Source organism: Tursiops truncatus, chromosome 2 (assembly GCF_011762595.2).
Source record: "Tursiops truncatus isolate mTurTru1 chromosome 2, mTurTru1.mat.Y, whole genome shotgun sequence".
Classification (NCBI taxonomy): domain Eukaryota; kingdom Metazoa; phylum Chordata; class Mammalia; order Artiodactyla; family Delphinidae; genus Tursiops; species Tursiops truncatus.
In genome coordinates this window covers 139842750-139964645 of record NC_047035.1, presented here as the reverse complement: position 1 = coordinate 139964645, position 121896 = coordinate 139842750, and the positions used below count along the sequence as shown (strand labels likewise).

The 121896-nt window shown below is 40.3% G+C and overlaps 1 protein-coding gene across 1 annotated transcript; it reads left to right on the top strand.

Annotated features, from left to right (window-relative positions):
* Nucleotides 1–9243: 9243 nt before the first annotated feature.
* On the top strand, nucleotides 9244–111456 carry IQGAP1 (IQ motif containing GTPase activating protein 1). The gene is made up of 38 exons (XM_019945714.3): nucleotides 9244–9401; nucleotides 11203–11302; nucleotides 45107–45263; nucleotides 46727–46804; nucleotides 51605–51681; nucleotides 57619–57686; nucleotides 58768–58881; nucleotides 59445–59623; nucleotides 60530–60614; nucleotides 64936–65099; nucleotides 65925–66000; nucleotides 66818–66981; nucleotides 67199–67359; nucleotides 68921–69045; nucleotides 71011–71174; nucleotides 78194–78284; nucleotides 78456–78623; nucleotides 79560–79702; nucleotides 84668–84838; nucleotides 85548–85631; nucleotides 85735–85806; nucleotides 85902–85971; nucleotides 86340–86548; nucleotides 87261–87416; nucleotides 87653–87816; nucleotides 88470–88694; nucleotides 92195–92335; nucleotides 92428–92512; nucleotides 93610–93842; nucleotides 94433–94565; nucleotides 95575–95677; nucleotides 96413–96548; nucleotides 96945–97032; nucleotides 99696–99908; nucleotides 101011–101177; nucleotides 103055–103177; nucleotides 106849–106957; nucleotides 109127–111456. The coding sequence occupies exons 1-38, from the start codon at nucleotides 9347–9349 to the stop codon at nucleotides 109238–109240; spliced, it is 4965 nt and encodes a 1654-aa protein (XP_019801273.1). The 5' UTR covers nucleotides 9244–9346; the 3' UTR covers nucleotides 109241–111456.
* Nucleotides 111457–121896: the final 10440 nt, after the last annotated feature.

Genomic DNA, 121896 nt, shown 5'->3' with positions numbered 1-121896 from the left:
TTCTCTAACAAAGATATTCACAAACATATCACATAACCTTTCTGAGCCTGTTTCCCCATCTATAAAATGAGAATACTTTTCTTCAAGTTGATAATTAAATGAGCTGGTGTATGTGAAAATGATCTATATGCTGCAGGATGTTATATAAATATAAATGCAAGTTGCTGTGCTTATTCCATAAAATACCCTTTATTCTGCCAAACAGAACGGTGACACTTTGTTCCCTGAATGTAGCCTGCCCTCTCCAGAACATGCTTCTCTCTAGAATGACTTGCTGCCTCAATTCTTCAGACTAAACAAGTATTCACTTATTTTTTTTTAATTCAATATGTAAGATATACAAAAGGGGGAATTCCCTGGTGGTCCAGTGGTCAGGACTCAGCACTTTCACTGTCATGGGCCAGGGTTCAATCCCTGGTCGGGGAATTAGGTTCCCACATGCCATGTGGTGTGGCCAGAAAAAAAAAAAGATATACAAAAGGTATAAAGAGTAGAGCAAAAGCAACCATGTACCTACCATGCAGCTTAAGAAATTTCAAAAAAGAAGGAAAGAAAGAAAAATGATTTTACACTTAAAGTTTACACCAATACACTAAAGTTTCCTGTGAACCCCTCCCCAAATATAGCCCTTCTCCAACCCATATTTCACTCTCCTGAATTTGGTATTTCTCACTCTTATGCCTTTATATTTATTTATGCTCTCTGTCTCTCTGTGTATATTTGTATGGAGATATTGATATAGATCCCTAAGCAATGTATAATATTATTTTGCATAAACTTGTTTATATTGTATATGAATGAGTATCAAGGTAAGTATCCTGTACCACCCCAAATATTATGTTTGTGAGATTCATTCATGTTGGCACATACACTTAATTTCCTTGCTTTAATATTCAGTGTATAATCACAGCACAATTCATCTGTTTTCCTGATGATAGCTATTAGGTCATTTCTGGTTTTTGCTGTCACAGGTATTTCTGTGTATTTTGGTACGTCTCCTTGTGTACATAGATAGGAGTTTCTCTGGGTATACATACCTAGAAGTGAAATTCTGAAGTCACAGGCTGAGTGCATCTTTAGCTAGATATTGCCAAATTATTCTCCAAAGTGGTAGTACTAATTTCCATTCTCACCAGAAGTATATAAATATTTCCATTACTATTCTTTCTTGTCAATCCTTAGTTTTGTCAGACTTTTGAATTTTTGCAATCTGATGGGTATGAAATAACATTTCATTGTGGTTTTAACATGCATTTCCCTGATTAGTAGGGAAGTTGAACAACTTTTACAGGTTTATTGGCTGTTGAGTGAATTCTATGTTCATAAAGTACCCATTCTTTAGCTCCCCTTTAAAACATTCCCTCTCCAGGAAATATTTCTACATCTCCTCCATCAAGCAGATGGGTTCTCCTTTGGATCTCTATAACCCTTTCCATATCTTGGGTTTCACTCACTTTTTATTCCATCTTGTACTCTCATTTGTATACTTGTCTAAAGAGCAGAGACTATGTTTAACTCAACTTTATGACCACGTTAGTACCTAAGTACAACATTTCATAAATCTTTGTTGAATCAAATCATACTCCTTCCCAGCTTATAAAATCTTAGTCTCCTGTTGTCTATAGGGGAGAGTCGAATCTCCTTAGTATAGAATTTAAGACCCTTATGTGGGCTCTGGCAACAACTTTCCTTTCCTGACTCTTCTCCTGGTATGACCCTGCCTTCTGTCCCAGATACTGGGTTCTTTGTCCACAATGAGGTCCCAGTACTCAAATGTTTGGCTTCTCTCCTTGCAGTCAGGATGGCAGGTTGATCCCACCTGTTTTAGCTGCCCATCAGATTATAAGAGAAAATCTAGGGATCCTGAAGTTAGAAGCTTGCTTTTATTAATGAGCAGGGATTTTGCCCTGAATCTGTCATTTGTGTACTAAGAGTTCATACATTTCTTTATCTAGGTGGCTTGGGTTCAAATGAAGAAAACCCAAAGCACTTAACTTCAGCACCTTAGCCTAGAGTCTAGGCCTGGATGCAGCCTGTCCTACCTCTTCAGAGTCAGAGGCATATCACAAACAGAATATATGAATACATGCCCAACCCACATTGCATTTTCCCAACTGATTCATTTTAATTCAGTAAACACTTATTATTTACCTATTACATCTAGGCTCAGTCCAAGGTGCTAGGGATACAGATATAAACATGACCGTTCTCTCGAGGAGCACATAGAGTAGTTGAAGGAGACAGACATAACAGACACATATTTTCAATACAAAGAAGAATATGGGAGCCACAGAAGTGCTATCTTGAGAGTCAAGGAAGACTTCCTGGAGGAGATGTCACTTAGAGCAATTGGTATATGAATGAGTAGATGAATACAAGGCATGATCTTGAAATTAAACTTTCTTTAAGCTTCACGCATGAATTCTGCCACATAAGACACTCTGATTCATGGGATGTTACCAGTGATTCCTGAACTGAATAATGTGATTGGTACTTATGATTTGGAAAGCCCATCTCTGTGTCGTGAGGAGGCAGTTCCAACTTGGCCATTTTCCTACCAGACTGGACATGGGTCAGTTAACTGACTGTTGTCTTAGGGAGAAACATGGCTATATATGTGTGTGTCTCTCCCATTTTTTTTCTGTGATAGTTTACATATATTTGGAGTCTCACAGTATTCTACATTGCCCTGTTCTGTAAATACAAATGGTAGTAGAAATGTCCCCAGTTTGCCTGTAATCTCATGAGAGGCCCAGGAAGATTTTTCCATACTCCACTTCTGGAGGAACCCATAGGAAAGTGGCATTCCACAAAGGAGGTGAGCATTCTGCCATCTGCATACCAATCAGAGGGAATGAGGAGTGACAAAGGAAGAGGGTATTTATAATCCCTCTCACCAAAAGGGTCTACCCATTCCCCAACCAAAAATCCGTGGTACCCAAGGAAAGAGAAGGTTATACCCTCTGCAAAGATGGGGTGTCTTTCCAAAGAGGTTCCACTTGGACAATTTTTTTTTTAAAGATTTTTTGATGTGGGCCATTTTTAAAGTCTTTGTTGAATTTGTTACAATATTGCTTCTGTTTTTGGTTTTTTGGCCGCGAGGTATGTGAGATCTTAGCTCCCTGACCAGGGATCGAACCCACACCCCCTGCATTGGAAGGCGAAGTCTTAACCACTGGATCGCCAGGGAAGTCCCCACTTGGACTTTTTGAAGCATCATGTGGCTTCTGCTCTTTGAGGAGGCTGCAGTGAAGTGAGTTAGGAAGTAAGCAGGGCACATACACACATGCACATGCCCCATACACCATACATTTTCACACTTTCCTGACTTTGTTTACATTGTTTCCCCAACTTGTGCTTTCTCATCCTTTCCCCTGGCCTTCCCTGGAAGCCTTGCTTACATGACACCTCTTCTAGAAAATCTTCTTATATCACCTAGTAAAAATCAACTGTTCTCTGATCTGTACTCCCTAATCTGTCTTGATGTCTAAAAGTTCCTTGGGAGTGCTTTGCCATGTCTGGGCATCATGTTCTTGGCAAATGGGGCCTCACAAATCTCTCAACTCAGCTCACTAGGTAGCCCCTACCGTGAACAAGGATTGGCACATCAGCACACAGTAGTGTTCATATACATGGGTTTTTTAAAAAAAATTTTATTGGAATATAGTTGATTTACAATGTTGTGTTAGTTTCTGCTGTACAGCAAAGTGAATCAGTACACATATGCGTATATCCACTTTTTTAGATTCTTTTCCCTTATAGATCATTACAGAGTATTGAGTAGAGTTACCTGTGCTGTACAGTAGGTTCTTATTAGTTATCTATTTTATATATAGTATATATGGGTTTTGGGTCAAACGCATTTCGAATCCTGCCTATGTCACTAATTAGGTGTGTAATCTTTGGAAAATTAGTTAACCTTTCTGAGTCTTAGTTTCCTCATCCTTAAATTGGAGAATTCTACTATAGTTGACCCTTGAATAACTCCTAGATTAATCTTCATGTAATATATAGTCAGCCCTCAGTATCCGTGGTTCCTCAGCATCCAGGGATTCAACCAACCACCAGCCATGTAGTCCTGTAGCTACTTCTGCTCAAAAGACTCATTGAATATATGGAGACAGACTTGTCAGAGCGGAGCAGAGTGCCCAGCTAGCTCATAGTTCTTCTAATGCAAAATTTTATCATCAGCATATTTGGCAATACTACCTTTGAACAACCTTATTCCCCTCTCCATACACCCAAATGTCCTAGGACATATGTATTAGTTTTCTATTGAAGTCTGAGCAAGCTTGACTGGATTTTTTGCTCAAGTCTTATAAGACCAAAGTAAAAACATTCTCTGAACTGGGCTGTTATCTTGAGGATCTGGGGAAGAATCTGCTCCCAAGCTCATTTAAATTGTTGACAGAGTCAAAGTTCCTTGCATTTGTAGATCTGAAATCCTTGTTTCCTTGCTGGCTGCTCGTCAGGGGTCACTCTCAGCTCTTCAAGGCTGCTCTCAGGTCCTTTCCATGTGGCCCCCTCCATCTTTAAAACTGTCAATTGCCCATCAAATCCTTCCTGTACTTTGAGCCTCTTTGACTTCTTCTGCTACCACCTCAGGTAATCACATGAGCCCTTTAAAAGCAGAAACTCTCTGCTTTTAAAGGGCTCATGTGATTACCTGGATAATCTCCCTACCTTAAGATCAGCTGATTAGTAACCTTAATTACACCAGCAAGAGCCCTTCAAAACATTACCTAGATTAGTGTTTGAATGGCAGGGGGACTCTCAACCACTGCGCCACCAGGGAAGCCCTGGCTAGTTTCTTTTATTACTGGTTGTAAGACTATCCTGATTTCAGAAGTATTAAAAATGTGAATTGGGACATTTTTTTGGAAGACATATGCTTCTAAGTGTTATGGAAAATAAATGAGGAAGTGGTTAATTTTGCTTGGGGAGGAGGTGACATTTGAGTTGAGTCTGGGAAGTTGAGTAGGAGTTTCCCAGGCAGATAAGAGGCTAAAAGGTATCCCAGGCCAAGAGAAATCTCTATTATGGTGCTTATCTGAAGCTATTCTGTTAATATTGCTCCACTCCCATGAATCTGTAAGTTCGTTGAGGTCATGAACCAATTCTATCTCCAAAGCGACCCATTAGCTCATTATTTTGCCATTTAATTTTTGTTTATTTATTCATTTCATATTTACTAACTTTATTCATATATATACTTACTGACAAAATAATATTTTGAGTAGCTCATTTAGAAAGTTTGGTAAATATAAAGAAGCAAATAAACAAATCCCACACACAAAGCCACAAATCCATTGTAATTCCCCATTTGGAGAAACCACTGTTACTATACTGGTGTATGTGCTTCAAGCCTTTTTCTATTTATATGTACATCTATATCTATCTATATTTTTAAAGCAAAAGTGATATCATAATATATTTATTAGTTCATAATGTTATTTTCACTTAACCATCACATTTAAAATACTGATCATTGTTTGCCTACCCAGTCTCCCATTGAAGGAAATAATGCCAGCTCACAGTTTTCTATTCTTAACTGATTGATTCCCTGACCCCAGCTAATTGAACTAAAGGATTGGCATCTGATCCAAGAACAGCCCACCTGTAGGTGGTCAGAGACATACTCATGGGGTGGAAAGATGAGCTAATCCAATCAGATGCCACTGGATTATGAAATTGGGCAACTGATATCCTCAATGGAGCTGATGGTGTAAGGATACCATGGCCTTCCACCAAATAGAAGGCAGAGTTGTGAGGGAGCACAAAATATTAGAATGGAGGAAGCTGGTTGTCAAAGAGAGGAGGGTAGATTAGACCTGTGGAGAAGCCGAGATGCCCAGAGGGACAGAGCCATGCCTTCAGGCTTCTGTTAGTCCTGTTTTTTCTTGCTCCAGTTCTAGTCCATATATAGCTTTATTATAAATACCTCCCTTCCAGCCTATTTTCCTCTAGAGGTAAAAAAGTGGGTCTCTGGAATTCCCTGGCTATCCAGTGGTTAGGAGTCCACTCTTCCACTATAGGGGGCACAGGTTCTTTCCCTGGTGGGGGAACTAAGATCCCCCATGCCGTGCGGGGCAGCAAAAAAAAAAAAAAAAGAAAGAAAAAGAAAAGTGGGTCTCTATTCCTTGTAGCCATTCAAGCCTGACCAGAACCACAAATCATGACTTTTATGGCTGTATAGAATTCCATTGTGTGGAGTTGCCATCACTGAGTAAAAAACAAAGAAACAAAGAAAAACAACCCAGTGGCAGGCATTTAAGACATTTCCAAAGAGCATCTTCATCACTAATTTTTGCACACTAAAAAATAACTTCTTTATGATATATTCCAAGAAGTAAAATTTGTTGTTTGAAGGATGACTGCATAACACAAAGTTGGACTTCAGAAAGGTTATACCAGTTTATAGCCAAACCAGCAGTGCGTGAGAAAGGTTGCTTTTTCACCCCTTTGCCAATAGTATCAATTAAAAAAACAAAAGAAAACATTGCTACTCTGATGTCAGTTATGACCTTAATGTGAATTTCTATGAAACTTGTATTTATTGACCAGGCATGTGGGTTTTGTCACTAGACAGACCTGGGTTTGAGTTCCAGCTCTGCCTCTTGCTGTGTGGCTTCAGTTGAGTTATGTAGTTCTCCATTTTCTCATCTGTAAATTGGAGATAATAATAGTTCTTTGTTGGATTATTATAAGGCTCAGATTAGAAAATAAATACAAAACACAGAGTCCAGTAAAGCCTCAGTACATTTCAGTTATTATAGTTATGAAGAATGACTTAACTTGTGACAATCAGATAAAGCTATTTGAGATATCTGAAACTCAATGGGATATTAGTTTAAATACCTGTTAGAATTGTATGGTTCTAGGAATAAGAAAGAATGCAAGAGCCCATTAGTTTCATAACCTTTATGATTAGAGAGGAAATGCATTTACACATTTGAATTTCATCCATTACAAAGGTCTTTAGAATTAAAATAAAAACATGTATATATCTTAAAAGCCAAGAAATATAAAATAAAATCCAAAGATAAACTGGGTAGGATTTGCAGATTTCTAAGAGTAGTCAGAGGATGAGGTAATGAGTTTTGAAGTCCATAACAGAATTTTAAAAGGGGCTCAAAATATCAGTTGGCATAGTGAGAAGAATGGCTCTGAAAGTCTGTAGCTCCAGAACTTACGTTTGGTAGAAAACCTCTGATCAGGGAATTCACTGGCGGTCCAGCGGTTAGGACTCAGCGCTCTCACTGGTCAGGGAACTGAGATCGCACAAGCTGCTCGGTGTGGAGTGGTGGTGGGGGAATGACACAAACAAACAAAAAAAGTCTGATCAAAAGTAATCTTAATTAACTAGGCTGAAACTGTCTTTCTTAGCAGTTCTGTGTGTTTCAACTCAGACTCAGAAGCACAAAAAGGCTTTAATGGGGGTAAAAACTATGTGATTAATATGTTGGGGTTTAGAAGAAATATGTGCATATTTCACTTTTCAGGCACTTGCAATGTTTAAGAAAATTTGGCTTATTAGAGTGATGGTCTTATGACTCTTATTTTAAATGTATAATTGAGTTAGTTTTAGACTTAAGGTTTGAGTTGAAATTTTACTGCTTACACATGGAACTGGGTCATCTAAGAAAACTTTAAATTCATTATATTTGTAAGTATATTTGATTTGTAAGGATTACTAAGCCTTGAGAAGATTCTAGGCTAAACACCTGAAGACATTAAAAAGAAAATCTAATAGATTAAGTTTATAGACAATTTTAAATGTCGGAAGATGTTGAATTAACTAAGTTTGTGAATGGGACCAAAAATTATTCTAAGTTTCTGCAAAGTGATTGGTAAAATATGCTAGACTTATAAATAGAATAATAAAATTTGCAAGCTAAACTTAAAAGCTTAAGAAAGAACTAATTTCTGAATTTGTAACAAATCTTTGACCATTTTTTAATGGGGGTGTTTTGTTTTTACAGGTTTTCAAGTATTTCACTTTACTATTTTGAAGGAAGAATGGATAAACTGAAAATTGCTAGAGCAAACAGCCTGGAGTCAGGTTGTGAAGTGGCTTATTTGGCATGGTAAGGAATTTGGACCATATCCTGAAGGAAATATTCGGAAAAGACTTTGAAAAGGAAGAACACGACCGTATTTGCACTTTAGAAAGAACACGCGGGTGACTGCAGGGAGTTGTTTGGCAGAGGGAGAACGGAGATGATGTAATCACAGTGGAGACAGACACAAAAGCTAGACACTTCAGTAATAATACCAATTGCATGTAGGGCGTGAGGAACTGAGCACTATTAATAGGATAATAACGGGAACAGGGTCAGTGTTCGACACGTTAACTTTAAAGTGTCTGCGGGATTCACGGGTTTAAAATGTCCATTACACGGCTGAAAATAATGAGTTGGGGCTTCTAGAAAGTCTGGTCTGAGATATATATTTAGGGCTCTTCAGCAGTTTAAGGTGAGCGTGGATAAAGTTATTCAGAAAGAGTGGGCAAAGAAAAAACGGAAGACGGCTGAGGACGGAATTCCATTGAGTACCAATATGTTAAGGGCAGGCCACAAGTTGCAAGGGGAAGACGCATCCCTAAAAGGGGCAAAGAGTCCTCTAAAAAGAAGAACTTGCAAAGAATAGTGGCAAGGAATCTAAGGGAAGGAAGTTTGGACAAACACAATTCTCCTGCTTTAGCATATCCACTTCTCAAATGCTAGCGGGGTTAAGCAGTTCAACTCTGGCGACTGCTGGCGAATCCGGGAGAAGGCTGCGTCCAGATTGCCAGGCTGTGCGGCCCCTTACGGGAGTTTGGGTCCTGCATGTGCCCGCAAGAACACACTGGGCCACTTCAAAAGAGGCCTTCCTTGAGCCCTTTGGTGCAGAAGAGTTTGGCTAGGCAGGCAGGGGAAGGTAAAGTGTCCACGTTTTTTACTCCAAGCTACGGACACTGGCGGTCTTTGCGAAGAGGTGCGAATGGGACGGCCGCCGGCTAGGGCAAGTATCCAGGACCGGGGCGGGTCTTGCCGTCGGGGGGCGCTGACAGCGAGTACAACTGGCGGGCAGGCTCCGCCTTCCTTCTTCCGCCTCCTGAGGGCGTTCCGGGCGCAGGGCGGGGCTAGGGGCGTGGTCAGGAGGCCCAGGCCCCGCCTCCTTCCGTCCGCTGCGGTCGGCGCGGCAGGGCGGGGCCGCTGGGGTGGGGTCTGAGGGTGGGGCCTGCGGCGCGGGGCGGGGCCACAGGGACCGGGGCAGCTCGAGCAGTCTGCAGGGGCTGCAGCCGCCGGCGCCTGCGCTTCCAAGGTTTTGCGGCTTCCTGAGCAGAGACCCGGGCTCGGCCGCCATGTCTGCAGCGGACGAGGTTGACGGACTGGGTGTGGCTCGGCCACACTATGGCTGTGAGTGTGGGCTCCGCGGCACTGGGGTCTCGGGGCGGGCTCGCTGCCTCTGAGGCGCCGTTTTCCCGGGGGCTCGCCGGGCGGGTGGGGCAGGGCTGCTGTGGGCCGCGCGGACCCGGAAGAGACGGTGCGGCGAGGTGGCGGGCGGCGAGGCCCGCAGCCCTCGCCCTCTCGGTCTCCGAGGCGGCGGGGAGGACCCAGGCGGCCTCCCCGCCTTGTCCCGGGCGCGGCGGCTGGAGGGCCTCACCCAGCGCCTCCCGACTCCCAGCTCGACCGAGATTGGGGAGACGGCCTAGGGTGAGGTGGCAGGAGGACGGTGCAGGGCGTGTCCCGGGGACCGGAGACCCGAGACGCGGGCTCTGCTCGGGCTTCCTGGGAAGGTGCTGCCCGAGTGCTGCCTGCGAGGTAGACCCAGGGTCCAGACCTCCCCGGCCCTAGGCTAGCTGAGAGGTGCGGCCCTGGACAAGTCACTTCAGCTTTCTCGGGCTTAGTTCCCTCGTCAGGATCTCAAAAGTGAAAAAAAAAAAAAAAAAAAAACCCAAACGTCTGACTTCCTCATTTTCCGAACCTCATTTTCTGTCCCTGTCCTGGGACATCACTGAACTGCAGGCGGGATAGTTACCACTGGCCAAAGGAGAGTCCTTGAGAGTCTTGAGGTTTTCCGTTTTATTTTATATTCTTGCGAATGATGTTATGTTTTAGGATAATTTCACTCAGCAGTTACATGCGAGGTATTGTGTCACGTTTGTGACATTAAAGATTAGTAAGAGCAGGTCCCGCTTTCAAAGAACGTTTTAATCAGAGAGGCGGGCAGGTGTATTATCTAATGATAATAAGGAGGGATAGAAATAAAGATGCCGTGTGAACTAACTAGGCTTAAACAGTAATGTGGGTGAGAAGGAGGGGCTTGGGGAAGGCAGTAGGAACACAGATAGGACCTTTGATCAGAGCCTTGAAGGATGCTGTGTAGTTTGACAGGGTAGGGTGGGGCAAGAGACAGGACGTGGAGAGAAGAGCAGGAACTAAGGTACTGAAGAGTAGAAGAGCACTGTGTGTGTTGGGAACTGAGTGGTGTGGAGTGCACAGTGGTGGGAGGGGGAGGAGGGAGAGGGAGAAGAGTTACCAAAAGTAGTTGGGGCTAAATTGGGAAAGGCATTGAATGCCAACCGCAGGAGTTAGGAATTTATTCCATATCCTGGGTGCCCATTAAAGGAAGCAGATTGCTTTGAAGTTAATCTTATAGGCTCTTGAGACAGACTGCCTGGATTTGAATCCAGGCCCCATCATTTATTTATTAGCTGTGGGGCAAAGGTCAACCAGCCTCAGTTTCCTCATTTGTAAAACAGGAGTGATAATCACAGGATTGTTGTGGGACTTCCATGAAAGAATGCATGTAAAATGCATAGTACAATTACTGCCACTTAGTTCTCAATGACTGCTGGCTTTAGTGATTCATAAAAGAGTGGGGAAAAAAAGACCATGAACAGCTCTGGATTTAGAGAGAGTTTGGCAGATAGACCAGCACAAATTTGGACCAGAATCTCAAGTCAGTATTTTTCAAGTCACACTGAAATTTAGTACATGTTCATAATATTGTACTTTTAAACAAAGATTAGGATGAATATAGTTGAAACCCCATGGTTCCTGTCTTAGGAAAGTCATTGTATTGATAGTACCGCTGGCTGTCCACATGTTACCCTGACTCTCTAGGTGACTAGCAGGAATTTGATGCTATGGCATTCTTTTATCTCTCAGGAAGGGTACAGATTCTTGCGCTTACATTCTTTCTTTCATGTTTTAGCGGTCCTGGATAATGAGAGACTTACTGCAGAGGAGATGGATGAAAGGAGACGTCAGAATGTGGCTTATGAGTACCTTTGTCATTTGGAAGAAGCAAAGAGGTAAAGGTTGGCTGGAGAGAAGATTGGGAGAAGGGAGCTGATCTGGTGTGAACAAAGATAAAGATCTCTGAGTATGTTGTAGGTGTGACTGTGAGAGGCAGGTAGTTTGAAGGAATAAGTAAGTACAGGTAGGATATTTTTTTCATGGGAGCAAGTAGCCTTGATGGCAGTTTATCATGAAACAGTCTGATGGGCACCTACATATACTGAAAAATTTCCAGATTTGTGTTGTTCAGTTTTATGCTTATGGTGCATGTTTTGGGCACAACCAGCTATAGGGAAGAAAAGCAATTTTAAGGTTTGAAGTTTTTGGCCTTAATGTTTCACCAGTTATTCACTGGTTTTGATTTATATATGAATTGGGTCCATTCTCCGCTTGGTAGTGCTCTGGGTATGGGTCCATGCATTTGGCAATATTCAAAGTCTGTTTACCAAAGGCAGCGTCCTCTGCATTCTTTGTGAAGTAAATGTACAACTGCTGTTTTCTTTTTTCAGATGCTCGAAGACCTTGTGGTCTTATTCTTAGAGTGTTGATTTGCTATCAGTAGTTCATTTCTTTTGTTCTGGTGCTTGTGTTTCTTTGCAAAGTCCCAGGGTAGATAGATGTAATTACAGATCACGTATCCTATAAGTGAGCTTTTTTTTTTTTTTTTTGCGGTACGCGGGCCTCTCACTGTTGTGGCCTCTGCCGTTGCGGAGCACAGGCTCCGACGCACAGGCCCAGCGGCCATGGCCCACGGGCCCAGCCGCTCCGAGGCATGTGGGATCCTCCCGGACCAGGGCATGAACCCATGTCCCCTACATCGGCAGGTGGACTTTCAACCACTGCACCACCAGGGAAGCCCCCTATGAGTGAGCTTTGGTGGAAAAGGCCAGCAAGGGATAATGAGAGATTTTGTGGTTAAAGTCTAATGAAAATCAAGGATGTTTCAAATGGTGCTAGTAATCAAGAGTGTTTTTTGTCTTGTTTTGTCTTTTTAGTTTTGAAAATCTTAAACGCTACAGGAAAGTCCAGAGAACAAGACAATAAACATCCATGTATTCCAAAACTAGCAAATGTTAACCCTTCAGATTTTTTCCCTTTTCTCTTAAAAGACACAGTTGGAGTCCCCTTTGTGCACCTCCCTGGTCCCATTCTCCTTTGCATTCCTGGGGATACCACTAACATGCATTTGGTGCATCTTCTTGAATCCGGGCTTCTTTTCTGAGCTTAAAGCCCTTCCATTAGATTGGGAGAGGGTTGTGAGGAGATTAGTGATGATTTAGGTGGAGAGAATGGTAATAACACTTGTTTTTCTAAATGGAAGGTTAGACCGAAGGAGGTGAATGTGTTAGTAGAAAGGGGGATGTTTCTCATACAAAGTTTGTAAGGATCCCGTGAACAAAAATATTAAGTCCTCTGCTACTTAAATTATGGACTAGATCTAGTTTTGGAAGGTAAACAATTTGAAAGCTGTAGCTAGTATGAGAGACCATCTTGGGCTCTGTGGAGTCTTGGTGTCTTTGTTGGGGTGACCTAGGGGTGAGAGAAAAGGGCTTCCTCCCCCTGTCAAAAGCTTTTCTGCTTTTAATATTGGGTTTCCGCAGTAAAATTCCCTTTTTTAAAGAGGGTATCTTGGCTAACATCCCCTTGCTACCACTAATTCAGTTTCACTATTATGATTATGATTATGATTATTTTTAATTTGGCCACTCCACACGGCTTGTGGGATCTTAGTTCCATGACCAGAGATCAAGCCCATGCCCTCGGCAGTGAAAGCACAGAGTCCTAACCAGTGGACCACCAGGGAATTCCCCAGTTCCACTACTAATCTAGTTCAGCCATCTCATTTCAGTGAGGAAACTGAGGCCTGAGTGTCCACAGTCTACTTGTAGTTTTCTTGATTGAAGAATAGTTTTCATCATTTTATACGATGGTTTTTAACCAGGTGTGTACATTAGAATCATCTGGGGAACTTTAAAAAAAAAAAAGGCTATCTGAGCCTTACCACAGAGATTCTGGTTCAGTAGATCTAGGCTGGAAGGTCCAGATACCTGTATATTTTAAATGCTTCTAGCGGTTCTGATGGACCCCCCGAGTAGAGAAATGAGATTGAAAACATTTTAGAACTCTACCTTATGCTAGGTTATGATAGCCTGAATAGGATGATGTCCTTTATCACATTTCCTTCTTCAAGCGCTGTACTACAAGAGCACTTCATTTCCATCTACTCCAGAGCATATTCTTTTCTGTCAGGTGTTTTTTTCCCCAGAATAGAAGAATATCCCATTTCCTTTAAAATCCATCCAGGGACCATGATCCCCTGGGACGTTTTTTCGTTGGGTGCTTCTGCATACTTAGGAAGTGACTAAGGCAGTGAGACATTTGTGATAGTCTTTATTTTCCATACTTTTGGTTATAAGGGAGAGCATAATAGCGGCATATTGTCCTAGTACAATCTGCACTTTGGCCTCGCATCAAGGAAATGTGCCTGGTTTATTTTATGGAGGCAATCATATAAAATCTGGATGCAGTGATTTTTTTTTTGTTTTTGTTTAAAGCTTTGATTAGAAAATCAACTTTGGAAGCACCTATTTAGACTTTACAACTAGAGAGGGCTAGGAAAAGAAGCCTGGGAATGTCATACTGAAAAAAGAAGACCGGGGTCCCTCCTGGCCACCTGATGTGGCTGTTGCCACCCCTAAAAAGTGTTCAAGGTGCACCGCAGACAAATCACATGCTCTTCCTTATTAGCTGCGACTTCAGCTCCCAGTTGTGTCTTCTACCCTGGTGAGCTGGGTTGTACCTTGTGTGCTTCTGAGGCCCCTCTTTACCCTCTAGCACAAGTCCATTTTGCCTTTTTGGATTGGCCCCATCCTGTTTCCTTCATAACCTCCACCCCTCCCAAGTTGGAGGAGTCCCAAGGTCTGGAATTTACACCCACTCCAAGGCCAGGAAGAAAGATCGAAGAGATCCAAGGGAGAAAAAGTTCCCCTCTTTAGTTCTATTTATAATACTGCTACTCCTCCCACTAAAAGCTCCACCTTATAGCACAGTGGCCCCATTGTGTATCCTAGGGCACTCCATTTTCTCCTGTACCTGTAACAGCTCTTTTGTGGGAAGAGAGGAGAGTGTGTAGAGAGGGAGAGCATATAAATGTGTGCAGACAGGGAGTATAAGTAAAAGTGTATGTAGAGAAATGAGAATGTGTTGTGAATTTGTGTTTCCCTAAGAGGTTAAGCGGGAAAATTTAGGAGTGATTCTATAAAAGTATGCACTTCGGGAATGCTTGCGAAATAGAAAATATAGAGATTCTGCTTTTCTATATTGTTTGGAGAGTAGTTTAAATATGGAAATTAAGTTATTGGTCTAATGAAGTATCATCTAAGGATTCAGGGTTTTATGCTAAGGGCTGCAGAGCAGACCAAGGACTTTATAAAGCAAGACATCTTAAATTATGTATTTATGCTTAAATGTGGGTTTAGTTTTATCCTTTTGTCTGTTCTGATTGGACTTTACATTTGTTTTGGCTAAAGAGCAGTTGTATAGTAGAGGTAAATAGCATTTTCACTCAGTTGAAAGAGGTGAGGTTTAAATATGTGAGATATGGTAGGTGCTCAGGTCTTGGACAGGAAGAAGTAATAGAAAGATCAGGGACTGCCCTGGTGGTTAAGAATCCTCCTGCCAATGCAGGGGACACGGGTTTGAGCCCTGGTCTGGGAAGATCCCACATGCTGTGGAGCAACTGAGCCCATGCGCCACAACTACTGAGCCTGCACTCTAGAGCCTGCAAGCCACAACTACTGAAGCCCGCGCACCTAGAGCCCGTGCTCCCCAACAAGAGAAGTCACTGCAATGAGAGGCCTGCGCACTGCAACGAAGAGTAGCCCCTGCTTGCTGCAACTAGAGAAAGCCCAGGAGCAGCAACAAAGAACCAACACAGCCAAAAATAAATAAATAAGTAAATAAAGAAAGAAAGAAGGAAAAGAAAGATTAGAAGGTTCAGGTGAAAAGAACCAAGAAGAGAACATAACAGGCAGGGCAGAAGAGGGCAGTCTGCAGAGGAGGAGAATGTATGAGTAGTACTAGAAATGGGAAAAAATTGAGTTAGGTTAAAGGTCACAGGAGGAAGGTTAATTCTAGCACTCCCCGAGTTTAATTTAGGATTCCTTCTTTCAGAGGCTTGCTGGTATGTCCTTTTGAGCCTGTCATGGGCCACCTTCCTCCTGCTCAGTGTCCATACCCCAGCTCACAGGGCAGGGCACACCCCTCCCCCCACAAGGGGTGGAAAGTGAAGCCTGTGGCTGGCTGGAGACTGTCAAAAACCATGTGATGTTAACAAGAGCTTAACACTAAGTAGAGGCACTTTACCTTCTGTAATTTAGGGGAATTGAAAAAGTATCTTGGAAAGAAATCAGCTCTTGAGAACAAATTCTCTTTTGTGCGTATGTCTTTGTTGTTGGCATCGAACATTTTCCAGGATGGGCTCATCAGATCTCCTCTCCTCTAAGTGGAATCAGAATTCCAGTAACATCTGGATATATCTAGGTTGGCACACTGTGATCATGAAAAGAGAAATTAAAGACGTTTAACTAGAAGCTTGCCCACCAGCTTCTAGAATTCTCAAATAATGAAGGAATATCACTAAGAGATTGAGGAGAATCATTTTTAGATTGACCCAAGCTTTCCTTTTGCAGATGAGAAAACTAATCGCTTCATGAGACCCAGTATGATTAAGGGGCCACAAAAAACGTAGCTTTTTAATGGTACTTTGGGACTACAAGCTAGGTGCATTCATGTATTTATGATTATCAAGGAGAAGTATGGGGTGGGATTTATTCTTAACTCTTAAAATGGTGACATAGATGAAAATCTCGTTTTTTTAAAATTTTTGAATTTTATTTTTTTATACAGCAGGTTCTTATAGTCATCCATTTTATACACATCATTGTATACATGTCAATCACAATCTCCCAATTAATCACACCACCACCACCACCCCCTCCCGCTTTCCCCCCTTGGTGTCCATACGCTTGTTCTCTACATCTGTGTCTCAATTTCTGCCCTGCAAACCGGTTCATCTGTACCATTTTTCTGGGTTCCACATATATGCATTAATATATGATATTTGTTTTTCTCTTTCTGACTTACTTCACTCTGTATGACAGTCTCTAGATCCATCCACGTCTCTACAAATGACCCAGTTTCGTTCCTTCTTATGGCTGAGGTATATTCCATTGTATATCTCTACCACGTCTTCTTTATCCATTTATCTTTATCCATTCGTCTGTCGATGGGCATTTAGGTTGCTTCCTGGCTATTGTAAATAGTGCTGCAATGAACATTGGGGTGCATGTGTCTTTTTGAATTATGGGTTTCTCTGGGTATATGCCCAGTAGTGGGATTGCTGGGTCATATGGTAGTTCTATTTTTAGTTTTTTAAGGAACCTCCATACTGTTCTCCATAGTGTCTGTATCAATTTACATTCCCACCAACAGTGCAGGAGGGTTCCCTTTTCTCCACACCCTCTCCATTTGTTGTTTGTAGATTTTCTGATGATGCCCAATCTAACTGGTGTGAGGCGATACCTCGTTGTATACCTCATTGATTTGCATTTCTCTAATAATTAGTGATGTTGAGCAGCTTTTCATGTGCTTCTTGGCCATCTGTATGTCTTCTTTGGAGAAATGTCTATTTAGGTCTTCTGCCCATTTTTCGATTGGGTTGTTTGTTTTTTAAATATTGAGCTGCATGAGCTGTTTATATATTTTGGAGATTAATTCTTTGTCCGTTGATTCGTTTGCAAGTATTTTCTCTCATTCTGAGGGTTGTCTTTTCGTCTTATGGTTTCCTTTGCTGTGCAAAAGCTTTTAAGTTTCATTAGGCCCCATTTGTTTATTTTTGTTTTTATTTCCATTACTCTAGGAGGTGGATCAAAAAAGATCTTGCTGTGATTTATGTCAAAGAGTGTTCTGCCTATGTTTTCCTCTAAGAGTTTTATAGTGTCCGGTCTTACATTTAGGTCTCTAATCCATTTTGAGTTTATTTTTGTGTATGAGGTTAGGGAGTGTTCTAATTTCATTCTTTTACATGTAGCTGTCCAGTTTTCCCAGCACCACTTATTGAAGAGACTGTCTTTTCTCCATTGTATATCTTTGCCTCCTTTGTCATAGATTAGTTGACCATAGGTGTGTGGGTTTATATCTGGCTTTCTATCTTGTTCCATTGATCTGTGTTTCTGTTTTCGTGCCAGTACCATATTGTCTTGATTACTGTAGCTTTGTAGTATCGTCTAAAGTCAGGGAATCTGATTCCTCCAGCTCTGCTTTTTTCCCTCAAGACTGCTTTAGCTATTCGGGGTCTTTTGTGTCTCCATACAAATTTTAAGATTTTTTGTTCTAGTACTGTGAAAAATGCCACTGGTAATTTGATAGGGATTGCATTGAATCTGTAGATTGCTTTGGGTAGTATAGTCATTTTCACAATATTGATTCTTCCAAGAACATGGCATATCTCTCCATCTGTTGGTATCATCTTTAATTTCTTTCATCAGTTTCTTATAGTTTTCTGCATACAGGTCTTTTGTCTCCCTAGGTAGGTTTATTCCTAGGTATTTTATTCTTTTTGTTGCAGTGGTAAATGGGAGTGTTTCCTTAATTTTTCTTTCAGATTTTTCATCATTAGTGTGTAGGAATGCAAGAGATTTCTGTGCATTAATTTTGTATCCTGCAACTTTACCAATTCATTGATTAGTTTTAGTAGTTTTCTGGTGGCATCTTTAGGATTCTCTATTATAGTATCATTTCGTCTGCAAACAGTGACAGTTTTACTTCTTTTCCAATTGTGCTCCTTTATTTCTTTTTCTTCTTTGATTGCTGTGGCTAGGTCTTCCAAAAACTATGTTGAATAATAGAAAATCTCTTTTTTGTGAAACTTAGTACAACTGCCTTGGACAGACTCTATGGTAAGAAGTGGGTTGTCTTTAAAAGTGTTAAAAGTGATTCAAACCAAGAGTGCTTTTTTCATATTATTACAGTGTTACAAATGGGGGGATGTGTTCCTAGCAGCCAGGAAAAGCGACTCTACAGTGTAGCTGAGACACTTAGCAAAATTTACAGCTGAGAAATGTGAGCAGTTTCTGGTATATATTAGGCAGTCAACTAGTTAGTAGCTGCTGTGATAACTAAGAAAAGTCATATTACTGTAATCTCATAACACTTATGATGAAGTCAAACAAATTTTAAAAGCCTGAATAAAACGTCTTTGAAAATCTTGACTGTTGAGATACACAAAGTGAAAAGAACGAGGACTTTCAGTTTTGGCAGCTGCAAGTTCTGATTCTGGTTTTGCAAGTTACTTAACCTTAGGGAGTAGAGCCTAAGCTTGTACTTTACAGAATGGAGATACTGTGCATTTTAGGGAGTTGCTGAGAGGGTTAAGTGCCTGGCACAGTGTCTGAAATACAGTAGGCACTCGATAAATGTATTCTTTATCCTGGTCCTTGGGGCAAAAGCAGATTTAATATGAAGATGAAGAGGCATTCATAAACTTTTCTGGGGAATTTTCTGGGCATTTTCAAGATTCTAAATGTTGGTAGCTCTTAGTTTTTTCACTTCATACTTAAGCTGTTGTCTGAAAGGAAACACCAGAAACAGAGGATACCTCTAGGGATTGGAGGGTATGAGAAGACTTTTCCTTTTTACTTAATGCTTTTCTGTATATTTTAAATGCTTTTTACAATAATCATGAATTTTATAATAAAAGAATGGATTAAGAAAAAGGAAAAACTTAGTATATAATTTTTAGATAATGATTATCATGAATTTAGATTTTTAAATTGCTGTATTGTCATCTTAATTACTATTTTCAATGGATACATAATGTCCATAATTTATTTAGGCTTATTCCAAAAGTTGTATTGCTTTGATTTCTGGAAAGAGTAAACATTTTCCCGTATATTTGTTTACCATCTTTATTTTGTCTGTCTTCTAGGGTCATGATGTTGACTTTTGTGAGCTCTCTTATAATATGGGTGTCAACCTGTGGTATTGCTACAAACATTTTCTCTTGATTTTCCATTTTATTCTTTCACTGTATGGAAGTTTTAAATTTTATGCAGTTTAAGTGTTAATCTTTCTCTTTGTAATTTCTTCTATCTAGATAGTTTAATTTCTGTAAGGCCTTGCTAAAATTTGAAGTTTTATATTCTGTTAACTTTCCTATGATATAGTTATTTAATTTTTTAAGCGTCTAAGTCTTTAAATTTCATGGTGTTTCTAAATTATTCTGATATTACTTAAAAATAATCTTTTACTACCTATTAGCAACTGACATCTAGGATGTTAAATATTAAATTACATAAAGTTCTGTTTCTAGACTTTTTATTCTTTTATGGTGAACTGTATTTCTTTTTGGGTGGGGGGGGTAGGGAGTGCTGTACCATGAAGCCTGTGGGATCTTAGTTCCCGGACCAGGGATTGAACCTGGGCCCACGGCAATGAAAGCACTTAAAGCACTCTTTTTTTTTTTTTTTTTTTTTTGTGGTACGTGGGCCTCTCACTGCTGTGGCCTCTCCCATTGCGGAGCACAGGCTCCGAACGCACAGGCCCAGCGGCCATGGCCCATGGGCCCAGCCGCTCCACAGCATGTGGGATCCTCCCGGACCGGGGCACGAACCCGTGTCCCCTGCATTGGCAGGCGGACTCAACCACTGCGCCACCAGGGAAGCCCTAAAGCACTCTTAAAGCTTAGAGTCCTAAGCACTGGCCCACTGGGGAATTCCCTTCATTTTTCTTGAAGAAATGTGTGACTTCATTTTCTTGTACTTATTAATGAGAAACAACATCTGAAACTAGCTTGATTTTTACTTCCATGAAAAGTAACATTTTTAAAATACTTTTTCACAGTTTGAAACTTGTAAAAATTCTTATTTCTAAAAGTTTCCCCATGTTACATATTAGAGTTGATACCGGCTTAGTAATTTAGCCTGTACTGTGGAGACTCTTCTTGATTTATATCTTTTTTTTTAAGGGATTATTAATACTGCTTGACTTTTATTTATTTTTATTTTATTTTTTGACATATCTTTTTTGTTTGTTTACTTTAGCGCTAGGAAGTTGTTATATCTTTAATAATTGGTTCTAATTCAGTAGTTCTGTCTTGGGGGTGCCTGTTGGTAGGTTAGATCTGCACAGTGTTTTATGGCTGATCTTCATTTTGTTTAAGTCAGCTTTCTAGATATGTGTCCTACATATATATCTTCTGTTTGACTAACTTGATTTTCCTCTTTGGTTCTGTTAATGGTAGTTGCTTTGTCTTATTGCAATTTTTATTTTGGACTATTAACTCCTTTTCCCTCTCTATTCTTGTTAATAGATCAAATGGTCTCTGATTAGCTCATGAAGAATAGTGTGACACATACAGGACCCTTTTCAGGTGGAAAAAAGGAGCTTGTAGCCAAGAGAGTTGTTTACTTTACCAATTCCCCTTATTTTCATTAAGTCTTGGAGTGGATGTCACCATAGGAAATCTGTGTTAACTGGATTGTCCACCAGTCAAGGTTAGGAAAGTCTGGGTGGGCTAAGTGGACCATCAGTTTGACCTAATCTAGCATATATTTCTTCTAGTCTTAAATGTCAAAGCAACAATTGTTTATATATTTTGATGTTCCTAATTGAAAAAACAGTAAAAATATATTTGAGGGCCTAAGTTGGCATTGTTCTAGGAATGTGATTTTTCTGGCTTTGCGTGATGATCTGTCTCTGATTTCTGTATAATTCCTTCAGTTTCACAGTTTAGCAATGGGGATACCTTTTGGTAGCAGGACCTGTTTTGAACATTTTTAAGCCATGTGGTATTTGATGGACTCAGGGTTGTTTCCAATTGTGGCTGCTAAATAAACCCTTTCACAGGAAGTATTTATGTAAAAAAGTGCTAGTAGGCAAAGTGAGACCATCCGGAAGTGATTCATATGACTGGTGTTGTTTGTTTAATTTGGGACTTGGTTGCCTAGAGACCATATCTTTGAGCAAGCTGAGTGAAGTGCCACATGAATGCAGAGGTCCCATTGCCTACCTGATCAAATCAGGACTGCTGTTTGATTTTTCTTCTGACAGAGCTTCTGGTAATCTCATTGATCCCTGTGCTTTGACAGTGTGTGAATCAAAAAATCTTAAACATATAAATGAAAGATCTGGTTAATGGTTTATGTTGAAGAGAAAGTCTACTTGCTTAAGTTTGAATGTTTAAAAATTTTCTTCCATATAATTGTACATTGGGAAGAATTATTTTTCAATAAGGTATTTTATTATATAAACCTCAATACTTCAAATACCTTTACACCAGCTAAGAGGAAGCAAAACAAAATAAAACCCCCAAAACCAAAAACCAACCCTGCGATTTGCAAGGACATCATGATATACAATATTACCTGTCTGACCCAAGGTCAGTGTCCTTCCCCTCTCTCCTCCTTCATCATCATCATCATCATCATCAGTACCATTTATTGAGCACTTATCATGTGCTGGGCACTGTGCTAAGCACTTCATATGCATTGTCTAATTAGCTATTCTTGAAGTCCCATGAGGTGCTTATTCTTATCTACATTTAACAGAAAAGAAAGCAAAGCTCAGAGAGGTTGACTCGTCCATCTCTTAAGTGATAGATCCAGATTTCAGGCTTGGCAAAGACTCCAAAGCCTTTGCTCTTCCCTGGATCAGTCTGTCACTGCAGTACTACTTGTGCTTCTAAAAATAATAACTACAACAACAGTATCTACCAGTAATTAAATAGAACGATGATGTACTTTACATACAACATTATGGTGAGATAGGCATTATTTTTATTTTAAAGAAGGAAAAAAATGAGTTAGTATTCACGTGTTTCAAGGTCATGTAACTGTGGAATTCAAGCCCAGGTCTGTGTGACACCGTCACTACTGCTGTCAACCTCTACAGGCACTAAAGGGACAGCATTTAAGTCCAAAGTTAAGTCACCTAGTTCCCAGACATTAAACAATTGCCTAGCTGTCAAGTGGGTGAGGGAATGTGAGCTGTTTCCTGCTTCTAATTGCAGTCTCTTTTACCTGCCAGTCTGCCTATATGAGGACAGTTCTCTGATTTGTCTCATGTATTTTAAAAAAATATTTATTTATTATTTATTTGGTTGCACTGGGTCTTAGTTGCGGCACGCGGGCTCCTTTAGTTGCGGCATGCAAACTCTTAGTTGTGGCATGCATGTGGGATCTAGTTCCCTGGCCAGGGATCAATCCTGGGCCCCCTGCATTGGGAGTGCGGAGTCCCAACCACTTCCCTGGAGTGCCACCAGGGAAGTCCCATGTCTCATGTATTTTTGTGTCTAACAAGTTGTTGGACTCTGTCTTACACTTTTTCTTATTCATTGCAGAGCTAAAGATAGTGATAGACATAAATAAGTAACAGTTAACTGATTGATGAAAAATTTGGGCATGAATGCTTACAAGAAATACAGTAAACATAAAATCTAAGTGATTTTTATAGGTGTCTAGAAACATAACTGGTCTGTGATAAATGTGTATATTTAACTTTTTTGACCCAACTCCTGCTCACTAAGAGGTCTCTTGGAGTTGGAAATTGATGCAGTAGAGGTTATATGGTTACATACAGTGACTCTGGGGAGACTAGAGAGTGCCTGGTTGGTTTTCTTCTTTCTAGCACCTATTTTTGATTCAGTTTAGAAAGGCATTCCTTCTTCCCAATTGCTTGTTTTTTCAGTAGTGACCTCATGCAGACAGGAGTGGCATTGGAAATTGCCTTGGATTGTTTGGCAAGAATTGTATTTTTTGGTGTTGTGGGTGGAGGAAAGGCCTGCCTCAAGGCCTTTATTTCTTCCTTATTCTGAATACCTTCCTGTTGACTCATTGGAAATCATAACAAAAAGCAGAAGGAGCATTGGAGAGGCAGCTGCCAGCCCAGGGCTTGGCTTCTGTTGGGGCAGATGTCTGCGGACTGAGAGAACTCTGGCTTTAAGAAAAATTGGGAGACTTTTGTAGTAGAAGGAAATACTATTGTTGTGATAGGTATTTATCCATAAGGTAGAAAGTATCAGCCGGTTGCTAGGAGTCATTAATCAGCAACATAAAAAACTAAGGATATTTTCTTCAATAGGATTAATTAGTCTTCCTTTAAAATTGAAGCAGAGGAACTGAAGTGTAAAAAGAGGGAATGGGGCAAAATTAGAAAAGGAAAAATTGAAAAGGAAAAATACCTATGATCATTAAAAATAGAAAAATGATATAAAAATAAAATTTAAGGGAATTCCTTGGTGGTCCAGTTGTTAGGACCCCAATCTTTCACTGCCGAGGGTTTGGGCTCAATCCCTGGTCAGGGAACTAAGATCCCGCAAGCTGAAAGGCGTGGCTGAAAAAAAATTTTTTTTAATAGAAAAAGTCTTGTGGTATAGCGGATCATTTTATTACAAATAACATACATCTCAGATGATCTTTAAAACAGCTAAAAGGAGACAAAAGTTACTTACCACTTACATGACTATTACAACAAAATGTTTTTCTGCCCTGAAGACATATTACTATGTCATTACTTTGGAGAGTGCTTTTTAATCATTGCTAGTTTGAAGAGGTAGTGCTAGACAGTGGCTTGACTTTGGGAGTTTTCCTTTAAAAACTTGAGAATTACCCACAAAAATGTGTTTTAGGTAGATTTGGTCTCAACTTTTAAAACTTTCTCTTAATCATTTAAAAATAGGTAATATATGGATATATGACACTTAATTCAGAGGCTCTGCTAGGATATTCAGTAAAAAAAAAGAAAAAAGAAAAAAGTCTCCCTAGTCCTGTTTCCCAGGCACCCAGATCTTCCCAGATGGAACCACTGTTATGATTGTATATCCTTCCAGAGTCTGTGCATCTAAATACAAATACCTTTTGTTTCCTCTTATAGAAATGATAGCACTGTACATTCTGCTTTGCATCTTGTAACATGTTCCACATGAATATGTTATAGCGCTTCATTTTTTTTCTTTCACAGTTGCATAGTTTTTCAGTGTATGGGTTTAACCCATCAGTGGACGTTTCCCCCCCACCCCAGCTTCTTCTCTTATTAGTAGTGTTGTAGTTAGCAACTTCGTATGTGTGCCATCTTGCACTTGTGAGTATTTTAGGTTAAATTTCTAAAAGTAGAATTTCTAAGTTAATGGGAATATCTACATTTAGTTTTGATAAATATTGTCAGTTTGCTCTCTTTGGAGGTTGTACCAGTTTATATGTACATCAATAATACATGAGAGGGCTGCTTTCCCTATGATTTCACTGACCTAGAGTATCATAAGTTTTTTTGTCATATTTATGAATTTCATAGGTGAAGATGGTATTTTAATTGTAGTTTCATTTTCAGATTATCTTACTCTGAGTGAAACCAAGCATCTTTACATATGTTTAAAAGCTATTTGTATTTCCTTTTCTGTCAGCTGTTTTGGCAGAATCCTTTGCTCATTCCCTGTTGTGTTATTGGTCTTACTGATGTAAGAGCTCTTTTTATACTGAGGAGATTGATCCTTTGGATTTATGTGTAGTAAATAATTATTCTAGCTTGTCTTTTAACTTTTGATTTTAAGGTGTTTAAAATAATTTAGAATTTTAAAACATCTGATTTTACTAAATCTTTTATTTTTATTTATTTATTTATTTTATTGGAGTATAATTGCTTTACAATGTTGTGTTAGTTTCTGCTGTACGATGAAGTGAATCAGCTATATGTATACCTATATCCCCTCTCTCGGACCTCCCTCCCATCCCACCTATCTAGGTTGTCACAGGGCACCAAGCTGAGCTCCCTGTGCTATACAGCAGGTTCTCACTAGCTATCTATTTTACACATGGTAGTGTATTTATGTCAAACCTAATCTCCCAATTCATCCCACCCTCCCCTTCCCTACCTATGTCCGCATGTCCGTTCTCTACATCTATGTCTCTATTCCTTTTATTTTTAGCTTTTGGGCTTTGTATCATTTTTAGAGAGTCCTATACTGAGATTATACAAAAACATTCCCCCAGGCTTTCTTCTAGTATTTTTAGGATATAAAGAACTTTAACATTTGACCCTTTGATCCATTTGGAATTTATTTTGGTGTGAAGAGTGAGGTAGAGCTCCTGCTTTATTTTTTTTTCTCTAGTTGGTGTTTGGATAGTATCTTAAATATTGAGCACCAGCAATGGCTCTCTTATGAAATGTGCTCTGGAATTTGCCAAACTCTCTGGTCTATGAACTGAGATTTAATTTTTAATTTTTTATTTTCAGAACAAGGCAGCTTCAACTTCTGAGATTTTTTGAAACATATGGCTTAAATATCCTTTTAGAAAAATTAGCTAGAAGTTTCCAGAGTTCTTTCCTCCTCCCTTCCTCCCTTCCTTCCTTCCTTCCTCCCTCCCTCCTTCCCTCCCTTCTTTCCCTTCCTTCCCTTCCTTCCCTTCCTTCCCTTCCTTCCCTTCCTTCCCTTCCTTTTGGCTGCCCTGGGCCTTAGCTGTGGCACCACGCGGGATCTCTGTTGAGGCATGCAGGATCTCTCTTTTTTTTTTTAGTTGCGGCATGCGGGCTTCTTAGTTGCAGCATGCAGAGTCAGTTGCGGCATGCATGCGGGATCTAGTTCCCTGACCAGGGATCCAACCTAGGCCCCCTGCATTGGGAGTATGGAGTCTTACCCACTGGACCACCAAGGAAGTCCCCAGAGTGCTTTCAAGCAAGTTGTATTATGTTTAAAAGATTAATAGTGTAATGAAGTTGGCATTGAGAAAACAGGTTTTGGATGAACAACTTTGACATATATACTGTGAAGAGATGAATAGACTTGTCAAACTAACAATTTATTCTTTGTGTTAAAGGAGAGTATAGTTTTGAAGAACTTTTGAAAACTGTGTAGCTGACTTCTGTATCACTATTTTTTTTTAAATAAATTTATTTATTTATTTATTTTTGGCTGCATTGGGTCTTCATTGCTGCACACGGGCTTTCTCTAGTTGCAGTGAACAGGGGCTACTCTTCCTTGCATTGCGCAGGCTTCTCATTGCATGGCTTCTTTTGTTGTGGAGCATGGGCTCTAGGCACACGGGCTTCAGTAGTTGTGGCTCGCAGGCTCTAGGGTGCAGGCTTAGTAGTTGTGGCGCATGGGCTTAGTTGTTAGTTGCTCCATGGCATGTGGGATCTTCCCAGACCAGGGCTCAAACCCATGTCCCCTGCATTGGCAGGTAGATTCTTAACCACTTTTGAGGCATATTCTATTAATTTCCTCTCATTAAGGAGGAAGGCTTTTGGTGGTCAAATATGTTTCAGAAATACTGGATTAAACCAAGGTAAACAGATTATTTAGCTGGTGGACTGTTTAGACTGTCATGGGCTGTAAATTCTGAATCTCCAAGGGAGAGGATAGTGTAAACAATATTCCTCCAACCTAGTTTACTATCAGACTCTTTCCTCACAGGTCGTCTTTCTTAGGACTAGTGTTCCAGGGTATACTTGTTTGGGAGCTCTCTCAGAATATTGGATCTGTGGGACTGTTTCAGCTAAGAATTTGAGACCTGTTCATGGTCAGTTCTTAAATTAACTGTTTTATGTTTTATCTGTAGTTTCTTTCCTTTCTCCATTGAGTTCTCATGTTCTTGGTTGATAGAGCTTAAATTAAAGCCATTATTGTATTAATTGGGTAGGTGTAATTGCTGAACTTCACCAGTGATCTTTAAGACATTGTGAAGAACAAGAGTGTGTTTTTTTTTAAAATGGGGGATTGAAAATGTACTAGTTATTAAAAAGGAGAAGATACCACAAATTCTAGTCTAGTGAACTAGTTTCTGGCAAAATTCTGTAGCATGTATTTTGTCAAATAGATGGCTTATGGAGAGAAAAGAAGGGGTGCTTAAGAGTCAACCAGGACTCCCTGAGAAAGGCCCTGTCACAGTAACATCATTGCCTTTTGGACAGACTCACCAGATTGGTGAATCAGAGAAACGGAGTAATGTCTAGATTTCATTAAGGCATTTGAAAGTATGTCTTGTGATACTTTTGCAGACAGATTGGATAAATGTGGACTAGACTGTAATGTAATTAAGATTTGTAGCCAGATGAGTAAATCATATTCAAAAAGAGCTGCTAAATGGTGAGTGACTGCTTAATGGGCAAAGGATTCCTTTTTGGGTGGTGACAATTTTCTGGAATTAGATAGTCATGGTGGTTGCACAACATTGTGAATATACTAAAACCCACTGAATTGCTTACTTTAAATATGTTAAAAATGGTGAATTTATGTTACATACATTTTAGCTCAGAAAAAGGAGCTGCTAGAACTTTTTTTTTTTTGTGGTACGCAGACCTCTCACTGCTGTGGCCTCTCCCGTTGCGGAGCACAGGCTCCGGACGCGCAGGCTCAGCAGCCACGGGCTGGGTTCACGGGCCCAGCCGCTCCGCGGCATGTGGGATCTTCGCGGACCAGGGCACGAACCCGTGTCCCCTGCATCGGCAGGCGGACTCTCAACCACTGCGCCACCAGGGAAGCCCGAGCTGCTAGATCCTTAATTCAAAGAAAGCTCAGTAGGTCATGTTACAAGTAAAACATTTGTGTTGGGACTTTTGCATGCATCAGTGGTATGTTGATCAAATCTTCAGTTGTGTTGCTGGGATGGTTAATACACTGCATGAAAGATTTTGCTTTCAAAATACCTTGAATCTAATGATGATATTTAATAGTGAGAAATGTGTCATCCTGCATTGAGGTTCAAAAAATGGAGTGTCTAAATACAGGATAGAGAGAGAAGTAGCATTAGTAGGGACAGGATTAGTGGGGAAAAAAAACAAAATGAAACAAAACTGAGATGTTTATTAACTCACTAATAGAAATGTGGTATATGCAGCAAAGGAAACGATGGTTCCATTGTCCTCTGTACTGATGAGAGGCCACCTGAAGTTGGTTTTCAGTTCTGGAGGCCATACTTTAAGAGGGACCTTGCTAGTCTAGAGCAGGGATGATAGATATGTGGTGGGCTTCCTTCACACCCATGGCAGGCACTGCTGATAGATCAGAATCCTTACCTGAGGAGCCACTCCAGGCAGTGGGTGTTGGTCCACTAGTTGAGACTTGGTTGTTGCTCCAGGACTAGAGCATGTTGGATGAGCATGTCCAGGATTAAAAAGGGTCTAGAGATTATGAGGTATGAGGAATTATTGAACAGATCATTTAATATGGAAACAAGATTTAGAATATATTGAGACTTCCCTGGTGGCACAGTGGTTAAGAACCCACCTGCCAATGCAGGGGACATGGGTTTGATCCCTGGTCCGGGAAGATCCCACGTGCCGCGGAGCAACTAAGCCTGTGCACCACAAGTACTGAGTCTGCGCTCTAGAGCCCACAAGCCACAACTACTTAGCCCGCGAGCCACAACTGCTGAGCCCGAGTAACACAACTACTGAAGCCTGTGCTCCTAGAGCCCATGCTCCGCAACAAGAGAAGCTACCACAAAGAGAAGCCTCCACGCAGCAAAGAAGAGTAGCCCCCACTCACCGCAAGAGAGAAAGCCCGTGCGCAGCAACGAAAACCCAACGCAAAATAAAATAAATAAAAATAAATAAATAAATAAAAATTTTAAAAATTTAGAGAGAATATAGAATCATAGAATCTCAGAAGATCAACCTCTCATCCAGTATAGGAATTTATTCAACTGTTAATATTTTGCCGATATTATTTTAAAATTCCTGAAAAATGGTAAAGGGGTTCAATTTATCATATGTGGTACCAGAGGAACAGAACTAGGCAATGGAAATCTGCTTAATATGAGGAAGAACTTTATAGCAATAAGAGGTTTCCAAAAAAATCCCCCAAAAACTTGTTTTGAGAAAACCCATGTTGCAGATTTTCAAGCATAGACTGTATAATGGTTAATGGAAGATTATGTTCTAACCTAAGTGCTTTCTCAAGTTACTTAAAATAGTTTTTATTTTCATTTCCTGTTATTAAAAGGTATTTTTATTTTGAATGACTTGATAATATTCCATTGCTCTTTTTTTTTTTCTGACACGGCTAAAAAAGTCAGGAAAAACACCTCCAATACAATAAAACAGGTAAAAATTTTCTGAGCTCCTCCATTGTTCAGGACCCTCTGGTAGAACTGGAGAAGATGTGAAAGTATAACCCAATCCTGCCCTTAGGGGACTTATGGATTAATTGGACAGTCAGGGTATAACCATTTGAAAAGTTACTCACCATCGAAGGATGAAAGATCTAACTAATGTCACAAGGCAATATAGATTGCCAAGGAAATGATGCAAGCAGTTAATGTGTTAAAATTTATCTAAGGGAGAGATTATTTTATGGCTGAGTTTTGCAGTATAGTCTGAAATTATATGGCAGAGAAGGGACAGCATAACTGTATGTATGTTTGTCTTACTTTTTTGTGCTCCTTTAGACAGTCTCTTTAGTGAGACCGTCTTTTTCTACTTGTTGGTGTCCAACAGCAGCTCCTTCCACAGTGCTTTTCACAAAGTAGATGCTCAGGAATATTGTTCTGCTGAATTCGTGAAAAGTTGTGTGGAATGTGGGGGCTGTGGTGGTTAAGAGAACTTCAGTATTGGTGGTGATGAGAATTTAGGGTAATTTCTTTTTCTTTTATTATTTGGCTGTAATTGAGACCAGGACTGTGGTCCTCAAGCAAGAGAGAAAGGATGGTTTGTGTCATTCAGCAGTTATTTATTGAGCACCATGCTTCAAATAGAAATCAGAAAAGGATTCCACCCTTATGTCCTTAAGTAACATTAAGAGGTAAAGAGATACAAAGTGCTGTAAGAAACTCTAGAGGAGGGACTTCCGTGGTGGCACAGTGGTTAAGAATTGGCCTGCCAGTTCAGGGGTCACGGGTTCGATTCCTGGTCCGGGAAGATTCCACATGCCGCGGAGCACCTAAGCCCATGCGCCACAACTACTGAGCCTGCGCTCTAGAGCCCACGACTACTGAGCCCATGTGCTGCAATGAAGAGTAGCCCCGCCTTGCTGCAACTAGAGAAAGCCCATGTGCAGCAACGAAGACGCAACGCAGCTAAAAACAAAACCATTAAAAAGAAAGTCTAGGGGCTTCCCTGGTGGTGCAGTGGTTGAGAGTCCGCCTGCCGATGCAGGGGACACGGCTTTGTGCCCCGGTCCGGGAGGATCCCACATGCCGCGGAGCAACTAAGCCCGTGTGCCATGGCCGCCGAGCCTGTGCGTCTGGAGCCTGTGCTCCACAACGGGACAGGCCACAACAGTGAGAGGCTCGTGTACTGCAAAAAAAAAAAAATAAATAAATTAAAAAAAGAAAGTCTAGAGGAAATTTGGAGGAAGAAGAGATTATTTCCAGTGGTAGATTATGGAAGAGTTCATGGAGGAGGTGCCTTTTGGAAGTAACATTTGAATTGTCAGAGATGGGTGGGGCTGATCAAAAGTTTTATCAACCTTTATTCTTAGTAAGCATCTCCATCCCTAGCTTCCCATATCACAACTTGATGACCTCAATTTTCTCTACAAACTCCCTCCATTTTTCTGGCCCTAACAAATTTATCTCGTTTACCATGCAATGTTGACCTCCTTCCCTGTAGCAACGGGAGAACAATTTTTCTTCTTAAGACTCAGTCTTCTCTCTGTGGTCTGGATCCTACCCCTCCTTGTTTCCTAGGGTTCTTGTCCAGTATTATTTTCTTAACTATAACTTGAGCTGTTTTCTGCCAGTTCTTTCTCTTTCGCACATAAACATCCTCACCCATTCCAGATATACTCCCTCAATCCTAGACCCTGTCTAGGATTATTGTCCCTTCTTTTTTCCTTCAAGGAAAACTTGTCTTTATTCCTTATATACACTTTTAAAATCTTAACTCACATGGATGCGATTCGTGTGCCCTCCTTTCTCCCACTGAAATTTCTCTTGCTCAGGTCACCAGTGACCTAATTGCTATGCCCATTGGAAAATTTTCAGTACTTATTTTACTTAATCTATGCAGCATACGACACTCTTGTCTATTCACTTCATGAGATTTTCTTCCTTTTAACTGGGTATCTTTTTATACTTAAAAATTTTTGACCTGTATCAATATATTGCCGATCTAAGAAAAATTCAGGCAGCTCCTCCTCCAAGAAGCTTACTTGGACACCCACCCTTACCCCAGGTCTGAGTTAGATGCTCCTCTCTTGTGTCTCTATCGTCCCCCCTCCCCCGCCCACGTATCTTTAGTATAGCTTTTCACAATAAATTGTAAGTGCTTTATTTTTTTCTCTTCCCTAATTGACTGAGGCTTGGAGGGCAAGGGCTATATGTCCTTAGTGAGGTTCATACTCAACAGTTAACCCGCCTCCTGATATGTTCTCACTAACGACTACATCTGAAAATTAACTTTTTGGCATGTTTTCGCTCTACAGCCTCTCCTTGTTCCCCTGGGCTCTGACAGCTGCTGCAGTAGGCAGTGACTCAGAGAAGTGGTTTTTTGCAAAGAAATATGTGCCTGTCTTCCACCTAGTAGAGGACTCTCACCTGTTTTTTTTTTTCCTCAAGAGCTGCCCACAACCAGCAGTGACTAGGCTGAGACTTGAGCTCACTTTGAAGTCTTTTTTTTTTCCATTTAGTGTTAAAAGGTGTTTCATGCTTCATGATTTATGGTAAAGTAGAGGTGGGTGGGTGTATAGGTTGAACACAGTAATGTTTCACTAGGCTTTGCTTCTGAATACTTGGTCTGGAAGTAAGTTAATCCTATTCACTCAGGGACTTCTTTTTTTTCTTTTTAAATTTCATTGAGGTACCGTTTACATACCATAAAATTCTCTGATTTTCAGTGTATAAGTCAACAATTTTTAGTAAATTTACCAAGTGGTGCAACCATCACCATAGTCTAGTTTCTACCACTCTAATAAGATGAGGGACCCTTTTGAAATACGATAACAATTAGACATTTAATACTGGCAAGTAAACCTGACATACCTTGTCCAGTTCAGCAGAGTGAAATGATTTGTTCAGGGACAGGTCTGTTTTAGGTATCAAGAAACACAGAGGTTAACTAAGTTAACTTAAGACGAAGAAAAAAAAATCCCTTCTGTTTCTCACAATTCCTATAGCTGTTCAGATTGGTTTAATTCATATTCAGAAGTTTCTTTTAAAACAGATACTATCAGGATTTCTCATTTTGCTTGTATGGCTTGGAAGACTAGCGTTTGTCATTTCTTGCCTGGGTTACTGCTGTACTTTCTTTAGTAGCTCTGCACCCCTTAATAGTCCCCCCTCCTAATCCGTTGTGCTTGGAGTGATCTTTTAAATCAGATCTAATCATTTCTTTCCTGTTTGAAATCCTTCAAAAGGTCTGTACATTCTCTTCCTTTAGCTTGACATGTTCTCCCCCATGCGCGCGCGCGCACACACACACACACACACACACACACACACACACGTCCTTCAAGGCATAAATGTCATTTTCTCTGGGAAACCACTTCTCATTCCCCTCCCTCTTCATATGGTGAGGAATGCTTTATTGAATATTAAAGTCTTTTTTCTCAAGACTTGTTTTTGCTGCACTGTATTGAAATTACTAGGCTGTTTCCAGTGCCTAGATGGTACTCAAATGTGTTAGCGACTTAGTGAAATCCTATTTACAAGGAAAGATGGCCCAACTTGGGAGGTTTTTAGCAGTGAGTAATGCTGACATTCGGCGGGGGTGGGGGTGGGGGCGGCGTTTGCTCTGCAAACTGGGTGTGGTGCCCGCGGAGCTGCTCCTGGAGGAACTGAATCTCAGTGGTTTGGAGTAGTCAGTTCCGGCATTGGTATGTTCCCCTTCTGTATTGCACAGAGCCGGGAAACCACTGAAGTCGTGTGGTCTGCAGGACTTGTTCAGCTGGTTTCACAGACACCTAATTCAGATTCCCACCCTGATTCTTTTCTCCATATGCTCTTGGTCTGGGCTTGTTTTAAGGCTTATCACACTAGAGTTCTCTGAATAGTCATTTTTTGTCTTGCTGAGTGGTGGAATGGGTAGGGTCAAGTATATGCTCTCTTTGACAAATGATATCAATAAGACAAAGTAGATAGGTATTACGCAAGTTACTGGGTGTCAGGCTCTAGAAGTACGTTTATTTCTGGGATCTAGCTGTCCCCCACGCGTACACAAACACGTTGCTACCATTATTTAGAGCCTACTAGTGCTTCTATACGTTATCTTAGTCTTCACAACAATCTTATGAGAGTAGGTGCTGTTCCTAATCCTGTTTTACAGACAGGAAACTGAAGCTCAAGAGAGGCTAGTTAGGTACGTCATTCTTGCTCATTCTTATTTCCTTCCCTCTTTCTCAAGGAAGAAGTGGGTATGTTCCTTCTCATACATAACTGCCCATTGTGTTCTTCAGAACCTTCTTTTTTATTCCTTTATTTCTTGTGTCTTTAGTCCCTCTTCCTTATTCTTTTCTTGCAGGGCGCAAATATGTGCCTATTCTTCAGTTATTTAAAAAAAGAGACAGAGACATACCGCCACTTCAGACTAACCCTTTCTTTATCCCCCCAATTTCTCTTCTTCCCTTCTTAGATTTCTTGAAGAAGAACTCTACATTTTCTGTCTCTAGTTCCCTACTTCTAGTGACTTCTCTAGTTATAGTAATCTGATCCTCCTGCCTCATCACTCCACTGAGACTCCCCCCTATTGGGATCCCAGATGACCTTCTTCCTTATTTGCCATATCCTTTTCTCTTTGCCACCCATCTCTCTGCAGCATTTGAAATTGGTGACCTCTCCCAGCTTCCTGAAGTTTTTTTCTTCCTTGCTTACCATCACGTGATTCTCTCATAGTTCTCTTTTTACCATAGTAACTGTTCTTTCTCTGTAATATTCGCCTCTTAAGTGTTGGTGTTTTTCCAAGGCACAGTCCTTGAACTTTAAAATTCGTCTCTACAGTCTTTCTCTAGGGAGCTCGTCCACTCCTGTGGTGCCGCTTCTCTTTCTTCTCTCTCTTTTTTTTTTTTGGCTGCATTGGGTCTTCGTTGCTGTGCATGGGCTTTCTCGAGTTGCAGCAAGAGGGAGGCTACTTTTCATTGTGGTGCGCAGGCTTCTCATTGCAATGGCTTCTCTTGTTGCAGAGCACGGGCTCTAGGCATGCGGGCTTCAGTAGTTGCAGCCCACGGGCTCAACAGTTGTGGCACATGGGCTCTAGAGCATGCGGGCTTCAGTAGTTGTGGCTAGTGGGCTCAGTAGTTGTGGTGGCTGGCGGGCTCAGTAGTTGTGGTGCCTGGGCTTAGTTGCTCCATGGCATGTGGGATCTTCCTGGCCCAGGAATCGAACCCGTGTCCCCTGCATTGGCAGGCGGATTCTTAACCGCTGCGCCACCAGGGAAGTCCTGGTGCCACTTTTCAAATCTGGGTCCCTGGTCAAACTTGGTCTCTCTCCTGAGTTTTTCAGACTTGTATTTCCAACAACCGGTAGGATGTCTCTACCTAAATGTATCATTGACCTTTCAAGCTGAACATATTTCAGGCATGAACTTATCATTCTGGCTTGCTTCTTGTGTTCCCAGCCTTGTTTAATGGCATAATCTTTTATTTAGTCATCCATGCCACAAGTCACCAAATCATCTTTTAAAAACAAAACAACCTTTTTCCTTTTATTGAAGTTCTTGCAAGTTTCCTATAGATGGTACGTGTTGCCAGATTTTCTTGTGGAACAGTGTGAGAACGTTGAGTTTCCCCACATACTGGACAATAATAAGTTACTATCATTCTTTTTTATCTTTGCCTTTTTTATCTGCTAGCTGAAAATGGTGTTATTGTTACTTTAATTTGCATTCCTTTGATTAGTAGTGAGATTAAGATTTTTTCCCATAATTGCTGACTACTTATATTCTTTTGTGAATTGCCTGTTTGTGTTTCTAGTGCATTTTCCTAGGAAAATATTTGTCATTTATTTCAAGCATTAAAATATATATATATATGCATCTGAAGATTATGGGAGGGCTTCCCTGGTGGCGCAGTGGTTAAGAATCAGCCTGCCAATGCAGGCAACATGGGTTCGAGCCCTGGTCCGGGAAGATCCCACATGCCACGGAGCACCTAAGCCCGCGAGCCACAACTACTGAGCCCAGGTGCCACAAATACTGAAGCCTGCGTGCCTAGAGCCCGTGCTCCACAACAAGAGAAGCCACCATAATGAGAAGCCCACGCTCCGCAACGAAGAGTAGCCCCCGCTCGCCACAACTAGAGAAAGCCCATGCACAGCAACGAAGACCCAATGCTGCCATAAATAAATAAATAAAGCTTTATTTTTTTTTTTAAAAAAATAAAGATTATGGGAGAGGGCACTTCCCTGGCGGTTCAGTGGTTAGGACTCCACGCTTCCAGTGCAGGAGGGGTGGGGGACAAGTTCAATGCCTGGTGGGGGAACTGAGATCCGCATGCCGTGGAGACAAAAAATTTTAAAAATTTTAAAAAATGAAGATTATGAGAGATTATTAGCCCCTTGTTATAGGTTGCAAATTTTCCCTCCAGCTTATCTTTCAAATTTTTTTTTTTAAATTTCCTTGTAGAAGTTCAACTGCTTTTGTGTAGACAGTTTATTTCCCCCTTTTCAAAATGATTTCTGCCTCACAGTCTTGTTTGGAAAGGCCTTTCTCATTTCAAGATTATACAACCATTCATTTATATTTTTTGCCTCCTTTCATTTTTTTATGTTTTAAAATCTCTAATCCACTTGATGTTTAAAGTCAGTAGCAAAATGTGAGGTCAGGAGCTAACTTTGTTTTTCTTTTCTTTTCCAATTGTCTGTTAAACCTCATCTTCCTCAGTGCCCTTCTAACCCCCACTCCCAGCCATCTAACAGATTGTCAAATGGGGTCAATTCTTCCTTTGAAATTACTCATCATTTTTCTTTCTGTTTCTGCCATTGCCCTAGTTGGAGACCTTATTATCTCTCACCTGGATTCCTGAAGTAGTTGCCTAATATTGCTCTGTTGAATCTATCTTCCGTGCTGTTGTCCTAGTTACCATACTAAGTGTCAGATCTGACCAAGCTACTCTTCTATTCAAAAACTTTTGTGGTTCCCATTGCCTGCAGATTAAAATTCTATTGTTCCAGGTACTTCTCCTACTCCTCTACCACAGTGATTTGTCATTCCCTAAATATGCCATTTGTTTTCATGCCTTTTTGCCCTCTTTTTTATGCTGTTCTCCTTTATTTTAAATGTCTTTATTTCCCGTTTTCACCTTTCTAAATACAATTTATCTTAAAAGCCTAGTTCAAATATCATCTACTATTGTAGCTAGTCGTTTAAGCATCTCTGTTCCCAGAGGGTGATCTCCAGGTAGTTAGCGCATTTTATGCCACTGATAAGTGTTGCACAGAGTGAGCCGTTAGAAATGTTTCCTAAATGGATATTTAGCTGTCAGAGTAGATTTTTTTTGGAAAATTGATTTAAAATATGAATAAAACAAAGCTTTATCAAAATACACTAGATATGAAAGCTGTATCAGGACTATTTATAAGAATTATTATGCAATTATATTAAAGATAGACTTTTATATAAGCACTTTTCACACTAATTGTGTCAACTTCAATGTTTAATATTTTATAGGCCTCTCTCTTGGTCCTTGGTAGAGTAAGTGTTGTTAATGAGGTCATGCACTGTGGTTTAGGGTGCTTCAGGAGGCCCAGCTCCAGAACTTGAGCTTTTATTAGTATTAAGGAGGGTAGTAGCTTTTATTATTTTTGAATAAATTGCTGGAATGTAGCACCTCAGTTTGCACTTTAGAATCACACCATCTTGGGTTCAAGTGTGAGCTCAGCCACTTACTAGATGGGTAATCTTGGACAAGTTACTTTACTTTGAGGAGCCCATAGTTTTCTTATATCAGTAAAATAAGAATAGTAATACTACTTACCTTATGGGGTTTTTGCAAGGATCAAGTGAAATAATACATGTAAAGTATTTAACTTAGTATCTGCCAGGTGGTGTTAGAGATTTTTTTTTTGGTGTTATTTATAGAAAATGAACCATTCAGATGTTACTGTTTTCCTGTTTAATAGTTGTGTTTCAGATCAGATGTCACTTAAAAAATTTTTTTTTTTTAGTAATTTTCATTTGAGTTAGATTTGTTAAAGCAGTTCTAGGGTTAAACTTGAGGAGGAGAAAATGTTGAAAGTTTAATCCCTTTTTGTGGGAGGAAGGACTAACAACTCTATTCTCCGTTTCCTTCATATAAGAGTTTTGTTGCTGAGTTCTATCTGTGGTCGTGGCTGCGAGACCTGTTCACAGATTGGGTGTGCTGGTCTCACCACTTGGTATAATATTCTCAGAACTTTTTTTTTAAAGTGACTTCTTTGTTAAAACATTTGTACTCGTAGAAACATTCGTACTTGAAAAATTTTAAAACCCCACATTGTTGCCACAGTGATTTTCTGAAACAGATCTGATCAGATCACCTCCCGCTTAAAATCCTTCAGTGTCTCTCATGACAGAAGGAAAGGTTTCTTAGCATGACAGACAGGCCTTGCACCATCCAGCCTGCTCTTTTTTTTCATCTTCACCTCCTACTTTCCCTTCTAGCAATGACAGTGCTGAACTACTGCATAACCCACCATTTTTTCTCGGCCCTCCCTGCCTTTGTACATGGTATTTCTTCTGCTTAGAGGCCTTCTCTGCCTTGGCCATTTGGTGAACTCCTCCTCGTCATTCTTTAAAACCCATTAATATTTGTGGATAATGTGAAGCTGGAAGAGAAGTTGGTATTTTGGGTAACAGAATTAGGATCCCAAAAGGTGTTGACATTTCGGGACAATGGGCTGAATCAAACATGAAGAAACATAGTAGAGATGAGTGCAAATAATGGATCTAATATGGAGCTGTAGAGATCGGGTTTAGCAGCTGCATATTTGGGGAAAAAATACTAAGAATCTCTGTTGAGTGGAAAAGTGTTGTAAAATAATTTAATTGAGGCTTTGTCTGTGGTTTTGGAGTGTTCAGAATGAAGGAGTGATATTCCGGTTCCATTTCAGGCCAGTCAGACCACACCTGGAGCATAGTGTTCAGAGATGAATGAGAAAGATGTGAGGGGCAGGGAGTCATGTCTAACACTAGCAGTGATATCAGCTAACGCTCTGAGCGCTTACTCTATTCCAGGCACTGTTCTTAACTCTTTATGTGTGTTATCTCTTTTAATCCTCACAATCGTCCTGTGAGGTAGGTGCTGTTCTCTTTTCATGAAGAGTACTTGAAGGAAAAGGAATCATTTTACTGACAAAAGTGTCAGCATGTGACTCATCATATGAGGGGAAAGGAGGAAAAGCACAAATTTTTAAATACCCAGCCAAGCACTGTGCTAAGCACTGTATTTCACGTGTAATCTTATTTAATCCTCAACAGCAGCCTTATTTGGAAAATATTGTTATTCCCTTCTAACGAATGAAGAAACTGGGTAAGTGACTTGCTGTCTTGATAAGTAACAGGGACAGGATATAAATCCACGTCTTTAAAAGTCCCTGGCCAATACTGGTCACATTATATTTTAATTCCATATGTTGTCTTGCTTCAGAAGGCAGCTTAGGGTGTCAATGGGGAGCTAACTGCTGGCTTAATAAAAACTTTTTGGCTACTAGAATCCTGAGATGAAATGGGTTAACTTGAATGTGTGATTTCCATGTCAGCATCAGTGTTCAGGGTCAGCTTACATCATGATTTGGCCAAGATGTTTTGGAAGCATTCAGGCATTAAAGTGGGGGAGGGAGTGGAAGGTGAGAGGGGAGTGGAGGAGTTGGGGTAGACTGGAAGAGCTTTAATGAGCCTTCCAACTGTGAAGTTCTATGACTATTAAGACAGTTTTAACCATGAGAATTGGTAATATGAGAATTGTGTTGACCAGTGACTTTTCTTTCGTGCATAGATTGATTTATTTGTTAAATTTCTGCTTTACTGAGGTATAAATAGCATGTAAAACTATAGGATATTTAAAATAAGTACTTTGTGGTGATTTGATATATGTATACATTGTGAAAGGATGTAGTTAACATATCCATCACCTCACATGTTTATCTTTTTTTTTTTTTTGGTGAGGACATTTAAGTTCTACTCTCTTAACATATTTTAATTATACAATATAATGTTAGCAACTATAGTTAGATCCTCAGACCTCATTCATCTTAAAGCTGAAAGTTTGTATCCTTTTACCAACCTCTCCCTAATTTCTCCACACCCTACCTCATGGCAAGCACTAAAGTTTGACTTTTTTTTTAAGATTCCACATTTAAGATTCCACATTCAAGAAAACCAGTACTTGGTTTTCTTTGTCTGGTTTATTTCACTTAGTATAATGCCCTCAAGGTCCATCCATGTTGTCACAAATGGCAGGATTTCTTTCTTTCTCATGGCTGAATAATATTTCTTTGTAGACATATACCACAACCTCTTTATCCATTCGTCCATTCCTGGGTACTTAGTGTTTCCATATCTTGGCTATTGTGAATAATGCTGCGGTGGACATGAGAGTGCAGATTTATATTCGATATCCTGTTTTCATTTCTTTTGACTATACAGTTATCCCTCCATATCTGCAGGTTCAGCATCTGTGGAGTCAATCAACTGTGGATTGAAAATATTTAGGGAAAAAATAATTCCAGAAAGTTCCAAAAAGCAAAACTTGAATTTGCTGCTTGGCAGCAATTATTTACATAACATTTACATTATATAGACAACCATTTATATAGCATTTACATTGTATTAGGTATTATAATAACCTGCAGATGATTTAAAGTATACAGGAGAGTGTGCTTAGGTTGTATGCAAATACGATGACATTTTATGTACAGGATTTGAGCATCCTTGAATTTGGTACCTGTCTACGTGGGTCCTGGAACCAATCCCCTGTTGATACCCAGGGATGTCTGTATACCCAGAAGTGGGATTGCTGGATGATATGGCAGTTCTATTTTTAATTTTTTGAAGAACCTTCATATTGCCTCCATAGTGGCTACACCAATTTATATTCCCACTGTTGGCTGAAAAAAAATGTACAACCTAAAAGTTGAGAATTACGTTTTATTCGGCAGCTTTAATGAGGACTTAAAGCCCAGGAGACAGCCTCTCAGATAGCTCTGAAGGACTGTTCCAAAGAGGTAAGGGAGGAACCAGGATAAATGAGTTTTTTTAAGAAAAAAAACAAAAAACAAAACCCAAACCAGGTAGTCAGACCATCATAAGATTACTGCTATTAAAACAAAACAAAAAACCCAGACATCTCAAGTTAATGAATTAAGTGCTTTTCTACTTACAGAAAGATGCAAGAGTCTGGGCTTATTGAAATTATTCCTTTGATATTCACCTTATGTAGAGCCAGTATTCTTTTTTTCTCTCTCTTGAATCCTCTCAGGATATACCGTTGGGGCTGGATGTAGAGGTTCATGGCTTGGTGGCAGGCAACCTGTTTTTCTCCATCCTGAATTCCCCTTAGGGTGCACCGTCATGGGCCGCTGCAGTGGCTGATGGCTTGATGGCCTCAACGTTCTTTGTTTTACTGAAGTGGCAGAGGACATTCTTTGTCTACACCACCAATAGTGCACAAGGGTTCCCTTTTCTTCACATCCTCACCAACACTTTCTCTTGTCTTTTTGATAGTAGCCATTCTAACAGGTGTGAGGTGATAGCTCATTGTGGTTTTGATTTGCATTTCCCTGATGATTTAATGATGTTGAGCATCTTTTCAGGTACCTGTTGGCCATTTGTATGTCTTCTTTGGAAAACTATTCAGTTCCTCTGCCCATTTAAAAATTGGATTGTTAGGGGTTTTTTTGCCATTGAGTTGCATGAGTTCTTCATATATTTTGGATTTAACCCCTTATCAGATATATGATTTGCAAATATTTTCTACCATTCCATAGGTTGCCTTTTCATTTTGTTGGTGGTTTCCTTTGCTGTGCAGAGGCTTTTTTTAGTTTGATATAATCGTCCTTGTTTATTTTTGCTTTTGATGCCTTTGCTTTAGGTGTCAAATCCAAAAAAATCATCTCCAAGACTGATGTCAAGGAACTTACCCCCTATGTTTTCTTAAAGGAGTTTATGGTTTCAAGTCTTGCATTTTTTTAGTTTGATATAATCGTCCTTGTTTAGTTTTGCTTTTGATGCCTTTGCTTTAGGTGTCAAATCCAAAAAACGCATCTCCAAGACTGATGTCAAGGAGCTTACCCCCTGTGTTTTCTTAAAGGAGTTTATGGTTTCAAGTCTTGCATTCAAGTCTTTAATCCGTTTTGAGTGGATTTTTGTGCCTGGTGTAAGATAAGAATCAATGCATAGATTTATTCTTAAGTGTATTTATAAAGTTAATTTAAATGCTTAAGTTTTATAAGGAAGCTTTGTGTCTGAGTTGAGAATTACTGGTGGTCTTACAGTTAAACTGAAATATTTAAAACCCTATTAAGTGGACAGAACTTGGAGAGATACCAGCCTTTTTCCTGCATGGGATATCTGAAACTTGGTCCTGTTTAGACAGCCCTGTGGAGCTCAGCTCTGTTAGGCTTTGGGGGTGATGTGGTAAGAGCAATAGTGGTTTAGTGAGAAGGATTCTAAATTAGGAATCAGGGCCCTCTTATCGCACCTTTGTCACTAGCTAGCAGGTAACCTTTGATAGGCCTTACTCTTATTTGTAAAATGAGAGAGTTGTACAAATAGGTACAGCCTTTGGGTAAGCTTTTGAGCAATAACATTTTTTGTTTTGGAGTTTCCAAAGGAATTAATTCTAAATAAGGAAGAACATTGTGTACAAAGACGTTCCTTGCAGAATTATTTAATGGTTGAAAACATTTAGAAATGATATAAATGCCCAACATAGGTGACTGATTAGCATTTGGTAGAATTTTAATGTAACTCGAAAGTCTTGAGAAACTGTATAGTAACATGAAAAATATTCATAAAATGTTGAGAAATGTTTTGTAATTTTCCTCAATGGATAGATTTTATATAGAGGGGAAAACCCCAAAGGGATTTGCCCTAGAAGTGCATTCAGTTCCTTTCTCTCACATTTTGTGATGCTGTGAGTTTGTGGCAGAGGGGGAATCTCAGATGGGCTGTAGAGAAGGACAGGAGAATTTGTTGCATCTTCTCAGAATTATAGTAGAATCCAAACTGATGCTGAGATTAAGAATCTAGTAATATAGCATCCTACTTAATGCTGTTAATTTTTCAAGCAGTTTGGTCCTAATTTAACTAACTTTATTCTTATAAACAAACCAGGTGATTCTCTGCTGTGGAGCAGAGCTTAGAATGGAGGGTGAGCCACACAGGGAATTGGAGGGCAGTTTTGGGCTTGCGGCGGTTGTTTAGAGACACTTCTGTGCTTTGCCTGTTTCCTCTAGCTCTCCCTCTCTGCTTATTCCTTTCCACCAGATCACAGGTGGCTTTTCTTCAGGCCTGACACTTGTGTGGTATTTAGGGTATTCTACTCCGCTATAGAAAGCTTGTGAGTCTTGTCATCAGTCAGGACTGTTTTATAGCAGTTAGACAAGAGAAGGCGAAGGTAAAGGATTGTGGGAGATGTGGCTGTGGTCCCTCCTTTTACTCTGATTTTAATCCAGTGATCTCAGAGGAGAGGAGAACCTAAACAGCCCTGGTAGCTGGCTCTGATTCAAGCCAAAAGCACTACTGTGTTGTTTATCCACAGTCTTCCCCATTTTGAGAGGAAAATAAGTAACTTTTTCTTCATACTATTATGTGGTAAAGGGATATTTTGGGCTTAAGATTTATTCTAGGTTTGTCCCTGTTAATGAGAACATAAGTTAGACTGTCCCCTGAGAGCAGGGATTGCCAGGAGCTGTTTGCTGTATCCTTTTTAGCAGTAAAATATTGGATGGACGATTACATGAGATGTGTCCTTAGACTACAGCTATTTTCCATACCATTGACCTATGTTCTTTTCCACATTGTCCTATGGTCGTAGGCTCTTGGAGAAGCATAGTTTGGATTTTGTAGCTGCTACAAATTGATATCTAATTTAGTTACTATGGTAACTCTTCTGGAAAATTAATTCGTTTCTTCTTTTTCCCCTTATGACATTTCAGTTCAACTACCTAAAAGAAAAGCCAGAAGAGAAAACTTAATATCATTGGGTGTAGGAAATAACCAGAAAATTCTCTGGCCCATTCATCTATCCAGCTAGTATTTATTTAAGTATCTACTATGTGTCAGACAGTATGCTAGCTGCTTTAGAAGTAGAATAGACTTGAAAGTGAGGTTGAGTTAACTATTCTATAGAACTTGAGAAAAACAGGAACATTGTTGCTTTTCCTTTTTTTTTTTTTTGTGGGAATCTTAGCTCCTGACCACAGATTGAACCCGGGCTCCAGCAGTGAAAGCACTGAGTCCTAACCACTGGACCTCCAGGGAGTTCCCTCATTATTTTTTAAAGATTCTGAGTGGTAATCTCAGTTTGAAAAGATAGAATTAATATAAGAAATTTTATTCTGAATTATAAGACTAATAATTTTAAAAGTATGTAAATTCAAGCTCTATTGTACATCTTTTCAGGCAATTTTATTAATGTAAAGAATTATATAGAAACACACATAAATGGGATTATAAATACATTTATATATTATTTGGTCTATTTTTCTATTGGTATGTTAGAGTTTTCTTATAAATTTTCATGGGTGTGTGTGTGTGTATAAAATATGGCATATTTAAATGTGGCTCAGTTTTATTTGTCTTTTAATTTAAATTTTAGGTATCAATTAACATTATAAATGTTTCATTCTTGTATTGTCCCATTTGGCAGTAAATCTAGCTTTTACTTCAGTCTCCTGTATCTCTGGATTTTTTCTTTCCCCATTTGGCTCTTCAAAGATTTATTACTAGGGAAACAGACCAGGCATCATCTAGTGGTCCCCCTCAACCCCTGTAAAGAATAGTAAAGAATTTGGGGATACAGTAGCCTTGTAAAATTTGAGTAGCATACTTATAAATTAGGGGTTTTCAAACCGGGGTCAATGAAATCTCTGAAATTATATATTAAATTTAAGTATATATACATTTTGGGGGGGAAGGATCTGTAGCTTTCCTTAGATAGTCAAACGATTCTGTGATTCAAAAAAAAGTTTAAAACCATTGCCCTAAATGACTTTTTTAGTTAACTACATTTCTGTTGGTAGAAAATACATGCAAATAAACTTGGCTTTGTTTTATCTTGGGATTCCCTGAAATCTTGTGAGAGGTGTCCGAGGGGGACAATATAGTTTTCCGTTACAACTTCCTTTCCCCTCTAAAAAAACACATAAGAATTCACTTTTACTGCTTCCATTGGAGTTTCCTTAAGTATTTTAGGTGAGATGATTGACTATTTTGGAATCCCCAAAACAACTTTAAAATCTGAACCTAGAAATTCACTATGGATGCTGAATTCTCAAACCAGAAAAGAACCTCAGCTGCAAATATAAGTTTCTGAACAGTTGAGAGATGGTGGCTTCAGTTACAAAAGGTTTTTCTTAGGAGTTCTTAAGGCGCAACTGAAGGAGTAAGGGAGACCGTCTGGGCTGAGGCTCGTGGGGCATTTAGGACCTGGGGAGCCAGCTGGCTCTCTTGCTGCAGGAGAGGAAAGTAGGGTGGAGAAGAGGGTGGCGTTTATACTTGGAAATTTTCCTAAGTTCCCTGCCTCTGAGATCTGACTGGGCCAGAACAAGGATGTGTGTGAAATTGAGTCTTCAAACACTATTGCTTATGTTCAACTTAAACTTTTCCAAGGAGAATGGAAATTAAGCTTGAAATCTCTGAAGAGGGGAGGGGTTCATACCTTCCCTCTCTTTTGTCATGTCCTCCCTCCTTCTGTGCAGGTGGATGGAAGCATGCCTGGGGGAAGACCTGCCTCCCACCACAGAACTGGAAGAGGGACTTCGGAATGGGGTCTATCTTGCCAAACTAGGAAACTTCTTCTCCCCTAAAGTGGTGTCACTGAAGAAGATCTATGATCGAGAGCAGACCAGATACAAGGTGAGTCCATCCTTGCTTGGTGCTTAAATTTCTGTAAACTTGAGAGAGAAGTTTAGCATACTTTATCCTGTGAAAGAGTTACTGAGAAATATGTGTAAGTGTGTTTGTTCCAACAAAATAAAATACCTGGCAGAGTGGAGAAAATTTAGTGCAAAGTCAAGATACAGTAGTAAAAGAACTTCAGCTGTCCGTATTTCTGGCGCAATTCTAATGAGTAATTTGTATCTAGAAATTTTCATGGTCCTTGATGAATTTTTTATTTCTTAGAAGGTAGAGGAAGTAACTAGGGGAATTACTACTTTAAGTCTAATTTTAACCAAGCTCTGAGATTTGTTGGCAAATTGAAAGCAATAGCAACTTCGGGGGAAGAAAATCACCCCATGATATTAAAGTTTAAGGTAAAACGGGACAGTGATCCGATTTCAGAAAATTGAGATACGTGATTGATTCTTGTGGCCCAGGGCCCTCAAAAAGAAGACTGCTTTAATTAAGTTGGGATGTTGACAAGGACCGAATTCCCATTGCTCACAGAGTTTCTGTGGGGAGCTTTCCTAAGAGCTCTTATCTGAAAAAAGGATGAGTATAGAAGATAGTGGAAGATTGCAAAACCAAGAGCAAATGTGAGAGGGGTCAACTGTAAGAATTGGGCAAGAGCTCAGAATGAGTTAAGGATGAAGACAGAATCAAAAGAGTTGGTTTTTTTGTTTGGCTTTTTAATATTTAAATTAAAAGGAAAACAAGGAAAGTATAGGTCTTAAGCCAAAATTAACATCCCAAATAGAAACTTTTCTTCATCAAAAAGCAAAGACTTATATGCTGAATTTTAAATAAGTGGTTATTCTGAAGACACCTCCTGAGCTGTTCTGTTGACTCTAAAAAATGTGTGCAGAACAGGCAGACAGAGCAGTCTCCAGCAACAGTAAAGACAATAGCCTACACCTCTAACCGTCTTGAGGGTAAACCTTCCTAAAAAACAACAGGTGTAGAGGTTAAGAGGGGGATGTTTATATGTGTAGTATGAAAATACCTCATTTGGGGAGTATCTTCTACTTGCCAGACACCACACTGAGTGCTTTATGTACATTTTCTTAGTTAATCTTTCCAACAAACATAAAGTAGGTGTTAAAGATGGGGAAACTCAGAATCAGTAGGGTGAAGTGACTTGCCCAGTGTCACCAATAGATAGCCAAGTCAGGAATTGAATCCAACACAATTGAATTCCAAAGACCATGTTCTGCTGAGCACACTGTACACAGGAAGATTCTCCAGATGGTTCTTAACTGAGGAGAGCTGAGATGTGGATTTGGCTTTTGGAGATTAGAATGCGTAATGATACAGACAGACCTTAAGTTTAAGGGGACCATGTAAAGTCTTACAGGGAAACTTTTATTGATACAGAGTATTTATTTAGTATTTGCTTCAATATTGCCAAACAGTGCCTAATGGTCTTTTATTTGTTCTAGGCAACTGGCCTCCATTTTAGACACACTGATAATGTGATTCAGTGGTTGAATGCCATGGGTGAGATTGGATTGCCTAAGGTAATTTATGTGATATTCATTGTTCTGGCTTAGTTCTGGCTGTTTGGCATAACAGTTCTCATTCTACCTGTAAAATTATTCTCAATTGATTCTTTGGTAATATATCTATCTATCTATCTATCTGTCTATCTATATTTTAATACTAAAGGATCTCTTCAGTTTGTTTTAGGAAATAGCTTTGTTCTTTTTCTTTTATATTTCTCATCCCTGCTTCACCTCACCCTAGAGAAATTCCCTATGATGTCAGTTACTTTTACTACACCAAATTATAAACATTATAATTCAGGGCTTCCCTGGCGGCGCAGTGGTTGAGAGTCTGCCTGCCGATGCAGGGGATACGGGTTCGTGCCCCGGTCTGGGAAGATCCCACATGCTGCGGAGCGGCTGGGCCCGCGAGCCATGGCTGCTGAGCCTGCGCGTCCGGAGCCTGTGCTCTGCAACGGGAGAGGCCACAGCAGTGAGAGGCCTGCATACTGCAAAAATAAAAATAAAAAATAAAAAATAAAAATAAAAAAAATTCACATACCATGAGGGAATTCCCTGGTGGTCCAGTGGTTAGGGCTCGGCACTTTCACTGCCAGGGCCTGGGTTCAATCCCTGGTTGGGGAACTAAGATCCTGCAAGCTGAGCAATGTGACTCCCCCCCACAAAACAAACAAATTCATATACCATGAAATTCACCATTTTAAAGAGTACAGTTCAGTGGATTTTATTCACAAAGTTGCTACATTCAAGTTTGACTTTAGGAAACATAAGGAAATATTTTAGAAATGTCATCTTCCAGCTTCAGAATAACCAAATTTGTAGGTAATATGAAGGGTTTATTTTACATTTCAAATTGTAGAGGCAGTATAATGAGATTTACTTCTTTTATCTGGTTTTGGAGGTGGCTGTAGGTTTTTTGTTTTTGTTTTTTTGACAGCTTTGTTGAGGTGTAATTGATTACAGAAAAAACATACATATTTAATGTATACAATTTAATGAGTTTGGAATGATAGCTGTAGTTTTGATACGGGAGTGTGCATCCTTGAGTGTTTTGCTCAAGAGTTTATTTAGTGCTTCTCTTAATGAAATTGCCATCTCAAGTGTTGGGCTGCACCTTGCAGGCCTGCAAGCCTTGTAGTTGCCTTGAGAATGAGGGAGGAGTCCGAGACAGCAACAGAGACATCACTGGTTTATTAGATAGGGGATCTCAGCTGTCCGAGTCAGGGTTCTGGAGTGACACCCTACCGTGGACGGCAGACAGCAGGCAGAACACGGCCGCAGTCTTTGCTACTGGGGGTGGGGATGAGGGGGAGGAGGAGTTTACCAGTTATGGGGGAATTGACGTCAGTTTGGCTCATCAGTTAGTTACCAGGGAAAGCAGCAGAGGGGCATGTCCCTCATAGCCCCTTGGGCAGAGTTTTTCCCCTTTGATAAGCTATCATAGTGGAGCCATTCTGATTTAAAGATCACTAACATTTACTGATTAGGCTGTATAATTAAGAGGGAATGTCAGCCATATGAGTAGGGTATAGGTGAAGCAGGGACTGGTTGAGCAGGAGATGTACAGAGAGCAAGAGAATAGCCATCTTGGGTGGCCTGATCATACATCTAGCTACCTAGTCCTACCTTGAATCCGTAGAGGCCCTGATACAGTGTCACTGTTAGAGGCATGGACAGCTTTTTTTCCCCCCTATCCTCTGACCTAAGAATTCTACTTCTAGGAATTTATCCCCACTCCCACCCCACCGGCTCAAAAAAAGAAAGAAAAAATTAGACAAGCACAAAAAATGTATATGTAAGGATTTTTCAGCATTGCATATGATAGAAAAAATTGATAGCAAACCACATATTCCTTCACTCAGGGTATTAATTGTGTTACAGCCAGTCAAATACTAGTGCTGCCGTTGAAAAGGATGATGTCAATCTATATATATATAACCGTGATGTGTTAAGTGAAAAAAAAATCAGGCTACGATTATAAGAGCTTGTGTTCTGGCTAAAATGAGATCACTATTTTTGTCTAAAAATAAAGTGAGTATTCTTGGGAAAAATCTGCAAGGAGAAATAGTTTTCATTTCTGTGTGATGGGGTTAAAGGGTGGTTTTTATTTTCTTTATACGTTTCTGTGGAGTCTAAATTTCTGTAACCAAAGAAAGATTAAAAAGAAATGAGATGTGGAGTATCAGAAAGTGGCTGAAACCACTTGGAATGAACACTTGGCATTTAGCAGAGTGCTCAGCTCACTGTTGCATACATACCTGTTGAACTGAGTAAATTCAGAGCTAAGTCTTTGCAGACTAGCTTGTGTCCTCTTTTTTTCAGAGCAAAGTGCTGAAGTTCTCTTCCTTGCACTGGTATGTTTGAGAATTAAGCCCCACAAATGTCAGGAAATGCAATACGTCAAGTTCTTACAGCTACTTGGCCTTTCTATGCACCTGTAACTTCCTGTTCCTGTTTTTTATATAGTATGCCCAATGGGCAATAACAATTTAACCTCTTTTGAATGGTACTAAGAGCTTTGTTAATATTTGCTATTGCTAATAGTACTGTTACTACAAAATGCCTTTTTAATAATTTAATCTTATTACCTTTTTTGTTTACTAACAGTGGTGCATTGTCCTGGACCACAATCTCAACAAACTGTTGAGGCTATCAGGAACAATAGGATTATTATGGCTATTACCCTTGAAATGTCTGCTCTATATGATTTAAGTCCAGAAGACTTCTGAGTAATGTAGACTAAAGATACTTAGCCTAAAAATGTGTTTTTGCTCATAATATAACATGTGATCGATAATTGACAATAATAGTATTTATTGGGATATCTTCCCTAATCTCTTTATATGGTACATACAAATTATAGAGACTTAATAGGATAATTGTTTGGTTTTTATCCATTTGACTCTTTATTATAATTGGTGCTGTTGGCCAACTCCTACATGAAACATTTTGTTGTTTTGATTTTTAAAATTGTTTTTAATCTGCCTAATAGTCCTCTGTTTTCTTCAATTATTCTGCCTTCTACATCCTAGTGGCAGGCATTCCTTAAGATGCAATTCTTATTTTAGCTACATTCTCTCATTCTCATGGTTTCAGTTGTTTTGAAGACTCTTTGCTATAAGGTAAACACAGTTTCTTCAATTGGCTGCTGGACATTTCCCCTTGGATAGCTTTCTATCTCCTACAGTTTCTCATATGTAAAACTAAACCTACCTTTTCCCCCAAGTGAACCTCCTCTCCTCTGGATAAATGGTACCATGTCATTATGTTCCCAGTCATCCGGTCTCAAAACCTTGGATTTACCTTGGACTCCTAAATGCAGTCATTCCCCAAGCCTTCCTCAGTTATTTGCAATGTCTCTTTTATCTGTTGAAACAACCTCCCAGCCTGCTTTCTCAGCTTCAGTCTCTTCACTATTCGGTGTATCCTGTGTCTTGTCTCCAGTCAGATCTTCCTGAGGTTGTTTTTAGCCTTGGCTCCAAAGCTAGGACTTCTCTAAAGCCTGAATATCAAGTTCAAACTTGTCTGACTTTCAAGGTCCTCATAATCTGCCTCTATCCTCCCTCCCAACCTTATTTTTTTTCTATTGCTTTCTAAAATGTATTCTGTACTGTTTTTGGGAGGGTGACTGACTTTGACCATGATTTTCACCGTTCAGGAGAAGACATTTCAATCTTAGGAAATGAGCATGGAAAGTTTGAAAAATTATCAAAAAAGACCCCCATTTCTCTTGGGGGTGCACAGTTCTTCCTCATCAGGAGCAATAGGTATTGTGGGGGAAAACAAGCATAAAAACAAGTAATTAAACACAATGTGTTAAGTTCTATAATAGAGTTAGATACAAAGTGCTATAGTACTCTTCTCACTGCCTTTTATTGCTCATCCAGATTCCTCTAATCGCTTCATAATCCAGTCTCACTTCTCTAATCCACTGTTACCCCTTTATTCCTCTAAATTACAGATTGAGTTGTATAGTACCACATTACCATGAGAAAAGGTCTTGAAATTCAAGGCAATTCTCCATCTAAACTTACCCTGTTCCTATCCTACCTCATTCGTTAATTCATCAAACATAGAGAGCTCCCTCCATGACCTTGACTCTGGGCTTAGTGTTGAAGATACAGCAGTGAACAATATAGACCTAGTCCTTGCCTTCATGTGGCTTATAGTCTATTGGAGGAGTCAGACAGATAATTTCAGTGCACATAGTTGATTAATTGTGGTACATGCTACCAAGGAAAACTCCCCATCTCTCTCATTCCCATATACATCCTCTATTCTACCTACTTTATCTGTGTATCTTTCTACTTCCCCCAAGCATTATAACACATTTTAATATTTTGTAGTTTTTTTCAATGTCTAAATGTAGTGATTTTACACATACTGAAGCACTTAGTAAATGTTCATTGTTGAGCTATTATTACTCAATCTAGGCCTGCTAGATAGCAACTAGGAAGATTGCAATCCTTCAGAGCCTCATACACTTGCCACTGATTTAAGCTGGACTGGAACTTGAGTTTTGTTTGCCCATGTCTGTGTCTGCAGTAAGTAACTCACTCTCACATACTTAGTAAAATTCAGTGGGTTGACCCAAATAAGTCTTTTCCAAGTAGTGCTTTTCACTGTGTATTGTATCATTTTGTTCCTTACATTACTTATAATGAAATGTCTGTTCACCCTAATGAGGTTATTTGCCAAATGCTGACAATGTTTTCTAATTGTCCAAAGTTTTACTTGTATTATTCATGATTGTTGAATGATTAAATGAACTCTAGTGGATGGATGCCTTACTCTACTTCTTTTATTTCTCTTTAGATTTTTTATCCGGAAACTACAGACATCTATGATCGAAAGAACATGCCAAGATGTATCTACTGTATCCATGCACTTAGGTAATCAGATTTTCTTGGTAGAATAAGCAGTATATAAATACAGAGAATAGATTGGTAGTTGCCAGAGGCGGGGATTTGGGAGTAGGCGAAATGGGTGAAGGTGGTCAAAAGGTACAAACTTTCAGTTATGAAATAAATAAGTCCTGAGGATGTAATGTACAGCATGGTGACTACAGTTAATGATACTGTATTATGTATTTGAAAGTGGCTAAGAGAGTAGATCTTAAAAGTTCTCATCACAAGAAAAATAATTTGTAGCTATGTGTGGTGATGGAAGTTAACTGGACTTACTATGGTGATCATATCATTATGCTGTACACCTGAAACTAATATAATATGTCAGTCATATCTCAATTTAAAAAAAAAGCAGTTTAGGAGTCACATCTGAATTGAGTGTGTAGCTTGTTGTCCAGGGTATGATGAAAAAGTTTTTGCATTTGCTTCAGAATTTTCAAATAGAATAGAGCACTATTATCTTAACAAAATGGTGAGAAACAGCTGTGTTCTTCTAGGGAGAAAGGATTTATTTATTCCTATAATAACAAAAAATCTTCCTCTAAAAACATAATATAATCTTTCATTATTGATCTAGTGTTTCAGTGAACTATGCATTTCTCTTGAGATGTAGTCCCTTTCTTTTAAATTAAAGTCTCTTAAAAATTATAAAAACTACATACATTTGAAAACTTTTATTGTTTCTCATTTTGTTTCAAGCTGATAAACTGATTTACTAAATACACTGTGTCTTGATACTCTTTGGTAGTACAGTTAAATTTTGGCAACATCTTCAAATAATACCAGCAAATATCAAATGGTTGATTGATAATTTATTAAGTTATCTAGGACCTTGACAAGTCATTTGTTCATTAAGTAATTTTTATGTCAATGCAAAAATAATAAATAGGAACTGAAACAAGGTATAATTTTATCACAGCTTCATAGTAAATTTGGAAGATGACTTAATTTCAGGTCCTCAGCTCTTAGAATGAACGAAGTACTAAATTGGAGGGAAGAGGTGATATGTCTGGATGGAGGATGGGATGGGAGAGGTGTAGGTGCTAGTAGTATAGTACTTCAGAGTGGTGCAAATTTACTTGATGGCCGTAGGCCTAAAGCAGAAGATGATAGAAGTAAGTATGAGAAGGGACATGAGGATGAGATTTTTTTCTTGGGCTGCTCTTCTTATATAGCATCCTGTATGTGTACTTAATAAATGTTAATTATATGTATGAATGTATAATATATACATTGACCCACAAGAAACCTGTTGTCTCCAGTTTCTGGATCAAATGTTTGCCAGATCCTTGGTATCACTGGAATCAGTGTGAAACCCATAAAGGAGAGAATATAACTGAGGGCTAATAGATCTCTTGTGTGGACTAATGAATGCATTAACCTCCTTAGAGGGTGCCCTCACTAGGCTCTCTCCCTTCTGATCCATCTGCCATGCTGCTGTCAGAGCTCTTTCCAAAACAGCCCTAATGGTATCAGACGCTTCATAAAATATTTTGAGGCTTCCTTTCTAGCCTCACCTCCAGCCATTCTCTCCTGTGTACCTATGTTCTAGTATTTTCAACAAACAGGCTATGTACTCTTGCCTTTGGTTTTGCTGTTTCCTGTGCCTGAAGTGCCTTTCTTAAAAAATTATTTATTTATTTATTTTTGGCTGCATTGGGTTTTCGTTGCTGTGCGCAGGCTTTCTCTAGTTGCGGCGAGCGGGGGGCTACTCTTCATTGCGGTGCGCAGGCTTCTCATTGCGGAGCACGGGCTCTAGGTGCGTGGGCTTTAGTAGTTGTGGCATGTGGGCTCTAGAGCGCAGGCTCAGTAGTTGTGGCGCATGGGCTCAGCTGCTCTGCGGCATGTGGGATCTTCCCGGACCAGGACTCGAACCCGTGTCCCCTGCATTGGCAGGCGGATTCTTAACCACTGTGCCACCAGGGAAGCCCTGAAATGCCTTTTCTCCTTGGTTTAACGTATGCTTTTCTCCAGGTGCCACCTCAGAATGCTACCATTAATATGTTCTCTTACTTTTTCCCTCTCTGGCAGAATTAGCTACTTATCATCTTTGTGCTCCTTTAGCATTTTATAACATACCTCTTACTTCAAGCATAGTGCTTGTTACATTGTACTCTGGTTACTGTTTGTTCTTATAACTTGCTTTCTTGTGGATTCCTTAGGGACAAGAAGTATTTCCTTTGTTCTTTATCCATGTGTCTTTAGTATCAACACTTAGATGCCTAGCCTATAATCACAATAAATGTGTGTCAAAATTATACATTATAACAAATCTCCCTCTCCCTCCCCCAGCTCAAGGGGGTACTTTCTGTCCTATAAATGAAAAAGGAAATGGTACTTTGTCGAAGGGCTCTTCATGTTTGTCTCTGCTTATCCAATCAAGTTTTAGCTCAGTTCCCGCATTCTTGGTGAAGTTTCTCAAATGACCTCAGCTCATTCCTTTTTCTAAACCTCTGGGGGGTTTTTTTGTTTTGTTTTTTTTTTGGTTTAGTTTTGTGTGTGTGTTTTTCGTTTTGTTGTTTGTTTGTTATATATTGCTTCTTTCATATCTTTTCTCCCTATTACATTTATTAGCATCTTAGGGACAGAAGTCATGCCTTACTTTTTTTCCCCCTCCAAGGTACATAGCATAACATTGGACAAACAATGGTAAAATGAGAATTTTAAAAAAATTGTTTAGGAATAGGTGATATATTGGAGAATTTTCAGAATGTAGCAATTTCAGATGCATATGTCTGAGCCAAAATCAGCTAAATTCTGAGTATTGTGATTGGCTTAGTGTTCTGTGAAGTCTATGTTGATAACCTTGTGAAGGCTGTACCTACAATGGATATCTGAACTTGGCAGGCACAGCAACTAAGCTGGCAGAATTCCTCTCTGCTAGTTCTGTAGCCACTACTCTCTGCAGTGTAACCTGAGTCCCAGGCCCTCAAATTCTCAGATTGAAGAATTAACTGCCTTTCTAATGATGGAATCAAAATGAGAAAGGGAGGAAGCCTGCTACTGTTTTCCATTTCTGTTCAATATGCAGTTCGTGCTTAGAAAGTATATACACAGCAGTGTGTTCTGGTTGGTGATTTATGATTTCTTTCCTCCCTTACAGTGTTTTTCCTGAAGGGTATGTAGGAAGTGTTTGTAACTGCTTGAGCCTCTTCTTTACCTTTACACAACAGTGTTCAAGGCAGGTTCTTCACTTCACTTACCTGTATTGGGTGAGGCACTGTTTCCCTTTTGGATCAACAGTGATAGAGAAGCTTTATCTTCTTGTTTTCTCCCTTCCTGCCATCTTTTTTTTTTCTCCCTCAGTCTTGACTGGGGTTATTCCAGAGATAGTTACTGTACTTTAGTGAGACTAAATTACTCTTGTAGATTACATTCCACTCTCAGATAAGACCCTAATTCTCCATTATTTCAAATATATTTGTATACTTCCTTTCCATTTCCTCTGATGCTTTATCTTTCTAAGAACTGGTTTTGGGATTAAATTGGCCCATAATCCTTTATCCTAAATTCAAAAAAACATGCTGAAAGATCTGAAAAATGAGTTTTGGTTTAGTTCAAACTCCTTTGTTGGCAAGATCTGATCAGTATTAATTGAGATTACTTAGAATGTTTATCTACTTAATATGATTATTCATATGTCTCTTTGCAGAAAAGTAATGTATTTGATTAGGGGTGCTTCCCCAAGGCTTGTTGGGGGTGTTTTATAATGCTGTTTACACTGTAAAACTTTCTTTCATAGGTTACTCTACAATCAGTAACAGTAATTGGAATCCAGATAGGCTAACACAACCTCCTTTTCCTCATTGCTATAAAGTATATCTTAGATAGGAAAAGAAAAAGAAATCTGAGCTCAATTACAGGCTGACTATTATAGGTACCTAACAGTTTATTTGTAAGCAGACATAGGAGACTAGGAACAAAGATTGAAAGTGGTGTTTATTGTTAGGAGTTTTAAGTTTTAGCTGTGAGGTTAAATACTTTGGATGCTGGATAAGAGGATCCAAGTGGCCATTATGATTCCATTTAAAACTCCAGCATATCCTTAAAATATTCCTAATAATTAAAATGAGATAAAAGAAAGATGATGCCCATCTGTTTTCTGCTTACCACTCCTCTACTTTTTATAGCAGCTAGTGATATCATTGTAACACCTTTAATTTACTGTTGAAAGATATTAAAAGCTAACTCACTGTTCTTGGGGCTGTGAAAGTGACATGCCCAAGCTTTTGTTAAAGTGTGGCAGCCACTTTCTTGTTTTAAAGTAGGAATAAAAGAGGAAGAAATTTCTGGAGAAAAATATTTCTACTAATTTAGAATGCAGATGGAACATTGTGTGGGGAAAGTATATAAGGTAAAATGTGTGTAGAAAGTTGTTAGCTGTTTGGCTTTGGAAACTTTATTGAATAGATGTAAAATCTTTGCAGAGAGGAACTTCATGTATTTCCATCTTGAGCATTTTATTCTAAAGAAAAGCCCTTAATCATATACGTATGATTTATATTTGCACTTATCTGAGAAAGTGATTAGTTATTGTGGATGTATATATTCTAATGTATTTTTAGAACACTTGATTTTTTTTTTTTAGATTATGCATTGGGGTTTATTATATGCAGTTTGGGTTCTGATCAGTTCTGTGAATGCAATATGCGTGATACATATTTGTATTTGGATAATATTGAGGTTTATAGGTTATCTGCAAAAACTGTAGACTGCTCTATTGAGTTTCTGTGATTTATTTCTTAGACATTTTTTTATTTCCTCCCTTATTGATAGGCTGTCAGTGTCTTGCTCACGTTAATCCCTGTGGAGTGCCCTTCCGATTTCTTCTTCTTTTTCTTTTTTTAAAAAATAAATAAATAAGTAATTTATTTATTTATGGCTGCGTTGGGTCTTCGTTGCTGCGCTCGGGCTTTCTCTAATTGCATCGAGCCAGGGCTACTCTTCATTGCAGTGTGCAGGCTTCTCATTGCGGTGGCTTCTCTTGTTACGGAGCACGGGCTCTAGGCGTGTGGGTTTCAGTAGTTGTGGCACGTGGGCTCAGTAGTTGTGCCTCGCGGGCTCTAGAGCGCAGGCTCAGTAGTTGTGGCGCAAAGGCTTAGTTGCTTCATGGCATGTGGGATCTTCCCGGACCAGGGATCAAAACCGTGTCTCCTGCATTGGCAGGCAGATTCTTAACCACCGCGCCACCAGGGAAGTCACCCTTCTGATCTCTTCTAATTTATTGATTCTGACCTGCTAGAGCCTTAGAATCCAGTTAATCTAACTCATGTTACAGACTTCCATCCATCTGTGAAATATTGATTAATATTTATTAATATATGCCAGGCTCTGGGTAGGCATTGGTAAATAAGACTTTCATTGTCCCTGCCTTCATGGAGCTTAGAGTGTAGGATATTTTTATTTAAAGAGTAAAGATTTATAATATATACTTTATTTAAAACTCTTAAAGTACCTGAATTAAACTTTTCCATCAGTAATATGAATTCAGCTTAAGTAAGATTTGCTGTCTGAATCATTTTTATGAGACTTTTCTAAAATGTCCTGTTACTTAAAACTTACTGATCACAGGAAGGTAAACAGTGAAGAGACTTCACTTATATTTATTATGTTAACATTTATATTAACATCTAATCACACATTGGATTTGTGCTGGAGCTGGGACTTAAACTTGCATCTGCTGATTCCCAGTCCAGTGCTTTTTGCATTACATTATGTGACTTTTTAAGGACCTCCTTGTTATGTAAAACTAAAAAAAGGCTCTGAGGTAAAGTATTGTAACTGCAAAGTGGAATATGGTAGAGTACTGGGAGTCTCTGTGTTCAGAGTGTTTCTGTCCTTTATGCTGATTTTCCCCTTTGAACTTAGAGCAACAGGGAGGTTCAGCTGCGAGGCCTGACTCTTGCATATTGTATCTTCTAGTTTGTACCTGTTCAAACTAGGCCTGGCTCCTCAGATTCAAGACCTATATGGAAAGGTTGACTTCACAGGTAAGAAGTTACAAACTTGGCAGGAAGTGCTTGATTTATGTGGAAATAACCTGGAGAGTCAACAGTGCAAATCTTAAAGATGTACGGCTTTAAAAACACTGTGCCAACAGAGATTAAAAAAAAGCATGAGTAACCTGCTTCTCCTGCTTCTCCTCTTCTTCCACTAAACTTGGAATTTCAAGCTCTGTTCTCTCAGTTATGACATGGGTATGATTGATAATTCTCAGTTTTCTTATATGTAAGTTAGAAAGAATATTAACATATAGTATGTAAAAAATAATATAATACTAACATGTAACATTAAAGGTTCATGTACAGTGAAAAATCTTTATAACAGTCTTGCCCCTTCCCTTCCAGTGAGCACCAGTTGTAGGCAAGGGAAGGGGAGCGAGATGATACAAAGATGACAATTTACTAATTTTAAAACTTTAGCTTATTTGGGTGGGTGTTTGCTATAGTCAGATGCTTGAAGAGATGGGGTTTTGGGGAGCAAAAGAACAATGGTAATATTGGTTAGGGGTAAGATAGAGTCAAATCTTTTGTAGGCCGGGGAGTTTTAAAAATTGTAAATAAAACTTTTATCTGTGATATTTTTCCTTCCAGAGAAGTTGTTCCCCAGACTTGGGGCAAGGGCCAAACCTTACATGTTGTTTTCTTTATCATTTGGCTTTCTGCCTTAGAAACGAAATTGTGTAATAGTAGCTAGTGATTTGGATTGTAAAGACAGATAACTGGCTTGTGATTCACTTCTTGTTCGAGCTGCCTTTAAAGCTGCTCCATTCGTAAGTTCATTATAGGGAATGCCATAAGTAGCAGTTTGGGAGAACTATTTTCAATAGAGCCAGTCTCATGTTATAGTTATTTCTGATGCTCTTGATAATACTGTGTCTATTGAGTGCATGTTATGTACCGGGTATCATGTTAAGTGCTTTCCATATATTATCTTATTTAAATCCTTCTAACAACCCTAAGAGGTAGATGTCATTTTATCCAATACATTTTGTAGTTGAGGAATCTGTTTCCTTCTCTGTTATGGAAAGGTGTTTAACTTGCTTGTTTGGGTCTTAATTTTTCCCTGTAGAAGAAGAAATCAACAACATGAAGATTGAACTGGAGAAGTATGGGATCCAGATGCCTGCCTTTAGCAAGATCGGGGGCATTCTGGCTAATGAACTGTCAGTGGATGAAGCCGCATGTAAGAAGAGAGAAATTTTGTGGGTTCAAATGGGATTGTTGCTACTACTTTTAATGATTAATACTATAATGATGGTCTTAGACATTAGGAATTTTGCTAGCAAGTTTAGGTCAGTAGATATAGATTTAAACACTACTATACAGTTATCTATGCTATTGTTATTTGGAAATAAGTGAGTGATTTTGATTAAAATAAAAGCACTAGAAAGTGAATTCTACATTTCAGTGCCTTTTGGAGTTTCTTATTTTCTGATGGTGTTTACGTGATGATTAAGGTGAACATTTCCATAACAAATGCTCAGAGGCTCCTTTCAGAGTCTCTTATGAATATTTCCCTGTTAAGATTTCAGATTCAGCATTTCAGACATGGATCACAGGCCGAGCTGTGGGTTTGTGCATCAGAGGAAAAAGACTGGGCTTGAAGATCTGGGGGTCCTCTAACCCCTCCCTCTATGAAAAGGAGCCTCTTTCTGTGATAGGGGGTTGCAGTGTTTGAATGTGTAATGTATATCCTTTACTTTGTATAACCTTAGTGTTCTATGTTTTGAATTTTTTTTTTTTTAGTACATGCTGCCGTTATTGCCATTAATGAAGCTATTGACCATAGAATTTCAGCTGACACGTTTGCAGCTTTGAAAAATCCCAATGCCATGCTTGTGAACCTTGAAGAGCCCCTGGCTTCCACTTACCAGGATGTACTTTACCAGGCCAAGCAGGACAAAATGACAAATGCTAAAAACAGGGTAAAAATGGAACATTTGATCTTTCTAACTGATTTATATTCTTTCACTGTTTGATATGACTCCATTTTAAAAATCAGTTTTATCGAGGTATTAATTTACATATAGTAAAATTCAACCATTTAAAGTGTACAGTTTGATGGGTTTTGACAAATGTATATGGATGTGTAACCACCCCAAAAGTTCCCACGTCTCCCCTTTGCAGTCAGTCTGTACCTCCTCGTACTCCCCACCCCTGACCCCAGCAACTACCAGTCTGTTTTCGATCACTTTAGTTTATTTTTTTAGAATTCTATATAAGTGAAATGGAGTTACCCAGTATGTAGTCTTTTGGTATTAGATTCTATTTTGACTTCTGCTTCCTTCTTGAGTTTTGTGCAAACCAGTGACAGGCTCTGCGATCTAATCCCTGGATGTACCTGTTCTGCTCAGGTCTGAGGCAAGGATGCAGACTCACAAGTGAGCAGGGCAGGGTTCACCAGTGCTTCCTTCTCTTGCCTGACTCTGGAAGAACCCCTGGGCTTGTTATTTACAAGTGGATCTGCTTTTTTTTTTTTGTGGCCTCTCCTGTTGTGGAGCACAGGCTCCGGACGCACAGGCTCAGCGGCCATGGCTCACGGGCCCAGCCGCTCCATGGCATGTGGGATCTTCCCGGACCGGGGCGCAAACCTGTGTCCCCTGCATCGGCAGGCGGACTCTCAACCACTGAACCACGAGGGAAGCCCAGATCTGCTTTTTATGTGTTTAGTTACAGTTGTGTAGCATTCTGCTCTTTTCTTTATTAAGGATTTTAAGCCACACCCTTACTTGCTGTTGGTTCTGTAATGGTGGGGGAGGAGCACAAATATATTTCTGTGGTCTTCTTAGAGACCTGAGCTAATTTAGTTACACTTTCTTATTCATCTTCAGACAGAAAGCTCTGAGAGAGAGAGGGACGTTTATGAGGAGCTGCTCACTCAAGCTGAAATTCAAGGCAATATAAATAAAGTCAACAGTAAGTATGTCCCCACATCAGGCACCTAAAAGAATGTGACAGAATAATGTGGCAGCTGTTGATCTCTTCTTGGACCTATGGCATGGTTTAAGTTTGTTTATTTCAGACATTCATGGGTTTGCTTAGGAACTGTTACTCATTTACTTAAGTCGTTTGTGTTCATACGTCTTCTCTTTGGGCTACCATTGTCCTCAGACAGGCCCCCACTCCTCCATCTATTCATCTACTGTAACTTACAAACTGGATTTTTTGGCTACGGTTTCACTCTTTCACCCTGTGTTAGACACCTAAATCTGAATAGGGATTTCATTTTCCTGTTTTTATTTATTTATTTATTTTTAAATTTAAAAGAACAATTTATTTTTGGCTGCGTTGGGTCTTCGTTGCTGCACATGAGCTTTCTATAGTTGCAGTGAGAGGGGCTACTCTTCATTGCAGTGCACGGGCTTCTCATTGTGGTGGCTTCTCTTATTGCAGAGCACGGGCTCTAGGCGCCTGGGCTTCAGTAGTTGCAGCACACGGGCTTAGTAGTTGCGGCATGCGGGCCCTAGAGTACACGGGCTTCAGTAGTTGTGGCGTGCGGGCTCACTAGTTGTGGCTCGCGGGCTCAGTAGTTGTGGTGCACGGGCTTAGTTGCTCTGCAGCATGTGGGATCTTCCCGGACCAGGGATCAAACCCGTGTCCCCTGCATTAGCAGGCGGATTCTTTATCACTGCACCACCAAGGAAGTCCCTATTTTCCTATATAGTTTTGTTTTTCTTTTAAAGAGTAATACAAGTTATCCAGAAATAAACAACAAACAAAAAATTAGACCCCATCACCTAGGATAACCACTCTTGATATTTTTAACATATCCTTCAAAACATATTTAAACAAAAATGAGATTGTACTGTTCATATTGATTTTGTGTATGTTGCACACTTTTGAAAAACTAATTTCTTGAAAGTGTCATTTTCATTTTGTTACTCTTCTTCAAAAGAACCTGCATTAGTTCCTTATTACTTGCCAGACAAAAGCAGATCCCTAGCCTGGTGGAGTTCTTTATGTAGTATTTTATGCATATAACTCTATAGAAACTCATGTGCCTAATTGTCTCCCATATTCATTGTTTATTTCATGACTCATGAAAAATGGCTATGGAGTTAATCAGAACTGGGATTTGATCTCTTGCCCTCGTAGTAATAGCTGTGGGAATTGGGTATGTGTGGCATAGAATCATTATACGAATGATGAGATAATGTATGTCAATTGCCTGGTATTTAGTAAGCAGTCAGTAAACAATATTATTATCACTTTTGTTAATCATGTAATCTCGCCATTGTAATGCCCTCACGCCTCATCTCTTACTTAATCCAAATTATACCCATCATTCAAGATTCAGCTCAGTTCTCACCTCAGTGCCCATCCTAGCTCACAATATACTTGCCTTTCACATGTCCTACTGCATTTATATGCTAAACCACACAATTTTGTTCTTAATTATGTATTGTCTTAATTGCTTGCTTTTTGTTTCTGACACATTTATAAACTTAAAGTAGAGTTTACTTCTGAGTTCTGCTTTTCAAATCCTCATAATTCCTAGAATAATAGGGTTAGACTCACCAAAAGAACTAAAAAACCTTGCTTGATTCAACCAGACTTGATCTTATCTTGATCAAGATAATAGTAATAGTAAAAGTAATCAGTGTCCTCTTCGTTCCTTTGGAGATCCCAGTTTCTCACTTGAACTAATACTCTGAATAACTGGAGTGAATTTATAAGATTTTACCAACTCCATGTGATAGGGAGTTCTAAATCCTGACCAGGAGTCTTTGTATTCTGTTCCATTCTGGCTCATTTAGGATAATAGCTTTCTGAACAGAGTGATAGTTCCATTCACGTATGGGTGATTTGTTGTGCTGTATCTGTATGAATACTACTTAAGTCAGCAAGTATAAACTAGAATGCCCTTGTAGTTAGTTCTCTGTGTGAGAAGAAAGTCCAGCACATTTCCTGCTGCATACACCGCGTAAAATACTCTTTTATTTACTAAGGGATTTTTTCTCTACCATGTTGTCTGGGATTTTTTAGCCTTATAGCCCTACCTGGCTAATTGTATTAGAGTCCGTTATAAACTTATAAGGAGAGAAACATATGTATATATTTTTAAAGTGTTTCATGCATATTGTTCTCATGTGGTCAGAGGAGCAAAATAGTAAAAATTCCCTCAAATAGCTTTCAGTATAGTGAGGAAGGTAAATAGTCAAATGAATAATTTCAGGGCAACTTGGTTAGAACAATACAGTGAGTAATTTCAAGGCAACCAAAGGTGTGTGAAGTACAGTCATAGAATAAAGAAAAGAATGATGACTTTTCCTCGAGGTTTGTATCTGAACCTTCACTGGGGTTCTTAGGGTAGTTAAGAAGGTGAGGATAAGGCAGAATTCCCCATAGGGGGACAAGCTTTTCCTAATAGTAGAGAAAGTCTGAGACAAGGGAAAGTTGTATGGTAGGAAGATAGAGGGACTTTAGGTCCTGGGAATCATCTTAATGTAATAACAGATAAGATTCTTTCCCTAGGGCTTGAGAAGCCATTCACGCTGCCCCAGAAGAAAGCTGCAGGCCAGATAGTTAAAAATGAGAAAAAGTTTTTATTTTTTGTTAAGTAGGATAAGGAAAATTAGAGTTAGGTAATTAAAGCATAGTGGGAGAAAGTGTTTAAATAATGTTGTAAACTTTATAGTATTAGTAAATGTTCATTTAAATATTTACATATTTAAGTAGTAAGTTTACATTTCTAGTAAAAGCATAATTGACCAGATGCCTTTGCAGATGGATAGTCTGAGATTCTGCATTGCATACGTAGAGGAAACCTGCTTGTTACCTATATTGCTTTTGTTTTCTGTCCCCCACTACTACAAAAACTTCCTGAAGATGGAGATAACCTGTCTGCTTTGTTCATGGCTGTGTTTGCAGCAGGTGCCTTGGTCTGTGTTGTTGAAAAATGCTCGTTTAGTTGGCTAATGGCCACATAGACCTGCAGCCATGATTCAAGGAGCTGCTCACCTCCTTCGTGTGGTGATCAGTGAGCTGAATTGCAGGGGAATGTTGGGAAGAAGGAGACAGTCTCTTAGGAATCTAACCTTTTCATCCTTTCACCTCTTGGTGTTATTTTTTAGTTCTAGTTTGAGACTTTGTTTTCTCTTGCACTGTTTTGTTTCTTTATAACAGCTTACATTAATTTTCTTTTTGTTTCTTTACTAATGAAAACAGTTAAAATTGATAAATACTGCTATGCCCCAAATATTTTAATTTTTAGTATTTTATTATTGACTTTTTTTTGCTACTTTGGTGGTAAAATCATATGGTCATTCCTGGGTGGGACATGGGAGGGCGAACTCTATATTCTCTTCTAAAATAGGAAAGCTGAAAATAATACAATAATTATGATTTTCCAGTGGCTGTCATTTCTGAAATCAGAAAGTACGATATGTTGACTTTCAACTTAATAATACCTTATTTATTTTACAATATAAAAGTACTTTCATGTATATGATTTTATTTAATCTTATGAGGAGGGTATCTTTGTTATCATTTTCAGATGAAGGAAAGTCTGCATTTTTACTGTTGGATAATAAAGCCCTTGTGTGACGTCAGGTTCTGTGACTAGAAGTAGAGAATATTGAGGTGGTGTAGAGAGCCCCTTCCACTCCACGCAGTCAGACCAGCCTTGATGTCTAAGCACTGCTTTGGGCAGAGTACATTCACCAGAGTACACCAGGATAATGAAGGGATTCAGAATGATGCTGTATAAGAAATGGTTGGAGGAACTAAGGTTCTTTAGTCAGGAGTAGACAGTCACAGGGAAGGGGGTTGGATGTATTCAAGTATCAACTCTAGGGTGGGAGCTTTAACAATTTTTATAAACAGAATTGTCCAGAGATGTAGTAAATTGCTGTGTGGGATACCTTCTCCTGTATAGTAGTTTAGTCTGGATAATGACTTGGCATTCTAGAGGGAATTTAGGCATGTGTTATTGGTGCTTCTTATATTGCTGACCATATTGGTGCCAAGCTCTCTGCATCTAGAAGCTTTTAAGTAGGCCTGGGGTGTGATCCAGGAATCTGTTAAATCTGAACAACCTGGGAACCCCTGGATGTGATGACTTTAAGGTTCTCTTCCAACCCCAAAGTCTAATGCTTCTGTGATACTCCAGAATAAAAGCTATCTAATTATATTTCCCTGATCTGGAACTGGGATTGGTTTTCAGGAAGGAAAAAATATTCTAGGCTATAATGTTAACATAGTTTTTTCTTAAGCGTTTGCCTTTTTTCCTCCTCAGTGTTTGCTGCGTTAGCGAATATAGACCTGGCTTTGAAGCAGGGATCTGCACTGGCCTTGTTCAAGATTCTGCAGTCACCAGCGCTGGGCCTTCGAGGACTGCAGCAGCAGAATAGTGACTGGTACCTCAAGCAACTCCTCAGTGATAGACAGCAGAAGAGAGAGGTAAAAGTACCCTGAGTTGCACCTGCAAGAGTTTATATACATCCTTTTGAATCCCATGCTGTTGTGTCAAGGTATATATGGGGCTTTTTTTCCCCCCTAATATAACTTTTTCTCCTGCAGATGAATTAGGCTGTTTAATATACTCAGGTAAAGTACACATTGTCTTCAGCTCTCTTTTGCTTTTAGAGTTGTAAATCGTCTTTTAAAATAAACATTGCCCATCCCGGCAAGTGAATCTGACCACCCCTTCACTTGAAGTCCCTTAAATCCCCAACTAAAAGCCATTGGGGAGAACCTGAAATTTTTTATTCTTACTTCAGGAATTTCCACTTTTAAAAAACCATACCTGATGAGTTTCCTCTGGCCAACACTGGGAAAGTACTTAATGTGCAGTAAGAGTAGACTGTGTGGGACTTTATGGTTTTCTTTTTTGAGAACAAATATGAGGGGATTTCTTTTTTTTTTTTCTTTTTCTAAATAAGGACAAGTATACATTTTACAAATCCTCAGCATTGGCCAGAGGAAGCAGCATTAATGTGCTAATGATTCTACAAACATTTTATCTCAGAACATTTTGATGCTCTTTACAAAATATATTTTTTTAATGTGCTTATATCAGGAGAGTCACTCTACCCGAGATTTGACAAGGGCATTCGGCTCTCGCTCAGGCTGCCGCTTTGGCTGTGTGTAGCCTGAAGCTGTCTCTTATGCCTGTGGCTCTCTGTCCCTAGTGACTGCTGTTGAGATATGAGAACTACAAGGCCCGGAGGCCTAGGCAGGAGTCATCTTTACCTAAGTGTTCTTTGCTTTTCTCATGGTGGTCAGGCTGAGGCCCTGCAGAAGGAGGAGCTACAGTCTGGAGTGGATGCCGCAAACACTGCTGCCCAGCAGTATCAGAGAAGTAAGAGTCCTCTCAGCTGCGTGTCCACTGAGATCCTGAGTAGGGGAGGAAAGTGGCTTTGTGTCGTTGAGGGACCTGAGGTTAGATTCTGTCATTCCTCACCCCACCCCAAGGCTACTAGCTGCAGTCAACTACCAGGTACCTTTGGTGGCAGAAGGGTTCCTCCAGTTTTAAAAGTAGAACCGGAGTCAGCGTAGGCTCACTTTGGCTAGGAAGCTCGTGCTTACGTGGTTGGTTAGGGAAGCATCTGGAGGAGACAGGACTAGGGATTGATTGGCAAGATTTGTATGTTGAGAGACAGGAGAGAAGGGTGTTCCTAATATGGGGCAACAGGGGAAGAGGAAGTGTGAGCAGAGGGACAGAAGGTGAAAGGTGTATTATGGAACAGTGGGTAGAATAAAATTTTTGTAGATGTTTTAGGCTGAGTTGTGTAAGATAAAGGCTTGGAAAGATTGTGGGAAGCTTTGAATGGCAGCTTAACAAGCTAGTTCTTTGCCAGGCTCCCCTCTGTAGGGGAAGGATGTCTTAGGTAGAGCGTAGTGGTGGCAGGCAGGATGATTTGGAGTGGAAAGAAAAAAGGGGTGAGGAGAAGAGGAGGCTGCTTTTTAGAGACAGATTTATTGAGATGTAGTTCACATACCATGCAGTTCACCCTCATACAAAGGAGGCTGTTTTCTAAAGATGAAAGTTCTACTTCAAACGTCGTGGCTAACAGCTTATCCACAGAATATAACTTTCTTCTGTGAAAATTGGCATCTGCTTCCCCTCGGGCCTCTCAAAGCCAGCTGCCTTTGTGACCTCCTTGTTCTCTACCCAGGACTGACAGCAGTGGCAGCGATCAATGCTGCAATCCAGAAGGGTGTTGCTGAGAAGACTGTTATGGAGCTAATGAATCCCGAAGCCCAGCTGCCCCAGGTGTTTCCATTTGCTGCCGATCTTTATCAGAAGGAACTGGCTACCCTGCAGCAACAGAGTCCTCAGGTGAGTTAACTGAACCTGTGCTGTTTGTGAGCAAAACAGAGTGGACGTGAATTTAAAATTTAATACCCACTTCTTGGTGTAGTTAGGTAGAGGGGTTTTTTTTGTTTGTTTTGTTTTACTGGAAACTTAGACTCGTTATGGTTTTATTAAACTTCTGACCTCCCTTGGTATTCCAGAATGTCTTTCCTTATTCTTTCCCCCCTCACTTTCTGTACAGCATAGCCTCACCCATCCTGAGCTCTCTGTTGCAGTGGAGATGTTGTCATCGGTGGCCCTAATCAACAGGGCGCTGGAATCCGGAGACATGAATACAGTGTGGAAACAGTTGAGCAGTTCAGTTACAGGCCTTACCAATATTGAAGAAGAAAACTGCCAGAGGTGGGTGCCCAGAGTGCTGGGTTGAATCCATTAGGTAGCTGTCACCTCTGTCTTTCGTGTGCCAACACTCTTATTTTCTTTGCAGGCATTGTGACTTCAGTGTGATTGTCTTTTATTTTTTCTATTTTGATACATTTTATTCTTTACTATGCTGAAGGTTTTGTAGTAAATTACAGATATAACATTCCACTCCTAAATTTATAAGTATACTTATTTAAAACAATGAGGATATTATATAGCCAAAATAACACTCTTATACCCTGACAAATCAACAGTACTTCTTTAATACTTTCTAAACCTAGTCCATTTTCGTACTTCTTGTTCCAAAACTGTTTGTTTTTTCAGCTGGTTTGTTCAAACCAGGATCCAATCCAGGACCACATGTTAACATCTGATTATTGTGTCCCTTTGGTATCTTTTAATCTAGCATTGTCCGTTACTTTATGACACTGACCATATTAAAGAGATGGGGCCAGTTGTCCTATAAAATGTCCCATCTTCAGTTCTGGTTGCTTCCTAATATTTGGTTTATTCCTGTAAATTGTAAATTAGGTCTAAAGACTTGTCAAGATTCAATTAAATATTTTTGGCGACGTGTGTTTCATATTTTCTCATATCAAGAGGCATATAAAATCTGCTTGTCCCCACCATTAGAGATACTAAGGGACATTAATCCCTCCAATTGCATATTTATTTTTCTCCCTTATCACCAGAACATAATTTTTTTTTTTTAATGTAACTTTTTTTTTTTTTTTGGCTGCCTCGGGTCTTCGTTGCTGCTCGTGGGCTTTTCTCTAGTTTGTGGCGAGCAGGGGCTACTCTTCGTTGCGGTGCACAGGCTTCTCTTTGAGGTGGCTTCTCTTGTTGCAGAGCATGGGCTCTAGGCCTGCGGGCTTCAGTAGCTGTGGCTCACAGGCTCTGGAGCCCAGGCTCAGTAGTTGTGGCACACAAGCTTAGTTGCTCCGCGGCATGTGGGATCTTCCCGGACCAGGGCTCGAACCCATGACTCCTGCATTGGCAGGCATATTCTCAACCACTGCACCACCAGGGAATCCCCAGAATATAATCATTTTTGTACCTTTTGCAGCATCAAAATGTCCAGTTCCCCATTAACCATTCATCTAATATTTTTAACCCCAATTGATAATCCTTGCCTAAATCCATATACTTTCAGTAAGAGTTGCTGAATGGTGATTTGTTGATCTGTCATTCCTTCTGTGTTTGTTAGCTGGTGTATGGCCTTGTTTTCTTGTCTTTAGAGGGATTGCTTGAGCTGCTGCCACTGACTCCAGAGTTGGTCTTACTTGGAATTCAGAACATGTAATATAAATAGGCCGTTAAGAATAAGTGATATCCTTGCATTTTTACACTTTGCTCAAGGTAACTCCTCGGTCCCAAAGCTGACCTCTAGAATACATCAAGCTGTTGGGGTTCCTTAGCTATCTCTGTTCCTTGGATCCTTTGCCCCCATGTCTTCTCATTCCTGTCAACCAAAATAATCCTGAAGGTCCCTTTTCTTATGTTGCACTTCATTGTCTCTTTTGTTGGGGGAATGGAGCAGGTATCTCGATGAGCTGATGAAACTGAAAGCTCAAGCAGATGCAGAGAATAATGAATTTATTACGTGGAATGACATCCAAGCTTGTGTGGACCATGTGAATCTTGTGGTGCAGGAGGAACATGAGAGTGAGTAATCTACTTCCCGTCCCCCCAGATAATGTCACAGTTACAGATAATGTGATTCCATGAGCTGGTTCTAAACACTACTCCCGGGAGGATTTTTGGAAATTGGAAAAAAAAAAAAATCTGTCTCAAAAAGCTACAGTTGTATATTGTTTTCGAAACACCAGGCAACTGCTATGATTAGATAAGTATGTAATAAGAACTAAAATTTTCAGGAGGCGAATTGAACATGATCTGTTATTTTTAAATGCTATTATAAGAAGTGGTTCTGACACTGACTACCTGGAGTTAGGTCATATTGCACAGATTGAGGGCACAGTCCTCCCCAAGACTCCTCTCACTTTAGACACCAGCCTTAATCTCTGGAGTTCCCAGGTCACCACACTTCTGAAAAACTGGCTATATATTCAGGGGTTCCCTCTATCCCCTCAGGTTCAATAATTGGCTAGAATGACTCACAGAACTCAGGAAAGCACTATACTTACGGTTATAGTTTTATTGTAAAGAATACAAATCAGGATGAGTCAAAAGAAGAGAACAGGAGGGCAATGTCTGGTAGGGTCCCAAATTCAAAGCTGCTGTATCCTCAGGGTGTGTTGCCCTCCTAGCCCATTGATGAGTATCACAACCAGGGAAGCTCACCTGAGCTTTGGATATCCAGAGTTTTTAGTGGGGCTTCGTTCCATACAAATAATGGATTGAATTATGGCCAGCTATTGGCCAAGTAATTGAATTCAATTTCCAGTCTGCTTCTCCTCCCTGGAATAGCTGGGCTGATATTCTGAGATCACATGGCTCAAAGCCCCAGTCTTCTAATCACATGGTTGGTCTTTCCAGCGTGACCAGCCCCTATCCCAAAAGTTTCTAGGGGCCCACCAGCAGTCACCTGGTTGGCATAAACTCAGGTGTGGTCCTAGGGGCCCACTATGGATAATGAAGATACTCCTATCGCTTGGGAAATTCCAAGGGTTTAGAGCCTCCTTTCCAGAAACCAGGGACAAAGACCAGCCAAATTTTTTATTATACAACAGAGTCTTTACAAAAGTAGTCCAGTTGGATGAGATACCTGAGGAGTGACTATTTCTAGTTTTAATTAGTGTTTCCTGTGAGAAATATTCAGTGATTTAGTGGGAAGAGTCTTCCCTTGGAGTAGGAGACCCTGAGCTTTGATTCTCTGTCTCTTACTTGTTTGCTGTGTGGTGTAGGAGAGGAGATTCCTAAGACTCATCTTTTTTTCCTATAAAAATGTTGAACTAGGTGACTTTTTTTTTTTTAATTTATTTCTTTTTTTGGCTGCGTTGGGTCTTCGTTGCTGTGTGCGGGCTTTCTCTAGTTGCAGCGAGCGGGGCCTACTCTTCGTTGTGGTGCGTGGGCTTCTCACTGCGGTGGCTTCTCTTATTGCAGAGCATGGGGTCTAGGGGCATGGGCTTCAGTATTTGTGGCATGCGGGCTCAGTAGTTGTGGCACAGGGGCTTAATTGCTCTGTGGCATGTGGGATCTTCCTGGACCAGGGTTTGAACCCGTCCCCTGCATTGGCAGGCAGATTCTTAACCACTGCGCCACCAGGGAAGTCCCACTAGGTGACTTTTAAGATCCCTTGAACTCTTGACTTTTCGTGAATCAAGAATGGTTTTGATCACACATTGGAGTATACTTGAAAGCTATCCTTTATAAAGCCAGTTTCATCAAAATCCTCATCACTCTTAAGTTAGGGCAAGTAAAAATAAAACAAAAGGACTTGAGATTTCAATAGGAATATGGATATAAGGGAGTTTACTTAGTTGAAAAAAACCACTAAATTTAAAGGAAAAAGATTTAAATGCTGTTTAATATTATGGATGACAAATTGTAGTTTGAATCATGGTAACTCTTGGATAGAGGATTTATGGTCACTTACCATGTTTAAAGACTGTTTTATTTATACAATTTCTTAATCTAAAAAATAACCTTTTGTCCATTCATATTTAGGGATTTTAGCCATTGGTTTAATTAATGAAGCCCTGGATGAAGGTGATGCCCAAAAGACTCTGCAGGCCCTGCAGATTCCTGCAGCTAAACTCGAGGGGGTCCTTGCAGGAGTGGCCCAGCATTACCAAGACACGCTGATCAGAGCAAAGAGAGAGAAAGCCCAGGTGAGTGGCACTAAATTGTTCCTTTTTGTTCCGAGAACTCCATCCCTCCTAGAACGGAGATAGAGGTGGGGGTGTTCTCTCAATGACTATTTCCTGGGCACCCTTAGATTCAGAGCACTGGAGGGACACATAAGAGTCATAGACTCTGCCCTCCAGAAGCTTATGCTATTTTACATATTTGGTTTTTTTGTTGTCCTTTGTTGTTATGGTTATAGACACATCTCTTATGTCTCTTTAAAGAAATTCTCAATTGAAATATAAGATCCAGAAAAATGTGTCAGTTATTTAAGTGTACGGTTGTATAAATGTTCAGAAGTGAGCATACCTATGTAATTGGTGCTCGGATTATAAAAAGCATTAACAGAAACCCCCTTATATCCCCTTACATCCTTATTCACCTCCCCACTCCCCAGGAATAAACCACTATCCTGATTTATTCTAGCACATGTCTTTTGGTAAATATATGTATGCATTTCTATTAGGTATACATTTGGAAGTGGAATTTGTGGGTCATAGGGAATACATATGTTAAGCTTTAGTAGGTAGTGCCGTAAAGTTTCTTTTTTTTTAGTTTAAATAATGGCTTTATTGAGATATAATTCACATACCATACAGCTCACTGTTTTGTAGTATACAATTCAGTGGTTTTTTCGTCTAGTCACAGAATTGTGCAACCATCACCACAATCAATTTTAGAACATTTTCATCACCCCCAAAAGAAACCTGTGTAGGTAGTCACGCCTCATTTCTCTCAATCTCTCCAGTCCTAGGTAACCATCAGTCTGCTTTCTGTCTATGGATTTGTCTATTCTGGACATTTCGTATAAATGGAATCATACAATGTGTGGTCCTTTGTGACTGGCTTCTTTCTCTTAGCTTGGTTTATCCAAGCTGTAGCATGTATTAGTATTTTCTTTTTACTGTTGAATAATATTCCATTGTATGGCTGTACCACATTTTATTCATTTATTCATGAGTCAGTGATCATGTTTCCACTTTGTGGCTATTAGGGATAATGCTGCTATGAATCTGTTCTCCAAAGTAATTGTAATACAAACCCATCTTTTAAAAAGTTTGTCTTGCCTCTCAGCTAGTTTGTTGAGGAAATGGATGAGATTTACTCCTTTTTTAGTCCTCTTGCTGAATAGGAAGTTGCCATGTTACTTTAGGAAGCCCTAAAAGAAATTCTTAATTCAGGGGGTCAGATTCCTTCTGGGAAGCCAAAAGTGGTAAAACAGATCAGGGCTTTTGTGTTAAGGGAGCTATGGTACACCGACAGCCTTGTGGGCTCTAGAAGTTTGGGTTGTGGGGGAGGAGCTGTGGATAATATAATGTTGATAGATCTCATTTGATTCCATTGTCATGAGAGTAGTTGACATTACTGTGTCCTAAACATATAAGTGTAGCAAGTACCAGGTTCCTTTTAAGAGGGTCATTGCTGGGCTTCCCTGGTGGCGCAGTGGTTGAGAGTCCGCCTGCCGATGCAGGGGACACAGGTTCGTGCCCCGGTCCGGGAAGATCCCACATGGCCGCGGAGCGGCTGGGCCCGTGAGCCATGGCCGCTGAGCTAGCGCGTCCAGAGCCTGTGCTCCGCAACGGGAGAGGCCACAATAGTGAGAGGCCCGCGTACAGCAAAAAAAAAAGAAAAAAAAGAGGGTCATTGCTATGCATGTCAGTTGATCCTGTGGTGAAGGTTGAATCACAACCCCCATTTTGTAGCGAGGAAATCTAGACAAAGGCATTAACTGATTTTACTTACTGAAGTGAGAAGCGATTGGCTGTAGGGAAGCTGTAAATAGAGGCCTGTCTTTGATATCAGTTTACTGGATCAGAGCTTCCCAAACTTGACTGATGACTAGAACGCTGGAAAAGTCATTTTAAAAATACAGATTCCTAAGCATTAATTCTATTTCTGCTAATTCAGAATCTCTAACCTGGGGCCTGGCTGCAATGATTCTCTGTAGGCCAGTGGTGGTAGTGTTATTTTTTGCTGCCTTATTAGTCCGAAAGGAGTCTTATATCCGATCCAACTGACAGAGGAATGGGCTTTGAAAGAATAAGCTAGGTCTGAGTCCATGTCTAAAAAAGGAAAGTAGATTGAGGATATAATTTGTACCAGCTCTCACGCATGTGTTGGGCCTTACTGCTCCTTTTGTTTGGATCATAGGAGTTAAACTTTTATTAGAGGATGTGACTAGAGTTTGAAGCATTTCCTTTTGCTGTGGAATAACTTTTCAGAGTTCATCAAAGGCAGAGGAAGGGGAGAGTTAGAGGAAAATGTGCTTAACAGTGCCGTGCTCAGATGGGTAGACTATACTTTAGGTGTAATTGTCTTTTTTTAAGCCTCAGCTCAGCTTTTAAGTTCCTCTTGGGAGTAGTTTTAAAAATAATCATCTGAGTTCCAAATTTAGCAAGCAAAAGATCTTTAAATTTGATCTGTTTTTCTTGTAATATCTTTCTGTCTGGTTTTGGTATCATAGAATGAATGAATTGGGAAGTGTTCCTTCCTCTTTTATGTTTTAGAAGAATTTGTAGAGGATTGATATTAGTTCTTTAAACATTTGGTAGAATTCACCGTTGAAGCCATATGGTCCTGAATTTTTGGTTTTGTTTTTGTGGGATATGTTTTGATTACTGATTCTATCTCTATATTTGTTATAGGTTTGTTCAGATTTTCTTCAAGTAAACTGCCTCTTTCTCTTTGCCTTTAGGGAATTCCATTATGCATATATCTTCTCTTTACTCAAATCTGCTGAATCCCTCTAGTGAATTTTTCATTTCAGTTATTATATTTTTCAACTCCATAATTTAATCTGGTTCTTTTTTAAAAAATGTATATTCTCTATTTGGTGAGACATTGTCCTCATACTTCCCTTTAGTTCTTTAGATATGGTTTCCTTTAGTTCTTTGAACATACTGAAGATAGCTGATTTAAGTCTTTGTCTACTAAGTTCAATTTGGACAGTTTCTGTTGTCTGTTTTTTTCCTGTTTGGACCATGCTTTCTTGTTTCTTTGCATGTCTTGTAATTTTTGGTTGAAAGCTGGACATTTTAATAATAATGGGTCAACTTTGGAAATCAGATTCTACCCCCTCCTCAGGGTTTATGGTTGTCCCTGTTTGTTTCTGCTGTTGTTTGTTTAGTGATTTTCAAGTCTGTATTCTTTGTCATGTGTGTGCACTGAAGTCTCTGCTTGGTTAGCTAGTGGTCAGCTAATGATTAGTCAGAAATTTCCTTAAATGCCTAGAACCAATAAAGCTCCCAGCCTTTGCTGAGGGCCTTTGTGTGTGTTGGGGCATGCCCTCGACTCTCAGCCAGGCAGTTTACAATTTTGCTTTACCCTTCACTTCATGCTTGCCCAGAGCCTCAAGGTCAGCCAGAGGTCAGAGCTTACAGCCTTATCAGATCTCTTCTGAGCATGTGCATAGCCCATAATGCACTATGACCTTCTAGATTCCCATCCCAGGAATTTGTCAGAGCTTTTCAAAGCTCTCTGTGGACATCTCATTCTCTAGCTTTTCCTTTTAAGCTTTTTGGTTAACCTATTATTTGCCTAAGTTTTTACCCACTGCCCCAGGCATCTGTGATGTGAAGCAGTTACCTCTGTTTTGGACAAATACCCCTGGAGAAAAGGCTGTTTGCACTGGGCAAGCTCTAAGTCAGGTCAAATAAAGACAGCCTAGCTATGGTCTTCCAGGGAACTACCTAACATGGCAACTAATGACAGTTCTGTGGGAATAGATAGGGCTTTGAAGGAGGTAGGTGTTTATGGGGTGGGGGCGGAGGGGGGTGGGCAGAGCACAAATGGGAATAGGGCAGTTTAAGTGCCATAGGCCTCACTGTTCTTACTGAGAGTCAACTGTTCTTGAATAAACTCTCTCTGATTGCTGCAAGCCTTTGGTTCATTTCTGTAGTTTTGAAAAAGTTGATTCTGATGACTTTTGTCAGTGTTTTTGTTGCTTTTATGTAGGAGGGGATATTCAGAGGTCCTTCCTCTACTGTTTTCACCATTGTCAGTTCTCTCTTCATTTAAATTTAGTGCCTTTGGAATACTTGTTAAAAGTAGATTACTGGTCACTGGGTAGTATTGTTTGAATGCCAAGACAGAGATATCAGGAATTCTCAAGGAACTCATTTTATAATTACAAATATGAATGATTTTTAAGTCTGGCTTCTCCTCCCCCACCCCACAGTCTGAGTGTACACAGACAGGCATACATGCATGTAGCTAAAAATCAGCTGGTGTAAAAAAAAAAAAAAAAAAAAAAAAAATCAGCTGGTGTGCACTGACATGGCTGTACCAGTTGTTAGAATATTGAATACTTTTGTTTGGTACATTGCTCCTGTCCCAGGCCTCCCAAATGTGTTCCATCCCCAGTTCTAGCTCTTTCCCTGAACTTCCGCTATGAGCAACTGGAGAATTAACACCTAAACCAGCAAGGGGCCATGAGATCTCTGCTCCACTCTGATTGATCAGTGCTTGTGTTGATAAATATGTTGTATAGATTCATGTGTGTGTGTTTACATGTGTATATGGTAGGTATGGAGTGGTTTATATGTATATATAGCATAGTTTACATATGTGATGAGCGATAAAACATTATATTTATGTTACACATATATGTATCTATAATATGTTACATATATATTATCAGTACATATGTGTAATATTTTATCAATCATGACACACGCATCCATGCCACATATAATAGGAGAGACTTTTAAGGAGGTTTTAAGGGGTGAGAAGTGCCCTTTGCAAGTGTGTGTGTTTGTGCTTTCCGAATATATACACACATATATGTATGGTAGCCATTCTTTCATCTCTTTTCCCTTTCTTTTCGCCGTGTCTTGTGGCTTCTCCACCTCTTTTACCTCTAGTCATTGCCCACTCGTTTGGTTCTTATCTCTGGTCCCTATCTCTTTACCTCTTCTAAAATGCAGTCAGTCTGCTTCTAAGTGTCAGTCAGAGTTGTTAGGGATGTTATTTCAGTATACTTTATATAGCATTTTCACATTAAATCTATTTTATCTCAGTATTTTCCACAATATGTCGTTCAGGGTTTTAACTCTCTACTGAGTGATTTGAGTTAATCTTTAGAGCAAACTTTAACAGGAGGATGTTGGGTTTTGTCATCTTATTCGATCTAATTGGAGCAGAGAGAGCCTGTTCTTTCCTCACACTGGGATGAGCAGGTGTATGTCACCGATCTTGCCTCCATCAGTCTGGTGAGGGGTATTTCTATATATCATTTTCCCCTGATGTACTGCTCCATTGTTGTTGTTGTTTTTTCCTCCTCTCACACCACAGCTCTGTACCTTGTTTCTTAGGGGGGAGTATGTATGGAAGTGTTTGCTTTAATCCTTCTGCTTTAGTCTGTCCGGGGCAGAGAAGACAGAACTCTGAATGGTCAGAAATCATGATAAGCTGCGCCTTTCTCTGGATGCAAGGAAGGTTGTGCCAAGCCCCCAAGCTTTGCTTACAGTAGACTCTGCTCAGAGCCGTCTGACGCGTGCATTAGCCTAAAACTGAGCCAGAAGTGGCCTGGTTCTGTGGAAATACTTGCTTTGGGGGTGCAAGGGTTTTTATGCCACTTGTCTTGGAGACTGCACCTTCAGCCGTCTAGCTTATGACTTCTCATTTTAAGTTGTTGCTGACTCATTGTATCGTCTCGTATTGAAACTATTGCTTAGCATTGCCAGTATTTATTCGTATGACTCTAGGGAATTGTGTGTGGCCATTTTCTATTTTCAGTAACAGAAGCTGACCAGTGGTAGAAAAGTGCTAAGTTCTGCAGCTATTAGGTGACTTGTTCTTGCATTCTATTTATCGGGTTACTCTTTTCCTTTCCCAAGACTATGAGCTTCTTAAATTGGGATGGTGCCTCTTATGATTGTAAGTTAAATGATCTTTCTAAAACTCTGAATTACAGAGACATCTTTCGATTTCAGATGCCTTCCTTTGGCCTTACCCTGTCTCCAAGGCGCTTTATAAATTGCAGGGGTTTGTGACTGCTTGGCTCTGCTGAGTGAAATATTGTGTATCTCTCCCCAGTAATGCAGGAGGAAAACCAAGCCTCCTCTAAGGTTTTGCACTTCAACTGCTGGGCCTGCAGAAGGCAGTGAAACTTTCCATTTTGCCCCACAGCCCAGACCCTGCCTCACCTGGCAACACAGTTATAGTTACTGATCCCAGCCGCCTCATTGGTGCCTTGGCAAATTATATTTACATCAAGTAGTCTCGATGGATTTTTGAGCTACTATTTATCCCAGTTGCTATTAGCTCAAGCCTCAGGAACAGTTACTTTTGTTGGGTCTGTCAAGATTGCCTCAGACATGACTCTCAACCTGGACACTTTAAAACCTGAGGTGCCTTGTCTAGAAGGAGAAAAAGACTCCACTTCTATTTCACCTCTGTCCCTAGTATTCAGCTCAAACTACACTATGGACTAGAGAGGCTTTTGTTGGCCATGCTGAGAAAACTAATCACCATTTATTATGTTTCTGTGTGAAAATGTGTTTTTAAGTTTCCAACAACTGATATAACTTTCAAGTTTTAGAATATAAGCTGGTGATAAGATTAAATTGCCTATAGTGACTCCTGGCTTCACATGTGATAACATCTTGATAGTCCTAAAAACAGTAGTCATAGAGAATATTAACTCCCTCTGAATATTGTTGGCAAAGGAGGCTTTCTAAAAAGTACTTCATGTCATGGTGCTTGTCACAGTATTTAAGTCCCTACGCCCCTTCCCAGTTGGGATGTTTTGCCCCTTCTAGCAGCTCTTGTCCTCCTGAACAACTTGAATCCATCTTCTTATATCCATCACCTACATCTGTGATATTTCTCTTGTAACCCTTTACCAGTTTTTTGGTGCCCGGCTTCTTCCAGTTGACTATTCCATGTGTCTTGTATGTTGGAAACTTCTTCCTCTGTCTCTAATTGAGTCTCAGAAGCCGCCATCATGACATGTACCCTGATTTGATGACTATAGTATTGTTTTGCTTTTAATGGTTTGTAGGAAACCCAGGATGAGTCAGCTGTGTTATGGTTGGATGAAATTCAAGGTGGAATCTGGCAGTCCAACAAAGACACCCAAGAAGCACAAAAGTGTATGTATCAGTTGTTTTATTTCTACTCTGGTGGAAAGTGGGGGTGGCGAGGTGCTCCGTATCTTAGAACTCAGCTTGACCAAGATAGAAAGATGTAGGGGGAACAGTTTGCTAGTAGGTGAATCTAGACACCTTCTAAACTATTCCAGTAACAATTCTCTTCTGGGATAGTTGCCTTAGGAATCTTTGCCATTAATGAAGCAGTGGAGAAGGGCAATGTAGGAAAAACACTGAGTGCCCTTCGTTCCCCTGATGTCGGCTTGTATGGCGTCATCCCCGAATGTGGTGAAACTTACCAGAGTGACCTTGCTGAAGCCAAGAAGAAAAAACTGGCAGCAGGTGAGTTTGCGTAAATAAATATGTGCCCTGAAAGTAAGAACTTGAAAATATCACAGGGCAGATGTAGAGCAAAGGGACAAGCTATAGGGAAATTCAGAAGTACAGTATTAGGCTTATTTTAAAGACCCAAGGAGATAATATTCCTATTTTTGAAAATATTCTTTTTCTTCCCCTTGAGGGTGGCTATGTTAATAAAAAGGTCAGTTTTCTGAAAACGTTTATCTTTCATAGGGTGTTAGTAGTTCTGATTACCTAAGCCTGTAGATATTTAAAAGTTTATCTGCAAAAAGAGGGGAATAAAGATAAGAATTTTCATCCCGTTTCATGGCCCTGTTTTTAAAATTAACTAGAGAGGCTGAATGGCTGTAAGTTTTTTATCAGAATAGTTTTCTGACACACAAGGTCTTACTTAGGTATAGGCTTCGGAAGGAACAGAGGCAGTCAAGGTTGATTTCCCCATTTGGACTTCATAGGTATTTTCTTTTTATACTGTGGATATGAATGAGCTAAATGAGACATTACAAAGTCATAGTTTTAAAATTTTATTTATTTATTTATTTTTTGCGGTACACGGGCCTCTCACTGCCGTGGCCTGTCCTGTTGCGGAGCACAGGCTCCGGATGCGCAGGCTCAGCAGCCATGGCTCACGGTCCCAGCCACTCCGCGGCATGGGGGATCCTCCCGGACCGGGGCACAAACCCGTGTCCCCTGCATTGGCAGGCGGACTCTCAACCACTGCACCACCAGGGAAGCCCCAAAGTCATAATTTAAGAGGGACTTAGGATCGCTCTTTACTCTCATAGACCCAGGGACAGGTTTTGGAATGGTCTTCATTCAGCTTGTTAACCCTTACCAGAACAATCCTGTGGTATCAGACATGTGAATGTGGGGCGTGTGGCTCTGGGTTTCTTTCATCTTTCCTTTATTTTCTGCCAGGAGATTATAACAGCAAGTGGGTGAAGCACTGGGTAAAAGGTGGCTATTATTATTACCACAATCTGAAGACGCTGGCAGGAGGATGGGATGAACCCCCAGACTTTGTGCAGAATTCTATGCAGCTTTCTCGGGAGGAGATCCAGGTAGGTCTCATTTCTTCACAAAAGAAGAAGCTGAGGGAAAGTACCTGTATTTTAGAGGTAATATTACTTAGGAGGAACAGGGCATGTGGTCAGAAGCCCTAGACTAAAATTAAGGCTACATAACAAACTACTTTGGAGTAATTTTTCCAGTGGGAGTGCTTAAGGCCTAAATTAGTAAAACATCTGGATTATAGACTTAAGTCAGATGAATTGTGTGCTTTTTAAAGAAAACTGGATGATCCAGCAAAGAACAAAAAAAGTTGCTCTGACTTCTCATTAAATGCAACTACTCTTACTCTTTCCCAGTGTACATTTTTAATCTCTTTTCTGACTATTCCACAGATTCCAACTGTACTATGTTAGAATATAACCTGCACTTTCACATAAAGTTAGCATTTTTTCTTATAGCAGCTTTTAAAGTGCTTCTTTCTCATCCCGTGTCTTTGCTTATGCTGTTCACTCTTACTAGAATTTCCTCATTCAGCAGTTCCTGAATACCTCCTATATGTACCAGACCCTCTTCTAAACACTGGAGATATAGTCATAAACGAAACAAAGTTCCTGCTGTCGTGAGATGTCCCTCCCCTGCCATCTACATCTGTCAAAATTTTATCCTTGCAGGCACACCCATCTCAAAGTGTCACCTCCTCTACAACGCTTACTAAAATTCCTTTTCCTTCCCCACTCCATCTTCATTTCAAGCCCCCCGCCCATAGTCTTTGTATTCATTTAGAATTTAACCAACTTGGATTTGTTTCAGTCGTGTGTGTACTTACCTTATGCCCACTGTTAGTTTTTAAGGTGAGGTACTAAGTTTGCAGTCCTTGTATGTAATGGCCACTTACTTTGACCTTGACGGGCTGTTGAGCACTTCCAACATTACCTGGTGCTAAACTCGTGGTTATCAATCTGGAGTTGTCTAATGTACATGAAAGGAGAGGGAAATATATTGAGGGAAGTTGTTCAGTAGGCTCCTGTGGGTCATGATTAGACACATGGTTAATACACACAAAGATTCCTAGAGAGAAGGGACAGTAAAGGACTTTTAAAAAGGTTATCTACTTCCATTGGGCTGTTATTCCCAAATCCTGTATAGAAAAAAATGGAATGTTCACATATGTAAAAACTGAAATAGTCCCTTTCTTCAGAACTCACCTATCAGAGGAATGAGTTTCTATCTTGTGTTTATTAAAGTTCTCCTGTGAGGGAAGTTATAGTCTCGTACCTTCCCAGTGTTTCATCTTCACTGCTAATGGTTTCACAGGTGATTAAATTTAACTAAGCTCATTGAACTCTCTCTCTGTCGGGCGTTGAGGGGCTATAAAGATGTATCAGAGTCTCTACTTTCCAGTTATTAACAATATTGTGGTAAAAATAGCAGGCACAGAACTGAGTACTGCAATGTAAGACAGAGAGAAATAGATGCTCTAATAACAGTAAAATAGAGGAAATATTAAGGAAGCAGTTAATTCTATCCTGGAGAAAGACAGCGTAGATAACATTTTAGCAGATGAGAAACAGAGGGAAGTCTATTCTGGACAGAAAGGACAGTGTGGGGAAGGACATCGAGGACTGGAGGAACATGGGCCATTTCAGGGAGGACGAGTGGTCCTTTGACTGGCATGCGAAGTGGAGGAGGCAGAGAAGAGAGGCAAGGACCTGACTGGCCACTTGAAGGAAGCCAGGGTGATCTTCCAGCAGAGTGATTTTTAACTCTTTTTGGGTCGTGTACACCTTTGAGAATCTAACTAACCTCCACAGAGACACTCCTACTTGGTGTTTTGTGTATGGACCTAAGATTTTTTTTTTAAATAAATTTATTTTATTTATTTATTTTTGGCTGCATTGGGTCCTCATTGCTGTGCGCAGGCTTTTTCTAGTTGCAGTGAGCGGGGGCTACTCTTCGTTGCAGTGCGGTGGCTTCTCTTATGGAGCATGGGCTCTAGGCACGTGGGCTCAGTAGTTGTGGCTCACAGGCTCTAGAGCACAGGCTCAGTAGTTGTGACGCACAGGCTTAGTTGCTCCAACAGCATGTGGGATCTTCCCGGACTAGGGCTCAAACCCGTGTCCCCTGCATTGGCAGGCGGATTCTTAACCACTGCCTGCGCCACCAGGGAAGCCCTGGATCTAAGAATTTTTTTTTTTTTTTTTACATCTTTATTGGAGTATAATTGCTTTACAATGGTGTGTTAGTTTCTGCTTTATAACAAAGTGAATCAGTTATACATATGTTCCCATATCTCTTCCCTCTTGCGTCTCCCTCCCTCCCACCCTCCCTATCCCACCCCTCTAGGTGGTCACAAACCACCTAGCTGATCTCCCTGTGCTATGCGGCTACTTCCCACTAGCTATCTATTTTACGTTTGGTAGGGTATATATGTCCATGCCACTCTCTCACTTTGTCACAGCTTACCCTTCCCCCTCCCCATATCCTCAAGTCCATTCTCTAGTAGGTCTGTGTCTTTATTCCCGTCTTACCCCTAGGTTCTTCATGATCTTTTTTTTTTTCTCTGAGATTCCATATATATGTGTTAGTATATGGTATTTGTTTTTCTCTTTCTGACTTACTTCACTCTGTATGACAGACTCTAGGTCCATCCACCTCACTACAAATAACTCAATTTCGTTTCTTTTTATGGCTGAGTAATATTCCATTGTATATATGTGCCACATCTTTTTTTTTTTTTTTGCGGTACACGGGCCTGTCACTGTTGTGGCCTCTCCCGTTGCAGAGCACAGGCTCCAGACGTGCAGGCTCAGCAGCCATGGCTCACGGGCCCAGCCGCTCCATGGCATGTGGGATCTTCCCAGACCAGGGCACGAACCCGTGTCCCCTGCATTGGCAGGCGGACTCTCAACCACTGCGCCACCAGGGAAGCCTGTGCCACATCTTTATCCATCCATCTGTTGATGGACACTTAGGTTGCTTCCATGTCCTGGCCATTGTAAATAGAGCTGCAGTGAACATTTTGGTACATGACTCTTTTTGAATTATGGTTTTCTCAGGGTATATGCCCAGTAGTGGGATTGCTGGGTCGTATGGTAGTTCTATTTTTAGTTTTTTAAGGAACCTCCTGGTGGCTTTATCAATTTACATTCCCAACAACAGTGCAAGAGTGTTCCCTTTTCTCCACACCCTCTCCAGCATTTATTGTTTCTAGATTTTTTGATGATGACCATTCTGACTGGTGTGAGATGATATCTCATTGTAGTTTTGATTTGCATTTCTCTAATGATGTTGAACATTCTTTCATATGTTTGTTGGCAATCTGTATATCTTCTTTGGAGAAATGTCTGTTTAGGTCTTCTGCCCATTTTTGGATTGGATTGTTTGTTTTTCTGTTATTGAGCTGCTTGTAAATTTTGGAGATTAATCCTTTGTCAGTTGCTTCATTTGCAAATATTTTCTCCCATTCTGAGGGTTTTCTTTTGGTCTTGTTTATGGTTTTCTTTGCTGTGCAAAAGCTTTTAAGTTTCATTAGGTCCCATTTGTTTATTTTTGTTTTTATTTCCATTTCTCTAGGAGGTGGGTCAAAAAGGATCTTGCTGTGATTTATGTCATATAGTGTCCTGCCTATGTTTTCCTCTAAGAGTTTGATAGTGTCTGGCCTTACATTTAGGTCTTTAATCCATTTTGAGTTTATTTTTGTGTATTGGTGTTAGGGAGTGTTCTAATCTCATACTTTTACATGTAGCTTTCCAGTTTTCCCAGCACCACTTATTGAAGAGGCTGTCTTTTCTCTACTGTATATTCTTGCCTCCTTTATCAAAGATAAGGTGACCATAGGTGTGTGGGTGTATCTCTGGGCTTTCTATCCTCTTCCACTGATCTATATTTCTGTTTTTGTGCCAGTACCGTACTGTGTTGATTACTGTAGCTTTGTAGTATAGTCTGGAGTCAGGCTCCTGGACCTAAGAATTTTAAACAGAGGAGTGATGTTACCTCACTTCAGCACGTTACCTAACCTCCTACCTCCCTGAAAACAAAACAAAACAAAAAAACAGTGACCATCAAATTGGTTCTCCCACTCTCCACTTTCCTCCCTTTCAGTGAATCTGGATTTTCACTGAATCCTTCATCATTTTCTTTTCCCAAACTTATCATTTATCTTGTCTCTTGATTTTATTCTCTCCCAGTTCCTTGCAGACCGTGTACTCCACCTCCTCTCATTTTTTGGATTATTCTAATATGTAACCTAGATCAGTGCTTTCCAGAATTTAGTGCAGTCTTTAACTGCACACGTTGTTGCCCAGGGAAAAAAAAAATCAAGGCTCTGATACCAAGGACGGGGGGATACATGGTATATCCATATACCATGGATAGTAGGTGGGTAACCAGGTGTTCTCACTAACCATTCTCACCACTCCTGCCCTCATTCAAGCCAGGTCCTCTCCCACTTGGATTATACGATAATAGCATCCTAATTCATCCACTCAGGCTAATCTGTCAGCTACTCCGCTAACAGTGCTGCTTTTCTAAAAATAAATCTGATGGCTTTATTCCTGTTTGAAAGTTTTCTGGTTCTCCAGTGCTTGTAGTAACAGTTCAAATGCTCTAGGCTACTTCTCAAGACGATTTGTAGTCTGTCCACTCCCTTGCAGGGCCCTCCTCTGTGTCATTCCAGGGGATCTGGGCCTTGGTGTTGTCACCTGTTACTCTGTCTTCTTGTCAGCAATGACCCCAGATCAGCAAGCACACTTCCTGGCACAGCCAGTGTTAGGTAGGTGAGTAAAGGAAATAACATATGAGGTAAAAGAAGGTGAAGTTTTTGTTTATGACTTTTTGGGGGAATGTGAGGACAACTTGGCCTTGAAAAATAGATCTGAAGTCTGCATTCCCATTTCTTGGCTAAAGATCTAGTATAGCCTTGGAAAGCCTTAAGCATTAGTTTGTGTGATACTGTGTAAAAATTTGTGTCCATTCTCACCTGTGTTTGTCTTCTCATGTGACCATTGCTTTTTCAGAGTTCCATCTCTGGGGTGACTGCTGCGTATAACCGAGAACAGCTTTGGCTGGCCAACGAAGGCTTGATCACCAAGCTGCAGGCTTGCTTCAGGGGATACTTAGTTCGGCAGGAATTCCGATCCAGGATAAATTTCCTAAAGAAACAAATCCCTGCCATCACCTGCATTCAGGTATTTCAGAGCCTATTATGCAGACAGCAAGTGGGCTTCTAGAGCAGGGGTAATAAAAAGTCAGCTCCTACGATCGAATGTCTGAGTATGTCCTCTGTCTTCTGACCTCTTAGTCTTGTCCTTCTTCTGACAAGCACTTCCTCTCCTACCATTGGAATCAATGTGTGCTCATTGCTGTTTAGTGTGGTGAGTTGTCCAGCTCAGTGGCAGTTCTTCTTGGGCACCTCATTGTCTTCTAAGACTGTTCCTTTGTGTCAGATTTGAATATTGAGAGAAGCAACTGCGATTTTGCTTCAATGACAGGGAAGCACAATGTCACAGAAACAATTCTGGGTTAGGAATTATGGCTCCAGCACTGCCAGGTAGTGGTAAACCTCTTCTCTGAGTTTGTGTCCTCATCTATAAATGGGGATACTAATATTTATCTTACCTTCCTCACCTGATTCGTTGTAAGGAGCCTATGAGAGCATCTGTGCAGATGCACTTTAAGGTGTGAAGTGCTGTGCTCACATCAGGGAGGTGGGAGTTAGCCAGTGTGCTCTCCTGGTAGAGGTACAGCCCAGGCCCCTCTTCCCCTGTCACTGGTGGACGTGATCCTTTTTAAAGCTGCATCATGAATTGCACTTGGATGGTATCTCAAGACAGAATCTTTTAACTTCCTCTGACTCTTGGGAAATAATGTGTCGCATGTAATGTTTGATGGTTTCAGTCGCAGTGGCGAGGATACAAGCAGAAGAAGGCGTATCAGGACCGCTTAGCTTACCTGCGCTCCCATAAAGATGAAGTTATAAAGGTGTGTAGCCCAGGCAGGGTTTCTCAGCGTGGGACGTGAGCATGATATGTGTGGAGATGAAGGGCTCTTCTAATTTCCAGGACCGCCTTTTCCTTTTCCACAGATTCAGTCCTTGGCAAGGATGCATCAAGCTAGAAAGCGCTACAGAGATCGCCTACAGTATTTCCGAGACCATGTGAGTACCCTTGGGTAACAAGGACCAGTAGAGTTAGTTTTGCTGTGTTTGTGGTGGACAGAAGAACAAAGGAATTTCTTTTTTTTGTTCCTTAGATGAACGACATTATCAAAATCCAGGCTTTTATTCGGGCAAACAAAGCTCGTGATGACTACAAGACTCTCAGTGAGTAACTGTGGCTCAGCAGAGGACAGTTGAGGCAGTGGTTGAGAGCCGTCAGGTTCTGAGTATTCTCCACGGATCTCTTTTCTTGTCCTGCAGGCAAGGCTTGCAGGGTAGGGTGCTGTTTGTGACTTAAGCCCCATTGCTCACCTGTGACTTGATGTCTTGTTGCTTGCTGTATTCGCCTTCCACATAACAACATAGCAATAGCATGACTGGGAAGACTGCACTTGGTGGTTGTCTTTGCACATCTCAAAAATAAACAAATATCTTACGTGTGAATAGAGCTTTTTTTTTTTAAGACAGTGCTGATGTTTTCCATTTTATTGACGCTTCCATTCCTCGTCTGACACATGCTTTCTTTCTGTCAGTCAATGCTGAGGATCCCCCTATGGTTGTGGTCCGAAAATTTGTCCACCTGCTCGACCAAAGTGACCAGGATTTTCAGGAGGAGCTTGATCTTATGAAGATGAGGGAAGAGGTCATTACCCTCATCCGTTCTAACCAGCAGCTGGAGAATGACCTCAATCTCATGGATATCAAAATTGGACTGCTAGTGAAAAATAAAATTACACTACAGGTATGGTCCAGTGCCAGTAAGGGCCTTGGGGTACATTGTCCTGCTTGGTACCCCTGTCTCTCCCTAGGTGACTTGCAGGGAGGGGGTAGGAGGCTGGCTTTCTTCTCAGCGAACGCCATACATTGTTTTTTTTTAAGTTAAATAAGAAATCAAGTGATTTAATCACAAAATTTTAAATAGAGAAAAGTAGATAAAAACCATCCCATAATTCCACCACCCTAACAATCATTTTATATCCTACATTTTTATTTAATATAGAGGATAAGACACTTTCCATATGTTAAGTCATCATAAATATTATTTTTAGTGGCAGTGTAATAATTTATCAGGAAATAATCTGAGTTACCTCTTTTTTTCTAGACTATTTGACATTTTCAACTTTTATTATTACGGAATAACACTGCAGTTAATGTTTCAATGTATATGTAGCTTTTATTGTGTTTAAGACTTTGTAAGATAGATTCCTAGAAGTTGGTTTCCTGAATCAATGGACACTTTTATAGATGAGGTTCTTTATAGGAAGATGGAAGTAGGAATGGATTTGATTGATGTACTGAAAATAAGGTACAGTGTAGTGATTCTAAAATATTTAGGGGATCTGCCAGTGCAGTAGACCTTCATGAAAGTTTTTAGGTGCTAAAAGACCTTTCCATAATGCCCAGAGTTTCATCTTTGAAAGCTTTTTGATTTATGTATATGTGTTTGTTTATAGGACGTGGTTTCCCACAGTAAAAAACTTACCAAAAAAAATAAGGAACAGTTGTCTGATATGATGATGTTAAATAAACAGAAGGGAGGTCTCAAGGCTTTGAGCAAGGAGAAGAGAGAGAAGTTGGAAGCATATCAACACCTGTTTTATTTACTGCAGGTGAGTGGCTCCTGGAATTAGTATTGTAAAATTTAGTTAATTTACTTTTCTCAAGAAAACCTTATGCATAGATCTCTGTGAAAGTCCTTCTGATTTCCACTGAGAGATGAGCAAAGGGCTATCTTATTTTTCTTTATTACTCAGGTACTTTCTAATCCTTCAAGATGAAAAATCTTGAATATTTGTGCCAGCCTTCATGTCATCTAGAAATTACTTATCCCTTGCTTTCGTTTCAGACCAACCCCACCTATCTGGCGAAGCTGATTTTTCAGATGCCCCAGAACAAGTCCACCAAGTTCATGGACTCTGTAATCTTCACACTCTACAACTATGCATCCAACCAGCGAGAGGAGTACCTGCTCCTGCGGCTGTTTAAGACAGCACTGCAGGAGGAAATCAAGTACGGACAGATTTCTGCAGGGCATACATGGGACCCCTCCCCACCGTCATAGGTGCTCATAGTTTGAGATTCAGGCCTGCCTGTGCCTTTTCTCAATACTGTGACATGTGTGAGATACTTACTCTAAAGAAGCATTTACCTTTTATAATGTAATAATATAGATTATGCACTCACACAAACTAATTATACTGAAAATACAAAGTAATTATATGTTAATTATATATATACTGTATACCAATATGAACTAATAATATATACACAATATAAACTAATATGCTAATTATAAGCTAATATAATAAACACTAATATAAAGTGTCACTGTTTCTGGGGAGGTGATAGAGATTCGCTAAATTAGTTTTAGGAATATTCTGTATTAAGATAGAATTTTTTAAAAGCTGGTCCAAACATGAAGATTTCACATCTTTAGCTAATGAAGGACCTGATCATGTTCCTATGATTGAGTCTGCAACAACAGCAGGAAGGTGCGGTATTCAGATGAGTGTTGGGGAGTGTTTCTAGAGAAAGAGCTTGTAACCCTTTCCTTCCAACTATCATATTTCTGTTTTTAGGAGATGGGATCTTTAAGTAGGAAGGATCTTTAGGTTGGCAGATTTGTGATTAGTTTGAATTGAATTTGTATTTATGTTTTATAGGTCAAAAGTAGATCAGATTCAAGAAATCGTGACAGGAAATCCTACAGTTATTAAGATGGTTGTAAGTTTCAACCGTGGGGCCAGGGGCCAGAATGCGCTGAGACAGATCTTGGCCCCGGTGGTTAAGGAGATTATGGATGACAAATCTCTCAATATCAAAACTGACCCTGTGGATATTTACAAATCTTGGGTCAATCAGATGGAGTCTCAGACAGGAGAGGCAAGGTATGGTAACCATAACACCTTTTCTTCCATGTTTTTATTATTTTCTCTCTCTCTTTTTTAAACAGTGAACATTTCTTTGATTTATAAATTAGTAATTGCTTAAATAGGTTTTCCTTAGAAACCCCTTCTTTAAGTAGTTGACTTGGTAATTTATTCACTTATTTAGCAAATATTTATTGAGTACTTACTAAGTGCCAGACACTGTGTTAGATACACCTACAATAATACGATAATGAATGAGACATACAATAATGAATGAAGAAGACATGCTCCCTGCCCTCTGTTCATAGTTTATTGCGTGGGAGAGATGACACACAGGTACATAGAAATAAAGTTGCAAACTGAGGGGAGTTTCGTGATGTTTTGTAGGGAACTGTAATGGAGAATTCAAGAGGGAGCTAACTTAGAGGGGTTAGGGAGAGCCTCCCTGAGAAGGTGAACCATCACATGGTGGAGGCCTGAAGGGTACAGTGGGGCCAGCCTTGCTAAGAGCTAGGTGCAGAGTCTTCATGTCTGGATGCTGTCAGGTGGAAGGAGCTTGGGAGAATCTAGGACCTGGAAGGACACTGGGCATCAGCAGAGATGCAGTTGGATGGGAAGACTCGCACAGATCTGAGTGAGATCCCTGTGTTTCATTAAAGGGAAGAGGAGCTGGTGTGGGCGAATGATGAGCTGCCCTGGAATACTGAGAGTTGGACTAACTAAATTAACATAATCCAGGAGAGTTCTGTGCCAGGGCGGTAGTTTTCACCACCAGCGTTAACACATCCAAAGGAAAAATGTGTCAGTAGAATATGGGAAATGCTGGGAAAATACAGTTCAGAGGGCCAAAATGTTTAAAATATTTTTATCCAGCTTGGGTGAGGACAGGGGAGGAGTAGCTCTCCATATGATTGCTACTCAGAGTTTGATCTGTGGGCCAGTAACTGTAGATCATCAGTGTCGCTAAACACACTGTTTAGTTCAGCTGACATTTTTTTCCATAGCAAGACTTCCTCAATGAAGGAAGTATCCATTCTGAAGTTGATTACATTCTGGCTCAAGCTCCTTATCCTGTCTTGGACTGATTGGTGGAATGGTCTACATGTTGAATAATGCTGCTTTCCACGTACCTGGACACCAGGCAAAGGGGGAGGTTACCCTGGATAGAGAACAGAAAATTCTGCTCACTCCTACAAAGGGCTTATCCCCTATTGGGAATCGTGTGGGAACCAACCCTGATTTGGTTCTCTGCTTTGTGTCAGCCTGTCACCCAAGAGTCAGATCGTTGCTGGGTGTGATGGAAAATCCATTTTTGTTTTGACCTGCACCAGGCCCAAATCCTGGAATATGGTCAGCCAACTGCAGTAGTTGACTGGGAAGGTTTGACTGAAGCTCAGGGCATCCCTAAATGGGAGCCCCACAGACACAGGCTCAAGGGTACTAAGATACTTCCTCTGCCGGTCCATGAGTTGGTCATTTTTAGATCAAAATTCCAGTAGGTATTTCAAGATTTTTTTCTTGTAGGTGCCTATCAGAAACGTGTCTTATTTTGCTTTTCATAAAATGGAAATTGATTTTAACACATTTTTTTTAATGTGGATAACTGGGAGGTGTAGTGGTATGTGGTGGGAGCCCATGCAGCATGTAAGCATCACGGATCCTTGAGCTTCAGCCACGAAACTCATAGCAAACTGGGACGTTGTCCCTCTTGGCAGTGTTCACCTCTAAAATCTTTGAAATTTAATATTCTGTTCTCTGACTACACCCATTTAGTTTAACACTTTCATTCTCTTTGTTCATTGCTACCTTTTTTAAAATGTCATATACGTATACAGTTATATTTTACTGATATAAAAGATGTAAAGTACATAACTTACAAAATATAAATGCCCTTATAAATTCAATACAGCCAATTGTTTGAGACAGAATGCTTTTGTTAATTTTTGCTGAATCTTTGTGTTCATAGTCTACCAGTGTTTGTAATTCAGCCACCATATGACGAATGGAGTTGTGTCCTTATTTGCTGGTATTAGTTTCCTATTGCTCCTGGGATGAATTACCACAAACTTGATGGCTTAAAACAACAGAAATTTATTTTCTCACAGTTTTGGAGGCCAGAAATCCGAAATTGGTATTAAAGGGGTGAAATCAGGGTGTCAGCAGGGCTGTGTTCCCTCCAGAGGCTCTAGTGGAAAATCCATTCCCTGCCTCTTCAGCTTCTGGTGGCTGTTGGCATTCCTGGCCTTGTGGCTGTGTCACTCCAGTCTCTGCCTGCCCTCCCCCATCGCCACATTGCCTCCTCTTCTGTGTGCACCAAATCTCCCTCCGCCTCTCTCTTATTAGGATGCTTGTGATTGGATTTAGGCCACCAAGATAATCATTACTGCTTTTTGACCTCATTGAAAGTACCACACTGGGACCCCTGCAATTCATTTTTGTCTTTCAGCTCCCTCCTGTCCTTGTTTCCTTCCTAATTAAGCCTAGGCCCAGTGTTCTAGCACATCTACTATTCTCTTGTCAGTTCCTTCTGACTCAGGGCCTTCTCCTGAATGATCTCGTCAGCTCCTCTGTCTTCAGTTCCTATATGTAACTGTCAGCTCCCTCACCAGTACCTAAAGGGTCACCATGTCCCATTGATTGTGTCTCCTTAATATCTCTCAGATCTGTCTCCTTGGTCCCCACTGCTTGCATCCTTGTTCATGCCCTCATCATATTTTTTTGTGGGGGGGGCCATGCCACGTGGCATGCAAGATCCTAGTTCCCCAACCAGGGATCGAACCCACGCCCCCTGCAGTGTAAGCACAGAGTCCTGACCACCTGACCACCGGGGAAGTCCCATGCTCTCATCATTTCTTCATCAGGCTGTAGCACTAGTCTTCTAGCTCTTTCATCTGTGACTGTCCATCTTTAGTTCATTTCTCATGGTGGATCAGAGCAATCCTCCTCAAAATTCAGATCTGTCTCTTAATAGCTCTCTGTGGCTTCTAGGAAAGTCCAGACTTCTTAGCATCATATACAGGGCCCTCCATGATCTGGCCCCTGTTTACTCTTCCACCCTCATTTCTCCTTCCTCTTCCCTTTCTTCGCATTTGACCTTTCTTCTCCCTTTTTCCTGAGTTCATATGTCCCTTCCTTATGGAAGTCTTCCTTGATTCCTCCAGTCTGAATCGAAGCCTCTTCTCTGCGGCACTGTAGCACTTCTGGTCAGCTTCTTCTTTGTAGTGCAGTGTGTTTACAGATACTTATTTGTGTGTCTCTTCCACCAGACTGTGAGAGACTCGAGAAGCTTTCATGTCTCCAATACCTTTTATCCCAAGTGCCTGGCACATAGTTCAAGGCACCCAATTCACAGTTGAAAACCTGAGCCCCAATTCTCGCCCCACCATTTACCAGCTCTACGAGCACAACAAAATTATCTACTCTCTCTGGGTCTTTCTGTTTATGAAAGACACAGTCTCACCTCAGGCTGTTCCTGGCTGTTGGTCTAACATACATGGGGATAATTTCTGCTTTCCCAGCAAACTACCCTATGATGTGACCCCAGAGCAGGCTCTGGCTCATGAAGAAGTCAGGACACGGTTAGACAACTCCATCAGGAACATGCGGGCCGTGACGGACAAGTTCCTGTCAGCCATCATCAGCTCTGTGGACAAAATCCCGTGAGTGCTGTCAGCTGTGACCCCCTGTTGAGCCCAGAATTAGTGGCCTTCTGCTCCCTGGCCCTTCTCACTACGTTTTGTCCACCCCACAGTTACGGGATGCGCTTCATTGCCAAAGTGCTGAAAGACTCATTACATGAGAAGTTCCCTGATGCTGGTGAAGATGAGCTGCTGAAGGTAAGACTGAAAGCTGGCACATTCTTGCCCTACCAATAATAGCCCTTTGAGGAAAAAGTTCTAAGACTAGGCCTGACCTTAGACTTTCGTTAAGGACCTTAACCTAGATTTTGTCAGTAGCTTGCCGTTGATTGTGAGATTTTGAAAGTGTTTGTAAATAGTAAATCATACCTCTTTTAGTTCCTATATAGTTCCTGTGTTGTTTGAATGGCACACAGACCTCAAACAAGTAGAGAAGATGGATTTTCCTGTCTTGAGATACATTTCTTTGAGTCCTATCTTTTCGCTGAAGAATTGCTCCCTCTGCTGGTGGCCAGGTGAATGGTAGCAAGCACAGTTGTTTCCACTAAGGCTGTTGCTGATAATTCTTTCTTACTCAGCTATGCTCCCTCCTTTTTTTTTTCCTTCTTCTTCTTTTTTTTTTTTAATCTGAACGCTTTTTTCTTCTCTCCTAGTTCTGTGCTTTCCTACAGTGAGGCCTCGATTCTAGACTTTCTGTTCAGGTGAATTAATTTTATTTTTTTCTGAATGAAACTCTAGGGGAAATGCTGTGACTGTCCTTGAATTCTTCTGTGGAAGAGATGTGTGTTGAGTGACTTTAATTTCAGAGGCATGAACTTGTGCACCTTTGAAGTCTTCAGCATGAGGATGATGGGGGTTGGACAGGTTATGCTCTGCTAATTAGGTTGTGTTCAAGGATTTATTTTAGCTATGTTTATTAGCTTCTTAAAATGAAAGCCCATCTGCCTGAAAATGAAAAGTGCATGTGGTTGACAGCAGCCTTATTTGCTGCCATGGTATGTGAACAAAGGATGCCCTAAAATGCTCAGTAACAGACTTTAAGTCTATCATTTTTACCTTCTGAATCTGCGCTTTCATTGTCGTGATTTTCAGTTCTGTTCTCATTTTCTTTTTTTCTGCATCCAGCCAAGGGCTGTTTGGTCATTTTAGTTTCAGGCCTTGAGGGAAATTGTGTGTGTGTGTGTGTAGTGTTTAATTTTTTCTCACAGGACCACATTTTCTTTGCTAGCAAAGTCATTTATGGCTTACTTGGTGGAATGGTTTTTAACACCCATTTCTTTTTCCTCTGTTCCCAGATTATTGGTAACTTGCTTTACTATCGATACATGAATCCAGCCATTGTTGCTCCTGATGCCTTTGACATCATCGACCTGTCAGCAGGAGGCCAGCTTACCACAGACCAACGCCGAAATCTTGGCTCCATTGCAAAGATGCTTCAGCATGCAGCTTCCAATAAGATGTTTCTGGGAGATAATGCTCACTTAAGCATCATTAACGAATATCTTTCCCAGTCCTACCAGAAATTCAGGTAAGGGGAAAGGGACAAGGTACTTGAAAGATTCTGTGGGCGTGTTTCTAACTCTGAAGGTAAAGACAAGATTAAATACCACACCCAGCATTCCCTGGACTGCAGTGTTGTATACATCTCATGTGCTCAGAGCTCCAGGGGATGATGAAGAGGATGTTTGAGCTATTAAAATGTATTCCTATGAAATAGACTGTACTTCACGTAGAAACAATGGTCTACGTTAGGCACGTGTTACTTTGTAACCAGAGAAGAATTGGAGAGTGCTTTTAATATTTGTAAATTAAACATTCAGTTGAGAGTTCGAGTTCGGGACGTTGTCTTAGAAAGTTGGTTCTGCTAACAACGCAGGTGTTTGAGAACTGTTTTAAATTATGGTTGAGCAGTTCTTGTGGGTAGAACTAAAACGAAGTGGAAAGAGAACCAACGTCCCAAGGCTGTCAAGCACAACGAACATGCAGCAGTTTCTCTAGAATTAACTGTCTTGACTGGCTTCTTTTGAACTCACTGCCCCAGAGGTTTGTGGGATGTCCTTCGTCAACTTCTCACACATGTGTCACTTGTTGGGGCCTGGCTCCTGTGTTTATTTTCAGACGGTTTTTCCAAACTGCTTGTGATGTCCCAGAGCTTCAGGATAAATTTAATGTGGATGAGTACTCTGATTTAGTGACCCTCACCAAACCTGTGATCTACATTTCCATTGGTGAAATCATCAACACCCACACTGTAAGTATTTTTCTTTAATGATTTAATTTCATTGCTCTGTCTTAATTGCCTTCTCCGGCTGCTGCCTGCTATCTCTGGAAGCCAGAGATCTCACTGACATCACATCTGCCTTGTTGTTTATCTTCTTTGCTTATTATCCTTAACTTTCTTGAAGTGATCCCCAGGCCACCTGCATCAGAATCATCTGGGCTGGTTATTAAAAATGAAGTTTCCTGAACCCCACCACAGGCCAGCTGAATCAAAATCCCCATGGCTGGGCTTCAGAATCTCCATTGTGACCCCTGATATAGTGACTTGATAAAATACTGTTTTTATTGGTCCTTTTTTTTACCCTGGCCCTCTGTCTTACTTTTCTAACATGATCTAGAATACCAGCTTTTTCCTCTGTGTCACCTTTGAGTGATTTTTCCCTTGGGTACTTCTTCCCCCCTCCCCAATTTTTTATAATTCATCCCCCCTTGGGGGCATATAGAACAGGAAATAAGGAAATAAAATGAAATTTCAGGGATTGTCATTTCTGACGACGTCACCTGGGGTAATAGCTTATTAAGGCTTTGCCGAATACCCCTAAAATAATGATAATGTTGATCTGATGCACTTTTTTTCTGAATTAAAAGATATTATATACTGGAAACTTTAAGTAAAAGTATGAATGTGAGTCATTTGAACTGGTTGTAGGGAATATTGATGACTTGGATATTGAAGTCTGTGAGTTTCCTTGTTCTTTCTTATATAGGGTACGTTTAAATCCTTTATATCTGTAAGGTTGAGAGAGTACCAGTATTTCCTCTTCATATGTTGTAACATATGTCATTCATCACGGGCCAATGTGTTGCTTTATATATCATATTGTTTATTTGGGTTAGTTTGTTGAGGATTGGTTTTTCAGTTCTTTGAATATGGGAGTTTTGTTATCTAACCTCTTTTGTGCTGTTAGGCATTGTGGATGGGGACGGGGGCTAGTGGGTTGAGTGTGTAAATGGAATTGATCCCTGGATGTTGGATGCAGCTCCTGTTAGATCACCAGGATGCCATTGCCCCGGAGCACAATGATCCAATCCATGAGCTGCTGGATGACCTTGGCGATGTGCCCACCATCGAGTCCCTAATAGGTAAAGTTCTGACTTAACTGCCCAGAAGCTGAGAGAGGAGATTGGCAGGAGTGCTGTAATTATCACCTTCTCTGTTTCTACACTGTTCAAGCTCTGAATACACATCAGAAGAGAAAACAGATGTGATCCCTATCTGTTAGGAACTGAAGTCCAGTGGAAGAGATCATTTTAAATGCATAGATACATATAATCATGTAACTAGAAATTTATAAGTCCTATAAAGGAAATGAACAGAGTATTTTTTTTGATATTTATTTATTTATTTGGTTGCACTGGGTCTTAGTTGTGGCAGGCAGGCTCCTCAGTTGCGGCAGGCAGGCTCAGTTGTGGCAGGCAGGCTCCTCAGTTGTGGCATGCGAACTCTCAGTTGCAGCATGCATGTGGGATCTAGTTCCCTGACCAGGGATCAAACCTGGGCCCCCTGCATTGGGAGCGTGGAATGTCAACCACTGTGCCACCAGGGAAGTCCCTGAACAGAGTATTTTGAGAGAGAAATGTTACAGTGTTGAAATGATTTCTCAAACATTTGTTAAGTTATTTTATTATGGATCCTTTGCCTTTACCATTTGGCATGATGTTTTATTTCTCAGTAAAAGGTGTCCTCACCACAGTGTACATATAGGCTTATTCAACTACCTTCTTAAACTTGCATTATCTTTTACTTGAATTATTATCTGCTCTCCAATGTCTCCTCTGTTTACGGTATTGATTCTTTCTACCGTCCCAAAACTTTAGGAGAAGGCTCTGGCAATTTAAATGACCCAAATAAGGAGGCACTCGCTAAGACAGAAGTGTCCCTCACACTGACCAACAAGTTTGATGTGCCTGGAGATGAGAATGCAGAAATGGACGCGCGGACCATCTTACTGAAGTGAGTATTGGAAGGAGGAGGAACGGAGTAAGTGTAACCCAGTGATCCCTTCTGTCCCTTGGTCTTGGTGAATGAGTCCTCTTGTTCATCCCTAAAATGATCATCTCAGCCATTTAAGCCTCATACATTTCCAGTCACCTCATGTATTATACTTGACGCAGGGCTTACTTGCCTTATTTGCTAATAAGATACTGAAATGAATTTGTAGCTTGGAAATCCTAACCTTGGTACTCACTCTGTCATAACTGTGTAAGTAAGCCTGGGACTTTGCGTACCTTGCATTAGGGCTGCCCAGTGGGACTCTGTGAGGTAGTGTTTGCTCTGCTCCTGTTGAGGTCCATTCGAAGGAAGTAGGACACCTGCTAATGTTTAAATGCTTCGCACACCTCCTTTCAGCACAAAACGTTTGATTGTGGATGTCATCCGGTTCCAGCCGGGAGAGACCTTGACTGAAATCCTAGAAACACCAGCCACCAGTGAACAGGTAAAGTTTGGGGGTTTACCAGGTACCACAGTAAGATGCATAGGTGCTCCTGTGATAGGCACGTGACAAGGCTGAGGAGGTGGGACATAGGTGGCGAGAGGTGGTCACTGGAAGGTGGGCCTGGATGTGGTGGCATTTAGGGCTTATTGAGAAAGTTGTTGGTTCCTAAATCCAGAGGTGGTTGTTTCTAGGGCACAGAGCTCACTGGCACTTACATGCAGTCTGTGTGTGTGCTTTAATTTAACCTGAGGCAGAATCAGTGAGTCTGCCCAGTAATTTATTGAATACTATATAGTTAGAATTTTGTTAAGTGCCTTGGTAGATAGGAGAAAAGAATAGAATGTGGCTCCTAAGTTCCGTGAACTTAGTTGGAGACATGTGACATATGCCCCTGAAACAGTTAGAAAACCACTGAAAATTCACTATGGTTTTGGCCCTGAAAATGCTAGAAATTAAAGCAAGAGTCCAGTGAGGAGCAAAGCATCAGGGAGGTATGGGACTTGAACCAAGCTTACAAAGAACATGCATGTATGACAAGAGGGACGTTCTAGACCGGGGAGTCCCCGTGAACAGAGGCACAAGGGAGGGCAGAGCATGATGTGACCAGACCTACATATCTAGAATGAAGGTGTGGGTGAGGGTGAGTAGTGAGAAATTAAATGTGAGGACAAATTATGTAGAACCCAAAACTTAGGAATTTTGCACCAGAGAGATGGGAGTAAAGGGCCTTTGTAACCTTTGGGACCATTTGACATTGATTAATTTTGCAGTGCTGTCAGAGCAGATGGTAGTTGAGTCATCTGTGTGTGTGACAGGGTTCCAGGTCCAATTGGGTGAGGGGTGGCATGGCAGTGGGGAGGGACGGATGGGTCACGTTTAAGGCTTCTGTTTCATGTTTATAAAATGAGAAAAGTAAGTCAAGTCATTCGTTTTCAATTTTTTGAGCATGGGAATCCTTTTCATTAAGTAACAATGTATTTGGAAGCCCAACATATAAAAGAGGTAAAATTGGAGCTACTCTGGCAGCCCCAGGGATGGGCCCTTGGAAGCCCACCCTCCAGGACTCGTGGCATCCCTGGGAAACCCTTAAGGCTGCAGGGAGGACTATTTGAAAACCAGTTTTAAATGAATTGTCAGCGTTTAGATGCTGTGACTAATTACTCATTAGTTGTGTGTGATGGGCAGGAAAAGAGGCATAACCAGTAACTGCAACTGGTTAAACTTGGAAGGAAATTTGAAGTAGGGAAGAAGGAACTGGTCTTTACTGAGAATCTGCTATTAGTTTGGTGCTTTCACCTGTGTTCTTTCCTGTAATCCTTGCACTATCCCTATGCGGTGAGTCTTTTCATCCTCCTTTCACAGATGACAAAACTAAGACCCCTAGAGGTTAAATAACTCGCCCAAGATCATTCACTTGTAGTGGCAGAACCAAACTTGAATCGGGTTCTGTCTGACTCCAGTTTATGCTCTTTGCGTTATCTGATGAAGAGTAATTTTGACATTAGAAGAAAAGGGAATATTGGGAAAGGAATTGCTCCAGTTCGGGAAAAATTACAAGTCTGAACTACAAACCTTTCCAAATGTAAACATCCCCAGTACAAAACAGTTCAAAATGTGGTACCAGAGCCTTAGCCATATGCTGGGATCTATCAGCATAGAGGTGATCATTGAAGTTTTGAGAGAGAACACTTACAAAGAAATGACCATGGGCCACTTGGAGGTACCAGCGCATGCTTAGGGCAAGGAAAAAGTGCAGAGAAGATGATCAAGGCAACAACTAAGAAAAGGCACTGGATTGGGGATGGGCGGAATGGTAACGAGAATTGGTGAGAGAAGCCAGACTGCGAGGAAAGTGCTGAAAGACTGCAACAGCAAGTGTGGATCGTTTGGTGGGTGGGAACATAACAGACAAACGTTGGTTGGTGACTAGGAGACAGAGCAGATATGAGAAGGGTCTCTTTACTGGCGTTTGCAGCATGTTTGAAAGAGGGAAGGCTTGAGCGTGATTCAGCTGGGATGAGGTAGCAAAAAGGATTAGCAAGAATTTACTGACCACTGGTGTTGCATTGGTGTGGTTATAACGTTCATCAAGCCGGGTTTCAAATAAAATTAAATGATTTCCATGTCCCTGGTGTGATAGGGAAAAAACGAGGGATTTTGTACCCAGTGGAGTCCAATCTCCTGTCCAGGAAAGAAGCCCTAAGAAGCCAACATCTGACTTCATAGATGTTTCTCTTCTAGATGAAAAGAGAGCTGTCTCTGCTTCATGCAGTTTCTTTGTCAGTTGTCGGGGGTGGGGGTAAGTTTGTTCCCCTCTATTTCCGGAATAGAGTTGTTTGTTTGTTTGTTTTAAATATTTATTTGCTTGCTTGCATCGGGTCTTAGTTGTGGCAGGCGGGCTCCTTAGTTGTGGCATGCAGGCTCCTTTGCTGCATGCATAAACTGGAGTCAGACAGTTGTGGCATGTGAACTCCTAGTTGCGGCATGCACATGGGGTCTAGTTCCCTGACCAGGGATCGAACCCAGGCCCCCTGCATTGGGAGTGTGGCGTCTTAACCACTGCGCCACCAGGGAAGTCCCCCAGAATAGAGTTTGAGAGCTTTATAAATTCAAGTGTGGTTCAGTGTGGAGACCTTGCCACGAACTTCTTTTTCTTACTGTAGGAAGCAGAACACCAGAGGGCCATGCAGAGACGTGCTATCCGTGACGCCAAAACTCCTGACAAGATGAAAAAGTCAAAATCTGCAAAGGAAGACAGCAACCTCACTCTTCAGGAGAAGAAGGAGAAGATCCAGTCAGGCTTGAAGAAGCTAGCAGAGCTTGGCACCGTGGACCCAAAGAACAGATACCAGGAGCTGATCAACGACATTGCCAGGGTACGGCATTTGGGGGACAGTGACGGCCTGGCCATGTTTAAAGCTGTCTCAGAGGCTTGTGAGGAGACAGTAGCTGTTCCGGTGACAACGTACCTTCAGTTCAATGTACCTTCAGGAGAGGAGATTAGAGTCCTCTCTTCTGGGGAATCGTTTCTGACTCTTCCAACATGAGGTCCTAGCCTGCCCTTTGATGGCTTATTCCATGGCCTAAATTAAATTAGTAGGGAGAAAACCTTAATTAGAGCTTCCTATGTCTCAGTTTGTCTTTGGCCTTAAAGAATTCCTCCAGATATATTTAATGATTACTGTGAAATATAAATTAACATCAAGTTGATCATCAAATCTTGATTTGTGTGAATCTTCTCAAGTAAGGGGCTCTGGCGCAGGCTGAGAAGTTTAGGCATTCTCTGCTGTCGCCCTAAAATCACACCATGCACAACTGCAAGCTTGGTAATTGTTATATTAAAGTTATCTTTTTCTCCCTCTCCTGACGACATATTTAAGAGGTTTAAACCAGCTTTGCAAGTCAATTATGAGAATGTGGAGGTCTGTAAAAGTAACACATTTCCCTGCCTCATTAAATAGAAATGGGGAAAAAATTGATGAGATCTGAATTTCTTTGTTAATTTTTGAACATAAAATTGCTAACATTTTTAGATTCCACATATAAGCAATATCATATGATGTTTGCTTATGTCTGACTTACTTCACTTAGTATGATGGTCTCTAAGTCCATCCATGTTGCTGCAGGTGGCATTATTTCGTTCTTTTTTATGGGTGAGTGGTGTTCCATTGTATATATGTGCCACATCTTTTTTATCCATTCCTCTGTTGATGGACATCTGGGTTGCTTCCATGTCCTGTCTATTGTAGACGGTGCTGCAGTGAACATTGGGGTGCACGTGTCTTTTTGAATTATGGTTTTCTCCAGATATATGGGCAAAAATCTTTAAAAAATTTCGAGGTGAGTAAGAAAAAAAGAATTGCTGTCTATTAAAAATGTGTGGTCAAGCAAGGCAAAGTTAAGCGCTGCTGGGTTCTAGTGTTAATGATTCAAGAAGCACATGATATTATTTCTGTAATTTTAATAATTATGTCTCAGGATATTCGGAATCAGCGGAGATACCGACAGAGGAGAAAGGCTGAACTGGTGAAACTGCAGCAGACGTACGCTGCTCTGAACTCTAAGGCCACCTTTTATGGAGAGCAGGTGGACTACTATAAAAGCTACATCAAAACCTGCTTGGATAACTTAGCCAGCAAGGGCAAGTGAGTATTTTATTTTGAAGAGTCAATGTCAGGGGAAAAAGAAGTAGAGGCAACTGAAGTGACATAGGAAAATTTTATTTACAACACACTGGATCTATTTATTGCAATAGTCCTTTATTTTTCTTCTCATTGTTTGTGTAATTTCCTAGTCCCATTTCTTATGGTATGGTGTAAATAAATAATGTGTGGAGGATTTCAAGGATGCCTATTTCTAAGCATCCTGTGTTCCAAAATATCTTCTTGGCTCTAGAAATTAAAGAATCTAGGAAAGGGATCATTTAGTGGCCCCCAAACCAGGTTGTGCCTCAAAAATCACTTAAGGAACATCATAAACAATTAGATTCCCTGGCCTCTACACCTCCTGGACACAGGCTTCCAGACCATGATTTTTTTTTAGCTGCCAAGGAAGATCTGATGCAGCCTCCTTGTTGCTGGCCACAAACCATTCAGCCTGCCCATTTTATAGGGAGGGAAATTGAAAATCCAGAGAGGCGACGTGATTAAGCACAGGTTCTGCTTATTAGAAGGGTTAGTTTATTATTTACTCCACACTTTTCATTTTGAGAATTTTGAAACCCCAGAAAGTTTCAGTGAATAGAACAATAAACACCCATATATACCTTTCACCTAGATTCACTTGTACTTAACATTTTGCCACATCAGCTTCCCCTCTCTATAGCTTGCTTACTCTTGTGTCTGTGCTTTTCCTCTTCCTCCCTGAAGGCTTCATGGAGTGAGGCAGGGCTGTTGTGAAGTGGTGAAAATCAGGTCCACCTTACCCATCTTGCAGAGTTGGTGCCTGTGTCCTTTTGAAATGTCCCCATCATTCTTTGAGCCCTTCTTGACTTTGTGGCACAAGATGTTTCTGGTTCAATTTGTACTTTTCCCTCCCTGGGCTTGGAATTAGCTATTTCTCCAAGCATCCCTGGTTCCTTTTTTTTTTTTTTTTTTTCTTCGGTACGCGGGCCTCTCACTGTTGTGGCCTCTCCCGTTGCGGAGCACAGGCTCCGGACGCGCAGGCCCAGCGGCCATGGCCCACGGACCCAGCCACTCTGCGGCATGTGGGATCCTCCCGGACCGGGGCACGAACCCGTGTCCCCTGCATCGGCAGGCGGACTCTCAACCACTGCGCCACCAGGGAAGCCCCTGTAGGCATGTTTTTGAAGACAGATTTCTAGAAATGTAATTGCTGGATTAAAATTTTTGTGCAGTTGTGATTTTGATAGATATTTCAGTTGCCAGCCATAGGGATTTATTACCTTTTACACAACTACCAGCTCTTCTGCCCCAGTTCTTGAGACCCTTCCCTTGAGAGTCCCAGATACCATTCTCATTCATCTGTATTCTTCCTTTGCTTACTCTTCTTACCATTTCTCGCCTTGATTATCCCAACAGCCTTCTGACATCTGTTTCTTTTTCCTTGCTCCCATTCCTCTGTAATTGCTATGCTGGCTTAAATGCTTTTAAAAATTTCGTATTCTAAACTATTTTTATTTTTTCTCTGCACAGCCAAGGGACTTAAAGTGACTCCCTTGGGGTTCAGTACAGTTCCCTCAGGCTGGCATTAGAAGCCCTCACACTTACTTTAGGTGCTTAGGTTCTGAGAGGGACACAGAAGGATTCAGACACTGTCAAATTCATCGTGTGTTCTCAAATGTATAGTTTAAATCAAAGGCAAAAGCAATTTAGTAATGTTTCCCTGTTTTGCAGAGATATTGCTTAGGCGAATCCTAGCATTTATTTGCCATTTTAGAATTGGTTTGTTACTTACGCTTGTGTATGGGAAGTTTGTTTTCTGACCTCATATCCTTGAGTTACCAACAAAGATTCATAGTAGATAGTTACCTATAGAAAATGACATAATGTGATTTTTACAGGGTCTCCAAAAAGCCTAGGGAAATGAAAGGAAAGAAAAGCAAAAAGATTTCTCTAAAATACACAGCAGCAAGACTACATGAAAAAGGAGTTCTTCTGGAAATTGAGGACCTGCAAGTGAATCAGTGAGTATTTGCTTTTTAACTTTGTTTTATATGTTGATTTTTTTATTTGTCATATCTTTATCTTATTGACTTTATTTCTCTTATCTGGATAATCATTTTTATATTTTATATGTGTTTATAGTTGATTAATTAAAATAAGTAATTAATTAATTATGTACAGAATTTGGCCTAATACTCAGAGTTAATTTGCCTGTCATAGAAGAGAGGTATTTCTTTTCCTTGTTTGTGGAACATTTGTCTTAGGACATCCTACTTTTCCTCTTTAAAGCAGGAAGCCATTCCTTCCATTTTTTTTTTTTTTTCTGTGCCCAAACCAAGGATAAATAAAGAATAAGAAGAGGAGTGTACTTTATTCCACTTGAGGCATGAACCAGGGGCTTACCCTCATCTTCTTTTCTGGGAAGCACCAGCTTGCTTTACATGTGGTTCATGGACCTGACCTGACCTGACCATCCTCCCTCAGGTCCTGGCCCAGCTGCCATTAACAAGCATTTTATTGAGTACCTGCTCAGTCAACCCTGTGATCTCAGGCAGCTGAGCTTTCTGTTACTGTGTCTGTTTAAATTTTTTTTTTAATTTTGCTTCAAAAAACTTTTATATTTTTCTGATTATAAAATAATATGTATTCACTGTTGAACTTTGAAAATGTGGTAAAGCATAAAGAAAAAGAAAAAGCACCTATACTCCAACAAGCCAAAGATAGCCACTGAAATCATTTTAGTATATTTTCTTCTGTGCCTCTATTCACATAAAGATTATCTATGATTACTTACTTACCTTCCTACTTTTTTTTAACATAAATTGGGATGATACTGTTTATAGTCATGTATCCAGCTTTTTCCTCATAACATTGTGAGCATTTTTCACATAGTTTGAAAGTATCCTTTTTAATGACCACATAATATTCCATATTGTAGTTTTAATTTAGCCATTTACCTGTTGTAGAACATTTTAAGTTGATTTTACTTTTTACATTATTACACATGTGATAACACCTTTATATGTACATCTTTGATTCTGCCTCAGATTATTATTATTTTTTTTGTATCATAGATGCCTAAAAATGTAATTTTTGGTCAGAGTATAAAAATATTTTTTTATTGTAAAAAACACAAAACATAAAATTTACCATCTTAACTATTTTTTAATTGTACAGTTCAGTAGTGTTAAGCATATTCACATTGTTGTGCAATCCAGAACCTTTTCATCTTATAAAACTGAAACTATACCCATTAAATAACAACTCCCCATTTCCCCTTCCCCCCCAGCCCCGGGCAACCAGCATTCTCCTCTCTGTTTCTATGACTTTGACTCCCTAGGTGCTTCATATAAGTGGGATCATACAATGCTTGTCTTTTTGTGTCTGGCTTCCTTCACTTAGCATGATGTCCTCAGGGTTCATGCATGTTGTAACCTGTGACAGATTTCCTTCCTTTTCAAGGCTGAATAGTTTTCCACTGTGTACATGTACTACATTTTGCTTATTCATTCATCCATTGATGGACATTTGGGTTCCTTCCACTTTCTGCTATTATGAATAATGTTACAATGAACATGGAAGTATAAATACCTCTTTGAGACCCTGCTTTCAGTTCTTTCTGATGTATACCCAGAACTGGGATTGCTGGATCATATGATAATTCTATTTTTAATTTTTTTAGGAACTGTTTTCCATAGCAGTTGAAAAAATTTTTTAATTCATATATATATTTTCTAGCAGTGTCTAAAATGTGTATGAAAGTGCTTACTTACCTCACTACTTCTTTGCCATCATTGAGTAATAAAACAGTTTTTGATATTTTTGAATTAATAGATTAAAAGGTAGCATTTTTAGAATTCTGGTTGAGTTTTTTAGTGTGTGTTTATTTGTTTTTTAATATTTATTTTATTTATTTTTGGCTGTGTTGGGTCTTAGTTGTGGCACACGGGATCTTGCGTTGCTGCGTGTGGGCTCTTCGTTGTGGCGCGAGGGCTTCTCTCTAGTTGCAGCGTGGGGGCTTCTCTCTAGCAGTGGCATGCGGGTTTTCTTTCCCTAGATGTGGCGCAGGGGCTCTAGAGCGCATGGGCTCTGTAGTTTGCGGCACGCGGGCTTGGTTGCCCTGCAGCATGTGGGATCTTAGTTCCCCGACCAAGGATCGAATCCGCTGCATTGGAAGGTAGATTCTTTACCACTGGACCACCAGGGAAGTCCCTGTGTGTGTGTGTTTAAACAGGGCTTATTATCTATGTTTTCTCTGATCATTTTTTCAATTGGGGACCTTGGTCTTTTGAGGTTTTTTTTTAGTTGACCACTTTATGCCATTTTTCAAATCTGTTTTATAATTTATCATCTCCTCCCTTCTTTTTTGTCATTATTTGCCACTACTGTTCAAGTGCCTACTGTTATTTGACTCTTCTTTTTAATTTGCTACCATGGGCTTAGGAAACTGATGACAAACCAAACCAGTTAAAATAAAATTATTTATCACATAAAATAAACATCTTTATAAAGGGTCTCCTATTGAGTAAAATGCATGTGTTTTAGTACATGGATTTTGTAACTTCTCGTTTAGCTTCTTAGTGGCCCTCTTGCATCCTTCATGGTTCTCAGCGCTGTTCACAATAGATCAGTTTGCTCTGTAGTTGAGTTCTAGAAATCTGGGGTGACACACTTTGATCACCTGGGGAACAGCATACTCCCACCTTCTGGTGTATTAAAACTTCTGGGCATGTAAGGTGTCCAGAGTGAGTGATACCCTAAATATTTTCAGTAATAGTAGTTTATATTTGATGGTACTCAGTAGGTTTATTCTGTAGCACCTACTCCTTTCAGAAAACCTCCTCTCTTGGTTCTTTTCATTCTGACCATCCTCACTCCACCCCCCCTCCCCCGCCTCTTGTTTACTTACCTCTTCCAGTCCTCAGACATGCATGGATTCAAACATGCATCTTTTCCTCCTCCTTCTAGCCCAATGTCCTCTTTATCTTTTTAAACATTTTACTTGCAGAACATAATTAGTTCTCTCATTTATTTACTTTTTTTTTTTTTTTTTTTTGGGCTGCATCGGGTCTTTGTTGCTGTGCGCGTGGGCTTTCTCTAGTTGTGGCAAGCAGGGCTACTCTTCATTGCGGTGTGCGGGCTTCTCATTGCAGTGGCTTCTCTTGTTGCGGAGCATGGGCTCTAGGTGAGCAGGCTTCAGTAGTTGTGGCACACAGGCTCAGTAGTTGTGGTGCACGGGCTTAGTTGCTCCACAACATGTGGCATCTTCCCAGACCAGGGCTCGAACCCATGTCCCCTGCAAGTGGATTCATAACCACTGCACCACCAGGGAAGCCCCCGATTTCCTCTTGATTCTCCTTTTATCATTAGGTTTCAGCAGTGGCCACATGGAAGGCCAACATGATTCCTGACATCATCCCTTCAGAGGCCATTTGTGGCCTTCCTCAGTGGTTCCTCTTCCAGTGGAAAGCAAATGCTGCCAGGAGAGGCTGCCACCCTTCTCTCCAGATCCCAAAGTAGATGGTACTGAGAGTAGCAGTCCCACACTGCTTCACCTGCAGAAGTACTTTGCACCTTTATTTTGTATGCCTTTTCACTTTTGAAGACTTTATTCATCTCCTTTCTGCATTTCACAGAATATTTTTACATGAGAACACGGAAATCATACCCTTACGATGTTGTGTTCCAACAGGTTTAAAAATGTTATCTTTGAAATCAGTCCAACAGAAGAAGTTGGAGACTTTGAAGTGAAAGCCAAATTCATGGGAGTTCAGATGGAGACGTTTATGTTACATTATCAGGTGGGTTTGCACCAGGTAAAACCGAAAGCCTTGGGTGTGAGGTAGTTGTGTTCTTGTCAGGAGAATGGCTGAAAAGGAGACCCATGTGGGGAAAGCTGCCCACAGTCAGCAGTGAGTGAGCTGAGGAGTTTTGTGTGTATAATTTGAGCGGTACAGGCTGGAGAGCTTTTGCAGGTGTGTAAATCTTCAGAAAGCATATCTGAAGCTTACACTTAAGGTTGCCACTAAATTGAGCTTATACCTCGGGCTTGAACAAAATGCTTAGGTACATATCTTGACAGTATAAAATTATAAACCTTCTCAGTAGCTTGAAATCTTATGTATTTTTTCCCCTCTCATTTTGGTTTGATATAGGGGCTTAAAGGTGTACTTCTGACAAGATGTGTGTAAATTGCATCTTTGTAAAACTGAATCCCATTTTATTTATTTATATATTTTTTGAGGATTTTTTTTTTTTAAGAGAAAACAACTTTTTACTGGAATCTGACTTAATAAATAGGGATCACAGACCAAATAACAAACAACAGCGTGAGCTACATCAGAATGAAAAAAGAAATGATGGACCTGGATTTCCAATCTGAAACTATTATGCAACATGATATTTTTTTTCTTGCCATGCCGCATGGCTTGTGGGATCTTAGTTCCCCAACCAGGGATCGAACCCAGGCCCTTGGCAGTTAAAGCACGGAGTCTTAAACGCTGGACCACCAGGGAATTCGTCCGAATCCCATTTTAAATTCAAAAAGAATTCTGCAGTGAATCATTTTGTAACATAACTGTCCCTAATTTTTATTTTGAAATCTCTCTCTTTATTGCATCGAAAAATGTCAGTGCATCAGAAGGATTCCTAGGTAATGTCCAGCCTCTGTTAGTTTTATGAACACAGTGCTTCACTGTTGGTACCCACACAGGGCTGCACTCCGTGAAGCTGGGCAGGGGCCTTTCTCTGAACGTGCCTTTGGGCTCTTGCACACATTGATCTCCCTTAAATGGGGGCTCTCCCTCCCAACCCCTTATTCTTCCATCATTTATTGAGGACTTTCACGTTGTTACAACCCCTAAAGCTTGCCCCACCAGCAAAGCCACAGTTTTTTTCTCCTTCACTTCCATAACCTGTAGAGACAACCCCTGTTCACCACAGGCATTGACTTATTTTCCTCTTAACTTCCAAACTGCAGACTCCTTAAGGACAGGTAGTATTTCTTTGTTTCCTTCTTAGTGACCAGTTGACCCTCAAAACACATTAACTGTACAGATGTGAAATGATTTTGTGATGCACATAGCTAACTCAAGTCCTTACACAGAAAAGATCCTATTATTCCCTCAGTTTCACCAAGTTCATGTAGGCCGCCCAGTCTGCCTCAGGTAGTGTATTCCTCCATGCACAAATTCATTAAGTGCAGAATGACTGCCAGGTGCAAGGTATTATGTTAGGTGCAGGTGATGCACCAGGGTCCTCGTCCTCATAGAGCTGCTAAGATTTTTCCAAAAGATGAATTGGTTGAACTTTCGGGATCCCTTCAAGCCCTTTGACTCTTGCTTTGTCATCACCACTCTTCCAAAGTTTAGGGGTGCGACCACTCAGATTTCCTCAATTTGTTCTGGACAGTGGAGGGTAGTAGGGAAAGCAGGGGCTTTGCAGTCAGATCCAGATTCACCACATCCAGCTCTGTACTGTCGGGCAGGTCATTTAACATCTCTGAGCCTCAGAAGCCTCATTTTTAAATTTGAGATAATCATACCTGATAGGATTTTTGACAGGACTTGAAAAGACACTAACGTGCTTCTACGTTGTGGAACACATAGTAAACACATAAAAAACATTTAGTCCTCTCTTTCCCCTTGCGTTCAGGGTATAAAAGCTTTGTCATTTGAAATAGAAATTAAGACTCTAGTAGATGGTGTTGAGACATTACTGGCCTTATCTTGTTTTCAGTTGTTAGTATATTTCGTCACGGATTGAAATGCCATCACCTTCTCCAGGTGACACATCACTTAGAAGAACTAGGCTGCGGGCAGGCAGTTCCATAGTTGGGGACTTGTTTCTCACCCCAGTTCATACCTGGCACACAAGGCATGCCTCATTCCTTCTGGATCCCTCCCTACATTGTGTCCTTCCTTTTCTTGTTCCACAGACCTGATTAACTGTCAGAATGATTTTTTGAACAGGACCTGCTGCAACTACAGTATGAAGGCGTCGCAGTCATGAAATTATTTGATAGAGCGAAGGTAAATGTCAACCTCCTGATCTTCCTTCTCAACAAAAAGTTCTACGGGAAGTAATTGATCATTTGCTGCCAGCCCAGAAGGATGAAGAAAGAAGTACCTCTCGGCTACCTTTCTAGGGGTGCTCCTCTACTCATAGGAAGCAAACACCCAGCCCACACCATTGCCTCAATCTGATACACCCCCAGTGCCACATGTTTAACCCCTCCTGCTCAATGGGACATTTGTTGCCCCTTGTTCGTAGGGAAATTGTATTTCAGGCTTAGTCTGACCCTTCTTATTCCTGCATTTTCTTCTGTCCCTTAGGAAAGAGTGAGAACTCCCCTGAAATCTCTCATGTTGTTACAGTCTTAGAGGTTGCATTACTATATTGTAAGCTTTCGTGTTTGTTTCAATTAGCAATAGGGATGGTGGGATTTGAATTCTTGTTATTTAGAAGTGGAAGCCATTAGCACCGATAACATGCATACATATAAGACACATAATTAAAATGTCAGGTTATCCATAGTTATTAGGTTGTCATTTAAAAGTAAAGTTCCTTATATTTCTTTCTCATCCGTAGAATGGAAGGATACGGGGAGTCATTGGTTCTCTTCCATTCTGTTTTCCTTTATGGGCGGGAGCTAATAGAAGTCACTGTTCTGTGTTCAAAGGAAGCATTTCTAGAAAGAGGGGGATATTGTTTTTAAGTTTCACCATTAAATTTGGGCAGTTCTGTTAGTGTAACTCTCTCCTCAGTGGATAGGAGAGTCCCACTGATAAAATTAAGCTATTTAGGTAAATTCGGAATGGTCTGAGCGACTGCTCATTTGTGTTACGTTAGTGCAGAGATTGACTAGATTCAGACAGTCCACTCTGTCCCTGTGGCAAAGGAATGGGTAAGCCCTAGCGTAGAATGTAATTGTTTTCAAAACTGTTTTATATCTTAAGAGTGTCTTATTAAAGTGTGGATTTATTTCTTAAAATGTGGGTGATAGGAATTTTAAAGATTTATATAATGCTTCAAAAGCCTTTAGAATACTGTAAGAAAAGGGTTTTTTTTAATTGGCTTATCTGTATATCTGAACTCTTAAAACTTTCTTATAGCTAAAACACTAGGATTTATCTGCAGGGTTGCAGAGAGATAATCTTGCCTTAAATAGACTGAAACAAAAACAAACAAAACCAGCCAACTGATGTTATACTTGATATTAAAATCTATTTTTCCCTATTTCTTTTTCTTTTCTCTTGCTGCCCACACTGTGCCTTTATTTTATGAACTCCAGTTTTTTAATTTAATCACAAACAATCCAATTCTAAACATTGAGCTTAAGAAGCTTTCATTCTTAGATTAAGTCATATGCTTTTAAAAAAAATCTTTTTATTCAGGAAAATATATTGAAATCATGCTACTGAGCCTCTATTTTCTCTGATGTTTTGGTTCAGTATTCTTTTATCGTAAAACATAAACTAACATATAAAAATTTACTGATGTATATTTAAAGCCAATAAACTGTTTCATTAATAACAAATCATGTGATGTGTCCCAATTACAAATGTAAGTGTTGGAAATGTGGATTTCATGACGGACTGTTTACTCAGTCAGGTCCACGGGTGCAAATGTAATAGTTGTAGGAGTCTACACACTCCAGGCAGCCCACAGGCAGGTGAAGAGGTGAGGTGTGGAGTGCCACGGAAGGAGTCTCCACTACCTTCACCTTGTTTTTTGTTGTATTTTGGAAGACAATTTTTTAATAAATATTTTCCTCAGATTAAAAGAAGATGTTATATAAGTAGCATTGCCTCAAAAACTGGGACCAACCAAATTGTCAACCCTTTTACCTTAAAAGATGATACTCATCCCAAATGCATGTCATGCCCCAAAGGCCACATTCATGACAGACAGTGAGCAAAGTTCACAACTCCTTTAACAAAATATGATGTTTCAATTATTTGTAAGGATATAGTTCCCTTAACACAACTTCTAATGCAAAATAGCACAAAATACACTTCAAGAAGTTTGATGGTAACTATGTAGAATTAACCGTGTTAACAGTGTTGAGGATGCCCAGACGAGCTCAAGTCATGGCATTGAAACCTTGTAGCTCTTATTTTAATTTATTAGCTATAGCAATCTCTGTCTCAACTCTCTCCTTCTTTGACGTTCTCTTCAACCAGCCATCGTGACATTTACCATGAATTTCCTCCCTCAAGAATTTGGACTGCCCATCAGATTGTTGTTGCACACAATTTCCTTTGTATCTTTGTATGAAATAAAAGGCCATTTGTTCGTTTTTGTGTTTCTTTTTCTCAGTGTCATTGTTAGCAGTTCCTGCAAAACAGTGTTAACTAGAGTGAGATTTAATAATTGAAAACCACAACAAAAACAACCCCTTCATAGTCTTTTTGAACGAACAAACGCAAGTCAGCTATCTCAAAGCAATTTTTAACTTGTGAGTTTAACCTTCTTAAATGTAAAATGCTTGAAGTAGCCTCCACATAAAAAGAACTGGGGCGGGGGGTGGGGGGAGGTGGAGAACTAACATAATGTCACTTAGTTTTTTTTTTAATAATCCAGAATTGTTTTTAATCATTATTGGTGGACACTTCAATGTCAGCTAATGGCTGGAAGTTTCAAATTAGAGCAGCATTAAATGTTTTATGACAGTAGCACCCTAGGTCATAGTGTGTCCCTCAGGGGACTTCTATGTTACATACAAGTCACCAGAAAAGACTAGGGGAAGTTGGATATGGAAAAAGTAAACAGCAGCAAAAGGGAGGAAAAATGGTTTCCTTTTAAGTACGGCCCGGGGGGCACCCTTACTTAACATACAAATTCATATGGAAACATCCTGTTGTGTTTTTGTTTTGTTTTTATTTTTTTGGCTGAGTTGGGTCTTCGTTGCTATGCGTGGGCTTTCTCTAGTTGCGGAGCACGGGCTCCAGGTGCATGGGCTTCCGTAGCTGTGGCTCGCGGGCTGTAGAGCACAGGCTCAGTAGTTGTGGTGCGTGGGCGGCATGTGGGATCTTCCCAGACCAGGGATCAAACCCACGTCTCCTGCATTGGGAGGTGGATTCTTAATCACTGCGCCACCAGGGAAGTCCCATCCTGTTGTGTTTTTAAATTGTGGCCAGACTATATTGGAAAATCAGTGACAATATGAAACAAGGGGGGGAAACGGAATAATTCTAAAGTAAACATAAGTGCAAAATTGGAGGTGATGGTTTGTGTGCATGGCTGGAGATCCCACAGGCCTCTGAGGAAGAGAGACGTGGTAAGAACCTGGGCTTTCCTGGCAGTGGGCCCTTCTGGAAGTTACCCCTTCGGAGCCTGTGTCCTCATTCCGAAATGGGAAGATGCCATCGAGTACGTGTGTTATTGAAACCTGAAATACACGTTAACAACATGCTCTACATTGTCCTGCAAAGAAATCGAGGGAGTTAGGAAGGTGCTTATCAAGTATAACGATGTTAAGTAAGGAGACCAGGACGAGAGGAAAATAAGAGGAGAAAGGTGGATAGCACCTGGGGTGATGCTCGAAGAGAGTGGCCACCGTGAGGCCTCGCAGAAAGGAGCTGGGGTGCCTCAGCAGTGCTGTAGACACCTTGTAAACCTGTGTAAACCAAAGAGAATCTGAGAAGAGTATACCCCTCCACACATTTTAAATTTGGCATCCAAATTTTTTGTTTAAATTGTATAAGTGTAATTGCCAACATTGTGAAATTCCAGGTAAAAATTACCTCACTCTTAAAGGTATCCAATGGAACCCCCTATTTTATTTTTTAATACTTGTGTGTTATTATTATTAATTGAAGATAGCACCCCACTGTGTATGAGAAGGAAACTCCTCAGTAGAACACTGCAATGGAACCCCTATTTTAAAAGGCACATGAACAAAGCCCTTCGTCAGTTGGAAACTTGACATCTTTTTTTCTCTTTAAAACTTATGTGTCTAGGGTTTCCCTGGTGGCGCAGTGGTTGAGAGTCCGTCTGCCGATGCAGGGGACACGGGTTCGTGCCCCGGTCCGGGAGGATCCCACATGCCGCAGAGCGGCTGGGCCCGTGAGCCATGGCCGCTGAGCCTGCGCGTCCGGAGCCTGTGTTCCGCAACGGGAGAGGCCACAACAGTGAGAGGCCCGCATACCACAAAAAACAAAACAAAAAAAAGTGTCTATTCCACTTCCTTCAGAATTTTATTCTAATGTAATATTTTTAAGCTTAAGTCTTACTTTTTTTTTTTTTTTTTGCGGTATTAAGTCTTACTTTTGACCATCCTGTCATTATGTGTAATAAAAAAATGTGGGGCTTCCCTGGTGGCGCAGTGGTTGAGAGTCCGCCTGCCGATGCAGGGGACGCGGGTTCGTGCCCCGGTCCGGGAGGATCCCACATGCCGCGGAGCGGCTGGGCCCGTGAGCCATGGCCGCTGGGCCTGCGCGTCCAGAGCCTGTGCTCCGCAACGGGAGAGGCCACAACAGTGAAAGGCCTGCGTGCGTACCGCAGAAAAAAAAATTAAAATGTTTTTTTTCCTGTGACCATAAGGCTGTTAACTCAATCCAGAAACATACTTTGCATCATAATTATTGTTAATGCATTTTTGATCAAAGTAATCTTATATATTATCTTGACAAAGAATTCTAAGACATTTGAAATGTATTTCTTAATAAAGTTCTTAAAGTGAAGGTTTAAAAAACTTATGGATAAGTATTATTACTTGCTATAATGAGATAGGGCTCATGACCAATTCTCTTCCTATTTTTCACTTTTATAAATGTAAGCTTTGAGAACCTTTGCTGTCATAATAAGTATATGGAATGGAAGGTGTTTTGTGATAATGTCACCCATTTCTTAGGACTCCTTAGTTATAGCTCCCAAATCTCAATGAATTATTATAAAAAATTATCACGTGATTAGCATGATTAGGTCCTCTAGTTTTGTTGAAAGCCAAAAAAAAAAAAAAGTTACCTAGTTTGGAAAAGAGTTTATTATCCTGTCTTTAGATCATCCACTTCTTCAGGACTTGGGACTTAGGAAGTAGGCCAGGGGCTTTACTAAGACATCAAATGACTGTGAACTATACTCATAAACCTTCTGACTTAGAGACAACTTATTTAACTTAATATGCTAATGATGCTTTGGAAAAATAGAAACATTTTAATACTCCTTTGGCACTACAATTTTTTAACTTTTATTACAGAAAACGTCTAACGTACAAACAGAAGGAATGGTATAATGAACTCCCACGTGTCCACTGTCTAGCCTTTACAATTACCAATACAGGGTCAAACTCATATCTCTACAGTCACCCACATTCCCTTGGGTTATTTTGACAAATCAGATACAGTATCATTTCAACCACTTTGGTATGTATACGTACCAAATACTTTGGTATGTATCTCTAACACAGCGTTTCTCAATAGGGAGCAATTGTCCCCCCCCCCCATGAGACATTTGGCAATATTTGGAGATATTTTTTGCTGTCCTTACTAAGGGGGTGCTACTGGCATCTAGTGGGTAGAGGCAAGGGTTCCTGCTAATGCATGTCTTACAATGCAGAGAACAGCCCCATCAACAGAAAACTACCTAGTCCAAAATGTCAGTAGTACCAAGGGTGAGAAATCACACTCTTACACTTAAAAAAAAAAAAATCCCCAAACCATTATCACACCTAAAAAATAAATTTGAAATATCGAATATGCAGTCAGTGTTTACATTTCCCCAGATATCTTAACAATTGCTTAAACATTTCATATATGGGAGTCAGGTGCCAAACAAGATCCCCACATTACATCTGTTAGTTGATAGGTCTCTTAAATCCCTTAATCTATGAATTCTCTCTTTTTTTTAAGTCTTGTAATGTATTTGATATTGATCCTATAGAATTTCTATATTCTGGTGTTTCTTATTACATTGTTGTGGGTCGGACTCAGTTTCAACCTTTTGGCAAAAATATTTCAGAATTCCTGTTACAGCACATCAGGGATTTATCTTTTTGAGATGTAAAGTCTGATTATTAGGTTCAAATGTCAGCTTGACCCATTTGTTATAAAGTTTCCCATGAGCTTTTCATCATATATCACATGGATTCGGCAGCCACTGATAATGACTGACTAGATTTTTTATTTCATTAGGGGTTGCAAAATGGTGATATTCTATCATTCCTTCTTCATTTATCAGAATTTTTCTAAAAAGAATGTCCTATCATTAATTATTTGGTTACCTTGAAGACTATACAGGAAAGATAATGAATGCTGTTTCTCTCCCTTTATTTACCAGTTTTCAGAATAAGACTGTTCCCTAACATCTACTAAAGTTGACCAATGAGGTTTTGTTTTTTTCAATCACATGACTCCTAGATTTTTTTTAAATAAAAATTTATCTATTTATTTATTTATTCATTTTGGCTGCGAGCAGGGCTACTCTTTGTTGCAGTGCGTGGGCTTCTCACTTGTGGTGGCTTTTCTTGTTGTGGTGCATGGGCTCTAGGCATGCAGGCTTCAGTAGTTGTGGCTTGCGGGCTCCAGAGCACGGGCTCAGTAGTTGTGGTGCATGGGCTTAGTTGCTCCATGGCATGTGGGGTCTTCCCAGACCAGGGCTCGAACCTGTGTTCGAGCATTGGCAGGCAGACTCTCAGCCACTGCGCCAGCAGGAAAGCCCTAGATTTTTGATATATTTGATGTCTTTCAATCCACTCATGGCAGATATACATATATTTTTTTAATTTTTAATTTTTTACATGCTCAAATTGTCCCCTCTTGGGCCAGTAGAAGTACCTTCTAGTGGAGACTCTTGAGTTCTTTTGTCATGACCCCAGTGTTCCAGCCACATCTTGTTACTTTTCTCACCACAGAATTCTTTTTTTTTAAATTAACTTTTACTGGAGTACAGTTGCTTTACAATGTTGTGTTAGTTTCTGCTATATAGCAAAATGAATTAGCTATACATATACATACACCCCCTCTTTTCTGGATTTCCTTCCCATTTAGGTCACCACAGTGCACTAAGTAGACTTCCCTGCGCTGTACAGTATGTTTTCATTAGTTGTCTGTTTTATACATAGTATCAATAGTATATGTGTGTCAGTCCCAAATTCCCAATTCCTCCCACCCCCATCACCCCAGAATCAGCTATTTCTCCAAGGAGCCCTTGTTACTTTTAGTGGGAAAGGGTATTTAGAGAATATAGTCTGGGTGCTAGGAGCCCTCATCACTATTAGGTTGGTCATTGTTTCTGAGTGTTTTCAATGGAGATAGTTTTTTAAGAACATTTCCTGAATTCATTATTGTCTTTTAATAAAATGCTTTTATTCTAAAATATGCAGCTCTATGAAAGAAAAAAATAATGATTAGTAGCATTTGCCAGTTCCATGGTGTAAATACCTCCCCATAGCTGATTTCAAGCTTGACACCATTGGTCACTGAATGTAGAGTTGGGAAAAGATGCTAACCAGCAGCTCTCATGAGCTGGTGCTAAACTACTGATTTTATTCCAAGAATAATAATAGGAAGCAATTGATGGATTTTAAGAAGAGCAAGAAATGATCAGATTTGGGCCTTAGAAATGTGGAGCTGGATGGCGATAAGGAGTCAAAACTCAAGACAGGTTGTGCTAGCTATCTCCTGTTTGTCCCTCCAGATCCACCGTCTACCTTCCATTCTGTGTGCCCTGGGAAGCTGGCCTCATGGACTGCATCAGTGTCTCCCTCCAGCTTCTGGTTGGGTTTGGCCAATGACAGGCACCACAAGGAAAATAAAGGTCTAAAATAAGGTGAGGTTAAGATTTATTCCTCCAGGTCACTGTGAATTGGCTGCCTCTCCCTACCAAAGGCCAGAGCTCCTATCAGGCTGCTCTCTCTAAATAAGTACCTTCTCCCTATTGCAGTAAGCAATCCCTCCCCAATTCCCTTCAGGCCCAGAGTGCTAATGATTCCTGCTGTAACTAGACCCGGGAGGTACTGCATCATCCATAAACCCTGCCCTGTTTCTTTATTAACTTTTCTTCAAATTACCAGTTTCAGCGTGCCATTTGTTTCCTGCTGGGACCCTGACTGATACACAAGTTGACCAATTAAGGTCTCAGTTAGAGATTTGGTGGCCTGAATTGGATGGTGGTTGTTAGGATGAAAAGAGGTAGGTAAATTCTAGAGATATTTAGGAAGCAGAGTTGATTTTCTGGATGTTGGAAGAGTGGAACCTTGTGGAACACTGGGACAGCCAGTGCTCTATAGGAAATATTCTATGATCAGGAAAGTTTGGGAAATGCTGTATCCCACCATTCTACTTAGAAGTCAAAACACACATGAATGTATTAAAAAGCTTTGAGGGGACTTCCCTGGTGGTCCAGTGGTTAAGAATCCACCTTCCAATGCAGGGAATGTGGGTTTTATCCCTGGTCAGGAAACTAAGATCCCACATGTCGCGGGGCAACTAAGCCCACACACCACAACTACTGAGCTCATGTGCTCTGGAGCCCGCCTGCCGCAACTGGAGAAGCCCACGCATTGCAATGAAGATCCCTCACGCCACAATGAAGATCCAGAGCAGCCAAAATTTTAAAAATAAAAATAAGTAAAAATAAAAAAGCTTTCAGAAATCCCACAGTCAAGAGACCAGCTTAACTTTGTGTAGCCTAGCTTTCCCCAAATGTATTTGACTATGCAGTCCCACCCCTCCTACTTTTCGGGAAGCTCCTCTTAGCCATCTCTGACACTCATGTTCCATGGAACACACTCTGTGAAATGCTGGAAAAAGAGGAGACTAGAATAGAACCTGACTTTAAGCTCTCAATAACTGTTAAATATTACTTAGGAAACAAAAAATCAAAAATATGTATTTGTATATCACCTTTGCTAAAGAGTTTTGGATCCCATTCAACAATATGAGTTTGGTGAAATTATTTGTGAAACACTTTTGGCCTTAAATTGCAGTTATTTATTCTAAAATTTGCCCCATTTTCTAGAAAATAAATTTGATATGATTATGTAAAAATGTATGCTTGCTAAACTCACTATATTGCTCACAGTCACTGGCCTTTGTCCCTGGAGAAACACATTCCCAGTTCCTATAGGTACAGAGGCACTGAGATCTGGACGGTGAGGGGAAATCTGGAGGTAGGGGTTGAAAAGGCATACAACTGGAAGGATGATGTAACAGAAATTAAAGGATAATTCCTCTCACAAAAAGCCAACTCAGAAAGACTAGCTTCCAAAAATAAAAAGAACCAGTGCCCAAACACGCTTTTCCACTAAAAGAAACCAGGACTGCTTGGAGAAGTGGCTGGATCTGCGGCTGGGAAGAAAAAGTACAAGATAGCCAGAATATCTTGTTGTGCCCAAAAAGAAAAAAATACTAAAAAATGGATGGGGGCATATTAAAAGGATACAGAAGCCAGCTTAAGGGTTAAAGCTGGGATAATTTAAATATAAAAATAATAATAGTAATGGATTATAACCTAATTGGATAAAATAAGAATTCATGAGCCCATTCTAATATAAACAAATAAATGGGGAAAAGGCAAGAATCATTAATGAGTGCTAAAACTAGTTGGGTGCAAGTTTATTGAGTAACAAAATATTTATGCGGTCTCAGACTGTCTCCCTTCAAGAGTTGTATTGACTACTAATGGAAAAAATAGAAACTTTACAGTGGAGAAACCTGGCAGAGAGCATCTTAACTAAGTGATCCAAACTTAACATCAGTAATAGGACAAGTTGACATCGTGTGCATCCTGATTGATAAACTATGAATGCAACATTGCTCCTGTGCTATTCCTACCAAAAATGCATAATGTGAAACTGATCATGAGGACATATAAGACAAACCCTAACTAAGGGACATTCCACAAAATAACTGGCCTGTAACTTCAAAACTTTTCAGAATCATGAAAGACATACAAAAACTGAACAACTGTTTCAGATTAAAGGATACTAAAGAGACATGACAACTGAATATTGGGAGTTATCCTAGATTTTCTTTTGCCATAATATTATATTGGGACAGTTTGCAAAATATTTAAATAATATCTGCAGATTAGATAACAGTGCTATATCAAAGATTATTTCCTGATTTGGTAATTATACTGTGGTTATGTAAGAGAATACCCTTGTTTTTATGCAATAAACACTGAAATATTTAGGGATAAAGGGGCATCATATCAACTTACTCTCAAATGGTTTAGGAAAAATGAACATATATATAGAAAAAGAAATAATAAAGCAAGTGCAGTAAAATGTTAATATTTGGGAATCTGGGTAAAGAGTATATGGGAATTCTTTACATATCTGCAACTTTTCTGTGAATCTGAAATTATGAAAACATTAAAAGTTAAAAAAAAAGGAAAAAAAGAAATGAGGATCTTTACTGAAGTGCATCAGGAATTGGCTGCAAGAAATGGAAAACAGGCTTCCAGTGATTTAAACAAATAGGGTTATCTTTGTTTCACATAAGTCTAGAAGAAAACAGTTGCAAGTGTTTGTTTAGCTACTCACAATACTAACACTGATCAGGTTGTTTTCTATTTTTCTGAATATTGGATTTGTTTTTATGCTTTCTCTTTTCATGGATGCAAGAAGGCTCCATAGCTCCAGGCAGCATGTCTGTATTCAAAGTATAAAGGAGAAAGGGCTAGCTACAGCTAAATATGTCCCTTTTATCTGAAAACCAAAGTTTTCTGGGAAGCTTTCCAATTGCCTTTTCCTTAAGTCTCAATAACCAAGCTGGTCATGTGGCCAGGCCCATCTGTGAGGGAGACCTGGAAGTGGCATCTGCCTTTCTGGTCTCTGCGAAAGAAGAGTGGAGGGAGGGTTTGCCATACCAAGAAGTCGATTACTTTCCACTTGAAAACCATAGCCCATAGTAATTCTTTGATTCATTCTGTGATTTCATTCTTAATGGCAGCATTTCTTAAGGTTTGACCCATAAACCACCTATATAAAAATCACCTTCTGTGATTTTGATCTTCTATGGGCCCTGAGCATTCCTGGACATTCTGGCTGGTTATGCCACAAATACAAAGCTCTGATCATTCTTTACTGGGGCACTTCTCAGGGCTGTGTTTGCAGCAAGCAACTTTGAGGGATGAGGCAATGCCTTCTTCTGAATCAAAGAGCAGGTTGGTTCCTCTCTTGTGACAGAAACCACTGCATGTGTAGGCATCCATCTGGGCCCTTCTGCATCACCCCTGTGGGACTTGGTGTGCAAGAGGAATTGACACAAAAATGATGCTCATGCTGTTTGCTGTGCAGTGTCTCTGACCCAGGCATCTCATGCCTCCTGCCAGCATCCATGAAGTAGTAACAGGTTAATGTACTAGTTTGTAAGTAGGGTAAAATCCCAGCCTGAAAGGGTAAACTCTACCACAGGTAAAGTTAATAAGGAAGCTTGACTATCTCTGTCTGGGCTCTGGGGGGTTGGGGATGGGAAGCCCCTTGAAAAGCCAAAAACTTGGCCCTACATGGGTTTAGGGGCTGAATTTATGGTCTCTATGTAATAAAATTCTCAGGTCTAGTAATTGATTCCCATGCAGCTCATGGAACAAAACAAAACAATATTAGAGTCCTATTTCCACTACCCAGAATCCCCATGGGGTAAGATAATTGAACCTTCCTAAAGATGAAAGCATAGTTAAAAACATTAGGAAACAATCCATCATAAACAAGAGCCAGCAAATACAACAAACAGGATTAGAGCTCCCCAAACTTGAAATAATAGAACTACATGCTGAAAGGAAATATAAAATTAGTATAACTAAAGGCATAAAAGAAGGAATAAAAAGATAAGAAACAGGACTCTGAGTAAAGAGTAGGCAGATTTGAAAAAGAACTAAATGGAGTTTGTAGATGGGAAAACAGTCCTTGAGGAAGAAAAAACTCAATGGACAGGTTAAACAGCAGATTAGACATGGCTGAAAAGAAAAGTTAGTAAAGTGAAAGATAGATCTGATGAAATTACCTAGAATGTAGCACACACACACACACACAAAAAGAGTAGAAAAATATAAAAGGGAGGTAAAAAGACATGAAGGATAGAATGGAAATGTTTAATATGCATCTAACTGAACTTCTACAGGGAAAGAACAAATATGGAGAAGAAACAATATTTAAAGAGATTTTAGAAAAATTTCTGGAACACTTGGAAGACATGTAGCAGGGTCTTCCAGTTGTTCTTCAGTATCTTTTCTCCTGGCATCTAAAAGTTATGGTCCTCAAAGTGAGGTCCCAGAGCAGGCAGCATCAGCATCACCTGAGAACTTGTTAAAAATGCAAATTCTGGGCTTCCCTGGTGGTGCAGTGGTTGAGAGTCTGCCTGCTGATGCAGGGGACACGGGTTCGATCCCTGGCCCGGGAAGATCCCACATGCCGCGGAGCAACTAAGCCCGTGCACCACAACTACTGAGCCTGTGCTCTAGAGCCCGTGAGCCACAACTACTGAGCCCACATGCTGCAACTACTGAAGCCCGTGTGCCTAGAGCCCATGTTGTGCAACAAGAGAAGCCACCACAGTGAGAAGCCCACACACCGCAACAAAGGGTAGCCCCCGCTCGCTGCAACTAGAGAAAGCCTGTGTGCAGCAACGAAGATCCAATGCAGCCAAAAATAAATAAATAAATAAATTTATATTAAATAAATGCAAATTCTCCCCACCATCCAAGACATACTGAGTCAGAAACTCAGAGGTTTCTGAGCTCAGAAGAATTTGAGCCTCAGAAGGTGGTCAGCAATCTGTGTTTTAAGAAGCTC

Excerpts from the sequence above, each read along its gene's own strand:
- IQGAP1 (XM_019945714.3), top strand. The coding sequence starts at position 9,347 with ATGTCTGCAGCGGACGAGGTTGACGGACTGGGTGTGGCTCGGCCACAC. Across the intron at positions 78,624-79,559 it reads GAAGAAAAAACTGGCAGCAG|GAGATTATAACAGCAAGTGG; the intron begins GTGAGTTTGCGT and ends ATTTTCTGCCAG. Across the intron at positions 95,678-96,412 it reads CACCATCGAGTCCCTAATAG|GAGAAGGCTCTGGCAATTTA; the intron begins GTAAAGTTCTGA and ends CCAAAACTTTAG.